The sequence below is a fragment of the Passer domesticus genome, chromosome 1, assembly GCF_036417665.1.
Source record: "Passer domesticus isolate bPasDom1 chromosome 1, bPasDom1.hap1, whole genome shotgun sequence".
Classification (NCBI taxonomy): Eukaryota; Metazoa; Chordata; class Aves; order Passeriformes; family Passeridae; genus Passer; species Passer domesticus.
Window position 1 is genome coordinate 122,915,616 of NC_087474.1, and position 139,698 is coordinate 123,055,313.

General features: G+C 39.9%; 4 protein-coding genes and 2 long non-coding RNA genes across 39 annotated transcripts; 2 read left to right on the top strand and 4 right to left on the bottom strand.

Moving 5' to 3' along the window:
- Window positions 1–437: 437 nt before the first annotated feature.
- PLAG1 (PLAG1 zinc finger) lies at window positions 438–54,030 on the bottom strand. 9 transcript variants are annotated; one of them, XM_064386776.1, is made up of 5 exons: window positions 53,903–54,030; window positions 11,303–11,402; window positions 7,392–7,575; window positions 7,217–7,286; window positions 438–6,622 (listed from the first exon to the last, which is right to left on the bottom strand). In XM_064386776.1, exons 3-5 carry the CDS (start codon window positions 7,456–7,458, stop codon window positions 5,359–5,361), a joined length of 1,401 nt encoding a protein of 466 aa, XP_064242846.1. In that variant the 5' UTR covers window positions 7,459–7,575; window positions 11,303–11,402; window positions 53,903–54,030; the 3' UTR covers window positions 438–5,358. The 9 variants fall into 9 exon arrangements, with proteins under 9 accessions (XP_064242846.1, XP_064242828.1, XP_064242853.1 ...); XM_064386758.1 differs by adding an exon at window positions 29,301–29,355 and having other exon boundaries at window positions 7,217–7,575; window positions 53,903–53,939; XM_064386783.1 differs by lacking the exon at window positions 7,217–7,286 and having other exon boundaries at window positions 7,426–7,575.
- Window positions 52,678–58,192, top strand: CHCHD7 (coiled-coil-helix-coiled-coil-helix domain containing 7). 17 transcript variants are annotated; one of them, XM_064386843.1, is made up of 6 exons: window positions 53,965–54,227; window positions 54,714–54,753; window positions 55,378–55,425; window positions 55,651–55,728; window positions 56,296–56,394; window positions 57,152–58,192. In XM_064386843.1, exons 1-6 carry the CDS (start codon window positions 54,151–54,153, stop codon window positions 57,251–57,253), a joined length of 444 nt encoding a protein of 147 aa, XP_064242913.1. In that variant the 5' UTR covers window positions 53,965–54,150; the 3' UTR covers window positions 57,254–58,192. The 17 variants fall into 17 exon arrangements, with proteins under 17 accessions (XP_064242960.1, XP_064242913.1, XP_064242984.1 ...); XM_064386914.1 differs by having other exon boundaries at window positions 53,965–54,214; window positions 54,661–54,753; XM_064386908.1 differs by having other exon boundaries at window positions 53,965–54,214.
- A 7,977-nt stretch (window positions 58,193–66,169) lies between these two features.
- LOC135279528 (uncharacterized) lies at window positions 66,170–78,089 on the top strand. The gene is made up of 3 exons (XR_010346757.1): window positions 66,170–67,821; window positions 73,096–73,335; window positions 73,794–78,089. It is a non-coding gene; the product is annotated as an uncharacterized LOC135279528 (long non-coding RNA).
- On the bottom strand, window positions 77,755–87,881 carry SDR16C5 (short chain dehydrogenase/reductase family 16C member 5). Of its 2 annotated transcripts, none has more exons than XM_064386816.1 (7): window positions 87,745–87,881; window positions 84,083–84,426; window positions 81,377–81,508; window positions 80,290–80,389; window positions 79,351–79,495; window positions 78,660–78,785; window positions 77,755–78,090 (listed from the first exon to the last, which is right to left on the bottom strand). In XM_064386816.1, the coding sequence occupies exons 2-7, from the start codon at window positions 84,401–84,403 to the stop codon at window positions 77,997–77,999; spliced, it is 918 nt and encodes a 305-aa protein (XP_064242886.1). In that variant the 5' UTR covers window positions 84,404–84,426; window positions 87,745–87,881; the 3' UTR covers window positions 77,755–77,996. The 2 variants fall into 2 exon arrangements, with proteins under 2 accessions (XP_064242886.1, XP_064242893.1); XM_064386823.1 differs by having other exon boundaries at window positions 87,759–87,848.
- Window positions 87,882–89,889: 2,008 nt separating this feature from the next.
- LOC135279509 (uncharacterized) lies at window positions 89,890–97,075 on the bottom strand. 7 transcript variants are annotated; one of them, XR_010346746.1, is made up of 6 exons: window positions 96,817–97,074; window positions 96,057–96,204; window positions 92,810–92,877; window positions 92,288–92,347; window positions 91,733–91,866; window positions 89,890–90,581 (listed from the first exon to the last, which is right to left on the bottom strand). It is a non-coding gene; the product is annotated as an uncharacterized LOC135279509 (long non-coding RNA). The 7 variants fall into 7 exon arrangements; XR_010346740.1 differs by lacking the exon at window positions 89,890–90,581 and adding an exon at window positions 90,904–91,035; XR_010346734.1 differs by lacking the exon at window positions 89,890–90,581 and having other exon boundaries at window positions 91,558–91,866; window positions 92,810–92,928; window positions 96,817–97,075.
- Window positions 97,076–124,294: 27,219 nt separating this feature from the next.
- On the bottom strand, window positions 124,295–134,961 carry LOC135289443 (epidermal retinol dehydrogenase 2-like). Of its 3 annotated transcripts, none has more exons than XM_064403029.1 (7): window positions 134,824–134,961; window positions 133,727–134,080; window positions 130,333–130,464; window positions 128,710–128,809; window positions 126,928–127,072; window positions 125,867–125,989; window positions 124,295–125,347 (listed from the first exon to the last, which is right to left on the bottom strand). In XM_064403029.1, exons 2-7 carry the CDS (start codon window positions 134,051–134,053, stop codon window positions 125,254–125,256), a joined length of 921 nt encoding a protein of 306 aa, XP_064259099.1. In that variant the 5' UTR covers window positions 134,054–134,080; window positions 134,824–134,961; the 3' UTR covers window positions 124,295–125,253. The 3 variants fall into 3 exon arrangements, with proteins under 3 accessions (XP_064259099.1, XP_064259114.1, XP_064259107.1); XM_064403044.1 differs by lacking the exon at window positions 134,824–134,961 and adding an exon at window positions 134,470–134,609; XM_064403037.1 differs by lacking the exon at window positions 134,824–134,961 and adding an exon at window positions 134,299–134,606.
- Window positions 134,962–139,698: the final 4,737 nt, after the last annotated feature.

Here is a 139,698-nt window from a genome sequence, read left to right on the forward strand (position 1 = left end):
AGCACATGGCACACCCTTAAAGTCTCTCCTGCAAACTACAGCAAACGATGTATGATACTTGCATTGATCTGCAATGATGGGGAACCACCTATGTGTCCCAAAGGAATGGTCCCACTATGGATACCCTATACTTACCTTGCAGTGTCTCACAGTGTTTCAAAGTGCAATTTGATGGCAAACTCAATTGCTTCCTTCAGTTCAGATCTGTCTTGTCACAGACACAGTAGCATCATCCCATTTGTTCCTTGGTGAAATCATGAAATGCAGGTGTTTGTGCCTTAAGATTTTCTGAAAAACTGACATTTTACCAGCCATAAATTATAAAGACAGTTATGCCTTTGCAAACTACTCCCAGCAAAACTGGACGGACTCTGTAATTACTTCTTGCAATCCCAAACATGCAGATCAAGATTATCTATTGAGATGCCAGGCATAAGTTATTCATTAACTAAAACCATTCTGTAATTTTATTGATATATTTTGTGGAGTTCACATATTTTTGTACAGCAAACATAACACTGTAGGCCACAAGAAGCTGCAGCACTATTGTTTAATAGCAGCAAGGTATATTTTATAATCAGGGTATGTGGACAATAAATAGTCTGTTTCTTTGGATGTGAATGTTTAAAATGAAGTTCTGCTGCAGCTTCATAACGTGATTGCTATTTTACAGAGCTTATACACAAAAATATATATGCAATCTTTTTGTCTATATTTTATACAAATACAACAGTAGTTTGTGAATACATTTTAAAGTACATATACATGATAAGCAACTCGATTTCCCATATCACAGGATAGCAAATTTTAAATGCAAGAAACATATACAAATTCAGTCTGGAATGCAGGGTTTTGTGTTCTTTTTTTTTCCTCTATTTTTTTGACTCAAAACTTTTATCATTAAAAACATTTTAGCATACAAGTCCAAACAATTTTTCCACTAGCTAAAAATATAATTTCAGCAATCCGAGTCAGGTTTGGATGTGACATCATTCACCAATATACTCTTCCCAGTTTTTGTCTAAGGCTTTTAGTAACATATAGTATGTTCTTCACTCCACACCATATAAAAAGCCAACATTTAACATTAACTAGCAGTCACCTATTTTTGTGAACAGAAGAGCTGGGCTTGTCAGCGTTTAAATTTGCATGTCCAAAATTTTACTTTTGCAAGTGCATATGAATACATTGTGGTGTTGCACAAAAGTTCATTAATGACAAATTAAGTCACAGTATAAAAATATATCATACAACTATAGGTCTAGTATAGTCCTTTTTTTCTATGGGTAAAAATACATCTGAATGAGACAGGGAGGTTTGTAGCACCATGAGAGGAGTTGTATCCCAAGTTACATTAGCAGCATGATCCAATATAACAATATTGCAGGAGTGTTTCTGAGGAGATAAACATTCACTCTGGTTCAACTGTACCACTGAAGCTTATACTGAAAAGTGTTTACATATGATTAGCAATAGTTCTGTGTCACTTCCAGGGCTAGATAACTGTTATCAAAAGACACTGCCTTCCAACAAAAGTAAGACACCCTTATTGCATAAAAGCTTTGGGACTACCCAAACACATTTTGAACTACTGTGGCATTACGTGTAAGTTGAGCATGATGCTAAGTAAGCTGAGGTTTAAAATGTACACTGCGGGGAAGCAGGACGGGCAGCTAAGCCTATAATGGTTTACTACATACCAGATAAGTACATATATTTCAGAGGCTTATCTATAGACTGAGAAGAATACAGGAGAAGCTGCTAAACCAGTGTATGAGACAGACATAACAAAGGATGCAGGATCCCCATAGCATTTACGGATGCAGGATCAGGCCCAAAGTTAACTTCAGACAGCAGCATAGCGATGGTAGGATGTGATAAAAAAAAACTGCATCAAATACTGCATGTTAAATATTTTTGACAAAGTTTACCATCAAGAACTCCAGAAGACAGTTTGCAAATGGTGAGGACGAACTCCTAATTGTTTTTGACTGGTATTCAAAATGGCAGTAGAAGACAGTGTAGTTTGAAACATGTAAACCTAGTAAAAACCATTGTAAAACCCTTAAGAAAGACACACTGGTTCTGTGCAATATAGCAAATTGATAAGAAAACACTGTAAAAATGTACCTGTTTAAAATTACAATGTCTACCATTTTGTACACAAAGCATTATACCAAAGGCCTACATATATGTAATCTAATGGCACTTGAAACAAATTATAATAAAAGGTTTTATAATAAAAAGCATAACCTGTAAGAAATTTTCTTAAAAGGTTTAGGTTTTCTTTTTGAAAGTGCTATATCTTGTAATATGTGTAACATAGAGGTTGACCAAGCTTTATTTTAAAAAATATTGGCCTATAATACAAGTTTAGCTCACTAGGCAAATGATCCTGAAAATATGTACTCTTAACATTCATTATTAGCTTAATAAAGCAATCAGCTCTGGCTCATGTTTCAGTCAGTATATGGTTTTTAAAAACCGCTACTGCCAAATTAACAATAAATCACTCTATTCCACAATTTACTACTAAATAAAGCACAAGCAACAAGTACACAAAAATATATATATTAAAAAAAAAACAAAACCAACAACAAAACAACCTTACTAGAAGTTTAGAAGTTGCACAAAGAGTGGTGCACGATCAGCCAGCCCTCCCCCCTCCCACCAAGAATCCATGGGAAATCAAGAAAACAGGGTTTAAAAACTGATGGTTTAGTAGTGGCCAATATTGACTCTGCCTAAGTGATGCTCAAAAGCACTCTGGTGGTGTTGGTATTGCTTAAAGGGTCTGCTTCCATGTTACCCTACATCCTAGTTCAGCTGCAAACACTCTGGGTGCAGTCACCCACTGAAACCCTGACTGAATGAGGTTCAATATCTTGTCTGAGGTCTCTATTTCTCAAGTGAAATGTATATCTAACTCCAAGTGAAATGTCAATCCCTTTTCAGGAAGCTAAGGCACAAACAAGGTAGTAAGGGTTCTGGCTATGCACTAAGAAACAGGTGTTGGCAAAGTGTCTGTGGGTTTTGGTTTTTATTAAGTCTTTCAGCAGCTGGGGCTGATAACAAGTGGCTCCAGACTGGAAATTTGTCTGCCACAGGCTGCCCAGGAAGGGCAGCGCTGCCCGGCCACACTGCTGGGCCAGCTGCAGGATGCCAAGCACCTGCAGCTTTCCTCTGCGGCAGGGAGAGTTGCAGATGCTCGGCATAACCCACTGGAGGAATTAAGTCCATTTATCTTCATCTCAGATTAAAAGGCTTGAGAATAAATCCAAGTTTTTTAGATGCGTTATGGTCGTTCATGTAAACTAGAGCTATGTTCGGTTGCATTCAGCTTGTGCTCTGTTCATCTGTGTTTTTCTTTCCTTTAGAAAGGTGAATGGAAAAAAAAGCAATATTGAACAAGTCATTCAACTAAAGATGTAAGCAAGCGAGCAATCTGTTTCACAGAAACCAGAGGAAGCAGTCGTGAAGCAGAGCTAAACGCCCACTTTGAGATAACGTGCTCCTAAAACCAAAATCTAGGAGTAGTTTGCAGAATTTCAAAAGGTATTTTCCTTATTAATACATCCTTATTTTAATGCCTTTGGAACATAAACACATTTATAAAAATGTTATTTTTCAGTAATAAAATTTAAATACACATATGTATAAAATAGTAAAACTACACCTGCATATTGCTCCTAGCATTAAAAAAAACCAGTAGGAGCTACTGATAAAACATCCGGAGCATGAGCTCCTTAAATGGGAGCAACTTTTGTTTCTGTGAAGTATATTTAGTTTAACCACTTAAAACCTTGAATTCTCATTATTGTTTGAGAGATACTAATGTACTCGATTTCCATTTTTTAATTCCTTGTACGAAAATGACAAGGAAAATAATGTTACTGTTGAATTGCAGCAAATCTAGTTTGCTTTTATGCATCACAGGGTTGGTTGTTTTTTTAGGGTTTTTTTCCTCTTTTGGTTATTAGGGGTTGGGGGATAGAATATATATTGCATTAGGTAAAAGTGGTGTAAGCAATATGCTTTTACTTCACTCCTAAGAGTCCTGTCTTTAAATCTTGGCAATGGGCAAAAAGTCCCTAACCAAGTACCCAGGTGTAGAAAGTGTGATTAACATCTAACTTGTTGCTTAGGAGGACATAACACACCATGTAACACAACTGAAAAGATCACTCCAATAAAAACAAAACAAAACAAAACAAACTGGTAGCTGCAAATTTACATTCACTTTCTGACTGCACACTAGTTTTGAACTGAAAATAGGTACACACTTTCTGGCTGGACTTGATCCACCCTTTGGCGGTGGCAGCGGGGAGAAGACTGACGCCTACAGACGTGAACACACTACTGGAAGGTTCCTATGCAGTACTCTTTCTATGCTACTAAAGAGAAAAAAACCAGCAAGTTAAGAATTAAAACAAAAACTGCGACAAAATATTCTGCATTACTACATTACAACACTTTTATATTTCAAGATCAGCCATTACTTTTGCCTGTTTCCCTATACCAGAGTCACGAAAGCACAACAGTTTCAAATTCAACTTGAAACATCTGTCATTTAGGCAAGCAGAGATTCTCTGTCGAAATTCTGTTCAGCCCTAATTTTAGAGAATTACACTAATTTTTTTTCTTCTGTTATCCATAACAGGCCACCAAAATTTAAGCCAGAAAATGGCAAAATTCTTAAAAACTTTTATAATGACTTCAATACAAGTCAAAATGCTATATATATGTACATGTGTATATATCGACTTCTATATATACACACACAAGTTTTCAGAAAAATCTGAATTTTATATTCATTTAAAAAATTTAGATTTGTCATTATAGAACAGGTCAGATGTGTCACCATTTGGGAAGAGGATTTGTTTGGAAACAGACTGGATAATTTTTTCCCCAAATCTCAGGAATCCTTGTGATACATATTTTAAATGGATTATTTGCAAATAGTAAAATATATTAAAAGGTAAAAGTGGCAGTTCTACCACTGACATCAATAAAACAGAATAGCTGGTATGGTTGAAAAAGTTTTAAAAACGGGATGAGTGTTGTGAGTTTGCTTGGGATGACTTTCTACTGAACATTTTGAATGTGTAAATTGGCAGTGAAAATGAAAACAATACAATGAGACTGTTTAAAAAAAACAACAAACCAAAGTAAACACAGCTGAGAATAAACACTTTCAAAACATTTTAAAAAAGTTAATTTAAATTTCTTACTGGCTTCATGAGATTGGTACTGTACAAAAGCGGAGAATTTATAATGTCTTATAGTAGGCACTAAGTTAAAAATGGTCACCTAAGGCATTTCTACAAATAGACAGTTAACAAGCCAGCTTTGTACATCCTATTGGAAAGCTTGATGAAATCGTGGTAGGGTGGTGGTTGTGCTTAGACTGCTTGTGAAAGCTGCTGACAATGAGTGCAGAGACCCAAGACCTATACTATTGCTGGGATCTTGTGGATCCTGGGTTTGTGGTGGGAGCTGAGTCATAGAAGAATGTGCCTCCTCTTGCGTATAACTCATCCCGAGGTTTCCCACTGAAACAGAAGGATTATAGGGAGGGCCATTTACAGGTATGAAGTTGAACAGCTGAGAAAAGTCCAATGATGGGGCATTTAGAGGTTCACTAATAGGAACGGAGCCCTTGGAAAGGGAAACTTCCCCAGACCCATCATCTAGTGGCCCTACTTGTGGATCCAGCCCTAGTTTTGATGAAGACGCTTGAGAATCCTGGGATGAAGAAGGCATACCACTTTGCAACTCCATTAAGTAACTTTCAATTTCCCCTTTCAATGGCTGTTCTTTTTCAGGCATAGAAATTGAGTATGAGGTAGTACCGAGCGGGTATTTCAACGATAGCTGGTGAGAAGGGTGGACAGACTCCATATCTATTGGACAAGGCATTCCCAATGGTAACGATGTGGCAACCATTTGGTGTGCAGATGCAGAACTCTGCATGGACTGAATCTGAGTGTTGTAGAGATTTAATTGCAAAGTGTTTGTAAATGGCTTTGATGTCAGTTCACTGGAAGGTAAAGACATCACTGGAAGCAGCTCATCCTTAATAGGCACAGAAACATTGCAGGTAAAGGGATCTAGAAGGTCCATTGGCTCTGTTTTGACCTTCAGAAGTTCTTGGTTGTGACTTTTCTTCATGTGGCGCGTGAGGTGATCCTTCCGCCCAAATCTCTGTGCACAGTACTGACAGAGGAAGTCCTTTCTTCCAGTGTGCACTACCATGTGTCTGCGGACATCCTTTCGGGTGTAGAACCGACGATCACAGTGTTCACACTGGTGCTTTTTCTCCTTCACTCCACCCGATGACTTGCCTGCATGAGTTTTTAGGTGCTCCAGCAGCACTCCTGTGCTTTCAAAAGTCTGCAAACATACCTTACAGGTGAGGTCACCACTTGTTGCAGCATGCAAAGCCAGGTGACGTTTGAACCCAAGCTTGGTATTGTAGTTCTTTCCACATTCTTCACACTTAAAGGCCTCTTTGTTGGGATTGTGTGTATGTAGGTGATTCTTTAGGTGATCTTTTCGGTGAAACATTTTCTCACAATAATTACACTTGTGGGTTTTCTCAGGAGAATGAGTAGCCATATGCCTTTAAACACAGATATATTCTGTAAGTAATTATTTTGATCAAAAAACACACGTGCTCATTTTTTAATGGCAGCTAAATACTACACTAAGGGCTGCTTTGCAACAGAACCTTTTAACTGAAAGCATGACACTACAAAGACAGTTTGACAAATTTAAATATTGCAAAACGCGAGCCATTTCTCTTAAATTGACACTTTAGTTTTGGTGGGTCTTAGCTACGGTAACAGGGGTATATGGGCAAGTATGAAAGTACTCATGTAAAAGTCCATAGCCAAAGAACTTTCAGTCCATACTCTTTTTCTTGTGACAATTCCTTATACAAGTGAAAATTCTATGCTCATTAAAAACAAAACAAACAAAACAAAAACAAACAAACAGAAAACAAAAGCAGAAAACAAATTAAGAAACAAAATCAAAGACATTAGCTTGCAAACTTAGGTAATTTAGAATTCTAGAAACAATCCAATAGCTACTTTAATTAACACATCCTCTCTGCAATCAGCTGAAGGCGTACAGAAATATATACTTTTACACGGCTTAACACGGCCAACATAAAATAGATAATATAATCTGAAAGATAAATAGAGTTTAATACCTTAGTAATTTGTACTTAGAAACAAAGGCCTTGGTGCAGTCTTGTTGTGTGCACTTGTAGGGCCTCTCTCCTGTGTGAGAGTATGAGTGAACCTTTAATTTCTCAACACTGTTAAAGGCCTTGTCACACAGTTGGCAAGGAAAGTTTTTTCTTGGTTTGGTTTCACCACGCTTACGTTTCCCTGAAGGGACTTTCTGGGTATCTCTTACTTCTGACAAATCACCAGGAATGACAGTGGCCATCGCAGCCTAAACCAGGCCTTCTTGTTGGACACTTGGGAATTGCCCAACTCCACTAAATGATTTAGCTTTAGATGGCTTCTCAAGTTTCATGTGGTCGTAAAAGAAAGCAAAAGGGGACTGGAAAAAAAAAAATAAGAAACAACTAGTTTGTAACTAAACTTAGATTTTGAAGTTTACTTGCTATGTGATGCTTCTGAATAAAACTTAAAAATAAAGTTAGGTTCAGCTGGTCTAACGTAATACCTACAGGTTTCTTTATACTATTTGCTGCAACTCTTAAAATGCATTGCTCAGGATGAACAGATCCACATATGCCCTGAAATCACACCTCACAACTTTCCCCTCAAGCACTGATGGAAAACAGCAGAGTTTCTGTCAGATTAAGGGAGGCATCAGGCACAGGCCGACCTACCCAGGCACCTTTTGGTCGCTTCTGATTTCAAAGGAATCACAGCCGCGCCTGTGGTGTTTGCACAGACATACACACACACACACACACACACACACACACACACACAACCATCAAAGCCTGCAAGCCTCAAAATGTTTGAAAACACAGCAGTACCCATGCAGACACTATGGAGGGCAAAGCTCATGTTCCCTTTTGGATATACCTCCCTCCCCGAGATTACTGCACATCTACGCATCTACTCTGGGAAAATGCATGCACTGCCAATGATGCCTAACACCAGGTGAAATTCTCCTGTAAACTCACCCTCTGCTAGCAGAGACTTGATCTATGAATGGCATAAGTCCCACGGATTAGGGTTAGATTAGATAGATCAGGGTTTTATCAGCCCAGTGCTAGAAACCCCCAGGCTCCTCACACTACCCTGTGAGACACGAAGGCTGTAAGCACTCAGACTCAGGCTAGCTCAGGATGGAGGCTCCAAGTCCTGCCCCTGTGGCATAGCAAAATGTCAACCAAACCGGAGGCTTCCATTGTCAGGAAGTGCGTGACGTGATCCTTGTGTCTAACTTGCGGGTGAGAAGTTTTCGATTTGTCATCTGGTATCATATAGTGGCAACTGGGCACCTGCCACCACAGGGCACTCAACAGCCCTCTTTTGTCAGGGGTTGATGACAGCTTGGCGCACAACTGCTACTACAGATACCAAAATCCTGCGCTAGCCAGAGTGGGAAGGGTGGAGCGTGAGGTCCGCAGCAGCAGGGACAAGGAGGACAGCAAGACAGCACTCAATGCAAGTGTTTTTGAGGGCCTTTCTCCCTTGGAAGTGCCACCACCCACCCCCAGCCCCGGTGTCACGGCTGGCAGCTGCTGTCCCCTCTGGTCTCTGCCGGGGCAGCTGCGCGAGAGGCGGCCGGGCCGGGCGGCACTGGGGCCGGGCAGCGGCCGGGCCAGGCTCGGCGGCCGGGCAGCGCCACAGCCCTGGCAGCAGGGCCGGGGGAGCCGCAGCTGCTGGGACAGGTGGAGCTGGGCAGCTGGAGCCGGGCAGGCACCGCCCGGCTGCAGCTGCTCCAGCCCAACGCCGCCTCCCTGGAAAACAAACCGGGCTCTTCCCTGCTGGCACTGAGGGAAGCTGGGAGGCAGCCCTAGCCATAGCTGTCCTCTCACCCCTGCTGAGGCTCAGCAGAGATGGAGGCAGCCAACTGCTCCAGAGAGGAGTGGAGAGCAGCGCCCAGGTGTGCTGGGGGGAAAACTACACGGTCCTTGCAAGTGCCCCAGCATGGTCCTGGAAGAAAGCGAGAAGGAAGGAAAGCCTGTGTTTTCCTCAATGCATGGCAGGACAGGAGAAGCAGGGAGAGGAAGGGGAAGTGCCTCTTTAATGTCTGCATTATAAGAAATCCTCAGACTTGAGACCTCCATTTGAAATGTTTATACAGAATATGTCTTTGTCTAAGCCTTCTCCTCCCTCCTCCCCATTTTCCCTTGTCTTTAGAGGAGAACTACTGGTACACCAAGATGGAAATCTGCTTCCTTTCAACCCTGAAGTCCTGAATGACAGGTTAAACTACGCTACCTCCTTTAACCTAGCAGCTTTGCAAGACCACCTTATTCCCTTAACTGCTTTTATAAATACTTAGTGAAAGAAAAAGCATTTCTTTAAGGACTCTCTTGATTTCAGATTTGTCTTAAACTCGTTCCCACTCGTGGGATGAAGCCTGGAGACATCAGTTCCATGAGTGAGAAAATGCACAGGTCTTCAAAGTATCAGCTTAATCTTATTTTCTGTCTCATAATCAACAATCTAGTTCACTAATTCTAGTTCATAAGGAACAGTTGTTTGGAGATATAAGAGCGGTAATTTTCTTCAGTAAAAATACATGAAGACCAGTTCCAAAGACTTCAATGAAGCCACCAATGTAATCAAAAGGAGAGTCTGATTCACATCAAAGTTGCGATATATCTGTGGATTGAAAGGTATTTTTTTAATATAGGCTTTAATCAGAATTTAATTAATAAAATTAATTTTGTTCTGTTAATGAACACACTGGTCTTCAGTGTGGTCTTCAGTATTGGCCTGAATGTAGAACGCAATTTTGTTTCAGTCTAATCTCTCCTGACAAATGAAGTTCAGGGGGGAGAAGAAAAATCCAACCTGTCCTACACTTGCACAGGGTACTTTTATATCACACAAGCACCTGCAGGAGACCCACCATACAGAGCTGAGAGCACAGCAGTCACAGTCCTCACTGCATGGCCAGGGCACACTTACGGCCCCAGTGGGGTACAAGGGATCCAGCCCCCTGGTCCCCCTGCCAAATCCATACCTAGCCTGAGACAGGGAAGGCAGGATTAGCAGAAAAGGCAAGGGACCAGCCTCCACAGTCTGCTGCACAAGGGTGGTGCTACTTCAGCTCAGCAGCAAGTGGAGTCAGTGCCCAGACAGTGACAAGAGAAGCAGGGACAGCAGGAAAGATGCAGGGAAGGAGGGTGAGCCACCACAGGGAGGGAGAGTGGACAGAGCCAGGATGGGGATGTAGGGCTAGAGAGGCTCAGGTACTGCTGCATAGGTGTTGGGAATATCTAAGGACATGAGGATAGGGCTGAGCTGGTAACACTGGGGTGGGTGGGAAGGAACTGAACACGCATCAGGCTGGGGAGATGCAGGATAGGAGGCCATGCAGAAGGGTGAATCTGATGCGATAGCAGTCTTTGTTACGAAACAGCATATTAAGCTTAACAACATCTGACAACTTCTCACTCCTTTTCTCAATGCAAAGATCACACCTCAGGCTGAAGACCATCCTATATTCAGGCCAATATAAGATCACTGTTGTCTTCTCCAAAATTACAGGTAACCTAGCTGCTGTACCAGTCAGAACATTCACAGGGACAAAAAAATTTGGGTTTTGTTCCTCTACAATCAAAACCAATTAAGCTGACTTTGAACTGTGTTTAAGTGTCCTTAAAAATGCACCACTAGAACAAATATAGTGTGGATCCAATCTTTGACAATGACAGTTTTATTAAAAACCATGTATGCACTATTATCTCAGTATCACTTCTCAATAGGTGAGGCAATTAAGAATGTCAGTATTGATCTCTGAATAGCAAATAACCACTTTTTTTCCTTTTTTTGGGGTGTGGATATATAGACTGAGCAATGGAGATAAAACTTTAAAAAAACCACCGATCCTCAAATATTAAATTTTCCAAAGACCAGCTGAAAGAATTTTATGAGTAATATTGCCTGCTTGTGTCTCAACATATTACCACTTAAAATCCACATTCTTACTGGTGCTTTCACAACTGCAGGATGAATGATTATATGCAGTATCAAATATAACAAACACATTACAGAAAAGCTTATAATAAAATACTATTTTTAAAGAAGCATATACTTAAAGAGGATTAAAGCAGCCTCTGTTCAATGCACACCTGATGTTTGCCCACTAAAGTCCTCAGATTTTGGTCTTAACCAGTTCCGCTGACTCTTCTTGGAGGAAACCAGAATCCAGTACTTCCCATTTTTACTGGTCTGAAAAACAAAAGGAACAATGGACTAGACTCCAGCGAAACCAGCGCATTCATAAAGGCTGTGATGCGGCAAGACCAGGGATTGGAAAGAATCAGAAAGGAAAAGTTAAAAGGGACAGATCCACCCCATGCACAGAACATTATATACTGTTAATCATAAACTGTAGGAATCATTCTTGCATTATCAGTAGCAATTATGCACTTCAATTTGCAGTATACTTACATAATTTCAACTAATGCTATGCTGGACAGTGACACATAAAGAGATAAAATTAGACAAAAGTAGCAAAGGAGTTTTCATATAGTTAAAAAAAATAAAAATCCACAGACCACAAATAATTTAGATGTAACAGCAAAACATGTGAAATGCTGGGCCCAGACTTGAGTTTCTTACTCAGAAAGGACTGAATAAGAGAAGATTCTGGATTAGGCCCAACTTTACTAGAACCTAATGCCTTCATTCTGCTTAATTATACAGGAAATAGCAGCTTAAAAGGTGACCTGCAAAGGAAAATAAAATTAATTTTAAAAAAATAATAAAACCTCTTAATGATGAACATGCTACAGGTAAATCTCAAAGGAGGGCAAGTCTAGGTATGCCTGAGCAAACTGAGAGGGCCTTTTTGGAATTTCCCTTGTATCTCCCTTTCCTCTGCCATCATCCTTTTGCAAATTTGCAGCAGGTCTTCCTTGTCTTGCTAGAAGGCCTCCTGGATGACACAGGTATACACAGAAAACATGTTCAGTGCCTCATTGTATGGGGAGGTTTATCCTGTCCAACTCTTCCAGATGTGTAAGGGCAAAGCCCTGTACATACCCCACAGCAGGCTGAAGCTGCTTGGCAGGAGCCCTGTAGTAATGTAATGTTTCCCCCACACACATACACAACATTTTCCCTTCTGGCTTCCCATTCATTCCGAAATCATTCTTCCTTTTGATACCGAGTTCAGCTCTGCACAGCCCCAGCAACCTCTGTTGGTGAGTGTGAATGTGAGCAGACAGGTGTCCCTAAACACCTATTAGTGTCAGAAGCGCTTCAGAACAACCGACTGAAGCTCTCTGATGGCTGAGGAACATTTATGTGGGGCTCTGTACTTACAGGCAGGAGACAGAAACAGCTTCAGTACTCAAATAAAAAGTTTTGTTTTCAACTAATGAGCACAACCCTCACCTCCACTTTTTAGGGCTCCCAAATAATCTTAAGGGAGAAAATGATGATGACTCCTTACCTCCTCTCCCAGCAAGACCCTTATAAATCCATTCCCCTGCAATGCCCATCTCAACATCTTCCACTATCACAAAGGAAGAGTTTCATTCCCCAGATGTTTCTACTGAGGTAGTACTATGGTTAAGTGTTTCTACTAATGTACTACACTATTGTTAGGTAGACAGTATTTAAGACAGACACATAGATGTAATGGACTAAGTCCTCATGGACTTAGCTCCTTCACTGTTCACACTTTCAGACTATTTCCTGTTTGGAAAAAAGACCCAAACAAATCCTGTTAAAATATTATCAAGTCCTCTCAGTGGCATTTAACATTTTCTCTCAAATGTTTATAGTCCTCAATGCTCACCACACATCTAAAGTCACTCTAGCAAAAAGAAGATGACCTCAGGGATAGGCCACTAGAGACATGGAAGGACTGTGGAATCAGGGGGAAATGAAGCAGCTTGAATAAGTAAATAAACAAGATAAACACGTGATGTAGCTAAAATGCTGAGGAGAATGAAGGAGGACAGTCAGGTGCTCTCATTCATTCATTACCTCACGAACACAGCAAAACCACAATGCAGTGGATCCAGGTGAGGGCAATGCTACGCATACAATTAGTGGGATCTCAATTTCTACAGGGCCTTTATTATGTATAGAGCTCAACAATGTACACACAAAAGGGGCTATGTTTATATGAATAATGAAAACATTTACTCCATTTGACAGGATTAAGTGAAAAAAATTCCTATCCTTTGCAACAATAAGCACGCTGTTGGATAAAAGATTTTTCCTTATGCACAGAAGACAAAAGTTGTCCATGATAATGCTGATTTCTTGACCACCTTTCTTGAAAGCTTTTGGTGTTAGAAAATGTCTGAGGCATAATACTGGACAAAGATGTACCATTCTCCTTGTAACTGCTTATAGGCATAGTGTTACTAAGCTTTTCACCTAGATGAGATAGGAAGAATTTTTAATGAATAACAAAGTTCAAAGTATTCTCCACATGAAGCAGAGAAGCATCACACTGCAAAATGCATTGTCACATGCATGTGCCCAAAACCCAGTTGGGTATAGCAAAATACAACTTCTCTAATTTGTCAGAATTCTTAGAATTTAACAGATCTTCCATAATTTGTGAAGCACTAATTTTGCCAAGTCTCCAAACACCCTGATAATTCCAGATTAGATAATATTTCAATTTCAACTAAAAAAAAGTGCCCCAAAACTGTTATGTGGAATATAAATAATATATAAATATAACACAATTGATTCATTTTTATTATAAAAAGAGTAACACTTTTTTCCCAAATTCACAGTTTCTATTCAAAAATCTGATAAAAGTTATATTTGAAAATATTTTATAACATTTGATATCTCAACTAAAAGGATAATGAAGACAATACAGAAGTGTAACCAATAATCCTCCTCCTAACGTGCATTTCATACTTAAGAGAGTTCAAGCACAGTAAAGGAAAACAACAGTTTCATGGTTATTTTCTTTTAGAATAAAAGTGCAGTAATGAGAACACAGTACTGAGAACACAGTATTTGTCATTTTGCATTTTATATAAAACAACAAATCTAGCTTCAATTCCTGAAATCCATCAGTTTTAAACCAAAGGAAGGGTCCTAGAAATATTAGAATCATAATAATGGTAGAACTCAGTAAGGAGTTAGAGTCATCGTGGGTTTCAAATATTTCTTTAAGGAAACAAAATGGAAAGCGGTTACTTACCCTACGGAAACTGTGATTCTTTAAGAAGTGCTGTCCGCACAGATCCCAGGTGAGCACGTACTCACACGGACAGGACCATGTCCTTGAAGCCAGTTATGTCCATCCAGGCTGTGCCTGTGAACCACCTCAGCTCTGCACAAGGCAAAGGGCTCCTCAGCAGTGCCACGCTCTGCCACCACTGCCCCACCTAGCACGGCCAGCAGCAGCGGCAGCTCCCACCTCTGCTCTTCACTCACGCTGTGGCACAAACCCCACCACTGCCACCAACATGCTGCTTTGGCAACCTCCCTCTCCCCTGCTGCTCCCAAACCTGTGCTCCCACCTCAGGGGTTTAGGCACTGATGTGACTTGAGCTGGCAAGGTTTGCTGTGGTTGATGAAAGGGAGTGGGGGCATAGGAGAGCAATATATGGGCAAGAGTTGATATCCTAGCTGGAATTGTGTGAGGTTTGGAAAGCTGAAACACCGACCAGCATCCTAGTTGAGGAAGAAAAGAGGATGAACAAATGCAACCCAAGGAGGCAAGGAGTTGCCGCTGCTCAGGGTGGTAATGGAGCAAACTAATCTCAGGATGCCCCAGTCCAGCCTCTCTCAGGTTTGCCAACAGTAGAGACCCATTCAGAGTAAAGGACAACAGATGCCTTTTTGCCTCTACTGCCCATGTACCAGAAGAGCCACCATTACCATAGCATAAGTAAAGATTTTTCCTCTTTTCTGTACCAGGTGACTAATAGTCCAAAAAGCACTGGCAAGCAGTCACCTGACTAAAAAGTACCGACAAATGAAATCTGCTCTGTTGGAGCAATCAGGGACAGCTGGGGCAGCTGAGCTGGTGAAATCATCAGCAAGAGACAGCTGATCTCATCATCGTGGCTCAGAAGAGCCAAAATGATTATCAGACAGTACCTCCATTTGTAGAGAGGCAGTCATTGGAAGAGGTTTCCCAGAGAAGCTGTGGATGCCCCATTCCTGGAAGTGTTCAAGGGGACAGGTTGAATGGAGCTTTGAGCAGCTTGGTCTAGTGGAAGATGTCCCTGCCCATGGCATGAGGGTTGGTACTCGATGATCTTTGAAGTCCCTTCCAACCCAAACTGTTCTATGACTCTAACTACAAACCCCACCCCTTCAGCTGGAGCTCTTAAAACAGGGCAAATGTTGCCAGAGCTCCTGAAGATGAAGGACACTAACCCCACATTAAGGGGACAAAAGAAGGAGCACCATGTAGCCTTCTTTAGCATTCCCTGTCCTGTGGGCTTACATACGAGCCTCTCACTGGGCAGTTCCATTTTGTGGGGGAGCAGATTTAAGCCTCCTGCTGATTTAGCTGCTGGAAGGGGCTGAGGGCAGAAGTGGCAAAGTGCCTGTACTGCTCCAGGACAGCATGCTGGGACCTGCTGCCCTGCAAGGCTCAGACACCCTTCCTGGATCAACAAGGATCAACGTGCCTACTGCACACTTGTACAGGCCTCAGAGAGAGAGCGGGAGGTCAGCCCAGCTCCGTAGAAAAACACTAGATTTTTTGCAGCAGATGCTTCAACTCAGAGTAGCTGCAGGCAGCAGAAGATCCAGCTTCTCACCTGTGGCTTTCAGAGGCCCTCTAGAGAGAATTAACTTTCCGTAAGGAAGGATCTCAGATGGAGAAGCTGATCCCACCAATGGAAACAGTCAAGCAAGTAAGAAAAATCCATGCAAAGATGTTGAAGTATTGATGCTTCAACCTATTTAGGGGTGCCTTTCTCCATGTTGAATTAAAATCAAGTCTTCTGACTGATTCAGGGGTCCACATCCCTGCTTGTGCTTGGCAGGCCATTTGATCTGAATTTATTTGAACAGCATGACACTTTTAAAAAGAGACAGCTGAGGGAGCCTGCTCACCTTTGCTCATACTTAGAAAGAGAATCCTGGCTTTGGTGGGAAGATGCAGATCCCCCCCATTTGTTCTTGGCTGAATAGGGGTGGAGAGGGAAAGGGGCAATGAAGGTCTCCCTGTGGTTCTACATCTGGATACTCAAGCTGAGGCATTGATGCTGGAGAGCAGAAAGGAAGAATTGGGCATTGCTAGGGTGAGACAACAGAAAGTGAGTTTGGCCATAAAGTCTGACTAGGCCAGGAGAGGCTCACACCTGCACTTTCACAAAGTGAAATTTAATTTTCTGTCTGCTTTTTTGTGTAATTTGGAAGAGATGTGAACAGCAAGCAACATGTGCAGACACCTGGCACAACTGTCCAAAAATAAGGCACTGCCAAATGGCAGGAGGGACAGATCTTGGCCCCCAGAGCCCTGTCTCTGGCACTGTGGCCTTTTGTATGGCAGGCAGTGAGAGGGGAGAGCTGGCAGGTACCCCACCTGAGAGCAGCTGGAAATCAGCCACACTTTTACAGCTCCTCTTCTTTTATAAGCTGACATACAGATGTGAAAAGACGAAGAGGTCCAACACTGAGGCCCCAGTGGGACAAGATGGCATTGAGAGGTGGGTGATGCCACCTGGCCATCTGCATTTTCAGACAACAGTCACTGCAAAGAACCATTCAAAGATGCAGGCACTGGCCCTGCGGTACAGCGGTGCTTCGTGTAAAGGGAGCACACACATAGGCAAACTAATCACAAAAGAACAGATAGTTTTGCTGTGTGGGCTTTTAAAAAATATATACAAGGCTGTATTTATTTTGTCTTGAACTTCAGGACCTGCTTATAGCACACAACTCATTTCAGGGAAATCCTGTTCCAAAGATTCAAGCTCTAGCCTACAGTGCAGAGGGGTGGCTGAGGGAGCATGGTAGGACAGCAGCGAGAGCATGCACAGGCTGCAGGAAGACACAACCAAATCCCCAAATCCAGACATGCAGCAGGAGAACTGCCTGCAAAAGCTGCTGCAGGAAAATGGGATGATGTGGGCAAAACATTGAAAATATCTCTCCAGCGATCTTAGATATAAACATAAGAATGACTTAGAGATAATAACACATAAGAGTTCACCCCTCAGGGAAACAGCCTAACATCTAGAACACAATGAAATAACATAACCACTGAAACTAAAACCAGGCAACCATTGTAGTCTACTGTTAGTGACAGCACATTACTAATATCTACTGTGTGCAGAGTGATGATTATGCTGCAAAGAATATAATATAGAAGACAGAAAAATACAAGATTCATCAATACTAAATTTTATTTAAGGCTTTGCTGTTTTGTGTTTTTTTTTAAACATCCACAAAACCTACAGAGAAACCTACAGAAACTGCAGGCAGTTGAGCAGAAAAAAAATCCCAATCCCTTCAAACCAATCTGAAATTTGGGTAGCAATGGAAACAAATGCACTAAAATTACTAAACATATTTATTTTCTTGTGGGTAGTAAATACACAGATTTCAGTAGTAAACATCTGTTAAATATACATATCTTTTATTAATTAATAAATAAAGCACTTGGAGGAAAAAACCCACTAGATTCCTGTGGGACAGTAACCATCATACAAAAAGAGGTATTTATATAGATATGACTATTAAGTTTAATGGTTTTTTTCATTGTTGTAATTCTATGCCATTCTGAGAGCTGTACTACAGTCATGAAATTTGGAAAACTAGCTTTTTAATTTTAGAAAGTAACTCATTCTTATAATATGCTACACTAGAAAGAGGATTACATAACTTTTTTTCAGAATATAGAAGAAAAATTCTATCATGCTTGCCCTTTTTTTTCCCCTTCAGTTTCTGGAAAAGTAGAACATGAACTTACTAATGTTTATTTTAGCATGACCTAATAGTCTGTAATTTAAAGAAAAAAAAAATCACAATACCATCCAGCATCTCTTTGTGAGCTTTCCATGTTCCAGATTACTTAGGTCCACTTTAAATCTTGAGAGCTCAGTTTTGGTTACTAAATGTTCCAAAGGATTCCTGGTTATATACTAAATTAAAGGAAACAAGAGCTGCCTAGAGCTAACCCATCTGATGATTGTGGTTTTATGGACTTTTTAAGAATCTCTATGGCACTGCATAGATGTTTTTCTAAAAACTTCAGAGAGACTGTGATACAAATAACACTGTTAGTGTAATTACTGTTAGAATTTTTAAAACCTGCGGAAGTGTTTTTGTGTGTTTTGGAATCACACTACCACCACCACCACCCCTCCTCCTCATGAATAATCTGCACCCATTTTTAAAGTGATGATGCTTTTGTGAAAACAAACTTTGGTTACTGTTTAATCTGCATGCAGGCCCATACTATTTTATAATAAAATGCAAAGGAAATCCTGTAGATGCACATGCAAGCATGAACATACCACCTAAATGTACATGAGATTATACATTAATATGGTCAGGAACTAATTTGATATTTCTAAGGAAAAGTATTTTCCTTCGCCACAAAGCACCTTAAAATGAGTGTGGGTGTGAGGGCAAGGACAGTGCTACATCTAGGCCAGTATTCTATCTTCAGTAATAGCCAAAAGTACAGAACAGGTCACAGACGTGTGATATGTCTCTGATTCTCTTCAGACCCCTACTCCTTTGATGTTGGGCACTTTCTGAACCATATGTGGTTTCTGTTTAGCAATTTTGAGCACATCACCCTTCCAAGCAATAGTCCACAATTCTCCTGGAAACCATAAATTTTTTTATAGTATCTACAATATACATTTAACAAATCATCCCACAGGTCTCTCCACTACTGATTTCATGGAGAACCTCTTATTTTTGAAGGCTCTGAATGTGCCTTCCCTCTTAACTGAGCATGCTTTTGTTTTGAAAGGCAGTGGTTAGTATTCATCTTCCTTCCTCTGCACATGTTCCCCTGCAACATTGCCCTCAATTAATTACTTCCCCAGACCAAAGTTCCAGTTTACAGAAATGTTCTTTAATAGAAGCCATGTATGTAGCTCATCATCCTTACTGACCTTCTCTAAGCTTCTTCCAGTTCTAATGTACTTTTGAAGGCTCCAGAAATACACACAACACTTGGAAGCAACTTAAACATACACTCTTGTAATGACATTATCAAAATTTATTCTGTACATTTCTACTCTAATATTTCAATTGTGTTTTAGTGACCAATGAGTTCATGATCTCACAGGATTGCCAATCACAGTTCCCAAGTGTTACTCCTCAGTGGTAATACTCAGCTCAAACTCAGTCCAATATATAAAAGGGATTGTTCTGCCCAGTTATCTTTCTTAGTTATCATCATAATTTATCTATACTGAATCTTATCACCAATTTTATTGCATAGTCCTCAGCACTTTAATGTCCTTCCATTGTTCTCCACAGATAGCTTTCTTCTTCACAGCAAACTTGCTCACCCAACTGCTGATCCCCTTACTGATACCATTCATGAACAAGCTCCACAGGTCTCTGTGGAAATTAACTGGGACCCTCGTTTAACTGAGAACAGACCTTCTACCTCTATCCTTTGACTGTACCTCTTAAACTGTCATTTACTTGTGCCAAGACCTCCCCTGTTACATCATCTTTCCTTAAAAAGTCCTTTTGATGAAGTTCACTTTGATTTTTGAACCAGAAAATCTTTACTTCTTGCTGATCCTCCCAAGAACACAATTCCCCAAGACAGGACTTCCTCACAAATGCTTCTTTGACTCTTCTCAAATTATCATTCCTGTGCAGTTGGCTACCAATGCTACTCTTTATTACAACATCTACCAACCAAATACAGATTTCAGATTTGCCTGATACAGGCCTGCCTGGCCCAGACTACCCCTGAAACCACGATTTTCCAAACTTGTGTTTCAGAAGATTTTTCTGAACCTGAATACTCAAGCATGTACCATTTAGACAATGTAATTAGGTTGCAGAGCACAAATAGATTGGATAGGCATTAAAAAGTTTTGCTTTTTGAGACATTCACCTAACAAATCATAACTAAACATGTTTTTAACAGTTTCAACTATCATTCAAATAAAAGGGTTTATGTTGCTCTAATCCTGCTAGTTAACACAAGCTCAAATACGAGGGGCAAGTTGGTGGTTGAAAAAAAATCTCACTACATCATAGAAGCTGCAAGGACTGTGCTAGGACAAGGCCTTCCACAGGAACTGATTTCTCTCATGGTGCTACACTAGATGGTTGAGAAGGCCAATTTTGGAACAAAACCACAACTCCTGCAGGACAGATACAAAGTGACTGAGAGACAAGGTAGTCTCCCCATTACATAACACCTCATCCTGAGTATAGGTGGCAACCACGCAGTAGTGCAAAGCCTGTGGCAAAAGCCCAGTCCTGCCCAAAGTCACACTGTCGAAACAACATTGCCTGGGGGCAAAAGCTGTCACAGGGTTTAGCAGTGCTTTTCTGTAACCTTGGATTTCTTTTAACCATTTTATTTATTGGAGCTATTCCAACTGAAATTATGATGATCTTGGTTGTCCTGTTTCCTCTACTTCTTATCCCAGCTCTCAAAGAAAGGAAGTAAGGAAGAGTGACCTATTTCCAAGCAGTCACTTCCAACACAACCTACAGTCAAGGAACTGCTGTTCTATCTGAAAACAAAATACTTCATAGCTTACTGTAGCTTTACACTAAAGAAAGTGTTACATCTAGCCATGATTGCTACTACTGCTACAACTGTGATGCTGGATGATGGTATCAATGACCTTATGAGCTAAAACACAAAAGGCTTAAGGAAGGTTAAGTGAAAATGCAGAATACTTAAGGTAATACCAAAGCAAATCCCTCTTCAAAGCTGTATCCAGTGACCCTTTCTGAAGCTGCACAGCACAGACACTGGATGTATTTCTGACACTGTTCATGTACCAGCTTTGTGCAATGCTGTTAGTACACACCTAATTAGCTGACTCTGGCTCGAGTGATGACTAGAGTGACTACTCAAAGCCCCCACAAACCCTGCTGCTATGAGAGCATCCTTGTGAATAAGGTAAATACACAGCTCTGCATTTGTTCCCATTTCCCATTTGGCATGTTGAGCATTCTGCTCCAGAGCACTTTGATGCCATGCAATGCAATTTGAGATGCACATCTCAATGCATAAGAATTCTGAGATTTGATGCCAGATTAGTGAACAACTAAAAGCAGTCATGCATAATTTAGAGCTACACAACTGAACACTGCAGTGGGAGATAAGGCAGGCAGTTAGTATCAGAATAGCCACCTGGATTACAGTATTTGGATTCAGGTGACCAGAAGCAACAACTGGATCAGTTTCAGGCAGCAAAGCCAGAATCTGCTAGAAGTCCACACAGACTTTGTCCTGGAGCTACAGCAACAGAAAACCATTTTGGAAGCTCCTGTCAGCTTGATGAAATGTCGTAACAATGCGGTCACCAAACAACTTTATCATTAATTGACAAGATAATCATCATGTTATTGGCAGGACAAGCAAGCCAGGAAGGCTGACAGTAGCACAAGATTTCTCCATGCCATGTCAAGGGACAGGGATAGGGTTCCCTGCTGTCACAGAAGCAGGTTGTGAAATGCATATGTGTTCCCCTACTCTGTCCCAAATCCACCTCCAAACACACTGGCTTAAGACTTTCTCAGTCTTGCTGGACACAGTTTACCACAGTAAGCATTCACCAACACTGGCTGATCTACGATGAAAGACCCGGGTTTCCTGAAATTTAAATTTTATTCTCCACAGTCTAAGACACCAGGCTACTTAGAAGCTCTCTTTTTTTTTAAAGCAACTTAATAGACTATGCTTCCCTGATTTCAAGCCTACGTTAAGTGATGTGAGAAAAACACATGCAAGATTTTGCCTTGAACAGCTGCAAACTGCCAGTAGGGCAGGCTTCCAGAAAGGTGGAAGGAAGATGGTGACAAAAAAGAGGGAATAAAAATAGTCTTATGACTGTATGGTATGCATCAATGTTTCATGCACGTTATGGGAAAAAATCCTGGAGGGCAGATGGAAACATGAAATAGAGATGCTTTTGTGAATCCCAGAGAATGTCTTCCTCTAAAGTGCTCTCCAACAAGACGCTTGAGCTCCATTCACGCTGTGGGAAAGTAGCTCTAGGGTAGCAAAAAAATTGCAATCGAAAAGGTATGTTTAGTATAATTTTATTTTTAAAAAGTTGTGAAGAGATGAATTTTACAATAGTTGAATGTTCAATTAATTTTTCAAACAGGTGATTAGACAAATGGATTTATTTACTGATTCAGCTGATGGTGAATTTTTTTTCAGTGAAAAATAATGACGTTTAAAACAAAGCAAGTCTTGCACAGAGTGCTCCTCTAGATGGTATACACAAGAATCAGAGTAGTCAGGAAACATTTCAGCTCAACTGACGTAGTGGTCTCAATCTGAAATACCTATGTTTTGCAGGGTGTTGGCAACAAAATGCTCGACCAGTGTTTTGTTAGAACTGTTTAGGTTTGGCACCTTTGCACTGCCTGTTTCTTGTCCCCTTCCAGAAATGCATAATCCACCACAATCTTCTGGGGGTTCTCCAGAAAACCCTCCTTTCACCATTCTGCCTTTGCTGAGCTGACAATTTCAAGGTTCAGATCAACCTTTTGTTTATCTTCTGAAATCTGATAGCTATCTTTTAGCTACTAATTCCCTCTTCATATGGGCAGCAGCTTTTTATGTGCTAAGAGAAATCAGAAAAAATAAAGATGTTACTAGTCACCCCACTCACTACAAAGTCTATTTCAATACTGCTAACTAGTTTCTTCCCTCATGACCACATTTAGATTATTTTCTTCCAGTTTCTCTTTTCACCGTGTGCCCTTCAAAACTGCAAGATGCTTTTCAAATTACTTCCACATACTACATATGCTGTTGCAGGTTTTTCTGAGACATATGTAATGGCGTAGGTTGGTTGCTATTGTTTCAAATCTTGTAATGGTCAGACACTGTTGGATAGGGAATTTGAGTATAAAGGGTTCTGCTTTTGGTTGTTTGTTGTTTTTTTGTTTGGTTTTTAAAGAAAAAACTAATATGCATTACATATTTAACTGCATACATGGGAAATTAGCTATCCTTATGCGGAAGGACAGCGCTCCCTAACAAATTCCTGGGAGACTTAAGGACCTCATTTATAAAGACAACAGGCAAACTGTGATAATGCACTGCAAGGTTACCTATCAACAAGCTTCCTTCAGGAGTGTTAGAGGAGCATTTCCTTTGATGGGAAAAAAAAACAGACCCCAAAATGAACAACCAGACACCTCCTTTACCTGCACTTTTTGTGTCAAACCCCCTTCTTACAGACTATTTTCACTCCTTTTTTGGCTACGGAAAATTACTGTAAAATACACTGCGAAGGTAAGAAATTTCTGTTGCAGCTTTTAGATCTACACAAACTCATTCTACTACACAGAACATACAGAACAGCAACAGAGTTGAAAATTCTTTGTGTACTTCACCCTGAGTGAAGATAGAGCACAGAAATGAAACTCCGCAACAGCGCGGCTTTGTATTTGAGACTGCTCTAGGATGAATAAACACTCTGAGCATGACTAAGGTCTGGAGCAGGGGGGCAGCATAACCAAAGCTGGGGAAGGCTGTGATTAGCGAGGAGGAAATGACAGACCAAATCAGTAGAGAAAGGAGGCAGAAAAGTGTGAATCATGTCTGGGACTTGGCACAGCAAAGAAATACATCATTGAAGCTTTGAAGTGAGACTGATGAGAAGATGACATGTCACCAAGGGGAACAAGAGTGAAGAAAAAAGCATGCAAAAGTATCAAAAAGTGTGATCAAGAGCTCTTGCAATGGAGTCAGGTACTGGACAGACTACAAAACATGAGTCAGCAGCACAGATGTGACAGTCACTGACTGGGAGGAAGGCAAACCAACACTTGCTAAGTCGAAGGATGTCACACAGGCAGGGGTGCAGGCAGCAGCAGGAGGAAGCAGTCCCATACAACACTATCCATTCTCTATGTCTGTGCACACCCCCTGAACACATGACTCCCTCCAGCCTTCAAACTATCTCACCTTGCACCCAACCTGAGGAGCAGAGCTCCAGGCAGCATGGAGGTGAGCCATGCCATGGCTCCAGCTCAGCTGGGACAGGCAGCTCCTTGCTGTGCCTAACTGGGCTGGGCTGCTTTCTGCCTTCCCCACAGACTCAGGGCCCCCAAGGCAGGGAGCAGGAAGTGAGCTCCATGGTGACATCAACACCAAGAGTAGGGTCAGCACTCTCCTTCTGGAGATCTCCAGGTTTTCCAAATAGGGCAAGGTAGGTACAGGACAGAGTTGCAAAGATTTGGACAGTGAGGATAACCAATCTGGGCAGCTAAGATAATTTGATGCTATTCCTCATGAAATGGATCTTTTACACAAAAGGTACAGAGCACAGAGAGCAAGGGGAAGGAGAAGACATGGGAGGTATCAGGGAGCTGATACAGGAAGTTTCTGAGAAGTCCTTCCATACAGCTGGACTGGTAAGAAGGCAAGGCTAGCTGAGCAAAGACCAGGGAAAGGGGTGGGGGATACCGGCAGTAAAGGCTGACACTCTAGATGACAGAGTAAGAGAAATGAAAGGATGGAGGGACACTAGCTGGAGTACAGAAGTTTAGAGGTGGTCAGTAAGGGACAGCACATCTGCGTGGATGAGGAGCTCACAGAAAATAAACAAAACAGGAGTCAGACATAAGTTTGAGAATAGCTAATTTAAATTGCAAGGGAAAGGCTGCTACCCCAGTGATGGAGCGATGCTCCAGAAAAAGTAGTTTAAACCCTCCTGTGAAGTTATTTTGCAATTGGGCATGCAATACTTACCGGGTAAGTTTCCTCCTCCAGCCTTCCCAGGATCCTGTAGCTGTTTCTTGGGTATTGTTCACTGTTCACAGCTGAGGAGACACAGTGCTTTGCAGCAGACCCAGGTGAGGAGGACACTATGGTACAGGTGAGGCTACTGACTTTTGGGGTTTTTTTTAAACTCATTTACCTCAGGCCCCTGTTGTGGCACTATGCACCATCCGAGAGAAAAAAAATAATTCACTCCTGGATTTGGTGGCAATGTCACTTGCAAAACCACAGCCCTGAGCACATACGAGGGCACTGATCAAGAATCCTGCTGAGTTTCTTGGTCTTCTGCTATATCCTTTGTGTTCTCTTGTGCTGGTTCATTCCTGAGGGCAGGTCCAGGTGTGTTTTCTCTCCTTCATTTATGTGTGTACCTGTACCTGTCCATCCCGTAACGATTCATATCTGAGTAGGCTCAGTCATATATGAACTGGAGGCCACCAGAGCCTCAGCAGACCCTTCAAAACTAATAGATTATTATAACCAACTTTCTTACAACCTCCACCACAAAAAGCAGCACTCTTGCCTGCCTTCCAACATGTATGGAGCATCTACCTCTACTCAGAATTATGCTAGAATAAAGCAGGACATTGGTAGTGAGCCAAGTGGGAAGAAATAAGAACTCCAGTGCATTATAAACAATCAATCCAAAGAAACCCTGAGTGGAACCTAGCTCACCACAACAAGTATTTACTACAGTAAATACTCTTTTGTGATGCAACATTGAGAATTCAGTTCAGCAGACACATGATGCTGTAATACGAACTGCACTGTATTCAAGGTGACATCCTACTGTGGTCTAAGCCATAGTGAATTGGATTTGTTAATTATTTCTCAGTAATCATCAGCCTAGAAATTCTTTCTCACTTCATCCATTTTAAAGTTCACAAAGGGACAATCCTACCTATTGTCTGCTTGAGTGAATCCTATGTTTCCATACTTACAAAAGGAAAATAGAAGTAAAGAATGGAAAACGCAGTGAATTTTACATGTAGTTTCTGTTTGTTAGAGAAAAATATTTTCCAGCATAGAGGAAGAACATCATAATGTTAAAAAAAACCCCAAAAAACAAAACAAAAAAACAGCCACAAAAAACCAAAACCAACAAAAACCCCACAATGGGTTATTCCTCATCCCCTACCTTTAAGAGGTTACTCTAACAGATTACACAAACGGATTTGTAATTACTGTATTCAAGCATCTTCTATAAGCCACTAAGACACCAAAGGAATGGGTCAGATGGATATGTACATTTCAGATCTGCTAAGCTCTGGTCCTGTCTCTCTCACATCCCTCTCTGCAACTTTGAGAAAAGCAGCTCATATCTAAGGCATATCAGCTTACACACTTTTATCAACTTCCAGTCCTTGCTTAAAGAAAGAAACAAAACTACTCAACCAAATCCAGCCTTCCTCTCTGCTAAGTCTTCCCTCATCTCCCAACAAGACCCATCCACCCCTCATTTCTGAAGTGCAGCCCCAACCACCACGCTATTTCAGAGGCTCCACTGCCCATGAGCAGCTGCAGGGCCACACTCCTCCTTCCAAGGCTTCCCTGCTCTGGTGGCAAAGCCCAAGGAATCACTTCAGCTCCTTGCTGCCAAAGCCTGTAGGTCACTGTGCATCGCAAACTGAGTCTTGGAAATTTCTATCAGATGCACAGGCTGTTCTTTATTTACAAAGGCTTGGATACTAGAAGACACCACTAAAAAAAGGAGGAGTATTTATTTACAGATACAATTAGCAATTCACAAGAAAATGCAATAAATAGGTCACATAGGAACAGCTGAAGCAGTGAGCAGCTAACTGGATGTTTCAGTTATCTTAAATTCAGTATTGCATCAAATGTTGTAAGAGAACGACAGATCACAAGTGCCAAGTTAGTCATTTTCAGTAACAGTTCTCATGGAATTTTTTTGTTCTAAATAATCAAAACAATTGGTCATTGGTCCTTATAAGGAAAAGTGCCATACAAAACAGAATTTCATAAAATACAGCTGTTTTAACTTCACAGTTCCCTCCAGCATATCCGCAGCACCTGAATTTTGAGGCTGCATTTTTATGCTTGTGTCTTTGTTGTTTTTGTTTTTTCTTTTTTGTTTTTTCCTTTTTTTTTTACCAAGATAACAAGATAAAACTATTAAAATTATTGGCAGTGGAGCAACTTATTCAGATTCAGAGTAACAGGTTTCATCTGTTCTTATGACAGAGAGACTCAATAAAGCCACAGCATAGCAAATTTTAAACAAATAAACAATCACAACTTGTTTTTTAACAGCAAAGTATTAGCCTGTGAGATTAATTGCCAGAAGGTAGCTTACAGTCAGACAAGATTTACATAGATAACTAGATCATCCAAAATTGTAATATGATTTCAAGAGGGCTTCAGGAAAAAATAATAGCAACCCTCTTTTTCCAGCATAAAATACAAATCAACAGAGAGTTAAATAAGAGAGGATCTTCTCTTCTGTATCTTACAGTTATACCACCCCTTGAGGCATCTGATAGCACCTAATATCAAGACAAAATACAGGACTAAACAGAACAGTAGTCAGAATTCCTGTGTTGTACCAGATCTCGAGAGGAAAACACCTTTGTGGACTCCAAACAGCAGCCTTCCATCTCCCCAGAGCATCTTTTAAAACATGCAGTTGAGCTTGCCTCGAGTATAGCAAAGTGTATGTTTTAAGACCTCAGGCACTGGGATACCCGCCAAGTCACAACAAATATGTATACATAATCTAATCTACTTAAATTCTGAGTGGAAACTCAGTGCCCTTCAGGTATATCCCTCAAGGCTACGAACAGTATGCTTGTCAGACAGGATGAAGTTTCCCTGTGTAAGTAATAACTGAGTGCTTCTGGCATCTAACCACGCCTCCCAGCTTCATCCAAACCCAAAGATCAGGGAGGGAGGAGTCATCAGCATGAAGGTGAGGAGGTTTGGAAATAGGGGCAAAATGAGATTAAGGAAGAGGAAACCAAGACAAATTACAGTGGTTTAGGAACAACAAGGCTCTCTTAATAAAACAGTTATAAGAAAGCCCTCTTTTCCCTTCACCTGTCCCTTCATGTGGCAGATGACAAGTTGGTATAAGTCCCCAAAATAGGGATTCCTGTGAAGAGAAGGGAGCCTAAAAAGTGAAACGAAGCCAAGCAGAGGCAAAGCAGCAGAGTTAATGAATTGCAAGGCAATGCTGCAGACAGGATTTTTCACATCATTGGTATGGTCACCTTTTCTTAGGGAAAAGAGGCTAGAAAGAAAGCCAGTGAAATCCTTTGGAGCCTGTAAAGGCTTACACTGCTAAAAATAAAAACAACAAAACAAAAATCAAAACAGTTTAGGATACAGACAAATGTAAACACACAGGGGCAAATGTTGACAGCAAAGAGCAGTAACTGTTGTCTTCTGAAATGATGGAATACAACTATTTTTCTTTAAAAGCAGGTGACTATTGAGTATGAAATTTCATACTGCACTTGTTTCTGTGATCTATGAACCCTCTGTTACGAAAAGCTAAACAACTGGATAAATTTTAATAAGAGATCTTTGCATTTGGACTCTAGAATAAAGATTTCACTGGCAGCCTTACATCCTACCACTAACCAATCTCTTAAAATATAGTAACTACTAATCCTTTAAAACGCTTGGTTTAATAGTACATGATAATAACAGCTTGATCTGAAGCAGATCTAGTGTGTTCTACACTACTTATTTTAGCAGGTTTTTTTTTTCCTTTACTTCTGATAGATAATGTTAGAATTACAAATTTAAAACTGCAAATGCCCTACTTACTGAAATATGAGTCCCAGAGGGAGGAAAGGGAGATGTGGAGACTCATGCTCATTCCATCAGTGTTTGTAACTGCCCACATGAGCAGTTTTTAAGAATAAAAAGCAATACCTGTGAACGCGAGGCATGGATTCATGACCAGCTAACACTGGGTAACACAGTCTGACAGCAGGGCAGCCACCCAAGCCTTCTATCAGCAAAAACACATGAAAAAGTAACACGCAGAAACTCGGCTGTAAAAATGACGTTTCTTTCCTGCCTCATACCACCTCACAGAAATGTGCCAGAGCAAAGGAAGGTGTGCATCCCCTTCTGCAGGAAGAGCTGGAAGCTCATCTTACTAAACCACACTTGCTACATACCATCAACCACACACTGTACACTTATTTATGACCTGTAGCTTCCATCCCGCTGCCCAGACTCACCCAGTCCCGCCACCTTGCACAAGCTGCCACCATGACTAGTGCTGGGGGGAAACATCTGCTAAAGAAAAGGGTACAAAACGGTCAAAAAGAGCCTGGGTTATGCAAATGAATGGCTAAGAAAAAAGACTCACTACCAAAACAGGTACAATGAATGGCCTGATGATTTCAACATGTTTCTTTCTGAAATCACTTGCTTCCTTACCAAAGCATGGGGGTGCTTTTGAAAGAGCCTTCCCCAAATGAAAATACAAGGCATTTACATTTGAATTTCTCACTGCTACCCTACTTGTCACCACAACTTTGAGGTTTGTACCCAAAAGGCTGTATTTGCCAAGATGAGGGCTGATATTTCCTTTGAATTACACACAAACCAGCACTCTGAGGCATCCACTTTTCAAAACAAAACTCAACACAAAACAAAACAAACCTCTGAAAAATCACTCAGAATAGACATAGCTACATTAAAGATAATTGCTGTTAGTTAACCTCAAGGCCTGATCCATCATCAGATTTGATAGCTGCCTTGGCAAGCAACTTCAGCAGTTACCTTCTCATCTCTGGATCTAATCCCAAAAGCAAAGCAGCTATCTCCAGAATTAGGTAGCTCCACCTAAGCAAGCACCTTGTTTACTGGGTCAGGCACAGGCAGAGGCAACCATGCCCAGCCAACACGCCAAGCTGGCCAGACACAAGCCACCTCCTTGCTGGAAGCCAGACCGTGCAGCAAAAGCAGCTGAGCTTTTCAGCTTTTCATCCATGAGCAGCTCAGAGGCAGGGGTAACAGCTCTGGCACAGCATCTTGGCTAATGCTTTGGGATCAGAGATGGACACATCTGTCCAGCTGTCACGCTGAAGACAGCACACGTCAGCACTCTGTTAGTCTGCCCAGAACTTAGTTATTTTCAGCATGCCTCCACACTGCAACAGTTCAGTGCTTCTTCCTCCTTCCCTTTCCCCTTCCTTTCCTTTTTCCTTTCCTTTCCACACTCTGCGCCAGGTCAGAGATCTAAAACATTCAAGTTAATTTGACTGTTTTAGCTCTCTATGGTTAACTCTAGAGAAAGCATTCCAACCATTTCCATGCAGTCTAAGTCTTTGGAGTGGCTTTGTGCCAGCACAAGAGTAGGCAGAGAAGAGCTACCTCATGAACAGGGATGAGCAGTTTGGGATTCCCACATCTCTAGCCCCAAGAGCACGCACAGATTTCCTGTGGTCTCTTGGTACTAACTGTATTCAGTAGCCATTCAGAGTCAGGAACAGCAGCAACTTCAGCACCCTGCTGAATATGGGGATTTGGCACCAGCTCTGTCCTGAAGACCCAGCATCTGAGAGGAACCAACCTTATGGAACAGACTGAGCACAGCAGACTAATAGTGGAGTATCACAACACTGGGATATGCTCTCACTTTAGCAGGGTGACAAAAGGTGCTAAATGACCAAGTTCATATTATTATTGGCAGTGCACAGATCTCCTTGAATAAACTTGGTGAGATCTAAGTCTGCCAAACATCTATAATCACACCAGGGAGAGCACTGGGCAACTGTTTGAACTCACTACTCCTACTAGAGTGAAAAAAATGTAGAAGTGTACAGTCCTCTGCACCACAGATGGCTGTCAACCACAGAGACCAACACAGGGCCCTCTGAAAGGTGAATTTAAAAAAAAAAAAGCACCTACCACACTTACATAATCTTACCTTTTATATTGAAAATATTAATACTATCTTCTGATTTAACAGGAAGCAAGGCTGTGATGAGATGGAACAGTCTCACAACAGCATCAAATCCAAGTGCACACTTTTTGCCTCATTTCAATATTGAGAAAGGTGGAGAAAAGTTATCTGGACATGCAACTAATGATGATAGCATAGCCTCTTGCTTGGAGCACATTTTCAATGAAATAATGAAAACATGAAGATAAACAAAAAAAATCAAACAAAATGCCACATGATTTTTAAAGCCTGGAACCATGTCAAACACCCAGCTTTTCTTCAACATTACAGTCTTTACACAAAAGAAGCACAACATTTCTAGTCTCACTCAATAAGGATTATTCTATACTAACACCTGAGCAGTAATTTGTTGAGCTGAGAAGAGAGGAATTAGTTCAAGAATAGTATGAGAGGAAAAGCAGCAGATCAAGAGGAGATGAAAACAGATTTCTTTCAGAAAAAGGTAGAAGGATGTTAGCTAGGGACTTCTGCCAAGATTGGTCTTTAGTCTTTTTTGATTCAATACTTCCATTTAGAATTTTTTTATGCCTTTAAGTGAGCACTACAAAAACATGCAGAAAATATGGAACTAGGAGGTAGCAGAAGTATGGTGCAGACTGAAACAACACACAAGAAAAATGGTAACTAATCTTAAGGACAGAAGTAGGATGAAAAGGAACAACAAACAACAGAGTAATGATCTTAGAGACAATGATTTCTGCTGAGAAGTGATGAACTGTTAGTTGGAAGCAGCAGAAAAGGAAAAAAATTGAGTATAACCCTTCTAAAACCAGCTAGCAAAAGTCACTAAAGAAAACTGTTTCAGAGGGAATAAAACAATGATTCAAAAAAAAGCAGCTGTATTTTCAGTGCAGGAAGACACCACCATAGTGGACTACCAAAATCTTGCTGGGAACACCATGTATAGATCTGGTATTATACATATTCACAAAAAATTTATCTGGGGTAGCACAACGAAACATGTGACCAAAGGGAAAAAAAAAGAGACGTTCTTAAGTAGTAAACCAAAGAGACTGTCACTAGGGATGCAATAAAGAAGTGGAAGTGTAAGCTTATCAAAATAAGTTTAGGCTGGAAATTAAAAGGCTTTCTAGACAACACAACACTGGCTTTAAGTTTACGTGGAAAAAACTTCAGTAGTTTGCAAGTGGCTCTATACAGGTTCACAGAGACAGACGTGGTTTCTGTGACAGCGAGGCATCTGGCTCAGCCAGGGTGATTTGTTCCAGTTCTGGGTGATTTGTTCCGGTTCGGGGTCCCTGAATACTCATTGCAACACAACGATGGTCCTTGCAGGCCAGAGCGAAAGTCCATCAGCCCAGCAGCCTTGCTCCAGGAAAAGCCAACAGCAGGTCATGAGGAAGACAAATGTGCAGTATTTTGGGGAAGTATCACCACTTGTGATTTAGTGACTTAAGAGATCTAGACAGATTTAATACCCCCCTCTTCCACTAGTTTTGCAGCCCTCTCTCATGCCCATGTAATCTTTTGTACCGACAACATCCCATGGCAAGGAGTGCCACAGCTTAATTTCACATTTTCTTAACAACAGCTTTCTATTAGCTTGTTCTGAGCCTATTTGCCACTATTTCATTTTCCTCTTAGCTAAAGATTTTGCTGACCCTTTATTCCATCAATATCACTCATGGCTCCTTTATCATTTTGTCTGTGATACGAAATCACTGTTTGCAGTACTCTCCCTTTTGTAGTCTCTTACAGAACTGAAAAGTCTAAACCAACTAAGGCCTTCCATGCACGGAAACTGTTTCACTATTTTTTTCATTCATCACCTTTTCCTGTATCTTTGCCATTGCTATGTACTGTATTGTAGCTCTTGTACTGTATTGATGAGACACACCACAGATTACTGCCTGTCTGATTTCTTTCCTAACAATTCCCAATATGCAGTGAAGTACTATACTGACATCTACACCAGGCAAGAAAGCATAAACTTCAATGAACAACTGGGGTGTGGGTAGAAGGACACAAGAATAAACCTATCAGTGAAGAAGCAACGTAGTTTAGAAAAGGATGTCAAGCTCCAAGAAGCAAGTGGGGTTTCTGGATAAATCAATACACATGAAGAAAAGGGAGATGCAAATGAATAGCATGCAAGTATATCACAACTGAAGCAGCTGGAGAGAGAAAACTGAACAGACTGGCAGCTCTTCCAATGAGAGAGCTGGAGATGTGAAATTAAACAAAAGGACACAGGTTTGAGAAGACAGTGCATCTGTCTTTTAAACATATCTGCAGTTTAACTCCTTGCAACAGCACATTTAGATACTTTGCAAAAGCTCAAGGGGTAACACAAAAAAGTTATTGAAAAAGTCCAGTAAAGGTTAGTAAATATAAACTCATTTTGTTTAGCTCAGGAAGCCTTTGACAATTGGATTATTGAAGATCAGGAGAATACTCTGGGACTATCATTGCTATTCCTCTTAACTTTTCATGACAAAGTAACTTTGGTTTTGCCAGTCCCAGAAACAGAGCACCAGGTTTTAATATACACACAAGTATAATTATTCTTACTACATAAAATGCATGGATAGAATTTGATCAGCATTTATCAGGTTAAATAAAAATACTGTCATCTCAGGTCTTGATCAGGCTGCAAAGCCCTCCTGTAACAGTTAGCCACCCTTGATTTCAAAGCAAGACACTTCCTCTGTTAATTTGCACTAAAACCAACACTGCTGTCAGTAAGTACAAATGTGAACTCAAATCCAGTATATTTGCAGAATGAGTGGGATCACATTTCACCATGCTGCCAAACACTTGCCATTATATGATAAACTCCTCTATTTAAGCCAACCTATAACTTTGCCAAACTGCCATTGTTTGGGCTGAAATTTTACAAATTAGTGTCTGCTTCCCTGTTTTGTTTCTTCAGTTTTTGTTCATTCAAAACAGTGCATTTCTAAAACATAAAGGTTAACAGAAAAAAAGGTTTTGTCTGTGTAAAAAAATTCTGGCACACTTTTCCTACTTTTCCTTTGAACACCTTTCTTTGAGATGGAGACTTCAAATTAGACAGGGATAGTGATCTAGCTGTCATTCCTGTGAACTCTACCCAAATTCTGCCAGTTTTCTAATTACTTATTCCACAATCCCATTAGTAACTCAGAAATCAATGTTTTGAGTCATATAATTGAACACTGTCCTAGAGGTCTCAGAATCTGCTAGAGATCTCTGTGTCATTTGAACTAAATGCTACAGAGAAGGTCATTAATTTTCCCAGTCCTTGGCATGTGTCTACAAGGAGTGATTTGCAGAAATACTTAGTGCCTGAAGCTGAAGTGAAAGGCAGTGAAAGCTGCATTCTAAACAGATTATGAAGACAATGGTTTTGAAAAACGCTGCCTAGTAATCTCAGAACAGGTTCTTCCAAAAATTCCACCGAAATTTGATTCTTAAATAAACAACTAAAGAAAAAAACCCACAGGAGTAATTTACTTTATTCTCACTGCATTTTATCCTGTGCATGCACTGCAGGCTCTCCTCCTTTGGAATCAAGGTGCTTTACAGTGTAAATATCATGGTGCAGGTTGGGCAAGAGGTGTCTCTGCATCACAAGAGTCACAAACAGCGTGCAAGCAGCTCGGCATTTCACCAGAGCAGGGACTGTGGCTGTAGCGCAGGTTTTCTCAAAGTACCCAGAGCCTGAAGCAAAACATCCAACGTGCTAGAGAGCATACCAGAACTCTGTATAAATATGTTCCATTGTCAAGATCCATGTATAAGTTTCCAGCCAGAAAACTGGCTTGTGAACTCCCATCTGTGGGATACATACTGCTCTGAGAACCAGCATCCCACTGGATATTTGCCTTCAATGATCCACAGCCTGAAAAACAGGATAGCATAGGAACGCCCATGGTGATGACTGAGAGGAGCACAATTTGGCTTTGTGAGCCTCTGTTGTTAATTTATTGTTAAATTAACACACAAAATTAAACAGCATGCACACATGTAAGTGCAAGTACTCTAACTGTTTTTTTCCCTTTCCTTTCCACATGTCTCAGTTCTCCTCTTTCAAGCAATACTGTTAGCTTGTCAGGGGAAGGACAGATGCCTGCTGTGTTTTCCTTTTCAGCCTCTAGTACACTGAATCCTAAAAATGGATGCTATTTTTTAAAAAAAAGACATTAACAAAGCAACACAACTCCTAGAGCCTCCTTTAGTTCTATTTATTCTTCGCCGGTCACCGGTGCCTGGAAACAAACATTCTTCCTGTCCACTGCTCTCCTGTGAAAGACCACAGTATCTATAGTTACTGGAGAAGAGTGTTTCAGTTATCTAGGCTCCAAACCTTCCCGTGCTTTACTTTTCAGCTTGCCCCAGAGGGCTTGCTCTCTCCAACTTCAGAACTAAGATTTCTCGCTTTCCAAAGGTAGCTATTAAAATTCTCTCTCCTCACCAGGAAGCTCGTCAACTCTTCAGAGAATCAAATACCACGATCCCATCTGAAACTGAAGAGCTAAGAGTCTCTTCTGATCAACTTACAGCTTCCAGACAACTTGCCAGCGCCCCCCACCCCCCCCACCCTCCCCAGTGCAAGAAAAAGAGGTGAGACAACAACTCTAGCCCTAAGAAATGCTGTCAAAGAGCACAGGTTGAGGCTTTAAAAAAAAAAAAAAAAAAAGAATTGCCAACTTCCCCAAAACCATTTTTTCTTCTCATTTGTGGGCCTTCCTTGCCAAAGAAAGGCATACTGGGCAGGTGGCACACACTACCACAAGTTGACACTGTGAAACCCTCACCGGAAGGATACAAATAGCATCAGAAACAGCATCTCAACTTCCTTCAAAATATCCATGATTTTCTAACAGCCCCAAGAAGCAAACACCAGGATAATTCCCGATCCTAAGAATGGAATGGCAAGACTGAGCAGGGGGAGGAGGACTATATCAAGAAAGGAATAGGAGAGATTCTTTCTTAAAGCACGACTGCTTACAAGAGGCAATCTCATACAAATACAAGATATTTTTGTCCGATCTTGTTCAGCTGCTTCTCCTTGGACATTTGAATACCACATTTATCAAAAGTGATACTGTATTTTTGGTTAGAGGTGGATTAAGAATTTTCCTCCTTAGAATCTATGAGAAGATACTTCCCTCTTTAGTTCAGTGGAGCAGCACAAACTTGTGGCTAAGAAATTTTGGGTGCAATTCTGAAAGGTACAAACAAACAAGCCGAAGTCCAAATTAATGCAAAAATCCTCTCAGGGCAGCTGTTTATTTTATATAATTCTTCCAGCTGTGCAAAGGTGCTCTAACAAAACAAAGCACACTGCAGAAGAAAGGATAAGAGCTCAGCAAAAGTGCAGTATGGCACAGTTCTTCCCTGGGGAGAGGCGGTGGGGGTAGGAAGTCCAAGCCTGTGAAGCTGCTGTGGCACACAACACAGGGCAGCAACACCCAGGAGCTGAAACCCTGCTGGCAGATGGATATTTCAGATAGTTCACCTCAAGGAATGTGTTAAGAACGGCATGCAAGAATTCAGTGAAGCATTCAAGTAGTCAGAGGATCGATATATTTTGCAGGTATGTATATCCTTGGTCACAATCTGCTAGCACTTTATCTATAAAGCACTTGTCAATACACAAACATTCCTGCTTCCTAGTGATCCTATTTCACAGACCATCATCGGACTAAGAAGTGCAGAAACATTTTTCTTTTGCAACTGATGAGTAATTTGGAAGTGGAAACTGAAAGCAGAATACAAAAGAAATCTGGTACAGAAAAAGGGTACATTAAAAAAAAGTAGTAATGAAACATTCAGAAAGAATGAATCAAAACAAAACCTAAAGTAAACTTTTCCTATAAATCAAAGATTTCAAAACACTAAACAATAAGAGCTTTGATTATGAAGAAATCTAAATGTGCAAAAATAAGGTCAGATGAAGGTGTTTGGAAGCATTATTAAAATTATCATCCACCTGGAGAAGGTAGTTTTCAGATGAACTGACTGCTCTGGGCAATCTTATTTTATGCCCTCTCCATCTTTTCTTAGAGATATAACTGAAAACCATTGTTGAGTAAAGCTGCAGAAACTTGGAATAAACAGGAAAGAACAACAAGATGAGAAACAAGTCATTGCTAGACAGAAAAACAGAGAAAGCAGAAATCCAGAAAACCTGAAGCAAAATAACAAACAAACAGTTTAACCTTGTTCAGGACACTGGGACACAGTGATGACAACTAGGAACACACATTCTTCTGGTCCTCTTTTACTATAAGGAATTTATCATGAGCTCGACTTGTCTGATTTGGCTTTTTAAATAGAAAAGCTCCTCTTCGGTAAATACATTCTCATCTTTAAAACATAATTATGGTCTGAAAGTTGACACTAAAAATAGCATTAAGGAGCTTCATATTTACATCTTCTTGATTTCTGTATCAATTTACTCGATTGCAACAGTCAAGTGTATGTTCTCTGGTCCTCAAGACTCAAAAGAGTTCTCCCGAGGGTTAATCTTGAAGATAAGTTTGACAGAGTTGCAGTTTTCAGTTTAAATCCATAAATTATAGTTGAAATTCAATGTGTAACTGTAAACACATTATGTTTAAAGAACAAAGCATTCACAAATGTTTAGCAACTCTCTTAAGAAAAGCAAGAATCTGAGCAAAAAAAAAAAAAAGACAACAACCAACCAAAATTAGATTAGGGAAACATAAGAAAAAATAAAAAGAATACATATTCCACTAATCCATACTGGCATGCCAGGAAAACTTAAAGACAATTTGGAACAAACTTCACAAATTCTTACAATTAGGAAATACATGAGGAATAACATCATGAATAAGTCTTCAAATTAGCAAGTGACCAAGAAATACACACTTTGCCAATTTCAGTTCAAATCAAAATACTTCATGATACAAGCATATTTTTAGTACTTTTACAAATAAATGAGTTCTTTGGAATAAGATCCTTCACTCACTAACATTCTCATTTTTTTTCCTTGCAGTGTCAGAAACAGCCATTTCAAGCTGACTTTTCCAAATCTCAAAATTGAAAGGGACATTTCACATGTAATCTCATATGAAGTTAGAGTCTGAAAAAAGGACAAACATCTTTTAAATATGAAACTTGGAAAAGCTGCATTTGGGTTTTTTTTCCCCTTTAATGTCTATCTGAAATAACTACTGCACTAACCTGATGACACACTTATTTATTATATTTTCTTATGCCTGTTATTCACTTTCTGGCAGTAATACAACTTCATTTAGCAATAGTTTGGACCCCTCAGTAAGGGAATGTGTACATAGTAGCTCTCTAATCTTGCTGCCCAGCTGCTAAGACAGTCACATGAGTCACTTGCTGCCTTTAGAGCAACACACACCACTTGCTGAATTTAGAGACATTCTCTGTTTCTGCACTGGCCATACATATAAATTGAGTAATACCCTATCATAACTACATACAAAACTCTCTAGGTATTTGTTTTTAGGTTTTTTATATTTAAATCGGTGAGTCAAAGAACATATTTTTTTACTAACGCAGTTAACAACCCAGCTCCACGAAGTGATTTATGTACCAGTTTTCAGTGTTATCCCTCTCATGCCCTTTGGGATAATTTCAGGAATCAGTACAAATATAGGTAACTGCATCTAATTGCTCAGTGAAAATCCAGCCCTGGAAGAATGAAGAACTCTATCTGCCAGGACGATTCAGTATACAGCTTCAGAACAAAATACTTGACAACAATTTCTTCCTTATCACTATTTTAAACTGTGACTGTTTGGAACACCACCATATTCAACAGTCTATTTAAAAACAATTTACATAAAGACTGGCATAGTTGCTTCCATGCAGCACCTGCTAATACATATAACTCTTTGTGGAAAATACTTTATTTACTAACATAATCCCTAAGTGTTATGTCAGAAGTACTATCTCCGGCTACTTGGTGCAGTGAGGAAAGCACAGTGAGGGGACAGTTCTTTGGACTATTGCTACATCACCAGTGTAGGCCTGACAATGTTTCATTTTTCTCTGCATCACATAATACCTTCCTTCCCATATTCTCCCTGTGTCTCTTTACAGCACTGCTCTTTGCAGATGGTTATACAGGGACGAGATCAAAGCCACGATGTATTGTGCTCTGGCCATATGTGGTTACTGACTACCAGAGTAAAAAAAACTCCACAGAATGACATCAATGGACAGGGTTCATGCCACCAAACCTGAGGAGACTTACATTGTATGAAACACACTTGTACATTCTACAGTCATTCTACACACACTGCACATTCTACAGTCCAAAACCACACTGGCACAAATTCCAGAAGATGTTTTCTAAAGAAGAAAGCAGCGTATCAAACCTTAGCTAACTCTGTTAGTTTCAAGTATGGCCAAGCTTGCCTTAAAACAGACTTCTTGCCAGTAAGAAATCACAGCAGGCAATGTCCCAACTTGCCAGTCAGGCAATAGCACATTTTCAAGTTAAATATTCTAATCTGTCAGATAACATTAAATAGACCTCCATAACTAGCCAGAATAGAGTATCACATAGTAACAACTAACTAGGCTTTTTACTGATGTTGTACCATTCTGAATTAGCATTTAAAAAATAAATGAAAATGGTTACTTCTATGCTGTTTCAGCAAATTTTGCACAGTAATCCAACTAAATACAAAAAAATTCCTTGTATTGGTATTTATTACCTAAAAAATTCTAGTCACTGGTGTACACAGACAGTCAACATACAGGTAAATTTTAGATTACCACACATATATGTACTGTTCTTAAAAGCAACACTTAAGATTTCTGAAGTCAAAAGATAGGACAGAACTCTGTTTTTCTGTTGCATTTTTTCCACTTTACCGAGTTTTCTGCCAAGTCAGTACTGTTGTTTCCCACGTCTGTGTGACTCTTTACTCAGCAACAGTATACAGTTACAAACATTGAAAAGACAACTTCAGAAAACAAAGTGGCAGAGGAACATGGGGCAAGATTAGCAATTGAAACAACTAATCCAGATGAATCTCAGAGTCTCCAATCCAGCTGGCACAAATTCTCATACACCTCTGTCTTTTCCCTAATCAGTACAGCACTCTATTCAGGTATTTGGTCATCACAATATAATATTCTCCATCAAAATTAGGAATTATTACCCCCTCCCACTGCAAAAACAATTTTTTGCATCTGCCAGTTTTAATCATCAATTTGTCCCCAATAGCCAGAATTTGTCCCCAATAGCCAAGAACTGACATGCTGTCAGTTCTTGGAAAAAAATATTTTCAATCTGATAATGAAGGTATTATGCATTCTATTGAGGACATCTCTCTCCTTAAGAACTCAAGTTCATGGGTATATTTCTGGGCTATCCTGAAATCTCTCAGATGGGCTCTTGTAAGAGGTAGCTGCTTAGAATAAAAACATTGCCTAGAGAGTGATGTATGATGATTTAGTGGATTAGCATGTTAAAAACATAATCTCTTTTGACACAGCTGTTTTTAAGTGTTCTTTAAAAAAGTTACAAAATGTTAATTCTGTTTTCCAGTAAACATAACTTTTGATCTGCTGAGTCAGAGATGTTATGCATAATAATCACAGCAGGAATACAATACTATTTGTATTTTTTCTTTTTTTTGAGGAAAGAGCATGAGCACAATTTTGTGCAAATAATAAGAAAAAGAAAAATCACAGAGCACAATTCAATTAAAGGCAAATCCACCAGAGGGAAACTGCAGTTCTAATAAAACAAAATACTTGTTTTCCTAGGTAATTTCCATATTTCTAGAAAGTTAATTCCAGAGCCATGTAACACCCACATACAGGTTTTATAATATGTACTTTCAACACTGGACTAAAATATTTTGTGCTACTAAGTCAGCACAGTACCACTTTGCTATGTATCACTTTAATTCTGAATGCAAACCCCCCCAAACCAACACTCACTAACTTTAGAACGCACTTTATCATGCACTATCTGAATGTAGCAGAAGAGCTTTGTGTTTGTACCGCTTCCAGAAATCATCATGGAAGCTTCTGAATACCCAGGCATATCTAGGTTATGGATGTATGTAGACACAATGTAATTTTTTTCTGTGATTGAGTTAGGATGGTTTTGTTATCAAAAACCGTAATCTTCTAAATTATGTACATTATGTGTTATATTAACAAATATACTAATATACCAACATTCCCTTATTGAGGGATCCAAGCTATTGCTAAATAAATCTCTCATGACACATAAGTATTATTTACTTCATTGAAAAATATTATCAGATTAGTACAGCAGTTATTTTTCTTTGCTTTCAGGACAGTTTAATATTTTTTGAACATTTTAACTTCACTTTTGGTTACATTAATTGCCCTTTCAATTTGACAGGCTTGTAAAATCATCCTTAAGTGTCCATTTCTGATACTGCAGGAAAAAATTAGAATGCCAGTAAGTAAAGGAAGCATCTTATTCCAAGTAATTAATTTATTTGTAAAAGCCAGAATTAAGCAGTTCCCTGTTCACACTTTAGAAAGTAACCAATCCTTCACTGCTGATCTGCTCCTTCCACATTCAGGACACTGTAGTTCCATCATTAACAGCATCCCCTGCCGAGAAGCACGTGACTCTACTGTTCCATGATGTACCCTCAATGATCACCAGCTTCTGAATGAAGCTACAAAAATACTGGGTTTTATTTACTAGAAAAAACCTTGAACAGCTTGCTTCTTGCCCACCTGAAAGACCGCCCCTTTCAATGAGTGCCATCTGAAACAATCTCAAATGCATGTTACAGTATTAAAAAAAAAAAGATCATGGGGAAATACCACCACTCCCTGAGAAGCACTTCAGTTTTAACACAGATCTCTCACTCTGAGAGGGGTTCATTATGCTGGCATTACAGACCATGCAGTTACTACCATACATTTATTAATGACCTACCTAGAATTTGACAGATGGAAATGGTGATGTTTGGAAAGCATGAAATACAGGCTTCGTATCTCAAAGGTCCACAGTGAAAGGAATTGTTAGCATCCAACTAGATTCTAATAAGTTTTGCAACAGGAACCTGGGCCATCCATTTTTTACTAGCTGTTTAGTTTAATTTGTTTTCATTTATAGCAAAGCACCGTTGAAAAGAAAAGGAAACTTTCAAATAATCTGGTCAAGATCAGATGGGAAAACATCTCCCTCTTCCACTTAGAAATTCTATAGTTCAGATCATTCAATAACTTTGCCAGCCACTGCAACATACTAAAAAAAAAATATCAAGAAACACACTTCCTAAACAAGTGACAAATGCAGAAAGTAGAGGTTAAAAAATGATTCGTTTTTTTACCCCCTTATAACCAGTCTAAAAATACTCAAAGCAAGAAGACATAACATGCACTCTGTGGGTCAGAACTCTTCCCATGCACAGGGAGTGAAGTAATTTTGACTACATTCTCTGAGATGTACCCCCAAAGACAAAATCACATCACAAAATTAGAAAGTTGCTAAGTAACAGTTAATTCATAAGTTAATTCACAAAGGCAATATAATCTTTGTCCAGGAGACCTCATAACCTTCCTACAAAGGCCTAAGTTACAAAAAGTTTGGATATATTATAGAATTGTAAAATGGTTTGAATTGGAAGATGCCTTAAAGATCGTCCAGTTCCATGGGCAGGGACACCTTTCACTAGACCAGGTTACTCAAAGCCCACCAAACCTGGCCTGGAACACTTTCAGGGATGGAACACCCAGAGCTTCTTGGGCAACCTGTTCTGCTGCCTTACCAGCCTCACAGTAAAGAATTTCTTCCTAATGTCTAACCCAAACCTACCTGCTGCCAGTTTCACTCCTTGTCTTATCACTACACACCCTTATGAGACGTCCCTCTCCAGAGGCTGTTGTCAGCCAAAATGGTGGCAAATTTTCTATCTATTTGGGAAGGAAGAACTAACAGTTAAGCTCTTTTTGAACTGTACTTAACTGCTCTAAGTTAAGCTCCTTCTTCTTCAAACTATGAGTCTTATAATCCCAAAGTAAGAAATGGGATTTAAGTATACTTCACAGGACAGTAACAAAGCACTTGCAACCTGACAGCTAATTTCTGTCTGCCTTTTAGCTTTTTTAAGTTGCCTACATGAAACTTTCACACTAAAACTACCTTCAAATACCAAACTACCTCCTTTATGATGCAATTCGGATGCATAGCAGAAGGGATTATTTGACCTTCAACCACAGTTTAACACCTAAAACTATGACAAGAGCAGTCATTTGGAGCATCCATTAAATCCTGAAGGCTGTGCTTGGAGTTGAGAGACTTTTTATTGCTTGGTTCCTGATGAAAAATGGAACAAGCAGCACAGTACTCAAGTTCTTATTCAGACAAAACTTTTAGGAAATTTAATCTGCTAATGAAGAATTATGGAGTTCATTTCAAGACAACTGAATATATTATCAGTTTCAAGGTTGCAACACGACTATGTGACTGATATCACAAATTCATATGATTTAAATATTTTGAGAGGACTGAGGGGCAGTGATTTAAGTCACCAGAGCACCTTTTTGACCACATCTGTCTTCTCACTTGAGGATTGAAGAAAGATTGAGTTTCTTTTTATGTTCAGTTGTTTTATTAGTCAAACTACAGAAAAACTGAAAATAATAACACATATATGCAACCTCCCAAAACTAAAGCATCTTGCTACTCCAATCAAAGTGACAAGCAATCAGTGTAGTTAAAAACTGCTTAAATGCACTTCCTTTTCAGTAAAAATATTTAAGTATAATAAAGACCAAGAAGTTTGTTTTACATGATGCATAGATAAAAACTGTACTAGAAATTGAAATGTATTTTCAGTATGGGCTTAACTTACTTGTTCTCAAATACTCTGAAGTGGCCAAGTTTTCAAAGGTGAAATAATACAGGGGAGACCTCTAAAACCATTTTTCCCCCCAAGAAACTTGTTTCACCATTTAACATTTCTGAAAGTATAATCTAGATTTCTGTTTGCCTTCTACAGCAATTGACACTAGAAGTATGTTTGAGTATTTCTTATGAGAAACAATGATAGCACATATTTGACAAGACCTGACATCTTTTCCTCATAGATAAGTTTAATATTCATCCAGTTAGGGACTATTCCCATCACCCAGACACAATCATGATTAAGTTTCCTGTATTACTCTGCACTCAATTTTTCTATTTGTAGCATCACCAGCTCAAGTTAATTTCACAGTACTCCTCGGCACAATTTTTGTAGTACAAAAATTATCAATAACTAAACTTAAAGATACACAAATGGATTCTGAGACAATAAAAGAGTTTTAAACAAGTTAAAGAAGTGCTGAGTTCAGAAAAGAGCAAATCCAAAAGAAAAGGATACACTCAGGCAGCTAAGACAAAAAACCCTTTAAAATTATAACAGGGAAAACATTACATTTTACAAGTAATGAGAAATTAAACAAGTTTGATATAAATATTTCTCGTACACTTTTTAAAGCAATTTCAACACATACTAAAACCAGCCTGAATAATTAGGATAATTAACATATTAGGATTCTTGGTTAACTTTTTAAGTAAAAAATAATGTAACTTTGTTGTTTAGGAATAGAACTGATTTCATTGTACTGGTATGCTTATAACTGTACTTAAACACCATTTAAAATAGCATGTAGCAACACCATCCTTTGACAGATGCAATAATATTTTTATTACTTTTTCTGAAACTGATTAAAATATAGCCATAAGCAATATGTTTGTGCTGGGGCATAATTAGGAGTGGTTTAGTCTGAGCACAATCCTAGTATTTAAAAGAATAAAAGAAAACTTCAAATCACAGATGAAGAAAAAAGCCTAAGGATTTAAATAACTGGAATTTATGTCTAGGCTCTTCTCTAAGCTAGGTGGTTCAATATTTCCTAGTATCTATTAGTACTATGTAAGTATTGATCACAGTAACTTCCAGTGAACAAAATAAGCCTGAACAATACTGTGTTTAGCTTTTAAACTGAACACAAAACCCTGACAATATTTTATATTTGTTTTATTTTACTTTAATACTCTTCTTAGAGTACTTGTGAGAAGAGCACCAGTAACTGATAGCAGGTAGCTAATACCATAAATTTACACCTTTGTAATGTATCATCTTATGAAAACATAAGAACAGCTGCAGGCAATTTCTACTTTTATATATTTATATTTTATCTATACTTGCATGTGATAAATGCAGTATTACTAAGCCTTGCATGTAGGCAGCTGCAGTAAATGCAAAATAGTATAAATGAAAATTCCACACGTGACAGTAGGAGTTTGAAGAAACTTAACATTTACAAACTTGTAAATGTTTTATTACTAACTATACTGGCTTGATTGAAATTTAATAGCAAGCTGCCAGAATCTCTCATTCTGCCTTTCCTTCAAAAAGATCTCCTAAAAAAAATATTCCTATACCACAACTGATTCAAAAGACATGATACTGTCCCTAAATGTCTCCTAAAAATGTGTGCATGTCTGTATCTATCCCACATATAAATGTAACATTCATGATAAATGCATACACCACACAGTAAACAGTTTTATTACAAGTGACAAGCACTTGAGACAGTAAAACCTGATTTGCGTACACAGGGTCTTTCTGCTGCTCAAGCACGTAGTATAGGGAGATCTCATTAACTCAGAATCAGATGATTTGCAGGGTTTTTTAGAAAACTCATGCTCTAGCAAAAACAAGTACATACTCAATACATGAAGAGGAAAGCTAAGTTTTCTGACAGCCTCGTTCCTTTTTGGTTATTTGGCAATTCACAGTAAATGTGCATAAGGCAAAATCAGCAATCTACATCTTATTTCCTAAGAAATAGTTTACACTTGCAGACTGCCAAATCTGATGTGACTCACAACCATAAAGAAAAGCTTTTAGGGTTAGAGATACACCGTGTCAGGCTACTGGTAAATTACCTGCAGAATACGTAAGTAAATCTACATGCAATCTGTATGGCTAAATTGTATCAAATAAAGTATTATTACAGCAATATGGAAGAGATTATTATTAGTTATCCTAACTTAAGTGAAAAAACAACTTTGACAAATAATTCCCTTTAAACACTTTCTAATCTGATTTCTAGGGATATTTTCCTTGAGAGAGGAATTTAGCACATTAAGTGCAAAAGAAGATTATAGCAATTCAGTTTACTGTAACAGACACTTTTTGCATTTTTCCAAGTTTCTTTACATAGTTATTTCTTAATTGCATCTGATGGCAATTCTGAGGTTTTACTTTCCTGACCCCCACTTGACTTTCTCAAATCTGATTTGAGGTATTTTACTTCAGAGTTGTGAGTTACTGTTGTATGCATTATAGCCACACTTGCCTGAATTCGTTTTTTTAATCTCACTTTTTGGTTTTATAATAGCTCAGACCTGTGAGGTTTTTTTTCCCTCTCTTTCCTTTCCTCTAAACAAATACCCATTGGGCCACATTTTATTTTCTTTGTGCCCCCCTGTAAGTCTATACAAGCCACCAGATTTGGTCATGAATAGAATAGCTCATCACTCTGGCTGTGTATTTTAATGCATTTGACAAGGTATCTCTACACTCTGGACAGGCAATGAAGCAGGAAGGAGAGAGAAGAAGGCTACAGAGAAGGCTATAATAGAAACTGGTTTATTCCTTCAACATGAGAATAACTATATATCCTTTCCCACGCTTCACTGTCAGGTATGTACTTATACAGTCATCTCAAACCCCTAACACATATAGTGGTTAATTTTAATGCCATGATCCTACAGTAACCGTTTGCTAGACATGCAGGGTCCATTTAAATATCAAAAATTTTAATACATCCTATGAGAAGGCCCCATCCTTCAAAACTGTGAGCACACAGCTACTCTAAAAAGCATGCTGTATCTTTTCAAAAGTCAAAAAACTCCCTCTAGTTCTACAGATTTCTGCTATTTGTCCTAAGATGAGACAATAACAGGTGAACAGTGGTACAGATGTAGATAGAAAACACTTTAACAACACAACTAAATAAAAATAAAACTGAATCTGCAGTAATGGTGACCAGTTCTGTTTAATATTAGGTTTTGTGAGCTTGCATACAATTAGGATCTTTTGCATTTGATATCTGGTGGACAACTGTTTATTAAAAATGCATTAGTAGCTGCAATCTATGCAATTTCAGATAAATGTTCACTATATGCCTTGACAACTAAAAAAAACAAAAGCATCTGTTTAAGTGATTATATTGAGAGTTAATCAGTGTTTTACATTCAAGTTACAAGATCACACAATTTAAAAATCAATATAAATTGAATTAAATTCTAGATGTGGGGTTTTTTTAGATTAGAGGAAAATACACAAATGTCTATTATCAAAATGCCCAGATAACTGCAAAAAAACCCACTCCAATGCTTCAGAAACTTAAATATTTTATATTTGATCAATACAAATGTTACTTTGTTTTAATATTTGAATTATTTTAAATAGTTTTTTAAGGCTACCTAAACATTTGGTAATCAGTTAAAGATGCTTAGCAGTTCAGTGGATAAATACTGCACATTTCTTTCAAAAGTTCTGCAAGCTAAATCCTTACTAGTAGCAGATATTTGGAGAATAACTCTTTGAAAGCAAGTTCTCTATCACTTCAGTGGTGGTCACTGCTAGCTCCTTTTAAGTCTATACTGATTTGAGAATGGTCTAAGTACTTGAACAGATTTCATGTTTTCCAGAATATTTCTGCTTGGTAAACATATAAATTTGTTCAAGAACCCTACCAAAAAGTATTTGTTCACAAAAACTGGTTTTAACAACATAAAGGGTTATGGACAGAAAATTTTAAAAACTTTTGGTTTAGTAAAAACATCTATTTTACAAAATAACCTTGAACAGTTACAAAAACAGTGGTTTATTTAGAACATGAGTAGTGCCCTCCTTAACCCATTAATTTTAAAACATATGCAATACCCTGAAAGAAGGAGACTTTAGGGCACCATTTTGACTAACCAGCTGCAGAAATGGACAACCATTAGAAGTGGCTACGCTTTGTACACAGTGTCTTTTGGAACTACACAAACTTTTTAAAGGTTTCTTAATTTAAATTTCAAAAGTTCTAAATTGAAAACTAATTTTTCAGGATAATTATTAAATTAAAACTACACACCAAGAGACACATTTGAGCTAAGCATTCAAGGAAATCTGAATGCATGTCACTTTAGATTCCTGTATTTGCTTGTACTGTTGTAGAATACTGTAGTTATTAATTTTTAAACATTACTGAATAGGATTGGTAAGTCTCTAAAAAGGATTTTAATACATTTACACCTCTTCTGTTTACCTAGAAAAAGTAGGTTAACTTTACCAACAACAGACCATAGTATTTGTTTCCTCAGGTGTTTTAATTTTAGAAAAATCTTGAAAAAATCAAACTGTATCATGTATGGAATCAGACCAATACATAATAAAGAAGATTATCTTAACTCTTAGAACAAGGAAGCTTTGAAAGTTACTTTGTATTTTTATTTTAAAAAAACACTTCATCACTGTAAGAATTCTGTTTTCTACAAAAGAGTAAGTTTGTAAAAAAATAATCCTAAACAACATTTTTTCTGCAGTTATTATCTCCATCTGGATTATACCTTAAAATTAAATCCAGTTTAGAAGAGTATCAAATTCTGAGAGAACACCCTTTCCTCTTTCTCCACCCTAAATCCTGCATTTTGTACTATGGTTGGATACACTGAATTTACTTTGTAATACACAGCTGTAAGTCAAGAAAGATACTCCACAACACTGCTTCTTTCACATTGTTATTACCAGTGTCTATACCTATTTTCAGCATTAAAATATTAATGATTAAAAAGCTGCAACTTAGGTAAAAATGTAGAGGCATGTTAAGCACTTCATACTGATGGTCACAGAAACAGCATTTGAAGAGTTCTCAGTACCATTAACTAGTTTATTTAAGTTAGTTCTGCACATCTAGTACCATCTGTCTATCTACACTGCTACATTAAAACTACCAACATATGGTGAACTGCTATTAATTTATCAAATTTCTATGCATTCCAGGGTAATGTTACTTCAGTCAATAAAAATAATAGATCAGTTTAAGAAATATTCAGAAAGGAACTTTAAAGTCTGAATTCTTACTAACTATAAAAGAAATCTATAAACCATAAAAGGCAATTTTGGAAAAACATTCAATATCATTCCTTCATAGAAAATGATTAATCTTTCTTCCTTAATGACCCTTTTTTCTAACCTAAGAGTAGTTAATGTGATTTAATTTTCACAACTGTGAGTCACTGGAAAACTTTGAGATTTCTGCCCAAATCTTTAACCACAAGGCTATCCTAGGCAACAAGTTTCTTTGGTCACACTTGCAGAAAGGGTACAGATCATTTGCAAGCACATGCTATTCAACACAGAGGGCTATCACAAGTCCTACTCAACTTTCACAAATTCACAGAAAACATGTGCTGCAACAGCCTCCATCCAAGTTCAGTACCCCATCTCCCCTCTCAAGAACCACATACCTGTACTCAGTTTTCAATCTAGAACTAAGTACAAAGACTCCAAAAACAAAGCAAGTGTAAAGGCAACATTGCAACTCCTCATAAAGGTATCAAATTGCCATGTTAAGAGGCAATGCTAATTTTTTAAAATAGGACATTCAAAAATAAAATTAAAATACATAAGAGATAACAGGGACAAGCACAGCATTTCACATCATCACAGTTAAACATTTACAAGTTAAATATTAAGAAAAAAACCAGTATCAGCCAAAACCCATGCTAAAAGCATGCATGCATACACACATGCACATATATACATGACACCAGACCACAGTTAGGATTACTTTTCTTTCTTTAAATAAAGCCAGAGGCAATTCTTCCAAGTGATGTTTTAACTACACACCTAAGGTGTACTTGTAATGAGTCCCTACTTTGGCAAATTAAAACCTACAGTTATTTTTCAGTATTTTCAAAACCTTTGGGGATGGTTTAGGAGATTTAGGCATAGAATAAACTTTTGAACAAACTCACATGTTCCCAACAAAACTGAATGTATTCAAAGTAAAAATAATGTACTTCACAACTTGCACAAAATGTCTGTGAAATTGCCCTACACACAGGGAATTCATCTCCTCCCACAGAACTCACAGCTAGCGGAACAGCACTAGATCTTAATATTAAAGAACCTGAGACTATTTCATTTCTGCAACATACAATCCAAAAACCACTCTCCAAAACACAGCATTTTAAGTAACACACCAAAAAAACTCCCCTGAAGACCTGCTACACACAAAAGAATTGCTTTGATCCCAACGATTCTGCACGTTTCCCCCTGTTATCCTTCCCTAATTTATCAGGCTAGGGCCGATTTGATACCTTTCCATGAAAAAAAAAAACAACGAACCACCCCTCTGCTAGAGGCAGAGGTGCTGCAGAGGTGATGATAACCCCAGGAAAAGAGAAGCTGTCTCTTTAAAATGCCCTGCTATGTCCCTGATCCCACGTGGAACCAACATCAGCAGCACTTTCGCATTAACTTCAATGTGAGGCGAGATGAGGCATCATTATTTCATATAAATAAAACGAGGAGACTGCAGAATACATTCTTTGTAGGAGACAAGCAGGTGAACCGAACGTGCCAGGGAAATCAGCAACCACCCGCAGAAGAGGTGCCCTGCCCCCGAGCCCTCTCTGCTCTCCCTATGGAGCATTAGCTCAACCCCACACCACTCTCAAGAATCCAGCTCAAATACAGGAATGAGCCACCAAGGAAACTGGAAATTCAAAGGCAACGAAAATGCACTTTATAAACCGGAAAGGTTTACTCTTTGCCTCACACATCCTAATTAGATCAGGAAAGTGACACTACAAAAGCATTACATTCCGGTCCGAAAAAAAAAAAAAAAAAGAAAGAAAAAAAAAAAAGGAAAGAAAAAGACAGAGGAAAAGAAAAGAGCCCCCACCTCCTCAAATCCCCCAAAAACACACACACAAAAAAAGCATTAAAAAAGGAAGTTATAAAGCACCACATCCAGCATTTATCTTATCTAGGATCACTCCACATTACCCCCAAGTTATACACTTTCTGCACCATCATCTCCCCCTACCTCTCTGTCCTGAAAGGGATTTTCACGTTTTCTCATTGTCGGTGGCGAGTTATAAGAGGCTTTTGCCTTTCCAAAGAATTCATCAACAAAAAAAAATAATAAATATTAACTCCTTGCTCCCTGAAACCTTAAAACGGTCTCGGGAAGACACGGGTTTTATACTGTTACCTTGAGGAAGAAAAGGGGGAGCAGCCCCGATTTTTAGGTATTTTTTGGCATTTTTTTCTGATTTTTATTTTGTTATATGCCTCAGTTCTCCCTCCATTTTGGTTGTTTATGATACTGACAACAAGCTGTCCCTGCTCTCTCTCTCTCTCTCTCCGGATCTCTCCTGCTTTCAGTTAGCAAACCCCCCTCCCCAATGCAACACGACTCAGCACTTACTTGGGTTCACACTTTTCTCTAAACACACACCGATGGGGAAGGGAAAAGCTCCTGGGCTACTCGGAGGGAGAGAGCAGGCAAATTCGTTTCTTTATTACGAAAAAAAAAACTTTTGTCCAAAAAACGACGGGAAAGGGGGGTCGAGTGCCCCAAAGTCACTCCGGATCCCCCCAAAGACGCAGCCGCCAGGTCCGGGGGACACCCCACGGGTAGCCGGGTCCACGGGGGAAATTTCTGTGCAAAATTTGTCCGGTTTGAGGCGGTGGGCGAATTTATATTAATTTTTTCCCTCATTTTTCGGCACCGCGGTCTCTAATGTCTTCCGCTCCCTCTCTCGCCGCTCTCGCCGCTGTCACTGCATTCACAGCACAGGCTCCGGAGAGGCGAGGAGGGGAGGGGGCGGCCGCGCCGCTCCTGCCCCTGCCCCGCGGCCCCGGGCCCGGCCGCCGCGGGGGTCGGCGGCGGGCACCCCGCGCCCTCCTGCCGTCCCACGGGCAGCCCCGCCGCCTCGCCCGCTCCTCGCGAACCAGCAGAGCGCCGCGGGGAGGGAGGGGAGGAGTGGAGGAAACTCCTGAGAGAGGTTTTTCTGAAAATCATCTCTTTCTCCCTCCGAGGGAGGGGAAGGGGGGTGGGGGGGGGGGGGGCACCGCTCGCTCGGCTCCCCTCCCCTGCTTTTCCCCCCGGGGGGGTCCGACGCGGGGCGGCGGGGGGCTGCGGGAGATGGGGGGAGAGGGATGGAAGGGAGGGATGGTTAACACAAACTTTTCCTCACTGCTCGCTGCTCCTCTCTCCTCTCCCCCCTCCTTCTCCTCCTCCCCCTTCATAATTTAAATAACCCTGATATTTCCCTGCTAAACCCCGGCGCCTGCCCCCCAAACCCGCAGCAGACTCACCGCGGGAGCCTCAGCATCCCCTCTGCGCCCCGTTTCCACCCTTTACAGTGTTCTCCGATTTTTCTGTAATTTTTTCCCCATATTTCGGGCTGGACGCGGCGGGCCTGGAAATTGTTTGCTTTCCCGTCTTTCCAGCAGCCATTGTAGTGTATGCGCTGCGGTGCAGCCCAGCCTGCCGCACACGCCGCGCCCACACCGCCCGCCGCCCACACGCACCGCGGGTTGGACGCCTCCCCCAGTCAGTCAGGGCCGCGGCCGCGCCCCGCCGCCGGCGCCTGCGGCCCGCGCCGCCCGCCCCGTTGGTGGAAGGAGGCGCCGCTCACGGCCGGGGCGGGCGCGGCGCCGCCGCCATTGGCGGCCCGGCCGTGCCACTCAGAGCCGCCGGGGCGTGGGCGGCGGCGGCGCGGGGCCGGGGGGAGCCGCGGGGCCGGGAGCGGGGTAGGCTGCGCCCGTACTTAAGCGCGTTGCCCGAGCCGCTGACGTCTTTCGAATTGGAGACGGGCTGCCCCGCTCCCGCCCCGGGCTCCAGCGGACACGGCCGGGGACGGAGGTGAGTGCCGCCGGCGGCGACCCGCGCTGTGCCCGCCCGCCGCTTCCCCTTCCCGGCCGGCGCTGGGAAGTCTCGCTCGACCTTCGCCGCCCGCGGGCCGGGGCAGCCCCGCTCGGGCCCGGCGGCGGCGCGGCCCGGGCACCGCTCCCTGGCGGCAGGTGGTGCCGAGGGGAGGCGGCGGGAGCGGCCGCGGGGAACGAGCCGGGGCGGGGGAAGGGGTCGCCGGGCGCCTCCGGCCGCTCCGCCGCCGGCGGAAGGCAGGGACCGGGCGGGGGGCGCCGGCCTCGCCTCCGCACCTGGACGGCCCCGGCCTTGCCCGGGAAGCCGAGCTGGGCGAGGGCGGCAGCTCCGCGGTGCTGAGCGTCAGGGAGCGCCGGCTGCCTCCTCCTGCCTCCGCCGCCGTAACAGCCCAAAATGCCGCAGGAATTTTAGTCCGGCCTTGGCTCCAGGGCTCAAAGTTTTAATGAGCTGGTCTGCATTGCAGCATAATTAGCGAATTTGTGTCTGTATGTGTGCATTTAAAGCAGACCAAACGCGGGAGCCTGTAGCGAAGTGCCCTGATGGTTTATGAACTGAAAAAGCCCTAGGGTTAAAGAGTGCCAGCAACAGCCCTGGTTCTCTGTGGTACAGTTTACAACTGTTAATGTGTTAAAGCATAATTAAGAACTGTGGCATAGACAAGCCTTCGGTTGTGGTTGGGCTCTGACCTGTAATCTGAAAGCAGGAAGGGAAGCCCGTACATGTGCAAAACCTGGGAGGAGGGGGAAGCTCGCTTCCTGCCCAACCGCTCATTCAGTCACACAGCAGCATTTCGGCGTGACCCGCCTGCCCTTCCAGCTGATAGTGTTTCAAGTCTGAAGTACTTCGGAGAGGGGGAGAGAGCAACACGCGCAGGAGCTATCAGACCTTTTGGGTAGTACTAAGAATGTTTAAGCATTTGCCCGCTCCGAGCTGTGCATCTTCATTAGAACCTGAACTGCTTACTCGTTAAGTAGGTGTTTAATGGTTTGCGTGCGTTGTTCCTTAGACTGGGCACGGTTGCAGACTCTGGTAGTGTAATCACACAGAAAGTGTCAAGTGCAGTTTGTATAAGGAACACTGATTATGACGGCCTATCATATGACTCACAAGTATTCTTTCAGAGAGTAAGTAGTCTTTCAGAGAGTAAGTCTGAAGTCAGAGTGACACTGTACACCTTGAGGCATGTCTGCTTAGGCAGTAATAGCAATGAAATGTGGAGTTATAACACAGATGTGCAAACATGTAAAAAATCTTGTTTCTTTTGTGGTGAGTTAGGTGAGGCATCGTGGTATGCTTCTTTTGCTTCCTACTTCTCCCTTCTCTCCTCCTTTCTCGAAGTCTGTGATGATGCTAGTATACCTGCTTGTGTTTCTATTTGAGTTGGAAGTGCCTCATCAGAAATGCACTTCCACCCATCAAAAAAGAGAACATTTGCCTGGCTTGTGAAATTAACTTAAGCACTGGATAGTTCTCAAAGGAAAGTGAAAGCATTTACCCCCCCCATGCTGTTAATTAAAAGGCCCATTTGCAGAAGATAATTATATGGAATGCAAAGAGTACTCTAAGCATCAGGAAAGTATACATGCACAGCTTGTAAAACCTAGGGCTTATTTGCTGGAAGTAGTTTACTCTTACCCAAGGAAGAAACCCCATCTAAAGCATGGTTTTCTATGAGCTATAAAGAGCAGTGTTTGAATTTTTTTTTTTAATCTGGTGTCAAGAAAAACAGGCTTTTTACCGCAGACTTGCACTTATCATTCCCTAATGTGCACAGCAACAGGTCAAGGTTAAAGATTAGCACCGATTTTTTTCAAGTAAGTAAAAACCAACAAGATTAATTTGTGCCCCTCATTAGCAGTACTTTAATTCTCTCTCTGTCGTGTGTTTCTGATTGCATTGATTCAAGCAGTCATCTGGTCAACATTAATTTATTTTTTGCTAGATTTAGTATTTGTTTGGAACACGTACCTGTATCACCATATGTGTGCCGGAGCCAATGTATAGGAAGCCGTAAAGGGAAAGAGGGTCTGCTGTTCATCTTGATGTCATCATCTTGGATCAGTGTAGAGTCTTGGCACCGAACTCTGTGTCTCTCAAGCTTACAGAGTCAGTGTCAAACTGCTAAATGGTAAAAAATATGATTCAAGCTGTCATACACAGTGTAAGAGGGTCTGGTCCCACCTTGCGGTGAAACCAGTTCTTTTTCTATTAAATATTTGCTACAGCAACATAGGAGATGGTTGGGCACTTGTCGTACCTGAGAGAGCTCAGTGATGATGCAGATGTGATCCAGCTAAGGAGTAGGAACAAATCTGGAAAAGTTTACTTGCACATTCCTCCCACACACTACTTAATTGAAGTGTCTACAGTGTGTTGGCTGTGAAAGCTTCTATGGAGCTGTTTCTCCTACATGTGGTCACTTCCTCCATCATACACAGGCTGGTGTGAGAGCTGCAGTGGCTCCCTTCTCTGCAGGAATTTATCAGGTAATGAGCAGTCTTGGCAATGGGCTAAACTTGCCAGTGTTTTCTTGCTGTTACAGCTCTTGAAATAACACTTTGCAAAAGAAGGTTTGTTGTTTTGTTTAGTATTCTTTTTAAGATAACAAAACTGTGTGTTGCTAGAAGGTCTTTATTACATCCTGAAATTCAGACTTAATCCTGAGTTACTGTTAAAAGTGGATACTTAACCTGTTTATTTTCCCTTTCTAGCCAAGGTACGAGTATCTGTCTAGAATGTCCAGGCATGCAAAAAAGCTTAGAGATCACGATATAAATCCATGTCTAGCGGTAAGATGATCAAATTCAGATTTCTGTCTGTACATTTCAATGCCAAATAATGCACTTTCTAGGGGAATATTTTGTGGATAGCACACTGGTGTTATAGCACTTTGCATTAAAAGTTTCTTTAGAGTTTGAAGATGGGAAGGGCTGAAAATCATCCATTATAATAAGCATGAAATAATAAGTTAATTCCCCTAATAAATAGGAGTAATACAACCGCTGGCAGTCTCTTAAATTTTCTGTCCCTAAAATGAGACCCTGAAATCCTGGTTAGACAAGCTTGGTTATTTAAAGTCTTTTGTGAGTTATACCAAGCATCATTATAAACAAATATTCTATGGACTCTGCACTTACTGTCTGAAGAGTACTATTCACTGCTATCTCCACATTAAATCACTGCTTGGAAGTACTGATGATCCTTTGTAATAGGTGTTACTTTGCTCTCTTTGATAGTGTTCTTTCATCTGAAGAGCTCACTCCTATCTTCATAGATATTCTGGGACTTGTTAAAATATTTAAACACTGAGTACAGTAACTTCCCTCAGCTCTGAAGTATATTTTCCCCTATTAAAGGAAACAGATGCCACTACAAAATGTATGGATGACAACAACTATAACAAGGATATGTGTACTGATTATTTTTTGAAGTACAAAAACTGCAGAAAATTCTGGGTAAGCACAGTAAACTTTCTAAATTTTACTCCCTGCTTTGCTTTATGCACATTATTTCTGACATGCTGCTTTCTAAACCCTTCAAACTCAGCTAATGATGTTTTTATGGTAACTTACCAGCCCAGGTAGTATCAGTATGCGTTGCTGTAAGACTTAAGCACATGCACATCAAAGAACTTCACTTGATTGTTCTGGGTTTACTCTCTTAGACTGTGAGTCAGTGTTCTTGCAGTACCTGATTTTTTTTTCCTCTGAACTTGAGTCACATATTTCTAGTAATAAGTTCTCTCTTAAACTGATGCAGTGAAAAAATTCTGAGGCAAGGTAAGGTTATCTGGTTTCCCACTGGCTTGGATCATGTTTACTTTAACCTGGTATAAAGCTTATTTGGTGGTGGAGAAATACCATGAAGATTTATGTGCAGTTAAACTGTTTTCTGCTGTTTCCTTATACTATTGAAGTAAAGAGGTTTTAGCTTAGCCTTTAAATACTTAGGCAAATTACAAAAAAACCTATTTACAGACAAATGTGCATTGGTCTGGCATAGAGTAATGGGAATACTGATTGGGCTGTATTCTGAAGCAGCAAGGTAAACTCTCAGGTATCTTGAACTAACTACTAGTACATTTAGTTACCAGCTAATCAGGCTTTTAGAGTTACCTGGGTCTTGATATATGAAGCATTTTCCTATTAAAGAATCTTGTTCATTCAGAGCTCATGGAAATATGTTCTCATGGTCACTTTGTTCTATTTTCAGCATGGAATTATGATGCAAAGGAAGAGAAGTGGTGTGAAACCAGAGATGCCCTCAGCAGAAGAAAGAAAGAAAATCTTGGAATCAATGGGGAAGCCCTACTGACTAAAAACCTGAATTGATGGACTGTTGTCACTGTACACATGAAGACTTAGCAGCAGCAAGTTACCATTTTAAGAACTGGATTTTGCAGTTGCCATATGTTGGATTAAAATAAGGTCTTAAATTTTGAAATGCGTGAGCTTTCTCGGATAGAGCTTCCCTGGGTTTGTTCCTCTTTCCTGTATAGGAACCTGGCCTCTCTTTATTGGAAGATATGGGTCTCACTGCAACTTGTGTAGAAACTTTTGGAAGTAGAAACTACCTTGCTGTGAAATGCTAAATATGAAATTAATGTAACTTGAAGAAAGCCTGTTTGAAACGATGGGCTGGTGAGCATTGCAATGTGGTTCTAAGTTCTAAGACTGCAGCAGGTTGAGAAGCTGGTACATGCAACATGTTTCTTGCACTCAGCTGTTCTGCTCAATAGTATGGATTTACTATGTGTGATTTCATCACTATTTTCACATGTTGAATTCTGTGTCCCCAGTTTAAATAAGACTGTTCATGAAGTAAAATCCTAAATCCACCAAGCTTGTCCTTGGGTCTGCCACTGCACTTGTCAGTGACAGCAGAAGCTTGCAGTAAGTCAGATCTGCAAGCTCTGCTAGTTAGAAGGTTAGAGAGACTGAAGATAAAACTGAACTCCTCAGGTCTGAGCTGCATAGTAATTTCTGCAGATAGTAAATAGATACTTTGGTGGCGGGCAGGCAGAGGGGACTTGCAGGCATGTAAACAGATCCTCTGAGTGACATTGCAGGTTTAACTATAGTACATCTATCTAAGACTCTGGACAGCTGAAACCTGGGGTTTGGAAATGCTTACTCATACAAGATTACGAAGCTCAGTTTAAACAGGTACTCTAATCTTAAATAAGGTTGTTGGGGTTTTTTTTTAGCTAAATTAAACTACTAATAAATGTAAACAGGTTGCTGTCTAGTGAAAGCAGTGTTTTTTACCTTTTAACTTCTGGTGTTCTGGCTTAAAAGTTTGTATCCTGTGATAAAACAGAAAAACTACTGTCATGAGCTCAGGTTCCATGTGAAATCCTTTAGTTCTTACTGGGATCAACTTGGCAGAACTCTGGCTGACCTCATGAAAGATGGTGTAAAAGTGTTGTCTCTCTATTTAGACTGTTTTGGAAAGACTTCATGGCTTTCTGTTTCTCCTGTCTGGGTTGTCTTGTTTCTTTCCACTGTAGGCCTATTTCTATGCTTGCAGTGATTTTAGGCTGTTTCCTTGTTGTTTGATCTGACTAGTAACTCCACAAAATCTGCTTTTGCTCTTCCTTTCTGCTCTCTGTTTACATCTGAGTTTTGAAATTGATTGATCCTACCTTCTCCGTTGGAATGAGTGTGTAACTTTATGCCTTTTGAGTATGAAATTCTCCAAGCAAAGCTGTACAGCCTTCAAACATGTCACAAGTTCTCTTGTCAGTTCCTGGCAAGGAAAATGTACTTTCTTCCATCTAGGCCATAAGATTCTTTATTTCAAATTACTTTCTCTTCACCTAAAGTACAAACTTTGACATTTTCCTGTTTTTGTAGGTTTTTTTGGTTTTGTTTTTATTTTGTTGTTGTTGTCTTTGGTTGGTTGTTTTTTGGTGGGTTTTTTTTTTGGTTGGTTTGTTTTGTTTTTAGGGTTTTTATTGTTTTGTTTTTGTTCCCCTGTGTGTGGAGCTGAAAATACTTTCATTCTACATTCAAGGGCTTTCTCTTTCTGCCACATCCTTGCTATCTTTTAATACCCTCCTACATACCAATCTTTCCTCATTTTTTTGCCCATTTGACACCAGTTTTTTTGACTGATTTTAATATTTTGGTCTCTCCTCATTGCAGTTTTTTTCTAGTACCTTTGTTCTGTCTCTGATCTAATGACGTAGTTCTTGCAGTGACTTTCTCATACAGCTCCTTTTGAAGGTCGTGTGTTCTCTGTTCTCTTTCATAGTGAGAGAACTTCTTGCTTTCATTAAACTTAGTCATAATACTTCCTCATTAACCATGCCTCTCTTTGATCTTGTTCATCTACGGATTTTGGGAAGCTGTTGCCCTCTTCCCTAGGGCTGTGTCTCTTCAGACTCTTCTGCCTTTGCTGCCTTTCTGGCTTTTTGCCTCCCTTGGTGTCTAAGGGCACCTTCTCTCCTACTTGGCACAGGTTTGTCATTTGCCACCTCTGTTGTATCTTTGGACATGTTCTTTGCTCCTGTGGCTTTAACTACTATTCTAGTGCTTGCTGTTTTTTTGTTGTTGTGCTCTTAAATTCTGGGCTTATGTTAAAATCTACAGTATATTTCATGTGCAAGAAAAACATCTTCTTGTTCTTGAGGTGGGTATGCTGATTCTTCTTTGTATAAGCTCAAGTTCCTTAACGTTATCTCATTTATCCTAGGATTTCCTTTCAGGTTTTCTTTGCATGTAGGAATGCTCTTTCTCTTAGGTTAACTGTTGCACTTATAAGTTGGCTTTTTTTTTGTTTTTTTTTCCGGACAAGATTTGCTCGGGAAGCTTCCACTGATGTTATTTTCTTTTAAAGGATGACTGGCCTATCTTTTGGCATTGATAGGTACCCTGTGCTGCTCTGTAAAGTGTTTGTAAAGAACGAGTACTTGTCTTCAAAAAATCAGAGAAGGAGATGCATTACTACTTTCAGGTGTCAATGCCAGAATGTGGGCTCACAGGATGGGCTAAGGCACATGTAATGCATGAACAGTAGTCTAACATTAGGCTTCTGATGTACATGGAGGCTCCCCGTGGATGTTACAACAGAAATGAGCTTAGTGTAGAACTGAGGGAAATTTAAGCAGTGACCTTGTTGCTTTAATTCAGGTAATCAGTCATCTGTTGTAGGGAATGTCATTTATTTCCATTGCATATTCCTTACTGTTAAATAACACAAGTTTATGAAAAAATCTTGGGGGAGCAAGGAGTTTTCTTCCTCATGTCGTAATGTCTCTCAGGAGTGATCTGTTACTTGAGTATGAGTTTTTATTATTTTTATCCCTCACTTGAGGTTGCTGTTCTTGCTTTCACTGCTGAAGCTCAAGTGGTAAAGTGTGATAGCTTAAACATAGGCTCTTACGGGTTGAGATTTTTCCATTAATTTTTGTAGTGTGATTAACTACCTTTGGTTGTGAGCCAAAGATAATGGTCTTTTCCTCATACCTGAGAGCTTACATTCCACACTTCATGAAACAGAGGTAAGCTGCAGCTTGCCACTCTTACTGGACAAAAAAACCCAAAACTGGGCTGCATTGTTAATTTCCCTAAAGCACACTCTTGTATGTTAACCCAGAAAGTGTAACACAGTGGATCAATATAATTAATTAAGAAACAGGGAAAGGACCTGTGGGTTGGGTTTTGGTTTGATTTTTTTCTAAAATATGTGTAATTACTCATTTTGCTTGTGATACAAGGACCAAATCTGGATAGTGGCATTAATGTTTGATAATTTTTTTGTTTGACAGCTGGATGGTGCTGTTGTACAACAGACTGAAAACAGAAGCACTCCACCCACTCACTACTAGCTCTTTCAAGCTTTTTTGGTCTCTTCCCACAGAGGTAGCAGAATTCATCCAAAAGAAAGCAGAGATTGATCCTGTCTCTACACTATAAACAGAAAAGGGGGACAGGAGTCTAAATAATTGCTGGGAAATAGGAGATTTCTGTGCAGGCTGAGAAGCCTTGGAATATGGTCCTTGATAGATTTTTTCAGTGTGGTTATTTGATCACAACTAGGCACTAAACAGGAGCTGTAGGCTTTCTCCCAGGTCTAGGTGAATATCCTGATTCCCATCTGTACATTTTTGCCTTCATTTTTTCTGTTACCCTACAGTGCAAGGTCCTGTCTGGCTCAGAGTTTTCTGCTACCACAATTGGGGTGAGTCTGTGCTCTTGAAGATGTTCAAAGGAAGTTCACAGAATTGCAGAGTATGCTGATTTGGAAACGACCCACAAGGATCATTGAGCCCAAGTGGCCTAGCTCTAGAGTGCTGAAAATTTCTTTGGATTTAGCTGAAGCTTGAAAGGCAGGGCGTTGAATCTGCTGCTGCTCCAAGTCCTTTTCATGGTCTTGTAATGAAACTTTTGCACTCAAGTGATGAAGAACATATGCATTGGAGTACAAAATGTTATGCTGCTCTAATGCATTTGGAGTCAGCCCTTAACTCATGTTAAAAGTATCTACATCTTTAAAGTTTGTCTTCCAAAATAGCCATGAAAGAAGTAATTATTGTGTGGAAAACCAGTACACCATTGCAGGCTTTTGTTTTCTTGGAAGAATCTTGGGCAACTGGAAGAAATAGTTCTGTAAGTATTAAATTAATAAAAAATTAATCACAAGCTGGCTACTTCAGAATATTTTAACTTTTATTGCAACCTGTTAGATATGAAGAAAACAGAAGTACTGCATTTATATTAACTAAATGCAGTAGATCACTTAAACTTAATTGCTTTCTGACATATATGATACCATATGTAGTAACTCAAACCATCAGATTGTGAATAAGTAATTTTTATCTATCCTTTAGGTTTCTACCTTGATGATTCCTATCTTAAAATCTTTTTTTAGAAGAATGGTTCTGAAGATCCTCAATCATTGCTTGGTCTTAGAAGTCCCATTACCCTTGAGCTGTGTCTTTACCTATTTTACTTCAATAAACTGCTATGCACTGCAAACATTTCCTGATATCAAGTGTCTGGCAGAACACAACAGAATTCTGCATAGAACAAAACTGAGCTATTGAGTCTGTCAAAATGGAAATCAATTGTAACAAGGTGATGTGGAATGACAAAGAAAATTATGCTCAAGATAGTATATTCAGTCAATACCTCATTTCTAAAAGCAATTCACAGCTCTAAGGCAAATTTACACTAATAGAAATAATGTAGGGACAATAGCAGCCATCTGCTTACACCTGACTTTGAAGAATCTAAAAATTTTTAATTGATGATAAAAGATTGCAATTGTTTTAGCAAAAAAAAGATTTTGCAGTGTTTTTATGGAAATATGGTAATATTTTGTTATTGTGTCACACATGGATCTCAAATTTTTGTTTCCCTGAAGTGTGGTTCCCTGAGCAGTCTTTGCAGAGTTGCCTGCAGCTGTTGAAGTTGTCAGCGAATGTGGTTGCATATTACAAGTAGGGGGTGGCATTTTCTGCTATTTTTATTAAATAGTGGAATTGAATGAAGTTGCTGTATTGGAATATGTCAGTCATACAGTGCTTGCCTCAATCTAGAAGTTACAAAAGGATGGAATGAAGCTAGCAAGATAAATCCTTAGGTAGAGGATACGCTGTGGATTTACCATATCCTGCATATCAGTTTTGAGTACTTTCTGGCTGTATTTTTCCTAATGCTGAATGAATTAGAATGGATGTTACTGATAATCTAAGAAATGCTGTGTCTCAGTATTCATCTATGACAGGTAAACTAAAGTGGTTCTTAAGTTAAAGGTGACAGTTCAAGATGTGGGGAAAAACCCTTTTGACTTTCAGATTGAAAATGGACAGGTTTTGAGGGTTCTACACCGCTTGGCTGTTGTGCTTAGACATCAAAAGCCTATGGATGACAAACTTTGATCCCAGAAGTCTCTAGTGCTTCATGTTCTGCTTTGCACTTTGGTGCTGACAGTGCTGACGGACTTGCTTGTTCCTACCTCAACACTGCTGGGATTTATGGGAAAAATATTTCATCAGCCTTGAGGATTGACTGTGAAGTCTGCTAGAGTGTAGGTGAACAGAAGGAAATTTTTTTTTCTGAAAGGTGTTGTTTGAATGGCCATCTTAATAGTCATTCCCTTCAGCAAGTGCTGTTCCATGTCCCTTCTTCCCTCCAGCAGGTGCCTCTGTGTGATCCCCAGCATCAGTGCTAACACAGACTTCTATCCTGGGGCATGTATCCAGCTGCCCAATAGCAGAGGGAAAAGGGGATAACCATTGCTCTTCAGCCCAGCTGGACCTCTGAGCACCTCTCTGTAGAGCTGCAGCCATCCTTATATCCCTGGGCTGGAAGGGACAATGTAGGGTGTCTGAGTAAGCAGCAAAATTCAGGAAGCAAACACTGAAGTCACAGCTGCTCTCACAAGTCAGAAGGCTTTCTGTGCTTGAAAAGGGGCTTAGCTATTCACAGCTGTGAGCACTCAGGGGCTGTGATTCTTAAACTTGAGCTGTAAGATTGGGTCCAATGTTACCCTGCCATTACCCAGTCCACCATCAAACCCTGTCTCCGAACATCACATCTACACATCCTTGCAATAGCTCCAGGAATGGTGACTCCACCACTCCCCTGGGCAGCCTCCTCCAATGGTTGACAATCCTTTTGGTGAGAAAGAAAATTTTCCAGTCTCCAGTCCAAAGCTCCCCTGGCAAAACATGAGGCCTTTTCCTCTTGTTTGTTACTTGGGAGAAGAGACTCTCACCTCATTACAAGGTGCTTTCAGGTTGTTGCAGAGAGCAATGAGGTCCCCCCACTTGAGCCTCCTTTTCTCCTGGCTAAACAACCCCAATTCCATTAGCTGCTTCTCATCAAACTTGTACTCTAGACCCTTCTGGAAGAATGTCTAGCCTTCCTGGACTTGTTTGCCCTTCAGGGCTACTTCTGAATCAGTTGTATCAACCAGGCTCCTAAACAGCCCAAAATCTGTTCAATGGGTGTCCAATGTGGCAGTTTTGCTGGACACATCTCCCTTCTACTCCTCTGCCTGCTCTGTTCTCTGAGAATCAAAAACTCATTGATGACTGCATGCCCCAGATGGTTTCCAACAGTCCTTTTCTGTTCACAAACAACTAGGGTGTCTTCTCTAGTTGGCTCCCTCATCAGCTGTCGTAGGAAGTTTTCTTCCGCACTCCAGGAATGTTCTGGGCTGTTTTCTCTCTGCTGTACTTTATGAGATGGAAAGCAGCTAGCAGATAAAACCTAGAAGGAACCATGATGTCCTAGCACCTTCAGCTAGGCACTCTAAATAGTCTTTACAGTGTGCTCATCTATTTCGTCGTAGATGTGTTCACACTGCAGTTGGGTGCTGCAAGCATGTGTGTATGAGGAGCAGAAAACCACTGAAAAGGCTCACTGGTAGATCTTTACTTACATTTGCATCAAAAGCAGCTTTCAGGTTTCTGTCCTTTAAATTTTAATGTTCAAAACCCTGAGAATCAATTACAATAATAAATAATACTTCAGTTCTTTTAGTGTCACTGGGAGACAAGAAGAGTTCACAAAATGCTTTGGTTTTCTGTGGTGTAGGAAAATTTCCAGCCAGGACTTGGTAGAAAGCATCAGTATCTCTTTCTCCTCCAGTTTGGCAGCTGCAGGAAATCAGCCTGCCAGAAAAGCTGCTATAAAGCTGGATGTTAGCAAACAGGCAGCTGCTCCTTGAGTCAGGATAATCTCATTCTGTGACCCTACTGGGTACAGATCAGCCCATTTTGTACGGTTCTGGAAATGCAGGCTGGTCATTTTTGATTGTGCTGGTGAGGTCATTTGTTGCTGATTATTGCTACCAATTGGCCTCTGTAAAGCCCCAAGAAGCTGACACTGTTTCTAAATTCAAAGCAATTTGCTAACTTAAAATATTGATTAATTTGGTTTTGTTCACATCCTTTCTTGGGTCTAGAATTGCTGTTTACTTGTAGAAAATTATTCTTTGGGTAAGTTTTTCCTTGTGATTTATTTCCAGTTCAGCTTTCACATTGCTAGATTCTGCACCAACCCAAGAGAAGACACATTTGCTGTTCAGTAAGGGATTAACACCATTGATGAGATGTGCCTGACACAGGACGCTCACAGATGTTCTTGCACAAGCCTTTAGGAGGACATTTGACATGTGGCATTGCAGGAACATACTCAGCAGATCTCTAGGTAAGGAAATTGACTTAATAAACCTGTTTTCATCAAACTAGATGGAACTAAATCAGGTACTTTGCTGAGAAATTGTTGTTTATTAGTGCAGTATAATTTTCTGCTTACCAAGCTCTCTGGTTCAGGCAGTGTTTGTGAGAAGAAGGCACAGTGGTGTTGGGAGGTTTCCTGCTGGAAGAGGGCAGCTCTGCTGGGAGCACAGTGGTGCCTGCTGCAGAGATGCTCCTCCTCTGCGTCCTTAAACGAGGGACACAACACATTGCTACACAACCCATCCCAAAAATATCACTTGACATGAAAACCAAAGAAAGCTGAGCTGTTTGGTAGCCTGCTTCCTGCTTTTCATTTCATCAGTGATAAACACCAGAGAGAAGCTAAAGTAAGAAATTGTCAGAATACCAGAGGGCATCCTAAGACTCTGCTTCCATTCTCATAATTATTTCTGGGGTTTCTAACAAGGGGTACCATTCACTGTGCTACATTCACATGCACAAAACCTTTCGTGGGTAGTGAATGTATTGGCATATGCAGAGTCTTTGAAAAATCCATATGCAATACAGATTTCAACATCTGGGCAACAAGTTATCTGTCTGTATCCCCAAGTACCACAGAAGTTGGCCATTTTTTATAATTAAGTGTGATTTCTCCAAAGAGAGACGATTGCAGGAAAAAAAAAATTTCTTCTATCAGAAATTGCCTCCCTGTATCTTTTTCTCTACTGGAAGATACGTGTGATATTTGGGATATGCTTTTCTTCACAGTGGATCTTGAATTAAGGATCATGTGCTTTGGATTTTGCCTAACAGGTGGCCTGTCAGGTAGCTCACAGATAGTGTTGACTCCCACAGTATTTATCCAAATGACCTTAAAATGACTTATTCAAAGAAACAAAATGAAGGTCATAACCTTTCCCACCTCAACCCGCTATTCCAATAGCTGAAGTAGTGACAGCTATTATTGGTTTGCCAGATTGTTTCATGTCATGCCACAAGAGACCCTACCTAAAACAGTAGTCAGCATATGCTGGATAATGTAATAAGTGTACAAGTAATGAAGTGGTATCATGGGTGGTGAAACACGGGGCTTTTGGATGCCTTACTCTGAGAAAAGCCATGATAAGGACCTGTCTTCATAATAAGGTATAAAACTGTCATTCTGGCAGTCTAGTAAGCTCTGTTTGACTGGGAGAATGATACCTACCCAGGAACAGCAGGACATAATACAGAGTTCCTGTACTACAAATAAGGGTAATATAAACAAAGTTTTCCGCCTATACATTTCTTGAAGTATTTATAGTATGTATGCAGATCATATTACTGGTACCTTTTTTTTTTTTTCTCAGGTACTAAAAATCCCTAATTCTTGAGAGAAAAAATTGAGAGAAAAAGGTATTTGTCAGTAGCTTGGTGCTTCTTATGCATCTGCCTTGAATTTTTCCCTGCTATGGAGGACAGCTAAGATTTAATTAACTACAAGCAGAAAAAGAACTTCTAAGTTCCTCATAAAGACCATATTCTGCCAGCTGGGCTGAAAAAAACTAAAACAAAAAATATGCAAGTAATGGCAGCTAATGGCATTTCCAAATAGACCATCTCTAACCCTATTATCAAGATGGGTAGTTTGTACCTATACCAATAGTTTAGTCACACTCCTCATGTTCTTACACCTTCATCCAAGTTCCTCAAGAGGTCACCATGTTTACCACATGGTAAATTCAAGTTCCTCCTCCCATCTGGAGAAGTTGGTGCAAAAAAAGAAGATATGGCAATATTTTGCGTCTACTCATGTTCCCTTAGAGAAACAGCTTTTCTTGGGAAGCTGGAGCCTGGTTCTAGTCCAGTTTTCTTGTCCTGAGGTAAACCCAAAGTATGCCTTTGAGAAGACAAGTGTATTCACTTTATTCACCTCTACCCTTGATGGCAGAAATTGTTTTCAACCCAGGCTGCATGGTCAGAATGGAAGTGCAGTAAATGCTCTTGTTCTGTGGAAACTACAGAACCAAGTGATTATTGGGACTTATTTTGACTGTAGCCAAGTGTTCTAAAGCATTACACAGTCTGTGAATTTGGTTTTTCTGCACCGTGTGTTAATGAATAATCTGCTGCATACCTTTATGTTGCGAAGTCTGGTGTTTCAATTGTTCATTGCAGAACGTGGAAAGCAACTAATTATTACTAGTTTGTTTGGATTTTTTAAGTGGTACCCATGATTACTAGACAAAACATTGTAAGGTGAGATAAACTGAAGGGCTGAGCTAACAGCTCATCATTGTCAAATGAGGAGACCCTGCTCCCTTTACCCTGTCCCATTTCCTAGGAACAGGGTAAAGGGAGCAGGGTCTCCTCATTTGACAATCTTCAACATTTCACCAGTTTTTACACTTGCTGGGTCCTTCACTGAACTGCTCACATTTGATAACAAAGCAACTTAAAGGGAAGAGCTTCTTTGTGGGCAGTGACTGGTCTTACATAATTTCACACTTAAACAAAATGATCATGCAAGCCCTGGGACACGTGAGCCTCAGGCACAAAGCAGCATCTGCTTACAGATAACCATTTGTGATTTCTGCCCTTCTGTTCAGTTGTGGACATTTAAGCCAAGTGACCTCCCTGTAAGCCTGGATTCCCACCAACCAAAGTGATGAGTCAAGACTGCAACAGCTCACATCCTCTGTGGCTCACCAGAGAGACCTCTAACACCAGAAGACTCTAGTTGCATGTGAGTGATTTCAATTCCAATTTTCCCATCTAATTGTTTAACAACAAAAGCCTGAAAAAAAGAAGGCTGACTAACTAATCATGAGTATTGCTTCCTGTTTTCTGAAGCTAAACCCAGAACAACAGTTTGTGTAATGATGATGAACTGTTAAATAAAATTAAGTCTCCTTCCCTATGGACTTCATAATAAAAATTGTAAACAATGTTTGGCAATCAAAGCTGCAGGCCTATGGGCTGTCATTCCCACATGGCATGCATTAGTGGAGATAGGTTCCTTGTGCTTCTCTTCCCTAGCTGCCCACCCCTCCCTGGTTTTGCATGTGCTAGCTTTGGACAGGGATGACTCAGCTGTTGGTGAATCACCTGCTGAAGTGCTCAAACTGTTAGCTTGGCTGCAGTTCCTCAAGCAACAGTGAACTGTCAAGGCAGACTGGCAAGAGAATAATCCTCTGCAGCTGGGAGAATTTTTGTGCTTGCACATCTTGATTTGCTGCTATTACAGGTTGCACAGATTTCAAAAATGCCTATTGAAATGTTGCTTGCTAAAAAACTTCCTTGTGCAACTGCTTATTCTTGATAGGGCTTTTCATAGGCATTGCTCAAAAGTGTTTTCATGAGACAGCCGGTTGGTGAATGGCTCATGTACAACGTAACTAGAGAAATACTCCTAAGTGATGTTTCACTGTTTTCCTATTGGTGACTTGAAAAGTAAGAGAATATTCCAACCAGGGAGACTGTTCCAGAAAAATATATGAGGTCTAGTAAATTCTTCTGAAATCTTGCTATTTCAAATTACTGTTTTCTGGATTGGTGGTGGTGGAGAAAGACAGAAGGAAAACTAAAAATCACATGGAAAGCTGCCAGGCTCTACATCCCTACATGTCCAACCAGCTGCTCGAGAGAAAAACTTATTGTCCCTGTGTGGCAAGTCTAAATGTCTTTTACAAACATAGCCTGTTTGAGAGATACAAACCAATGTTAATTTATTACAATAATTTTAAACTTATGTGATCAATGTGCCTTTTGGACTATTTTATTCAGTGTTGGTATCTTCTTCACCTTAGTAGTCAAAGAGTCACAGAATCTTTTAGCTTGGAAAAGATCTCTGAGGTCACTGAGTCCAGCCTATGACCAAACACCACCATGTCAACTAGACCATGGTACTGTCACATCCAGTCTTTCTTTAAACACTGCCAGGGATGGTGACTCTATCCCCTCCCTGGGCATTCAATGCTTAACAACCCTTTCTATGAAAAAGTTCCTCCTGATGTTCAGCCTGAACCTCCCCTGGCACAGCTTAAGGCTGTGTACTCTCATCCTGACATGTGTTACCTGGGAAAAGAGGCCAACTCCCTGCCTTGCTCCTTTCAGTTAATTGCAGAGAGTGGTAAGGCCCCACCAGAGCCTCCTTTGCTCCAGGCTGAACAGCCCCAGCTCCCTCAGCCACTCCTCATCAGACTTGTGCTCCAGACCCTTCACCGGCTTTGTTGCCTTTCTCTGGAAATGCTCCAGAACCAAAATGTCCCTCCTGATCTGAGGGGCTGAGAACTGAACACAGGACTCAAGGCATGGGTACAGGGGGACAATCCCTGCCCTGGTCCTGCTGGCCACACTATTGCTGATACAGGCCAGGATGCCACTGGCCTTCTTGGCCACCTGGGCACACGCTCATGTTCAGGTGCTGTTGCCCAGTACCTCCAGGTTGTTTTCCACCAGGCTGCTTTCTGGCCACTCTGCCCCAGCCTGTACGGGCAGTAGTAGTGTACAGTGTATAGTAGTTGTGTACATGCCAGCAGCATGTTCTCAGCAACAGCAGCACCAACTGCCCCTGCTGATGAGCAGACATTGTGAGGAGATCATCCTCAAGCCTCTCTTGTGGCCCCAGGGGAGAGCCAGCATGTGGAGAACAGCAGTGTCATGGCTTAATGTTTACCTGGTTATCCAGGTCACTTTTTCCTAACATATCATCATCTTTGTCAGCATCTTCTGAGCCAAAACCCTCTTTCAAACCAGTGGCTGCACAATGATGGTTAAATTCCCTGTCATGTAGGGTGGAGAAAACAGAGCCAAAAAGGATTATTCAAAGTTACATATCTGTGTAATTTCTCCTTGTGGCAAAGCCAGAGGGTTCATCACCTGGCAGGACCAAGGTAAACAAACAAATCTATTTCTATCAATTCTTATTTTTGGAACAAGTCTGATATTATTAACATTTTTGTGGGGGAAGATCCAAGGATGTGGCAGAATCCCAATATAAGCTAGGTTTGCTCATATAATCTCTCAATAAGCCTTCAAACTAGTCTTATGACAAGCATATTGTTTGAAAAACAGATAGGGGATTTACTCAAAGGCATTCCTTCACTTATTTTCCCATGAGTATTCCACATTAGTAATATTAAAAAATAGTCTTTTTTCTGGAATAGCAGACATTGGACTTGGTGCTATTTGAAGTTCTTACACACAGAACTAGTGATCCAAAACATCACCTCATGCAGAATGCAAATATCCATATATATGCAGAAAAGCAAATGCAAGGGTGCACACACCTCTCCAAGTGTTGCCTACTCCAATCCCATTCCAGCCTCAGTGGAAAGCCATTGCTAAATTGTGTGTGCTTAGTTGCATCACAGCATACACAAATCTTAAATACAAACAATTACTATCAGCATTGTACTGACTGTGATTTGCATTTGTTTTGTCTTTCTACCTCATTTTCTTTTTAAACCATCAGCCACTTTAATGTTGGAAGTCTCCATACCACTGAAGCTAACTATTTATCATTATGTTAATTGTAATCTAAAGTTAAACATAACATATGTGTGTGCAAGTTTATAGGTATTTATCTTTTTCTTCTAAGACAATTATTTCTGTTAAGACACAATTACTTTAAGAGACTATAGTCCAGTTACAATCAATCAATTTTGCTAATCTCTGAAAATATCCAAGGTAACAGTAGTCAATTTATAGCAGTCCTTTCTCTATGGAGGCAAAATACAAAGGTTCTTAAAATTTTCCATCCAAGTCTCACTAGAGTCCAGCTAGGGAGTGGCAACAGGATGAAAGCCAAGGAATTTCCAGAAATCCTGAAGTGCTACTAAGTCACTACTGACGCAGTGCCCTGATATTTTCTTGATGAAAGATGCAGGCCATTCTGCCCCTGATTAGCAGAAATTATCAATGCATCCCAAAAAAAGTAAAAAATTCTTGCCTGCTTACAGTGGGGAAAGAAAAAGGATACTTACTTTCCCATTTAGGAAAAAACACAAGGTTTTAGCACTTTTTCACCCTCCCCGTCTTTTGAAAAGACTATTTTAGTTAACACATTTTCTAATAAGTCACTCCCTCAATTCAAGTCATTTTTTATTCACATTATATTTGGTTTACAGTTTAAAAGATTAATACATCTATTGATGTGAAAATATCCTAAAAAATATTAGTATGTGTATAAAATCTGGACACCAGTCCTGTGGCAGAAAGTCTCCCAAAACAGGTTTAATGGAATACACGGGGGAGAAGTCCTAATGAATCCTGAACTTCATTAGCCACCACAGAAGCTCTAATGGTTTACATGCAGGAATGTAAGAATGGACATTGTAGATTTCCTTGGGGTGATTTCCTGGATTTCAAAGTGGCAAGATCACGTGCTTCAACACAGTTATGAGAATTTGTATTTGGTTGCAAAGGCATAATCTATTGCACTATTCTGTCTCCTTCAAAACCCTCAGAAAAAGAATTGGTGTGAACCCTGAACTTATCCCTTAGCTTGTTCTCTTGGTCTCCTTAGACTTCTATTGCTATTTTCTGGATTTTAAGACAACACTATTAAAAAGAAAAAAAAAAAAAAAACAGCAAAAAACCAAAATCTATACCAATCTAAAACTCAGGTGGAGAACATGGGTAGATATTCCTGGTATGTAGCTTTTTCTGCATATATATATATAGAAGAGAATAATACAGGACAGGCCTTCACACTGGAAATAATGCAACAGCTCTTCCTGTGGATGTGAAAAATCCGTTGTTTCCATGCCATGTTCTAAAAAATAATGTTAAAATGGCTAGGCTTGTGGCTGGCTGAATAAAAATAAATGCTATGAACTTGCCACTGTCTCCTTAGTCTAGGTTCCTAGCAGTCAGGGGTGCTACCCCATAAAATGTCTGTGATAAGACATTATTTAATCTGACAGACAAGTCACTACCTGGCTTCAGATGTAAATCTCAAACTGGCTACAGTACACTAAATTGCAAAAACTAGATGAAAAGACTTTTAAAAGGGGATAGGCTTGGAAACCTTCCTGTCTGCCTCTTTATACTGCTGTGCATGCAGAATCAAAACAAAATCTAAACATTATACTTCATATATGTATAACTGAAGTGTGAAAAAAAATAAATATATATGTATGTATGAATGTTTATATATCCTGTATTCCACTCTTCCAAAGTGCTTATCCTTTTTTACAAAATGCCTTGTTTGTGAGACACAATGCAAACCTACCCCTATTTTAGGTCTGGAAATTCTCTAGAACAGTAGAAACTGATCCAGCCTTCAAGAATCCTGTGGACCAAAAGGAAGACTTCTGATACATCCCACAAGGAGACCATATACCACCTAATTACTCATCAGCAATATCACCAATATCACCCTTCCCTCTTTTCTTGCACTCTCCACATATTTAGTGGATTTCCATTTGAACTGGTGAACTAAAGTTCCTCAATTTTTTTTTATCCCTCCTCCAGTCTTCTTTTCTAAGGGGGTTTTCCACTTTGGATACTGTAGTTCTTTTCCAACAACTGTAGCTGCCTCATTCCAAATCTAGGAAAAAGCAGATGTCAGGACATTATTTCTTGAATGTGAAGCAATTGTTTAAGTGCTCTCTCCCCTTTGAATGGGAGCTGAAAACTTGACCCATTTAGACAGGCAGAGTTACAATCACACACAAATTAAAAACAAAGATACTTTGTTTTTTCAATTATCTGAATGCTAAGAACAATCCATAATCCCTAAGATGTTGTAATAAATGTCATTGCAGATAAAATTATCTGCATCTAAAAGCATGAAAGAGGGCAGTCAGACATTTCATTGTCAACGTGGAAAAAATAAAGGTTGAATAAACTAGTTTCATAGCTGTCTTCCAAGCCCTTGGCTCAGAAGCGAGGTTGGAAACAGATTTCTGCCTCTGCTGCCGGTGGAGATAATTGCTACAGCAGGCTCTAACTGCTTAAAGTATTTTTATTTTCTTTTTGTTGGAATTAACTTTTTTTTTTTTTTTTTTTTTAGGAAATTTTAACACAGAAATTTCAACTAGGCACATTGTCAATTACTCCCATCCTCTGTTAGAGACCGACTAAATCCCAGAGGGTAGAAATGACATACTTCCTGAAGGAAAACCTGCAAACAAGCATCTCACCTGGCTATTCTAATGATATTTGCTCTTTCTGGATACAAAACCCTTGACAGATGTGATTGCTTGGAATTGACAGCTTTCTCTTAATTTGATAGAAACTCCACAAAACACAGGTAGGACATCCTGCAATAACTGTAGCATGATTCAAACCAGTTTTGTGACTTTATTAGCTGTGCATGGTGCATTGCATAAGTGTGCTTCAGGGTTAATCATCATTATCATGACAGAAATATGCAGACAAATAATGCAAAGTGTGTTTTCTAGAATTAATATAGAGAAGCCCTTCCATGTTAACCTTCCAACAAGAATTCCCATTTCTGGGGAACAATCATTAAAGACCATGTGCTCAACAGATTCCTCAGCTATCATGTATCACCTTGCATTGATCTCTGAGCAAGCTGCCTTTACAGCAATAGTTAATAGAGGTGATGCAGATACCTGCCCAGGGGGACTGCACCATCACCCAGGTAGCCTAGAAAATGGCACCTTCTAGGCACAAAGTTTATGGTACCAACAGGCCAAACTTGTTCAGCTAGAACCTCTAATTGTTGCTGGCTGCATGTGTTGACAGGGTTGCTGCTGCTGCTCGTGCTCTTGGCTCTGTTGATTCTTCTTTCCATGCCAAAACTGGAGCGGCTGCCTCTGGATCCCAAGACATGGAGAGGCAAAAGTGTAATAATATGTCTTAGGGTTCTTCCTTCCTGGGCAGGGATTATGGAAGACTACTCCACTACAAATCCTGCAGAAGAATGGTTCCTTACATGTGGTTATGCCTGACCTTGGAAAAGGGGTGAAATTTCTCAACACAGAACCAAGCAATTTCCGTACCAAGAATCAAGGTTTGTTTAAATCAAGCAGTAACTACCCAGCAGATGCAACAACACAGAGCACCTGGGCATAGAACGGCTGTCCTTGTCACACCTTTGTCTTCAATAGCTCTGTAGCAATCCTGAGGGCGCTCCTCCTAGTGTGCTATTGCCAACGCCAAAGGAAGAAGGTGTGATTTTTTTTTCCACTTCTCTAGGCAGAGCTATGTTTTCCTCAGCCATAGGCCACAGGCTATCACAGAAGTTCAGGCTGTTAGCTTGGAAGCTTTAAAAGGCAGAGAAAATATAATCAAGCTGGAGACACCTGAGACTAGAGAGAAAGTGTGTCATGCAGTGAGTGGACAAAGTCCCTGCTTGTAGTGCTACCCCACCTACTGAGGCATTGATAACACATTTTTAAGTGTCACCTGACAGACAGTAATCCTGCATTTTCCTAGAGTATCTCATAACTGTGGATCCAAAATAATTTCTCTTGATTGTCACAGCAAAGAAAAAAACAGTGAGAGAAGCTAAGTTATTTTGTTGAAATGTTTATTTTACAAAGCCTATGGCTTTGAACACCTGCTTAGCAAACTATGCAGTCCACACTGGTGTCTTTGGAAGATCAACTGCCCTGAAGAAAGTTACCAGAGAAGAGGTACCTGCTTGGCTCCTTCCTGAAATGAAGGAACCATGAACAGCAGATTCCAAGCAGATGCACATAGGTCCTGGATATGAATTCCGAATTAATAAAATAATAATGAAGCTTGTATCTCAGCTGCTGTTTTTTTGTTTGTCTCCCTTCTCAATCTTGTTCAGAGGATTTAATCAAGTTAATTTTTCTTGGCACTGTGTTCTCCATGTTTTGAAGTATTAGGGGACAGAAAGATTTCTGCTACCACAGGAATATGATATCACATGGAAAAGAAATACAGCATGCAATAAAATACCATGGATTGCTTTTGAATCACCATAACCATTATTATTAGGCTAATGCAGCCATCCCAGTCAAATTTGGGACACTCATTTTTGGGGAGAGACTATTTAAAATTTCAGGCAATGGCCATGAAACCAATAAGTCTTTTGTGGGAGCTGACTGATCTATCATCCAGCAGTCAGACATTATGCTGTCACAAATTAAATGCTCTTCCTTTTCAAGTTTTATCTTCTTGTTTAGCTGTCACAGTGATCCTTCCATGAGTTTTCTTGCAGAGAGCAGAAGGAAAATAATCAGTCAAGATCATTGTTATGCTGGAAGTAAGCCACCTTTTATCTTAAGATATTTATTATCTCAGTTGAAGATCCAAACACCCACTCCAAGCAACCTCCTGAACACAGGGGAAGGATGTGTGCTGTTTGACCTCCTGGATACAACTCCGCATCTGTCATGCCATCATAGGAGATGGGTGAGATAAACACCACCACAGGATAGGCTGTTATCCTCCAGGTACATGATGTAATTTCCCAGTGATCACAATGTTTAATGTGGTAGCAGCACATTTATATAAAAGCCATTATTTGTGTACTCCTACTAGGACAGCTAGCAAGCAGAGATTGTCTCCTGAAGCTCTGTATGACATATTATGCATGCTCAGTCTAGTACAGAAATTGGTCTCTAAGACATATGAATATACTCATAACTAGTTTTTGCATATACTCAGTGAGTGCAGTGAAGTGGTGCAAAGATAATTAAGATACTGGAGCACCTGCCATACAAGGAGAGGTTGAAATTTCTGGGACTGCTTAGTCTTGAGAAAAGGTTGAGCCTCAATGTGCATAAGTACCTAAAAGGAAGGTGTGAAACTCAGACTCTTACTGGTATCCTCTGAAAGGATATGAAATAAAGTACATTCAATTTAGACATAATTTTCATTTATCTATTTTTAAAGAGGTCATGAATAAACACTAGAAGAGGTTACCCAGAGAGGTTGTAGAGTTTCTAACCTTAGAGATATACAAAACTTAATTGAGCACAGATCCTTTCCACTGACTGTGTGAAGTAGGAAAATTCCGTGGAGATGTATTTATCTGGCACAGATTATCAGATAAAATCCTCCTAGGGCTGTGACAAACATGAACCTGCTGAAAATCCCCAAATCCTACTGCCATACCCACTGCTTTTATTTTCCTCAGCAGAAGGTGTTCACAAAGACACTAAAAATGAAAAGCTACTTGCTCTCAAGCTGGAGTTTGATACTCATAGTGTTCATATGCAGAGCTCACTTTTCCCCTTTGCTCCAGAACTCTGCATATTTAGTACTTCATAGCCAGGAGGGAAAAGCATGTTCTGTTAGTATAAAAATGTGAGGAGGCTGAAGACACAGATACAGCACATAGTTATAAGTGGTAGAATTTGTGAACACTGCAATGTGTGTAAGGTCTGCACACTGAGACAATCTCTTTTTTACTTGGTTAACTTCTGTTTCCTGAGGTGTACTGTAAAATGAGTAAATATTTTGAGGAAGAAAAGCAGAAGATCTGAAAGGAGATTGAAACAAATCTCTTCTTCATCAGTCCAAATTCTAGTTCTCAGCAATCCATTGTAAAGGTAAGGTGATTTTTAACACACCTGTTTTACTCAGTGTTGCTTGCTCATCAGTAGTAAAGTAGTTCTATGTGAACCTTTCTCTGCTAATAAACCTTACTATTTGTAAGACAAGGGAAATTAAGGTAGTTTCGAGGCCATCACTGAAAGAAAAAAGACTCCCCATTAAAAAAGTCCCCCTGTTCTCCATACTGTTTCAAGAGCTATAGCAATTGCTAGCAGAGAACTGTGAGATGAAGTGGACTTAGCATGTACAAAAGTGATGTACACATAAGATTCCTTTTTCTTGTTTTGGATTACAAAAGGTCAAGGTAGCTTTCTAAGCACCCATTGTCAAAAGGGCAACACCTCCTCAGCATATGCTGAAAATAAATGGACAGTCCTAAGAGTAAAGGAAAAGTAAAACAAGCCTCTGTAGACACAAGGCAACCTGTCACCCAACTCAGAGAAGCAAAACATTATGCTGTTACCCAAAGGATGGCTCTAATGATACCATTCCGTGCTGTCAACATCATTCCTTTCTGAAATAATCCCAAGAGAAACCCCAATTATAGAACACAACAACCTAGGTTTTAGTAGTTCGCTGTCTCTTTTGATGAGACATTGAATAGCCCACCTAGACTGGCAGTCTCATGTTTTATAAATACAAATTTATACTTAGGAGATGACAATTTAAAATTGTTCTTAAAATACTGTACTTAAAAGATACAAAGACTTCTGTTACAAAGTTGCAGTCATAGTATTACCTTTTAAAATACATTAGGCACAAAATAGATTAGCTGCACAAATGCTTAGTTTACATATCCTTCCCTGTCCCTGCCGCAACATCCACTGCCATCTGTGAGTTCAGAGATCACACCTCCAAAAAATAATAAATGTAATTTTTTTTTCACCAACACAGTGTATATTTTTTATCTTACAAAAATTTCATTTGTATTAGTTAGAATCTGTTCTTTGAGGAAATTCTTGAATTCTTCAGCTGATCAGGGAATGATAATGGCACCAGCAGTACAGCCCATCCTCATGGCTCACTGAATGGCAGCCAGAAGTCAGATCGACTACAGGCTTTTCTGGATACTTGCTAAATACATGTGGTTTCTTGGTCTTTTCTTCCCCCCAAAGTTGCCAGTTATTGGTTTGTGATGCAGGATCCCATTTAAGGCATTATAAACCAAAGAAACTAAATTCAATTAATGTATTTTTATAATGAGGGGAAAAGAAGACAACTTGCTGGACCAAAAACAATAGTTCAGATGAAAGCTGTTGATTAAGAGCCAGTTAAAAAGCAACTCTTAAAAGTCTTGTTACTATTGAGAAATGAGGCAACCCAAACCTGCCAGTGAAGTGAACTTTTCCCACCACCACCTTTAACTAACTTCAACACCCACTTTAGAGCTGATGGTCTCTTGAATTTTGTGCTTTTTCACTCCTTCTTTGGTCGACCTTTGAAGGTATTCATGATCTCAATGAGTCCAAAGTAGTCTAAAAGAAGAACCAGTACTTTCACTGGTAGGAAGCTGTAAGGTAGGGACATGGAAGAAGAAGACAAAAAGAAACAAAGAGAGATCAGAAGAGTTGTGCAGTTTTATCACAGAATTGGTTTAACCTGGCTAATACTGGCAAAGGCAGTATACTCTTTAGAATATAGACCCACTGGTCCTCTCAAAAGATCCTTTATACTCATTTGGCAGCCTGAGTTATAGTTAGATCAGTATTCCAACCTGACCTGCAACAGTCAAAAGTGGCCAAATGCTAGAGCAAGACACCAGATGGGTTTACAGTTGAACTCCGTGATCTCAGAGGTCTTTTCCAACCAATAATTCTCTGACATGCAGTTATGGAGAAGCAGGTGGTCTCTACAGCCCCCAGTAAAACTGCACCCCAGTGGAGTCAGCAAGGCACAGTTAGACATTTCTGCCATTGTTCTATGGCCCAAGGGTAGACTGAACCCATAGAAACAAACAAACAAACCCCTTCCAAGAATGTGCATAACTTAATGAAAATTCAAACCAGCAAGTGGAAGTCTCTTTTGTACTTTAAGCATCCCCAGACAGAAAAGAGAGAGGGGGAAAGAAACATAACTTACCTTTTCAAAAAACATAAAAGATGAGCAAGGCGTGGTATAAGCAAGACTTCTTGGTTCTGCCGAACAGCAGTGATTATCCTCTCGGCCACATACTCTGGATCCAGAACAGGAACCATACGTGGCCACCTGAAAAAGAGAATATTTATTGCTACAATACAAATTGCTTTGGATTCATATTTTCTTCAAAAAAGTATTAATTTTACAGTTACTCAAAAAATAAATAAATACCACAAGTCCTATGAACAAGAGAATCTTCATTATGTTAGGGTGGACATTGTTATTTTCCCCCATATGACCTCTCATAAGAGAAAACCAGAGACCTCATATTAAGACACACCAGACTTTTATTTGGCTCCTAAACTTTGTCATTATACATGCATACTGAGCAAAGCTATGGCATCAATTTCAGGAGGAGAATGGAAGTTTAGAAACCAGAGAGAACTAATGGAGCATTTGGCTTCTGCAAAGGAAAGGACACCAATTATGTTTCACATTTCAGCTTAAATGAATACTAAAGCACCTAGGCCTTTTGAGTTGCCCAGTCCCTGGACAGCACTGTTAACATCCATCTGAAGCCTTAAACGTAATACAAGCAGAAAAAAGTCTGACTCATGATTTTCATAAAGGAAATAGGGATTTATAACATGCTAAAAATGCAACTTTCATAAAAAACTCACAAGAATTTACTCACTTGGATTTAACACCATCAAACATTCCCGTGTTTATGACGTAAGGACACACAATTGTTGTTTTAACACCAGTCTTTCTCAGAGCTCTCATTTCCATATCAATTGATTCTGCAAAACCAATTGCTGCAAATTTACTTGCACAGTAATCTGTAAAATAAAACATTAATTAAGTTAAATATTTAAATTTACAAATTAAACTTTACTGTCCAATATTAAACCACTTCCCATCAAAATAGGAGTGGTTTTCAGGATTAGGTTAAAATTTGCTTTTCATCTGATTCATTCCTTTTCTTTCCTCTCCTAAGTCAACTATTGTTCTAGACTGGCAGACAGAGAGTTTCTCATGACATCCCTGCTACCACTTTTCCACTCTAACAAACTATGGTAAATGAAATTATTTTTTTCATACCATTTTTTCTTTAAATCTATGCACTCACTTACTATGCATCCAACTCCTGTTTTCAAGACTCTCTAATGTGCTTTCAACTTGAAATTCAGTTTGTACTTATGATCACCCTCTTGGAGCTAGATTTCTCTTACTGCTATGTCACCTTATTTCATATTCTGCCTTCTTTGTATACATATTCCAGAAATGCCTTCTGAGCTTCCTCTAATCTGAAGTGACCTCTTCCCTATCAGAAACATGCAAGTAAATTTTAACAATATTGAGGTTCTCAGCTTCCAAAGTTCTATATGGCTTCTAGATCCTTCTGCTTGGCAGAAAAAACCTGTTTCATAGCACTGCTGAGCTTCTGGAAAATGCTTTGTAAAGAAATGGTCTGTTTAAGGTCAGCTGTCTTGAAAGACTGTCTACTTGCTTTAACTATACAGAAAGATCCAAAAATTGAAAATAAGTTAGGTTTCTTTTCCCTCATGGATATTGATTGCAGAGTTTAAAATCACACTAATTACTTCAATTAATATCAGCTTGAATACACTACCTGAAGCCTGACTGGTTCCACACAGTCCTGCACCGCTTGCTATGCTAACCAAGTGTCCATGGTTAGCAGCAATCATTGCTGGGAGGAAGGCTTTGTAAGTCTGCAAAGGAAATCAGAATTGCCATGTAACATTTTACCAAGTAAGTACACGCCATAATATTTTGAAGGTGGTTTTAAAGAAATTCTCCCAACAATTTAAATAAGTTTTTCCCCTTCTATTATGGAAAGGATGTGTGTATGTATGTGGAGTTTGAACCACATGTTATTTGAACTCTAACCTTCAACTATTTAAATGGGGAGTTCCCACCCCAGGAGCACTACCAAAGCCATATGGTAACTTGATGAAAGTTAAATATATGCTTAATCTAGTAATGAAGTTTCTTTCAAATGAGAATTAAGTGTTCACTGCAAATTTTGGGAAACAGCAAAGATTTTAATTTCATGTTTTCCTTCTATTAAATTAATTAAATCATTCTGATGAAATTTATTTCTAAATAAACTGATTTCTAAATAAACTGAAACATGACTGAATATTCTCTTTATAATTCTTTATGATAGAAGCACCATATAGGTGACCTGCCTTCACTAAAAGGAAGAAAAAGCACAGAGGTTAGTCATTCTGGACAAAAGCTTCACTTATTGTCAAGAGGATTATCAGAACATGTGGTGTTCCTTACTGAAATTATCACAGAACAACCAAAACACTAACAGAACAGAAGAACTGAAGTAGAATTGAACACTTCTCTGTTACTAGGGGCAGCAACTATTAACGTGGGCCTGCTTCATGTCAGTTAATAATGAGACTGTAACTTATGACTAGCCTCAGAATTTAGCAGACAGTAGACTTCAATTCTTAAGAGAATTTCTAAATGTGAAGTGCTTCCACCTGCCTACACTAGAGATTCCCAAAGAATCCATTCTTCCATGCTTTTAAAAAAAAAATTTACAGACTCCAGAGCAAATAAATAATTTCTTGTATAATTTCTAACTGAACTTCCAAAAAGCTTTATATCCTTGCATGTTTTCCTCAATTCAAAAGGCAAAATTAACATTGAAAACATGTTAAAAGGCTAAATACAGGTTTTACCCAGAAGTGTGCCATTGTGTTCACTTCCATGGTTTTTTCTATGAGTGAATCTGGAGAATCAAGAAATCTCTTCCCAATTACAATACCAGCATTGTTGATCAAGATGCTGACATCACCAACTTCTTTTTTAACCTAAAACAAAAAGCATCAAGAGAGTGTGCAATAAATACAAAACATTCTTTCCAAGCATTATTTATGAAAACTTAACAAACAGAAATATTACACATTTAAATAAGTTGAACTTATGCTTGTTATGGATCCAAACACATCAGGTTCTTGCAGTCTCACCTGACGCCTTTTTAAAGGTGAGCTCTCAAATAGATTTTCTTCAGATTTGTGGAACCCAACAGCTCCACACAAGCTTCTGCTTTCAGCACCTCTGTTTCCAAGGACAAATGATCCAGATAAGTCTTTAATGCAGGCTTAACTAATACAACAAGTATTTTTCTATTATGTCTAAGTAAACACATCTTAAAACTAAAGAGCAATTCTGGACTAGAATCTGGTACACTCTACCCCAGAAATTAAGTTGACTAAAAAATAATACATACACATTAAACTCAGTAAGAGGAGGTATAGTTTTCATTTAGCTCCAGACTGAGAACATTCATGAAGAGACCCATTTGAGAGAACAAGTGTAGGCCAGCTGATTGCAAGGTATTATCTCAGCTTGCCAAAGGAGAATGAAAATATTTAATATAGAATTTGAGATACAGGTCATTGATCTGAACTATCTGGGAAAAATGAAATGAGTAACACAGTGAAGAATTAAAGAATAATTTTTCACCTATCCTTTATTCTAGCTTAACTTCCTCGTATTCCTTAAACTTGCTCTAATCATGTCTATTTTTTTAAACTAAGCTTTAGGAGTTGGGTACTTCTGGAACAAAGACATTAGAAATAAATTTTAAGCTATAGGTTTTAATAGCCAAAAGGCTGTCCTTCATCGTGTTGGTACAGGAAAGAAACAATGACCTGATACAAGCAGAGCCTTTGGGTTTTCCTACATAAGTAATTTTTTCTTGCTGTCTCTGTGTGGCTGATAAAGCACATATTAAAGATCCACATACATTTCATTTTGGCTTTAAAACTGTTTTATCAGAAGCAAAGTTTTCAAACATATCCTGCCCTACCAGCAAAAATTTAGTTTGCCATAGTCTTGCAAAACTCCAAGCCTGCATAAAGCTGAATCACCAGAAGAGGAAAAAGGACCTGGAACCATGCTGTCACATCTTCCAAAGATATGAACACTAAGAGCCAAAGTCTACTATGCTGCATGAATTCAGCAGTGGCACCAAGCACCATCTAATACTAAAGTCTTTTTGTAGCTGGTGAGATTGGATGATTCTACATCATCAGCAGGACATGACATTTCTGAAATAATGGTAAGTAAGGTGTTTTCTTCTATGCAGATCACCATGAGGATTATTAGTGAATTTGACAGTTGCTGAACTGCTGACAGAAGGTTTTAAATGAGGGACCCCGCACTGGACCCTACTTCAAATTCTTTGTTCCTGAAAGCTCTGTTTGCATCATCCTGAACCCATGTCACACAGATCGACATCCTGTTCTCTTTTTCAGCAGCATGAAATTTCACCAGCGTGGCTCAGCCACTGCTTTCCTCCATAGGCCCAGAGTGCTAGCCCTTGATTGAAATCCTCAAACCTAAAGGTTACTTTTCATCTGCTTCATTGCACTATCCTTCACACTGCAACATTCTTCCTCCAGCTCTCCCAGTTCAGCAGGAAGCACTGCTACAAGCCTATGGAGAGACATGCAACTTCTCTGCAAGGACAGCAGATGTCCAGCTCAGTCGGTGTAACAGCTGCAAGGGGGACCAAGGCTGATCACCATTACTGGAATACAAAACCAATAGCACCAGCCTCCAACACACACAAGTTTCACATATCAGAAAGCCTATCATAGTCATTTTTGCACAGATAGAAAAAGACAGAAGGCTAGAGCTTATTAAAAAGCACCAAAACATTATTTCAACCAAAAGATGTTCCTGAAGACAGCTGAACTTATTGTTAAAAAAATCATCCCCACGCAAGACTTGCTGTGAAAATCTCTTAGTTCAACAGTTAAGTTTAGCAAATTTTAAGTGAATGAGAACAAGTTCTTAGACTTGAAACTGTTTAACAATTCTAGCTTTTGGCAATACTGGTAGTCTGCCCAAATTATCTAACCACATGCTATGTTTACAAAACTTTTCAGAAATGAAAGAAAGAAATATTTAAGACAACAAGATACATTTATTAATTCAGATAAAATAAGTCTGCCAAAATCTCTTCACAGCAATGGAATTATTTGGAAATTGCCTAAGCAGTTAATCCTTTTTACAATGTATGGTCTTTTGGTAAAAGGCTGCCAGAACTTGAAATACTGCTTTAGCTTCAATAAATTGATTTTCCGCACTTCACGATTAAGTGCCTGCTCGGTCATTGAATGAATGAAAAAGAAGCTACCCAGTTAAAATGAGCTACTGAAAAAAAGAGCCAGCTCTGTTTATTTTTTAAGGAATAGAGATACACAAGTCAACTCTAAAAACCAGAATTCTTGAAATAGATAGGAAGTACAATACATTCAGAATGAATTGACTTTAATCTCTTGCTTTGAATCCACTAGAAAACTTACTCATGCATCTTACACCCACACTTGCACTCGTCTTGGAATAATGTCAAAGACACAAATAATACACTTTACCTGGTCAGCTAGTCTGTAGACATCCTGTCTTTTGCTACAGTCACAGACATAGGAGTGTACTCTTCCTGCTCCTTTTTCTCTGGCCAGTCTAACTGTGCAGTTGAGCCCCTCTTGATTAATATCCCAGAGGACCACCGTGGCTCCAAGGCTGGCAAACTTCAACGCTAAGAGTCTTCCAATGCCACTTCCCGCTCCTGTTATTAATACGATTTCACCACTAACATTCTTCTTCCGTCCAGGAACAACGAAGAACACCAATGACTCCAGCAAGTAGTAAACAACAAGTACAATAACTTTTAATGTTTCCAGGAAGAAGTTCATCTTCAGGCTATTTCTTCAGATACCTGATAAAAAAACCCAAAACATTTACCAGATAGGGTAAACCATGGAGAAAATGCAAACATCAACATTGCAAAAACATTTTCAGATCCATTCTAAATATCTTCTCGACCCTGCTTCTGAGTATTGTTTCAAAGAAATATATAGGCTTACACTTGCATATCTAATCCATTTGGCCTATTTCTAGCTTGTCTTCAGGTTGCTTCCACTTTCCTCCAGGATGCAGTATACAATTCATTTACCATTCAGCAGTAACAGGAAACACCTGCTCTCATCTGCTTTAGAAATTCCCCATCCCTCATGCCACGGGTTTCATTCTCTGCTCTGACAGAATGTGGACAAAAATCTAAAATAAATACATATTACTACTAATAATAAAAATCTGCCCATTGAGCATCTCAAACAGAAATGCATGACAATTACAAATCAAAACTTATGGTTTGATCAAAGAACTTCAGTGCTCACAAACTAGTCCTATATGACAGAAAAAATCTGCTTTTAGGACCACAACCTTTTTTGCTTTGTAGGCACTCCCTGTCACTATGAAATCACATGCAGAACAAATCACAGCCCCAATTATGTTGAAAAAACATTAAGCATAAGGAGCTTCAGAAGGCAATATGCTTATAAATCTCCAAAGCACACTAGGTAAATACCTGTTTGTCACTATTGACTTTTCAGCAACCTGTACTACCATTATTGAGGGGAGCCTGCTTTTGCATTTGAACACAGTTCTTTGAGAATGCACTGCAAAGCTGTTGAGTTTCTTCTCTTCACCTCCCTGCATTAAGCAAATGTCATAGGCTTGAATCATACCACCTCAGGTACCTGTTTAACCTTGCAATCCCTACACATGCCAGTAAGGCCGACACCAAACAAGCCTTTAAGTCCTTGGAGGAATGTTATTTCATTTTCCAGTATACAAAAGCTGTGCAAGAAATTAATCCTGGTTAAAACGGTTTTAATCTTTGACTAACGACATTATGAAGCAATAACATCTTCTTTCTCAGGTAAAAGGTAGAGCACGCTGGCACCTACACTTCAACCTTTAGCACTTTTGGACATTTAGCACCTTTAGCAACCTTTAGACATATCAGCCTGATTACAACTCTTAGTTAACTTTGCTATCTATGTGTATAGATAATCATGTTTGACAAGTGCCAGCAGATAAGTAACCCAGGTCTCTGCTACTCTGAGCAAAGTTCATGAAATTCAGCATGTGAACATACACGTGTTACCACGAATCTCAGGTTTTCTACATGGGAAACTAGGCCAGCCTTGAAAAGAAACAGGCCTCTGCTAGAGCAGAGCTAGTTATTTTAGACAGTTTTCTGGCAGAAACATTGGGACATCTTAAAACTGTTCTGATAACAGAAAAAACATTTGCCACAGACATAGTGGGAACGAAAACAAGTTCTTTCTGGCAGTCATGGGGTGAATGCTTTCTATTGAGTACTTTCTATTCCTCATTCTCATTAAAATGTGACAAAATGCGTGCAGAGGCAGTAACTCCAGTAAGAAGTGAAACTAATATCGAAACAGCACTGAAACATTTTTCTAGAGCAAATATTAGCATTTCCTGTAATAGGCTCTCTTAGCTATACAAGTATTACAGTTCTAAGCGAAAACAGAGTTATAAAGGAAAAAATGTTATTAAATTTCATGCACATAAAAAGTGCAAATTTTTGGAAGCCTGAGTTCTTTGCTGAGTCTAAAACAGAAGAAACAAGTCTTTAAAATAAATGCAGCTTCTGAATTTAACTTGATTGCACTAATTTAATGCACTTAACATAAAATCCTCCACTTGCATGAAAGGAGACTGGTACCTCTGGCATAGATAAAGATGTTAAAGTTAATCCCTACGGAAAACCAAGTGAGGCAATTGCCTTCAGAGGCAATACACAATTTGAACTCAGTTTAAAACTTATGACAGTAATTCTTTAAGTAAGAAATAGGCTTGTACAGGTCAGAGGCATCTTTCAGAAAAGTATACCTATCACTTAATGAAGTAGAATTGTTTATGCATACAGACCACAGGAGGCCCCCTATTAGAAGACCAACTCTGCATCCTTCAACAAGATGCTTAATTCCCACAGACACATCTCTCCCCTAACCCAGATTTAACTGGGCCTCCAATGTCACTCAATGCATCAATATTGCTAATTAAACCAGCTACTGTAACCAAGCATATCCATACAGACAATTAAATTTGCCACTCACCTGGCCGATTTTGCCTTGTCAACTAAAGTGAGCAGGGGTGCATTTACAAGTGAATTAACTAAGGGGGTCTTTGGCACATATAAAATCTCAGATCACTTCTGATGCCTTGTATTGTTTTTTAGTATGCCTATGTCCACACAGACATAAGTGTGGAGCGCTTCTCTAAGTATCAGATGTTCTACGACGATTTATTGTCCTGCCAGGCCCCCAGCCGGGTAACAATTACCACTGACTCCATGAGTCTCAGAAGGCTGATCAATCACTTTATTATAATACATAATCATTAAGAAACCCATTGGTTTTATAGACACTTATGATACACCTGGATCTAATTGGTCCACTGATCCAAAATCCATCACCATTGGCTAATTAAGAAACCACCCTTTGATAAACAAATCTCCACAACGCATTCCTTATATTCACAACAACACAAGTGCAGCAAGGGAAGATAAAAATTGTTTCTCATTCTTTTCTCTGATCTTCTCACAGATTTTTCCCCAGGCCAATGCCTGGGAAAGCTGTTTCTCTCTGTGGCCAGAGAGCTGCTGCCACATTTTATCAGACAGATTTCAAGTGCCGATAACTTGGCCAGCAAAGTCTTATTGGTACATGCCAGCCCTCATCACTGACAGGCCCTTGCAGACCTGACAGGTTTTGAAGGCCATCGCTGCTCACAAATCACAGGAGCAGGACTGAGGCTGGCAGCTGCACGGCACACCACCCTTGCTAGTCGAAGGACTAAAGGCTGATCACGCAATCACCGAGCAGCATTTGACAAGGATGATTTTTTTCACTGTACTGGGAGAGCTGCGATCCCACAAAAGTTCAGCAGTCCTGTAGCTAAGGTTGCCCAAGTGCAGCACTAAATTCCTCAGTCCCCGGGGGATGCTGGATAACCTCACTCTCACTTAGCACAGCGCGTCTACCAACCCAACCAGCACCGTAAGAAACTCCACAAGCAGCGTTCAGCTGCAGTGACCAGCTCACCACCCTCCCCAGGCCGCACCGCTGACCCCGGCCCTCGGTCCCCCCGCCGAGTGCCCGCACACGCTATCCTGTCCTGTCCCGTCCCCCAGCCCACAACGCCCCAGCACCGGGAGTACCTTCGCCTGCCGACCTGAGGGACAGCCAGAGCACTTCCGCCGCAGCGCAGCGGCTCTGGGGCGGACGGGCGGCAGCGGTGCGAAGGGAGCAGGCAGCACAGCGGGGCGGAGCCAGGCAGCCCTGCCTTTATCGGGCAGCCCTGCCTTTATGAGGCAGCCCGCCCCGGCGCAGGGCTGAGCGGATGCTCGGGGTCGGGCGGGTGTGCGCTCCGTAGGAGCAGAGCGCCGGGTTGTCCGCGGCTCCGCCCGGGCTGCCGGCATGGGATCTAGCCGGGCGGGGGGAGCGGGCTCCGGGGGAGCTGTGGGTCCTCCCCGGGCGGCCATGAGGACGCTTATCCTCTGTGGGCTCTTTTGCTGAGACCGGAGCAGGGTCGAAAGCTCAAAGGACGGAGTAGTTTGTTGGGTGGAGGCCGTCGGGACAACGCCCGAACTCCCACGCACTTTCTCTGGGGTTGGTGGTTGTTTTTTTGTTGGGGTTGTGGTTTTGGTTTTTGTTTGTTTTTAAAAAAAAGTATACACATGAGGTGATTCTCACTCCGTGCTGACACCTGCACCTAAAGGCGAGGTTGATGTAAAGAGATCACCTGGCCTGTGTGAAGCCATGCTGCATGGAAGTGGCTTCAGCGGGGTGAGCGTGAACCTTTCAGGGTGGTGTCCTTTAGAGGAAGTGAATGATACTTCCGTTTAAAAAACAAGTTTTGGCTCTACCCAGATTAGAGTATTTGGTTTGCTAATTCAGTGAAATGCTCTTCGTTTACTGCTATATATTCACTTAAGTCCCTTAGGGAGGCATTGTTTTGGAGGGCTTTTTCAATCATATGCTCATACTTAGGTAGTAGAACTCTCAACTGTAAGTTGCTGAACATTCACAACTTCAAGGAAATTTTGTATGATGAGAGAATGCTTAGTATCACCAGAAAACGTATGACTGAAGGCATTTGCTTGGCAAATCATTATCATGATTGTTAATATGCCTACTTTACAATATTACTGTATTAAAGCAGTACATTTGGGAGGCTGATGATAGTCAAACAGTGACACTGGCTGCTGCTTTTTTTTAGAAAATTTTCTTTTTAAAGTGGCTCACTGAAAACAAGGTGTAAAAAAAACCACCCTAGTTATTTAATTTTAAAAAGGTTTAAAGATGAGCTTTGCATAAATACTTGGAAGTTAATAGTATTTAACATTGAGAGTGACCTTATGATTGGAGTTGGAGGCTAGAAGGTGGGAGACACGTCCCCTTTCCCCACCATGTATGAAGATTTTGGGCATGTAAAAAACTTGTTGAATAAAACTTGCTGAAACAAAATTCACCAGATAGACTAATAAAGTGAAGCTATCTTATGAAAGACTAAAACTAGTTTGTAGAGAAACTATTTTTAAGACTGTCAGATTAGCATATTTTAGAGTCTTGTGTCTGAGAATACACAAATGGAATCATTACTCTTGATTCTAGTCTAGAAATGGTACCATGCTAATTTGTATCAGATGAGGATGTCTCCCTCTTGCCACATGTTACTTTTGGACTGATTTTTGAGTGCTGAAATTCCAGGAGTGCAGAATTGGGACTGGTGTTTTTGTGTAACATCCCACTGGATGTCTTCAAAGGAACCCAAGGTCATTCAAGTCCTAAGAACATGTCTGAGGCACTTTGTAAGTGCTGTCACTTCTGCTTGTCTATAGTACTTATGCTGTGTAAGTGTACTGCTAGTCTAGTAGCATTTTTTACTGAGGGCTGTATTGTATTTCGGCCAACCTTAACTTCAGGAAAGCACTTGGCATCTGTTGTTGGGTAGCTATTGGCATCTCTGCAGGAACAGTGTACCCACAGCAGCACACTAGAGTGCTGTTTGCACTTCATGTGAATTTATGGCACATCTTTTATTACATTCACCTGACTTCACCACCACTTAATGTTGCTTATAGATGTGTCACAAGAAGCATGGATAAAGCAAATAGAGAGTTAAGGTTGGTCTAAGCTGGATAAATGCAATTGCATGGCGATTAGAATATTCATCCTCACTTTAGAGTAAAAAGACAAGAATATCCTGTCATGCTGTTGGAGCCATATTCTCTTAAAAGCTCTCATATTATTTTTTTTTCTATCAGAACACACAAAATGCAATAAATATTTTGATATTAAAGCATCAGTTATCCCCCATGTACCTCAGCTGTTGAAGTGGAATAGTGTAATATGCTTGTAAACAGTCTGATCTTTCTGCTTTCTTTGAATGCTTACTGTAGAATTCTAAAATTATCTCATTGTGCTTTTCAACATCTTCACGAGGAGAAGTAGAGGGGCAGGTACTGGTCTCTTCACTCTCATCAGGATTCAAGGGAACAGCATGAATCTGAGTCAGAAGAGTTTTAGGTTGGATCTCAGGAAAAGATTTTTCACCCAGATGGCAGCTGAACACTGGAACAGGCTCCCCAGGGAAGTGGTCACAGCACCAAGCTCAAGAAGCTTGGTGCAGTCATGTGCAGACAATGCTCTCAGGCACATGGTGTGACTCTTGAGGTGTTCTGTGCAGGCCCAAGAGTTGGACTTAATGATCCTGGGTGGGTCCCTTCCAACTCAGTGTATTCTGTAATTGTATGGTTAAGTTTTCATTAGCAGTATCAGCTGCTTTAGCAATTGTAGGTATGTCACTGCAATTGCAGCCTACACAAACCTATCCTTAGTTACACCTTGCAACTTCTAGGAGAGGAGTGGGCCTTCATAAAAACCCTAGTGCCTTGCTCATAGAAGTCATATGTGTCCCATGTTGTCTCTGAAGGAAACAGGGCAAACACCACTTAGCCAGAGTTCATCAAAATTGACTTTTCCTTTTTTATTCCTGCAAAAGACAAACAGCTGGGGCAAAGGAGATTCCAGTCAAGAGGAAGGATCTTGAACACAGAAGACTAAGTGACATACTGAATTTTCATTTACTATATGCATTTCCTTTGAGTGTTTTTTACTATCTAATGGAGGGTTATGGAATTCTAGTTCCATGTATTAGCAGATTTAAAAATAGAGGAATTGTAAAAGTGACAAACTATTACCCACTGGTGCCCTATTCATTTCATCTGGGAGAAATGCCAAGTCTTGTTTCATGAGGGTGAGGGGCTGAGACGTGCTGCATTAACATCTGTCCAAAGTATTTACAAACTACACAGCAAATACAACCAGCAGCTTTGGCGTTTCTCAAACATTAGGAGAGGGACAAGTTCTTATTGGAAGAGGAATATGCCAGCACTAAGTATCACCATGACTTAGCCACTGGATGCTCAGGTCCCGTAGTTCAGTGCCTGTTAAGATGTGATTCCAATGTCAGGACCTGATAGATTTGTTTTAATTCCCTAAGCATTTTTGGCAATGAACCTCATCAGAACAAGAAAATGTGTTGATATGGGCCAGCTCTGTGATGAAATTTGTTGTATGCTCACATAGTGCAGAGGATTGTGTGGCAAGAGGAGTGAAGCTTGCAAAACATGACTACTTAATTTGGGTTCCCATGACATAAGAAAGTGTGGTGTGGTGCTCTTGCCTCTAACTAGGCAACAGGTAGTATTATACACAAGGGTGTGTGTGAAATTATGTTCTTTACCCATACACAAATGCCTGCTAAATCAGTCAGCATTGGCTGTTCTCCCATCTCCAGAATTAACCCACTTCATTCAGAACAGTGAGATGAATGAAAAGAAAAATGTTCATTCTAGTGTGATGCAGAAATGTTAAAGCATATGCTCAAATATTAAATATTATGTGTCCAAGAGCTCTTATAAATCAGTTTTGTTTAGCAGTGTGTGTTTTCTGATTCTGCACTAGGATTTTGTTTGCCAATGTATAAGCTGAAACTTTATTCACAATGAACACAGGTCATCTGTTGGCTGCCAAATCAGCTGCAAAGAGATTCCTGCTATGTAGCTGTTTGCTCAGACCTTTTGCATGGTCCTCTATGTGCCCATGGTATATTCTTATTAGCATCCTTACTTACTACAGTACCTGCCTGTACTGCAGAAAGAAGTGTTCCACAAAAGATTTTTCTCCTTTCTTCATGAAAAAAATAATTTGTGAATAGTTACTGGAGGAGTCTGGGCTAAAACATCATTTATGATGTACAGGCTGTCAGGATGGATCTAAAGGGAGAAGTTGAAAAAAAAAAGGTAATTAGTAATTCTTGCTGAATAGTAAAGAGAGTGAGGCAGTTTCCTACATTTGGGACTTGGAAAAAATGCTTCCTAATAAACAGTAATGCAAGGTTTCTGATGTGAAAAAATTAGAAACACAGCAGGGAAACAAAACCACCAAAAGAGGTTTGATGTCTGGGAAATGAAGCAGCAAGGCTGATATCCAGTTAACAGAAATAAAAGTTAGCAAAGTTTTAATTTATTAATTGAATATATAAGAAAGCAGTAGGTTGGAGAGTGTGTTCTAGTACAGGGATAAGTAGGGATTGGAGAACACAGAATGGAAACAGCAAGGTATAACCAAAGAACTAATTTAAACCTCCATGTGCTGGAGGAAGGACTCCAAGTGTGGCAGTCATGAATATCTCACCTGAGCTTGCAGATCTGTGCCCTGATGGAAAGTCAGGGCAGCTTTACATGCAGGTAGGGGCTAGAAGTGAAGATAAATGATAGGGGGAGAAGGAAATGAATAAGGGTTCTGCGCCAGACCTAATCTTCATTTCTCTGCTTTCCCTTCTTTTCAAATTCTGTTGCTTTTTGTCTTGTTTTTGATGTTAAACAGTCTGGGGAGAGTGAGGTGCAGAGTTTGTAGTGTATTCTAATGCAATCTGTAAAATGTGCCCACTAATTCTGAGTGTTCAGCTTCATTCCATACCTGTATCACTCTAAGCTACCATGAAAAAAAAAAAATTGCTCCTTTGCTCCTATGTTACTTTGTTTTTTGTAGGTCTAAAGGACAGGGGGGTTTCCAGCTCTGCACTTTCTAGGGTATCAGCTGATGTGATTATTAAGTATCAGGATTTTTACCTATTCTCATGTAAGTGCCTCTCAATAAGACAGAAAGTACCCTCTGTCCCTCAGAAAAACTGTGAGTGCCAGAATATACTTGTGCCATGTCTTGTGATGGTTGATTTTGGCTTGCAGTGTATTTCTCAAAAGCTGAGATAATGCTGCTAATGTCTGTGAAGAAAATAAAGGGTGATATATTCTTCTGCATTGTTGGCCTGTAAACTGGAAAAGAATGCTATGAAAGGAAAAATTGATTATATTTTTATGCTAACTTTTATGTCCATGATATCATACTTAGCTGCTAGCTGCAATGACATTAACCCTCGTGTCTCTGCTACATGCAAAATCACAGCACTGTTTTGCTTTTGGATTTTAACTTGCCCTTTTCTCTACAATTTCAGAGTTATTAGGGTCTTCAGCTACAGAGGAAATCTGCACATAAACATGTTGGTGAAATTATTTTCTCAGAGAACATACAAATTCATGAACATTGAGCATGAAGTATTTACATTTGCAGGAGGGCACTGGCTTGCACTGTGTTCCCCTGGTTACTTCAAAAAAGTTACTTCGAACCTGCTACCTTTGGAAATGATCCAGCTGATTTCTGAGGGACCAAAGACTAAATCACCTCTGCTTTGCCGGGTTTGATTCAAACTTAAATGTCACTCTCCCTCATCTCCAAATCTGGATTTCTATCATCCACTTAATAGTCCACTTAACATTTAAGTTGAACAACTCCCCGAAAGAAGCTAAGACTACAGGCCTGATTTCCACACAGTGGTTCTAGATGTGCCTCAGTGCTACACACTTGTGCTGCCTGGTACACATGATACAACATGCTGTGCAAACTGCTGTTTTCATCATGTAAAATTCTGATCTAAACGAGGGACATGATTTGTAATCAGTACTTTGAGGTCCCGAGTACTAATGAGTCTATTAACCTATGCAGTAATCTGTTGGTTAGACAGTTAGAGAGTATAAGGAAAAAGATGTTTGAAATCCTAAAGCAGATGGAAAAATCCTGTCCAGCTCTTTTAGTCACATTTTGCAACCTTTTTTTAAGTTATACTACATTTTGTTGCATTATATTACTATATTTACACTTTGAGGATTTTGTTATATTCATTTGCCTACACTTGTTTGAAATGTATCCAATGCATTTTTTATGCATTTTCCCTACAATAAACTGTTGCATCTTTGTATTATATGTACGATTCTTATTTTAAAATTCATTGTCGTCCCATTTCAGCTCTGATTGTAATGCCTGTAGTAGCTGGCTATTGATGGATTAAACTGAGCATCATGTTGGTTGGTGGCAAAAGGCCAATGCATGTGATGCCACAGCAGCACAAAGTGGTAGGATGAAAAAGTCTCAAGGAAGTTTGTAAAGAAAGGAAACCCGTCCAGGAGATCTTTAGCCTCAGCTAACCTAATGAAAAAAACTTATCACTGCATTTGTAGTCCTTCATTTGTCACTGTATTTTATACTAGAAATGGAGAAATTAAAACTTTTTTCCACGGCTGACTTTGAATAGCTATGGGATATTTTGATTTTGTGATTTTTTTTTCCCCCAAGACATCATTTGCTAAGTGTGGAACCTCACCCACAGAAATCCTATGAAATCATCTCAATATTACGGAGACAGAATTTTCCCCCCCATTTTTGTTCCATTTGAATGCAGGTTATTATCTGATCACTCACAGTGTCACTTCTCATATATCTGAATATAAAGTAAGCCACTTATATTTTCTGAAAGGTCTGTATTTCTCCCTATTGCTCACTTAATTTCTGAAATAGTTTTCTGTACTGGACTTGAAATCTGTAACATGCTAATTCCATAGCTGAAAGCTAAAGAAAGCCATTTTAAAATGCTTTACTGTTGCCCATTTAATTTCCTGTGGTTGAAGGAGAGTTCCACCAACGTTATCTTCCTCAGCCTCCTTCCTGTTCCCTGAAAATTACACTTGGAGAAAACAAGACCACAAGACCACCTCGTTTTTGACTGGATTTTGTTTCAAAATATGTCAGGCTGAAAACTGCTTGCTTTTTAAACCCAAATCAATGGTCTCTAAAGAAGGGAGTTTGGAAAGCATTGGGAAGTATATCAGAATAACATGCAAAGTGACATAATAGTTTTTCAGGGAAGAAAGGATAAGGAAATATAAAGCAATAATCACACCACGATGAATCCATCATGCAGCCACATCTTCCATGCTAAGTGAGAACTAATTCCCCTGCTTTCTCTTCCCATCTCAGAAAAGATCTAGAACAACTTGGAAGGTATGCCAAAGAGTGAACAGGCTCTCGCAGTGTGCAATAGCTTTTGCCTAAGAGACATTTCAACAGCTTGGAAGAATTGAGAGGGGAGAAGTGTGATAAAGGAATATAACATCTCAAATGGTGTGGATGAACTGAATGCTTGTTCAGTTTCTCACAATAAACAAGCAGGTGATAACAAGTGACTGGCATCCTCAAGGTGTAAAAGAAAGAAAAGAAACTGCCCTTTCCCTCTACACCCTTAGTCCTGGAAAGCAGACATATTTTCATGGCAAAAATTGTAATTATTTTATGCAGGTTGATTATAAAATGAATATATACACAGGAAAAAGTGTACAAAAACCCAGTGTTTTTAATGATTGCCTACTAGAAGTCCCATTTCAGAGATTCAACAGTCTTTTACGTATGTATGTAATAAGTACTGGACACTTTGCAAAGTGATTGTAGAGAACAGTCTTATTGCTCAGAGCAGCAGTTTGAAGAAAGAAATGTTTCATTTCAGAAAGCTAAATTACACAGCTGATCTGACTCGATACAGCACTGGCAGCGACATTGTTCACTGCAGAAGAGCCGTACTGTGTTAGTCAAAACATCTATTTAACCTTGCATCTTACTCCTCATGCAGCCAGCAGCACATACTTAGGCAAACAGTGTAAGAACAGGGAAAGCAAACAAGTGCTCCTTCAGTGCATATGGACACATTCAGTCAGGGACTTCCTAAACCACAGAAAACAATTTTTGCATTTAATGCTCCCGATGGATAAATGGAGAAAATATAATTGACATGCTTGTGCATTACAGCAGCTTCTGAATAATTACAGAAATGTTGTTTTTATGCCTTTTGATCTCCAGTTAATGTCTGTGAATTTTCCCTTAGGAAAAAGACCTTTTGTATGTAAGGTGCATGTTTTTGGTTTGTCCATGTTAGTATGTCACACACTATAATTGAAGTCTTGGGACCTGCCCTGGTAGGTATTAGAGAATAGGCACATAATATTTATATTGTGCAATTAGAAGAACTATAAATTATTGAAGGTACCACTGAATTGGTAAACAATATACACCTGCCTACCTGTTGCATTTTAAGCTGTCATCCATGGATTGTTTTATCTGGATCATGCCCAACATATGACAACAGTAACTAAAACTCTTCTCACTTGGCTTAAATTTGCCATATGTGGACATGTGGCTCCATTGGAAAATTTCTAGACATCTGAAAACTGAGATTGAAAATTATATTAGGAAGGGAATGTCAGTGAGGAAGGTGGGAAAAAGCTTTCCATCATGTTCAAAAAATACTTTTTTTTTTTTTTTTAATTGACAGGTCACCCATAGTTCTTGAAGAAGAACAGTGATCTCGCAACTTTCTGAGCAAAGAAAATGCACAGGCCAGCTTGGGCACCAGTTTTCACTTAGAAGCAACCAAAACCAAATCTGAGCTTTAATGATTCTCTTCTTATTTTCACGTTGTCTGCATTTCTTTGTGTGCACTCCTAAATACTGGTGGATAGAGGTTTATTTTGCATGTTTATGCAACTTCATAGACTGCCTTTTTTTACATGTGGCATAACACTAGGAAACAAAACATTGGTCAGGAAGGTACGGCCAAAGAGATGGCCCAGATGGCAAACTCACATTCCCAGTCTTTCCTAGCAGGGTGTACAGTGGTGTACAGCCACAACCTCACAGGGCCTGACTTTGCATTTGGAACGAACACCCACAAGCAGTCCCAGCCCGGAGCCACCACGATGCCCCAACAGCTGTTAGTCGGCAGGATGCCTGCGAAGTGATTACAGAAACCATAAATTAAACAAACTGTTTCCAAACCCGACCTCTGAAGTGCCACAGCCCTCCAGAGGGAGGAACCGCTTCCCCCGCAGAACCACCTGGGAAGGGGCTGGAGCCCCTCCCCGCCGCCCCCAGGGACTGCCGCTGCCGTTACCGGTCCCACTGGGAACTGAGGAAGCCGTGATGCTTTTTTTAGGCTGCGCAGCTTTCCCCTTTCGCCTTGCACCTACAATAAAAAAACCCCAAACAACCCTTCCCTTCCGGACGCTCCGGAAAGCCAGCAGGCAAGGCACCGGCCCTCCCAGCAGCCCCAGCCGGGCCCGGCCGGTCCCCGCCCCGCGCTGCCGGGAAATGTAGTGCGGGCGGGGTTGGCCCGGCCTGCGGGGCCCGGGAGCCGCCGTGGCGGGGCCGGAGTGCGGGTCCCCGCCGTGTCCCCGCTCGCAGAGCCCTGGGCTGGGGGGCGGCGGCGGGGGAAACCCGCGGGGGCCGAGGGAGCCCACCGGGCCTGTGGTGCCACAAAATGGCACCTGCCGGATGGAACGGGCGGGCGCCGCGCACGGCTCGGCCCCGTCCCGCAGGGCCATGGGCCCCGTTACCGCAATGGTGGCACTTTAGCAACGAGGGCTGATAGAGCAATAGGCACCTGGTACAACAACGTGGGTGCCCAAATGTTATCTCTGAGCCTCGAGCTTAGGTGTGCCCTGTGAGGACATTTCCATGGGTGGGAAACACACCTGGGCGCTTACATGCAGGCGAGTTTGTACCCTGTGCTCATGTTTTATTGTGTCAGGATTCAATGTTACAGGCTGTGTTTCAGCCAGACCTGCTGCTCCATGTCACCAGGTCTGGAATTTCTTTGTTGCATCTCCGCGATGCTAAAAGCTCAAGTCATCCACAATTACTGGCTTGCCTTGTCTTCCCCACAGCCTTTCTTTTGGTGGTTGTGTGCTCTCCTCAACTCTTTTGGGATCAGAAACAGATCTGCTGTCCTTTACGAGAATCCTATATAGTTCCCCTGAGGAGGACCTTAGCCAACCCATACATGTGGTAATCCTATCAGTCTCCCAAGTATCACCTCTTTGACATTTGGATGTGTGGCATACACACACTTTTTATGGCCAGATTCTTAGCTCTTCTCACCACTCCCTTCAACACTCCTAAAACTATACAGTACTTCCTACTCAGCCAGCTCACCACTGTTTTATTCTTTCTACCCTTAACTATTTTCTTCAATTTTCTTTTTATTTAATATCTTTAAATCTTAAAAAATCAATCCTTTACTTACAAGTTGCAACATTAAAATAGTACCCGTGTTTCAGTCATTCCCCATTGACTTCAGAAATCTAAGAAAATACTTACACAGAGGAGGTTGCCCAGACACTTGACTATCAAGACACAGAAATGTGCAGAAGATCATGAAAGGCTGCTAGCAGATCAGCTCCCTATACAGCAAAGCCAGAGATCTTAAGCATAAGGGATGTAAGAATGGAGAATGCATTGTTAATGACCCACGGGGTCTGTTTCTTTCTTTGTTCTGTGTCAGCTCTTGAAAGCGGGGTCAGGAGAAGCTCCGATGCACACACCAGCTGCTCCCTCAGAGCAGCCTCATCTCTGAGGTGAAACAACAGCAGTCAAAGCCAGGATAGTGAAGCACATGGGAATGTGCTTTGCCAGCCAGGCTTACACAGGTTAGAACTGCAGTGTAAGAGAGCTTCTGCTGCATGGGCTGGAACTGGAGCTAGTGGGGAGCAGCAGTGTTGTACCAGCACCTGTGCTCCTGGACTTCTATTCCTTGGCACTGGGAAGGTGCTGATCTGCATAATGCCAACCATGAACTAAGCTACCCATTGTAACTTACTAAAAGATTACTGTAAAGTGCAAAGTTTCTCTCACAAGAAATTGTAGGAGTACCTTGGCCACAGGCAAACTCTTTCCAAACCCATAAAAATAATGTCTGACTTAAATACTTTCTAGATCTTGCTAAATGTTCAAATATTTAGGTGTATCTCCACAATTTGCTGATGTTTGTTGTCCACTTCTTCCTCAATTCAGTTTTTGCTGTATCTAACTACCATAGAACAGTTTTCCGCATGTAATGAATTGTGAATGAAGTTTGGTTGGGAGGCAAAATGCTCAAGAACAATTCACTCAGTGGCTTGCTCGTTTTCTTTGGTTATTTGGTTGTTTGGTTTTGTTTCTTTTACAGAAAGAGATATGTGTTTCTTTGTCTGCCAGATATTTATTCTGCCATCACAGTGATAAGGTATGATAGAAAATGAAATCTGCTGGGGTTTATTTCATATACTTTCCTGTAAACCTCCTTCATGTTTGGCAAACTTGCTTCGCATGTGGAAAATTGAACTGTAACCACTTTGAAACTAGATCATCTTTCTAATTTTTCCTCTGAATTATTTACATGATCCATACAAAATTTTATAATACTCAACATTATTTCCTGATGGCCCGATAATTAAAAAAAAAAATAAAATTACTTCCTGAATGTCATAATTCAGACAAAGTAGATGTTTGAAGAGGTGATGGCCATGAGATGTTTCTGGAAATTACTGGACTATTGTATGTACAAAGTTTGGTGCAGTACAGAGGTTTCAGGTTTAGCAGGTTAATATGATTCTCAAAACAATCTAATTTTAAAGTAGATATATTTATGCTTGTGTAGAGAAGTTTCCTCTGTGTGTAATTTTAATATTACTGCTAAAGCGAAAAATAGCTGCAGTGGAGGGCATGCGACTCCTTGAACAGTTGACTGTCCTAAACAGCTGAGTTCAAACCAGTGGTGCCTGGCTTTCAGATCTAATGCCCACACTAGTCAGTCCTTCCAGTGGAGCCATTATTTTTCTCAATCTTCTAATCTTTTCGCTGGTGGCCCTTTGTAGAATGTCCTTGAAGCAAATTTTCACCTTCATTTTGTGTCTCCTGTTCCTTCTTTAACACTGTATCCTGTGAACTTTTTAAATTCTTCTTGTGTGTCCTGCCAGCTCCTGTGAAGATGTAATGATGCATTCCTTCATTTGTTTAGGACCTGTAGCAGCCACAGTAAAAGGTACACACCAAGATATTTGATATGTAATAAAATGACACCTTAATTTGATTTATTACCAAGAAAAATAGGACAACTGTAATAAGGAAGTCCTGAGCTTGCATATTTGAGCAATTACACACATGTGGAATGGAGCAGGAATGATTGTCATCCTGCTGTGTGAGGTTAGGTAAGACCTCACTCCATTCCAGTTGTTCATGACCATCTCTCAAGGCCTGAAAGATCTGGAGTTGAATGGACACAGAGATGAGAAGGCTCAAAATTAGAATATGAACTGGAGCTCACTATAGGAAGAAGTCAAAAGGCCACCTTAGATTTTAAACAGTCAGTGTGTTGCCTCATACAGATAAGATAATTTTGTGTCATCAGTAGATAGATTTATTTACCTCATGAACTTTTCAAGTTTGTCTACATCTGTTCAGGTTTTGCTCTGTCTGTTTTGCAACATTTAAAAACAGTTGCAGGTCAAAACCAAAACAAACACAGTCTTTACAGGATGTTATTTTCCACTATTCCACATCAGTTTCCTATATTTTTAAAATAATAAATAATCATAATAATATTTCTTTTTGTGGAAAGAAAATATAAATTGTTTGTACTCTACAGAATAGTTTGCATAGGTAAAATGCAAGCTTGTTAGGCTTATGACTAAGTTTACTCACTGTAACACCATTCATAAGCTCTTAAACCAGAAAAACAGGGCCAATGCTGCATGAAAGACTCATGAGATATAAGCTGTCTTAATTTTTCTGAACCTGATTGCCACATGACAGAAGAGAGGATTGCATACAGAGGGGTGAGGAAGAAGTGGTTGACCTTGTGATTTAAAAAGCTTGGCCATTAGCTCAATAGTCCTTCAGATTTCACTGCAGAAAAATGTGTTACCACATTGCCAAAATTGTTTTGTAATGTCTCATGCTCTTTTAGGATGTGCAGTTCTATAACATTTTGATCCCTGAAAACCAGAATGTGGAATCAAGATACATGCTAATGTAACCTTAGCTCTTCCACATTGAACAGATGCTAATCACTTGGAGTTGCCTGATGCTGTCTGTCCCCATCTTTAGAAGGTGCTGAATTGAGGGATTAGGGGAATCTGCTGGAACAGTTTGAGAAAGCTGTTAATTGGACATGAGATGATTCATCCTTCAGTACAGGATGGAGGATGGCCTCTCTTCAGGACCCTGTCCAATAGATGATCACAAAGTTGATTAGAAGAAGGGAACACCTCTCCTATGAGAAAAGGCTGAGACGTTTGGGGTTGTTCAACCTGGAGAAGAGAAGGTTCCAGGGATACCTTACTACAGACTTTGAACACTTAAGTAGCACTTGTAAAATAGATGGGGGCAAACATCTTAGCAGTGCCTGTTACAATAGAAAGAGGTGGAAAAATTTTTAAGTGAAGGAGGGTACATTAAGAGTAGATATAAGGAGGACATTTTTTACAATGAGGATGGTGAAAGACCCAGAGAAGTGGTGGATCCCCTGTCCCCAGAAACATTCAGGTAGGATGGGTCTCTGACAACCTGATCTTGTTGAACATGTCCCTGCTCATTGCAAGGGAGTTGGACTATGTGACTTTTAAAAGGCCCTTCCAACCCAAACTATTTTATCACTGTATGATCCACCCCATTTATATGATCAAAAGAAGACAAGAGAGATTCCCAAGATTTACTAAGCGATCCAGAATGGCCAGAGCCAAGTTTTATAGCATGTATCAGTGGTGAATTCATGTGTTCTTGTCAGGGCTTCTGATATACAGGGATCCATATGTGTTGTAGGGGTCCATGGCAGGCCTGTGGAAGGATAACATTGTGTAAGGGTTGGTGTGGCTGAGAACAAATAACAGTTTAGAAAATTTAGCAGGGTTAACTCTGGACCCACGACTAAAAGTCTGAGTGCATATCTGTGTGGGATGCTTGGTTTAATATGTCTCATGTAGACATGTGCTTAGATTTAGCAATGGGATGGAATCAGTATCAGAGCCTCAATTCTAGAGTGGTATCTTCACAGGCAAAATATATTAATGTTAATTAATATATTCATGTTAATTAAACTACAGATGTTCAAAGAGAGCAGAATTTAGGTGATTTTGGCATACATCTTAACTCATTATTGCTTATTTTCAAAAGTCTGAGTGACAATGAACATGGTGCATGGTTGGTGTATGACCTTATTCTTAGCCTTCCTCTTCCTGTACACCACTCTATAGGAGAAGAGAGCTAATGCTCATACTTCAAAATAGCTAAAATATCTTAGGGCCATTGAGAGAAACAAAAAAATTGGTTTAACTTCCAAATCCCTTCAGCATATTGGGGACATCCTTCTTCTTTCCACTTACCTGCTCAGACAGTGTTCCCAGCTCACCCTCCTTATCCTGTTGAAGTCTTGTAGATGGCAATGGAAGTATGTAAAAAGCTGGTGCTTTCCATCTCGCATTTTATGTTGCTGGGCACACCATAAATGTCTGTTTACTTTGGGGTTCAGGAGTTCTGGGTTACCTGAGGTGTGTGATGTGCCTGCAGGTGCCTCTTTGTAATGGTGTGATTAGCTTCATAGTTTTCCTTTGAAAAGAAAAGGCTGAGATTCTTCTTATGTTCAGCCTAGTGAATTTATACCAATATCTGATTGAAACAGTGAATGCATTGCAGCAGTTAAATCACTATGTTGGCAGGATAGATCAGTGCCTTGGGTGGAAGATGAGCCCAGGTCATTGACTCCTCAGTAGTTTATGCACAGTGCTGGTATGTTAACAAAGAGCTTGTGATTGCTATAGTCACCCAAATCATGTATAACCACATGGTTAAAAGAAATAAGAGGTCAAGATTTTCTGGCAGCAGCCTCTGGAAGGAGCAGAGCTGAGATCTGCCATTTGCTTGCAAGAGCTTTATTTGTCTGTAGTGAAGAGATTTATTTAAATCTCATGAAAGTGGAATGTGCTGCAGTTTTGCCCTTCCCACTCTGAGGGTTAAATTTGCATTTCCTTCGATGTCTTTCCAGCTAACATGAAAATAACTTCCATGTGTCACTTCTCTCCTTAAAAATAGTTGGAGTTCCTTCAAAATTATGTTTGGTATTCAGAAAATACTCCCAAACTGCAATTATCCCCATGTACTTGAATGTAGTTTTAATTTCTTTATTTTAGTGTTTTCTTGAGAACTGCAAGACCTATTCTGTTCTTTCTTCAGTGCTAAAAACATCAGTATGCCAATGTACAAGCATTGTCTTAAACTCCCAACACCTTTCTGAATTTTAATTTTAATAGGCTCTTTCATGTTTCTGTTAATAGACTAAGAAACAAGGAGTGAGGTTCCTTTGTAGGGAGCACAGTGAAACTTGGTTTTTAGTATGTGTTGAGACCCCAGGACCCTCATCTCATGAGCGTGGTTTCTGACCACAATGACACATTAATAACCAAGATGTCTCTGCCAGTGATATCATCAGGAACATTTGGCAGAATGGCATAGAAGTTGCATTTCCATACTTTTTGTGAAGAGTTGTAGGAGAAGAGAGATTTGAACGGAGACAAATGCAGGAAGAATTGAGTCATTGCCTGCTCAGAGGCAGCCAACACTTGGCCAGTCCTCCAGTGCTGTCTGAGCAGGGTGCTCTCAGTCCCCAGCCAAGCCTTCAGGAGCTATGGAGAGGAGACTGAGCTATGGAGAGGAGACATCAAGGGTGTGAACCAAATAGCCTCAGCTAGGCATGCAAGGGTTGACTGAAGGTGTGGCAGGGTCCTGCCTTGATGGGGAAGAATTGGAAGGGTTAGGAAGGGATATGGGAGGTTGGACAGGGGTGCTGTGTTGGTGTTGCTGGGGTCATGTAGGGTGTTGTGCAGGGATAATTAATAGTGCTGCCCATGGAAAAATTTGGGGGTTCTGATTACAACTGAGAGAAAGAGATGAGAAGAAAACAAGGGGGGAAGAGAATAGTTCTGTTTTCTTTTGTGATGAAGTAGGATTTCAGTGAAGGGTGCAAGATCACATTTAGGACCTTTAATATAGCTTTGCAGGCTCTTTCACCAAGAATGTTTTTGTTTCTTTGAAGATGAGATTACTAGATGTGACAGAGCTGTCTGTCTCCATGGTAGCAGAGCAGGCTATGGAGGGAACAAATGCAAACCCAAGTTTTCATTTTGGCTAATGTTGTTTTCTCAGCGCTTGCCTACATTTTGGAACACTTTGGAACATTAAAATGAAATAAATTACTTCACATATGCTAAGTTGCACTAAACTTCTCTGTGGATGTTCTTAGTCATTGTAACACAACTCCCCATAGTTCGCCTACTAAAAAAATTAAACTGCCCTTCTTCTAAGCCTTGCTTACATACATTGTCTGGTTATTTGTCTTGAGCAGACATTTTCCTTAGTGCCCCATATGAATGAAACCTTAAATGAAGACCGTACTGGAGTCACATTGTTGGACAACAAAGGTCACAAGCTTAGCTGAAAGTGGTGTTAGGGTATGATAGGAAGAATTATCATACTATAATGATATATAGATATTATTGATGGATTCAACTTCTCCATAGGAAGCTCTTGTTAACGCAAATCTAAAAATATCTCCTTCTTGATGCAGACAGGCACATCTATTATAGGACATTTCAATCTGCCTTTTTGAAAAAGTTTATAGTGAGGCAATTCCGGAAATATTTGGAGGCTTCATATTTCCTTGATCCCCGCCAAATTGGTTTCAGGCCTCATTATGGTAAGGAAACTATAAGACTGTCTTTCTTATTAGCTTACTGGCAATTGCCAAAGACTGAGTTTGCGCATCAATTAGCTACAAAAATCAGGTAAAAAAATTTGGGGACTCCATCAGAGACAAATATACTTAATTGATAAATATTTTTCACAAAGGCATGGGCACTTTTTTCAGTGTAGGAAGTCACAGTGGAAATGTCAACTGGTCTTGTCTGTAGAATGTATTGCATGATGTTTAGCAAGGCAGACTGAATACAGAAACTTGTCAAGGTAAAATATTATAGAAGTGACCCCGCTGACTGTCAGAGCTCAATATTTTGTGATAATGGGTAGATACATGAATTTCAATATGTCTTAAATGCAGTAAATAAGATAATTAAGATGTTCAATCTGGTTAAGAATTCATTTCACACTTTTTGTATCAGAAGAACTTCCCTTTCTTTACCTGAACGGGCTTTCCCATAGGATGACATATGTAGGTGATACCCTTGTTCATAGTCGGGGGCTGACTGATTCCCAGAAGTCAGTTATGTTCTGAAGGTGGAGATATGGGAGAACCACCAGACTCAGCAATTGTTCTTTGAAAGATCCAGAGCTGAAGACTCCAAGGATTGCTGTATTTTTCAGGCCATATATCTGTCTGGACCTGGATAATATTAATATTCTCTAAAGAAAGTGTTTCTCTGAGCCCCGAGGAAAACAAGGGATAAACACAGGAGATTCTAAGATAAAATTGTTGCAATGAAAAAAACAGGCAGAATCACTGAAAGGAGAGAAATGAAATAGATTATACACTGAGGCCATCTACTGGCTATTTTTGAATTAGCAGAACAAATGGTAGAAAAGCTGCAGATTGTGTTGGCAGGAATCCAAAGCAAAACAGGAAAACTATCTCGCTCTTAAAACCAAAAATAAACAAACAAACCAACACCAAAAAAAAAAAAAAGGCGGGGGGAGGGAGGAGTGGAAGACCAATCAAAAAAACCTCACAAAACGAAAAACAAAACGAAAAACAAAACCAAAAACTCCCCCGCCCCTGCAAAAAAAGAGGAAAAAATTCATAACATCAGTATTTTTGAAGCTCTGATTTTTTTTTTCTCTCTAAGAAGTTTAAGAAAAGGAAACAGCTTGTAATGAGATGACTTCCTGGTCCTTCCCTTCCCTTCCCTTCCCTTCCCTTCCCTTCCCTTCCCTTCCCTTCCCTTCCCTTCCCTTCCCTTCCCTTCCCTTCCCTTCCCTTCCCTTCCCTTCCCTTCCCTTCCCTTCCCTTCCCTTCCCTTCCCTTCCCTTCCCTTCCCTTCCCTTCCCTTCCCTTCCCTTCCCTTCCCTTCCCTTCCCTTCCCTTCCCTTCCCTTCCCTTCCCTTCCCTTCCCTTCCCTTCCCTTCCCTTCCCCTCCACTTTCATCTTTCTCTTTTGTAAAAATCAAAGTAGGTTTTCATAAAGGAATCTAGAAGACCATTTGTAAAATGATTAATTCTGATGCTTTAAATTAGTCCTGTTCAAGCAAATAGTCGATGATATCTATGATATGTTAGAAAAAGTGCATTTTTATCTCTTGAAGTGTGGTGTTAGAAAGGATGAGTATTAAATACTCATGTTATTCCTTTTAACTTCTTCATTACGATGAACTTAGTATCTGGATTTCTTAATGGCATTGCAAAGTGAAGTTGCTTTGGGAAGAAGGTGGCAGTAAAATTGGCATGCTAGTGCTTCTTAGGCTTTGTAAAAAGGCATTGCTCTTATCTAATTCTGTTAAAATGAAATTTGTTTCATCTGGTGAGACTGAAAGATTTATACAAACTGAAGGTTCTTGATGTTTGCTCTTTTCTGCTGCTTCACTTGCAAAAATCTGTCTAAGAAGTGAACTGGTTTTGGAAGATGGAATGCCATCACCAGAAGATCCCTATCTTTTAGGCACATCTTCATTTATTTTACTTTCCACAGCCCTTTCTTCTGTTGGTATGGAAAAGTGTGAATGACTAAAGAATGTATATTTTTATATACATTTTGCCACTGATTTCAGTGCAAAATTCACAGTGCAACATAATCTAAGCAGGAAACTTTTTCTACCACCTGTATCAATACAATCTATAGCAATTAATTATTATAAATGTCTTATGGTAACACCAGGTTTTAAAGGAATCAGGAGTGTGAGAGATGAGATCTGGTATGTCAGAGGGTGAAGCAGAAGCAGGCAGTGCTTTGTAGGTTTTGAGAAAAATGGTTTTGAGTGGGATGAAAAGGAAGTTAGCTTCCAGGCTGGCCCACTGCTGAATACATCAAGACAAACAAGGTGATGGAATTTAGAAAAGAAATAGAGCTGAACTTTGTGGAAAATGAGAAATTCCAGCCTTCCTGACAGGGTTGGCCAAGGCCTACCTGGTGAATTGCTGCAGGTAATGACACTGGAGGGAGCACAGTGCATCCCCTCCTTTCAGCCTCTATGCACAGGTCAGTCAGACATGAAAAACTCGATTAGGCAAGAGGACTTGCCATCCAGTAGAACAGGGCAAAAGACCACCTGGTTTCCCAGTAAGAACCTGGACACTTTTGACTCCAGTTATTATGATTTCTGCTTCTGCTTGTTTTGTAGCTAAATAGAAGTGAAGAATACAGAGCTCAAGAGCTTATTTCACAACTTAAATGCAACAACACAGGCATGTTACAGACATGACTATATAGATGGGGAGAGAAGTCTGAGAAAGCATATACTGTTGGGACAAATGGTAAGGGAGACACTCCATTTGCACCCAGAATATGAGAGCAGTGTTCTGTGCTTGCTGATGCTGAAACATCAGAATCAGAGACAAGTACTGTCAAGGCTGAAAGTCTGCTGTCTGGTTTTCCAGGCATTTCACTGCAGATTTATGGTCGGTAAGCTTGGCTTCTGAATTGCAGGGATGTATTCAATTTTTTTCCTGGCTTCAGTATGTTGCTGATCTTTTGTGCACTGTTTTTTCTTCAGAAAAGTTTCCAGTTCTTAGTGAATGGATTATGTATTCAAGTTCTTCTGTTTTCTTCCCTGCTGAAAACAATATGCTGGTCTTTGACTGGTCTGCAAAGAGCAAGTGTAGCTTTCATCGTGTGTGTTACTTGGTATTTTCTGGAACCAATTATCAGTGTGATAATGTAGTCACAGCCTCATACAGTATAATCAAATATACTCACAATACCAATTGAGTGTCTTTTGTCTGAATTAGGTGAAGCACACATTGTCATGTCAGGGAACAACTGTCTGGTGTCTTATAAGGAGACCAGCAATTTGTACAGTTTGAGAATATCCCACTTCACACAGCTTATGTGGTAAATTAATTCTTTGTTTAAAAAGACGGTAGTAGAGCTGGATTCATATATTCTGTAGAAAATCTTCAAAAACTTGGGAACTACACCTTGAAACTGCAAGAAGTATTGAATAAAAGTAATGCAGACACTTATGCAGGAAGGTTTACCATCTAAAATATCTTAAATTGCTATTGTAGTTTAGAACTCCAGTCATGGCAGTTTTCTTCTACTTTTAGTGTTTGCCTTTGATCCATTGTATCTCAAAATTATTAATGTTTTAGTTGTGAGCTAATTTTGAGCACTGAAATACAGCATTTGCATGTCAAATATGAGGCCTTTTCATGAAATAAGATTTTGTTTTGTTGAATAGTGTTTGATCTCACCTGTAATGTGTTGGCTCTGATATACAGTCAGTTAAAAAAAAATTGTTGATGGAATCAAAAGCTTTTCTGTGCTATGAACTTCCCAAAATGTACTTAGAAAAAATAAACTTTTATTAAATTAGAATTACCCTTTTTGTTCATGCCATTGGCATAATTATTTTTTCATAAAACTAGTATTTTTATTAGGCCAACTTTCAAGTGTAAACCACAGAAACTCATTCCAAAATAGGTTATGCATCTAAAAGATGAATGTTGAGGTTAAAGTATTGTTTTCTTAATTTAAGGAAGAATGCCATGCGTAAGTAAATTCTAATTTATTTATAACACACATTTTAATAATGTGTATTTTTGGATTACCCATCTTAAAATTCTTACAGGAATACTAGAATAAAAATAAAACTGTTAAATATGTCTGATGTTATTCTGTCTTGCCATGCAGTCTGGTGTGCATGGCACACACATATATATATGTGGCCTAAAATAGCATATGACTGATCTTATCTTCCCAAAAAAAATTAAATTTAGAGGTTCTGGTTTTAGTGATGCTGTTGAAGACCACTGCTGGATCCCATTCATTGTTTGAATATGTGGTGGAAAAAGCAACCTGTCCTTTTTTATGGATAGAAAGACATGCTCTTCTCTCAGCAAAGGGATGCTTGAAGGTTGAGTAGCAGTCCTGTTGCAAATTATGTGGGTGTTACAGTGGACAAATAGGAGTCAAATCTGGACCAAGACTGTGTTCTGGTGCACAATAAAGCCAGTTGCATAGTGGGCTACACTGGGAGGAGCATTGCCAGCAAATTGTGGGAGTTATTTTGCCCATCTAATAATAAGGTGAGATAACCACAAGGCTTTGGTCTGGGATGTTCAGGATGGGCACTAGAGAAAACTTTGCTACATTGGTAGTGTAGCACTAGAGAGTAAGTCTAGGGAGATGGAGAAATCTCTTTCCAGTTTTCAAATAGAAACTACCCTGTAGTGCTGAGTGGAAAGTTGGGTTAGCAGCCCCCAGGGAAGCCTTCCAGTTGATGTGCTTATGATTCTGTGATAAGTCTTATGAAAAAGAAAATTCTGCCTGCCTGAAATGAAATCTGGCAAAGTTCAACTGTGCTTAGTACAGGCCATGAGTATTTTTCATGTGATTTAGGAATTATTCCAAATACAGTGACATCATTCACACAGCTCTGGATTGTACAATGGTTACACAGAATTTCTGCTATCATTCTTTGTCTGTTAATATATGTCTATATGGCACAAATTTATAACATAAATATCTATGATGCCCCTACAGTCCTCATCCCAGGATATTTGCAGATGTGTGCTCCAGAAGAATAGAGAGCACCTCTGTACTATGAGTTTTTAAAAAGGCTCTGCAGTAAGTGGCCCATGAGTCACATGAAAGAAGTGACCAGTCACCACAAACTTCCCTGGCTCCCTTGGGATTGTGAGAAGAGTCATCATATCCTTGGTTTTCATCTTCATCCATTATTAGTGGTTTTGTCCTTATCAGTCAGCCCTCCCCTAAATTGTGCATGGTCATGGTTTTGAGGACAGTACAGGCCAGGGATCATTCACTGAGGCCAACCCACATTTGAGAAAATAATTTAGGTTTGTAGACTTCAGTGAGTAGACATCCTACTTATTATTTGTTGCAACATGAAAATGTCAAAGATTTTATGTATCTGTGAGGAGTCAAAAAAGAGATTGAGGTTTCTCAGGTGTCTCACTAGACATAAAGAAGATTCAGTCAGGTGTTCAGTCATCGAAATGTTGCTAGTAAATTCAAGTACCATAAAAACTGTTCATCTAGTGTCTAAGATTATTTAAGAGCTTGCAGCTGTTCTTCTGATGAAAAGAACGGTAACGATTTACACATTTGTATCTATAGTGGATTTTGTTGCTAGTACCATTTGATGTTTCCCAGATGTTTCAATACAGATTCTCTAGTCACTATTTTCATGCCACCCTTGATTTCTTGACATCTTATATTCTCAGCTGTCTACTCACCAGGTTTATTAACCCTGATCTATTTTACCTCTTCCTTATAGGAAGGCCACTTTGTGGTTCCAAATTACCCTTGCTAGGTTTTTCTCTACCTTTTCATTTCTGCTATGCCCTTTCAGTCATGGTCTTGGTATTCATAATGCATATAACTGATTTTATCCAATGGCATAACCACATTCTTTGTCTTCTTCAGTATTCATTTCCTAGTATTTCGTAGCATTCCCCTGAGTTTGTATTAAAAAAATCTTTATTTTTTAATAAAGATTAAAACGATCTTTATTGTTTTAATCTTTATTAAAAAACAATGGTATCTGATGTTTGTATTTGCGATATTTTTATGTAACCAGGTATTATATCTATAAAACCTCTCTGGTAGTAAAAGCCAAGTTGTGGCCATAATTAGATTTGTTTGCAAAGTTAGGATTGCGTTTTCATGTGTCATTTTACATTTGTTTACATAAAAGTGATTTCCTCTGGTATTTTTGTACTTAGTCACTCAATCTCCTGAGGCTTTTCTGTGGTTCATTTTCAGGCCTCATGATGCTGAATAACCCCATCAGCAGCACACCATGTCTCCTTCTGAGTCACACCTTTTTGTGGTCATTTCGGATATGATGAACACTTTGGATCAGAACACCATGCAGTTTGTGGCAGTTGGCATTTACTCCTATTTTTTTTAACAACTGTAATAGCACAAGGGGTTTTCCTGCTAGCCCTTATCAGTGTAATTTTAAAAAATCTTGTCAAATGTCTTTTAGAATCTGTATACACTGTTAAATTTTTCACCCTTGTCTGTAGGCTTCTTGATTACTTCAGAGATACATCTGTGAAGCAATTGCAGTAGCTTTCCTAAAGTATATTAAATTCTGCATTTATTCTCTATTTCTGGTGTCAGAAAACAGATATACTAAGTATATCTAGAGGTACATTGAATGATATGAGTGGAAATGGACACCTGAAACCATTCAGAAAAAAGATATTTCTGGAATTGACGTGGTTTGCACTGCTTTAATGATCTTCTATAGAGCTGCAGCAATATATACATTGCACATCTACCATTCACAATTTCCTCAGTCAAGAAATATTGCTGATGGAACTTATATTTTATCATCAAGAATTTCCCGAGTCCTTATGCAGAGGCAACTACCCTTTAGTAAAGAGATATTATTACTTTTTTCCTACTCCATTGCAGTGAAGATGTGGAAAATGTAAAGCAATACTACAGAAAGTCTTTTTTGACTAAGCACTAGTTTGTTCTGTGGTGTGAATAAGAAAGTGAAGGACTGTCATGACTGGAAAGGAATTAGGAAAAGGAAATACTGACAGACTCATTGTATTTAAATACTAAACCTTCAGTCTTCATTGTGATCAATTAACTAAAGAAAATGAAATGCCAGGCATTACAGAGCTAAGGGGTGGATGACATGTCAGCCCCCAGGGAGTTCCCACAAGCAAGTACTTATTCTACAGAAGAAATAAGGTTACTTGATCTCAGGTCTGGACACTGACCTGAAGAGCCATTGAGCTTGAGTGGCTAAATGTCACAAACATGAAGAGAAAGGACTACTTAGAGAGAGCTAGCATGTTCACACCCTCTCATATCCTTTCCATATCCACAGCACTCAAGATGGTCAGCCATGAAAATTAGTTGTTTCCTCTGAAAGGGAAGGATGTGGGAGAATGTATTAAGTTGCTTTGAGTCCTTTCTGCAGGCTTGCACTAATGAATAATTGCTAGATACTATCAGGCTACTCACATGTGGTGTTCAAGAAGGATGTCTCTTGGGTCTTTTTTATTATCAAGTCAAGCTCATCAGGTGACATAAACTCAAGTACTAGAAAATGGTAGATGAGATACTGCTCTGTTACTTGCTCCATACAACTGTGCTGCTGTTTCTGCCTTGTCGGCTCTGTAGTTGGACAAAGTTAGCCCAAGGATGAAAAACATCTGTGTGAAACTGAACCCATGCAAGAATCATGATGTGAGGAAAGCCGTTCTGAAGAGTGCAGTCTACTTTGGAGTTAGTTGTTGCACATCTGTAATTGATCAGCTGAATCTATAATTTAGAAGTCCTTTTGCATTCCTTGATTGTGCTAAGTTTGGACATAGCATTAGCCATGAGTAATGCTTTCTATAAGCTTTGATTGGCTAGAAGATCCCATCCCATGCTGGCAGACGATGACATGTTACTCAGTTATTCATGCTTCACTTGCTTCCTGGCTGGACTACAGGAGTCTGATGTGTTTGGTCACCAGGCTTTCAGCACTTAGAACAATTCACCTACAATAAAAAGCCCTCAGCCATTCTGTTTACTTTGAGTGTATCATCAGACCTGTCCTCAGCTGTCTACAATCTCTCCCCACAAGAAGATGGTTCTTCTCATCGCCGTGGGGTTTTTCCACAATGGCCAAAAAAGTGTCTAGAGCTTGGTGTTGACAACTGCATTCATCTGTCCATGCAGACTGTTCCCTTTGCTCCCTATCTCCTCCTCAGTAGGGGTAAATGCTGTCATAAAAGTTGTCTGTCTAGGAGACAGAATGTTCTTGGAGACCACTCTGAGACAGTGGAATTAATATCCTGGGATATAAGGACAGTCACAAACCTGACCTTCCAATCAAAGTTCAAGGCATATTTATTTGACTTCTAGCAAAAACACTGAGGCAACATAATTGTTTATAATCAAACCAACTGTACCAAATAGACGAGACTTCACTGTCCAAGCATCTTCCCTTGGGAAGAAGAGGAGAGAACAAACAGCATGCAGCAAGCAGGAAGTCATGCTGCTTAATGTATTTTGGAATGACTTTCCAATGCCATGCTAGTGAGGTATAAGGAACTCTTGCAAAACTGAGTAGAAAGTTGCTCACAGCCTAGTTCCCATGCTGTAAGTTTTTGGTTTTTTTGGTGCAGCCTTGATACCTGCTTTTTTGGGCAACATGTAAATGGCATTGAGGAAGTAAGCACACCCTTTTCTTCAAATGCATTTGGTTCTGCTACTTGAACATTTGCAGTACTGTCATGGGGCGTGACATGCAAAATTGGTATATTTCTCTTATTTGAGTGTTTTAGTGATTGAGGCTCAGACCCTGCAAAAACACCTTGAGTTCTCTGTGCTCAGCCCCAGACTTGTAACCCCTGAGCTCCACCTTTTACTCCCTCTGCCAGCTGCCAAATTTTTTGTTAAGCTTACAGATTTCCTATCCATGACAAGAGCTCCTAGGCTGACTTAACAAACATGTAAACACACAAGCTAAGAACACGATTATCATGTTGATAGGAAAGTGCAAAACCAAATACTGATAGAGCAATAAACTAAATGAAGGTAGTGTATTTGTGTTCTGCCTTTATGAGAATTCATCTTCCTTCATCATCTACATCTTGAGAATTCAGCAGAAACCTAAAAATACTTAACACTTCAACTGTAAGACATTTTAGTGACATTCACTAAAATGCACTCAAAAGAAATACTTGCAGTAGAACCAGCATCTTGGAAACCTGTGGAAGAGATTCATGTCAAAATTTCATGGAAGACATGAGAGTAAATTAATTCCCATGTCTCATTTTCCATAATATATAAATAAGTATGAACTTTACCTCTACAGGGACACTCGTTTTAGAGCTCATAGATAATTTTGACCACTGTAGACAGTGCTGAGCAAACACCAGTAATAAATGACACCACATTTTCTCTAAAATATTATATATTTAAGTCTACCCAATATTAATTGAAGCTTATTTTCATTTAGACTCCTCGTAACTTCCAGAGCCACCACTGAATCATTTTTATACTTTGTATGTTCTTGTCCTTCCTCAGCAGGTCTCATTATGAAGCCTGCAGCTGCCTAATGCTTTTGGGGCTACCATCCTGTGCTGACCCAATCCACTGTGCTTGCATGCTGTTTTGGCTTCCCAGCCTCTCGAGGTGTGGGACTAAGTTTGGGATGCAGCAGCTGAGAGACATGCTAGCAAAAGGCAGGTACAAGTGAAAGCATGTTAACTGCCCTTCACAGAGGTAAAATTTTGCTTTTACAAGGACCGTTTTCTCCAGACATCCACTGCTACTGTTTTCAGAGATCAATAAATTACCAAGAAGCTGCAAATATATTTCAGAAGTTATCTGGGACACTGGTTCTTTATTCTGGGGTTAACTGTGCATTGCATTGGAATTGTGGTCAGTTACTTTTATGCATCCAGAATACTCTGTGAGAGGAATTATCATTCTCTGGATTTAAATGTGATTTCAGTGTGTATGTTATTTGACTGTGTACATAAACTTGTGCCTATCTGCACACAATGATACAGAATTTGCAGATGAATGCCATAATGCAAGGAATTATTTTTGTGATTTTTTGTACCACACTGTCATTCAAGAAATTACAAATAATTAGGGGAATAAAGGACTTTTTTAGAATACTTGTTTAAAAAAATGTCTAAATTCAGGAAACTTCAAGGCAATAATTTATTTTTTATTACTTTTTAAAAAATTAATTTTACACTTGAATCTATTGATAAAACTAGATTTTAGAAAGAAATTAGACCTGCTCAATAATAGCATATCCCTTTAAAAAAATTAAAGCTAATTTCTCATTTAATTATAATCTTGTTTGTATTCAAATATTTTCATGGGTTATTGTTTGAAGGCAGTTATCTAACACTCTTCGCAGCCCCATATGCCATCAAATTGAAGATTAGAAATTACAAACAACAAATTCCCAAATATTTACTGATGAATAAAGCACAGTTTTCAGAGTTTACAACAGATATTCATGAAAAATAATCTTGTGTGAGAGGACTTCCTTTCCTGCTTTACCTGCAATGTATAAATATGTACTAAAATATCTTCTCTTTTACTGCTTTATAAGAAAGAGATTGTTCAGCTAGTTTTATAGTGAAACTCAATGTGTTATGTGCTTTTAAAAAATAATGAACAGAACTGTATGTGTGAAAGAATACAGAGAAATTTTCACAACATCTTTTTATTTAAACAGATATGAAGAATAACAACCTGAAAAGTCTTTGGTGTCATACAGAAAATATGACCTAAAGAAAGATTAAACATAAGTAATTTATTAATTCTGCAAGTGACTAAAGAAGTTTTATTCACTAGTAGCAATATTTTAAATATGTCTAGTTTCAGTCTTTTATTTTCTGAACAATGATGCTATTTAGGCAGTTGAAAATCCAAAAGTAATTAAAAAGAAATACAGTTTTCATTGGTGCAAAAGTGAGGTGACAGACTTCCTCTTAGCTGAAGATACTGTAAAAGTCACTTTCTTCTTCCTCATTCTCAATAAACCAATATAAAATGAATGGGGTTAAGTCGTGGTCCATTGTATTTTTTTAAGTCTCCAGGTTTTTTTTTATTAATGTTTTATTTGCAAAGTTGCTCAAGAGACAACAAAAGTAGAAGAACCAATATGGCCAAGAACATAGTGTAAATACAGTAATAGAAATTGCTAAATTGCTGGCATTTAAGATTTTTCAGAGCCATTTGTTTCATAATTTATTTTTCATCACATGAGTCTTCAACAAACTGAGTAATTTCATTCAGTGAAAGATTGTAAGTAAGGTAAACGAGCAATGTGAGCACCAGTTTTGGATGTGCCAAACCAAGGAGACATTTCTAATTAGGCCTGAAAATAGTGTATTTTCCCCCCACTAATGATATCTGAAAGCCCTTCATTATATCTACAACCCTGCCCCCCATTAAATTAATAACATTTATGTTTATATATAGTTATTGCAAAAAAGTACCATCTTGCATTTATATTTCCAACACTTATTTTCATGACCTAGCTGATTTTCTCAGGCTGCAGATGAAGAAGGATCCTTACTTAAATTATCCTCTGTAGCTGAGAGAACTGTCAGTAACAGGGGCTTCAGAAACTGGGAATTGTTGATTCCTCCGCAGAGGGCATTTTGCCAGAGCATTCTACTTTAGACTAATGGAAATTGTTGGACTAAATATATGCATGCATAGGACTGGAAAAATATATCTGAAGCATGTGTCTCTATATCTAATTAATCTAGAGCATAAAATTTGAAAACACATTTTCTTTGTGACTCAGATTGAAAATGACCATGAGCACGACAGTTCATTTTATTGCACGGTTTTACCATATTTGTAGCAATAGATATTTGCTAATTGATATTGGCAAAGAGAAGAAAGAGATCATAAGGAGGAAAACACATCCTTAAATGCTTAAGTAGGAATGTGCTTGAGTTTTTCCACTTGAACTTCAAGCCTGGTCTTTCTGACAGCGTACCCTATATCTAAGTAGAAAATGAAAATGTGCACCTGATAAAATAAGAAATAGGGATTTAAAAAAGTGTAAAGTTTCACTTCCGGCTTTTCTTGTTTTAAAGCAAATTATTTCAGTATCCATTCTCCAGTCTCACAGAATTACCTCAATAAAATCTGTAAGAACAGCTGCAGACATTGTGAGATTTTAACAATGAATAAATAACACTTCTTCCAGAGCCTGGTGAAATTTATAGGATTTTTTCCCACAGTAACGGACTTGTTCAAACGTTTACTAACTCATGCTATGTGTAAATATTCAGGGTTCTGTGCCTGTAAATGCATGCCTAACCAGGGCCAGCTGAAGGTGACTGCAGTTTCCTGCAGCAATATGGACCCTTTTCTGGGAAGGCAGATCTAATTTGCACACTCACATGAACAAAGTGGGCTCAAAATCTCTGTGGTACTTCAGACTACTTACCTGCCTTCAGTCTTCTTTTCTTGGCCTTTTCATTGGCTGCAAGGGGATTTCATGCCAGCAATTCTGATTATAGTTCTCAGCAAATTCATTAAATAGAATGTATTAAAAGCTGAGGCTCATGGCTGATGAACTGTACTTCTGGGACAAACCTTATCAACATTTCTTGGGATATCATCTGTCTAGGCAACTAAAAAGGATGCCAGCATTTCTGGGAAAGTAATTTTTTCTTTCTTGTGCCCTGTTATGCTTCAGAAAAATACTTGTGCTTTCCAATGGAAACTGAAGGAAAAGCATGAAGAATTGCAATGTTATTTGATGGGGGGGTGTTCAAACCGAATCTAAACTTGATGGGGAGAAAGCATTTGTTTTTTAGAACTGAAGTATATTGGGAACATGCAAAGATTTTATCACAAATGTGTATAGCCATGCAATGGGTGTCTGTGCCTCAGAGAGCTACAGATTATCTTCATGGTCACTCTGGTTTGGATGTGCCAGTAAAACATATCCACATCGTGTGCAGGCTTTGCAGAGCCAGCAAGTGAGAGAGCTTGTAGGTTTTACAGTTTTACACAGTTTGTCTGCACTAGGACAAAATTCTTTTTGGTTTGTTTCTGAGGATACTTGCTGAGTACCTGATTTCCGTGGAGAACTTCATCTGCTTCATGAGAAGGAGGACTAGGTCTTCCTGAGTGCCAGACCTGTACGACAGGGACATCACTCTTTTGACACTGCTCTTCATCCTGGATATCCTGGATATCCTCATGTTTACAGCAAGTGAAAAACCTCTGTTAAAGACATCTCAGCCGTGTAATGCCAGAGGAAATCTTCATTGGAATGTGAATGAGGGCAACTGTCTCCTGCAGTAACCTGCAAGTACATGACTTTTTATTGTAAAATAGACTAGTGATTTATTTGCCTCTTTATCAGGGCATGGAGGACACTATTGCTATTCCATACTCATAACTGTATCTTCACTACTCTTAGACTGCCCCATGTGCAGGTACTCCATCCCCAACTCTTTGGCAGTTTTCAGTGTTCATCCTTCTCTTTCCTCATAAACATTGGGCAACATCATTGGCTTCTGCTATTTCATGTTACCGAGGGCTTCCAAATTTGGCTCTGTCTCATGTCTAGTTTTTTGGATCCAGATCCTTTTGAATATCTTGCTGTACTTCCATAAAAATTTGCTGCACTGATTTCACTCTTGTCGTCTTTCTTTTCTAGTTGCCAGGCTTTCAATTATTAAGGTGTTATAAATGCTCTTGTCAAAAATCTTAAAGAAGTGCCCTGCCATATGAATGACTACAAGGTGGTTTAGAAGGTCTATGTGGATTTTCTCATACATGGGACAGTTTTCTAAAGAAAAGGCAAAAAATTAGTTGCAGTTCAAAACCGTGACAATTTCTCTTAACTCCGAAATGTTCACGGCAAAATATTGCTTTCAATATACAGATATTGTTATTCACTAGAGGGCACTCCGGAGTGCACAAAGCTTGTACGGCACAGTACAGTCAGGCGAGATCGGCTGGATTTAGGATCCTGCGCTTTTATAACAGCGTTATGTGAGGATGTTTCCGTCCCGTTTCTTTCTTGATGTACAATTCTGTTGTGTCACTGAAAGGCGATCTTCTCATTCTGGGGGCTTGTGAAGGCCGGGGGTGGAAGAAGGGAGTGAAAAGAGAGACTGACCCCTCAGTGGTGAATGCTCTCGCCGTAAATCACACACCACAGCGTGAGCGGGAAATAGAAATCGCCACCATCTGGGAAAAGGTAAAGAATTAAGCACAAGTACACTTCTGCCTTTCAAGTTTTGGCGACAGGACTCGAGGAACAAACGAAGAGTCTGTGAAATTGCCTCTTAGAGATGCAGGACGGAGCGGCCGATGCTCCTCCCTCGATGCTCCTCCTGCTGCGACCCCCGGCAGCGGAGCCTGTGTCCCGCCTGCCGCCTCTGCTCTCCCGGGACGAGCGCTCTTCTTCCTCCAGGGAATCAGCGCCGCCGCCGAGGGCTGTGCACTTGTGGTTTGGCGACTCTCGAAGGTTTTTCTCCTTCTTTCCAGACAGCTGATGCGTATTAAAAATTATGTGTAAAAAAAAAATAAAAACGAGGTGCTTATATGGTGTTTCATCAATAGGTGATGTTCCTGGTGTGGACGATGCCAGTTTAACAGGATTCATAAGTAGCCATGAATACGCCATGAGTATAGCCGTGAGTGCGTGGGTCGGTAACACGAAGCAGCCCGGGCCCGGAGGTGCACAGGGCAGGTCGCCCCCAGCAGCAGGAGGGGAAGGGGGGGTGCCGGGGCTGCCGGGGGTGCCGGGAGCCCCGCAGTGCCCGGTGCCGCCCGCGGGTCGCTGCCGGCCCGGCGGGGAGCGGGAGCGCCGCAAGCCCGGCGGGCGCGGGGCACCGGCGGGCACCCGGTCTGGGGCGTCCCGTCCCCGCTAGGAACCGGGGGAGGGAGCAGGTTTAGGGCAGGTTTGTTTTCGTGCAGGACTGTGGTCTCTCCTGCCCTCCGTAATTTCGGGAGCAGCTGATGAGCTGCAGAAAAATTCAGTGAGAACTGTACTGCATGGGAGAGAAACCAGGGAGAAGAGGAAATTGGAAGAGGGCCACAAATTGTACCAGCAGAGGTCTAGGCTAGAGATTAAGAAAAAAGTCTCCTCTGAATAAGTAGTCAAGCATTGGATCAGGCACCCCAGAGAAGTGGTGGAATCCCCATCCCTGGAGGTATTTAAAGACATGTACATGTGGCCCTCAGGGATGTGGTTCTTGGCAGTGCTGGGTTAACAGTTGGACTTGATGGCCTTTTAGATCTTTTCCAAACATAAACAAAACATTGACCTATGTGTCTGTGATGGAATGTCATTGTGCCAGGGTGTTCTCTGAAGTTTAGTGTACATGTTGGTATGTAAAGCTGAGTTACTTCTAAGTGCCAGGCTCACAGGGGCCATGACACCTTTTCCCCTTGCTCACATACCTGACCATAGAGCAGTTCACCATCCCCACAGAGTCATGGCTTCCATCAACTAACCTGAAAATGTTGACCAGTTTTCATTTGGGGAAAAAATGAAACTGAGGTTTGCCTTAATTTAGCTATTACATCTACTCTAGGGATGCCTGGGACATAAAAGTGCCAAATGAAAAAGGAAGTGAAATAAATAATTCAGGTGTCCTTAATATGGTCAGATGATTTTGCTACTTCATCCTCTATTCCAGATAAGTAAAAAGCCATGAAATGAGCACAGCCCTCAGCACAGGTTTCTCTGGGGTTTCCCAAACAGCCCACCTCCACTCTGGAAATCAACTCTTCACTCTTTCTAGTTGTTCTTCCATATTAACCCCACCCTGTTTACCTATACAAGGGCCCTAATTTTCTGGTTTATGACAATGTAGCTTTCATAAGTGAAAGCCAGCATTTCTAATTAACATAAAATCTTAAAGCGCACCCTGGAAATTTGCATGATAATAAAGAGATTAAAAATAAATCAGAACTTGAACTCAAACTTCATGTATACATCTGTGCATTTCAGGACATTCTTTCCTTTCTGAAGCTGTGAATAAGAAAGGACAGGCAAACCTTTCAGCCAAGACCACATTTACCAAAGCTGCTTTAGAAATGGGAAGTAACTTCATTCCTAACTTTCAGCAGCATTTTTGAGGATAATATCCTCTGAAGTGTAAAAACCTTTCACTCCACATTGATCTCCACGAGGAATGAGTTAGTCAGATTTTTCCAGAAGAAGGTTTTTTTACCTAAAATACCAGTTTGAACACCTATTGCTAATTCAACAGCCATAGGGAAGACATCTGGTGTTTCAATTGCCTGCTGCACTCAACTGAGAATCCATTGTTTCCAGCTTGCCCAACAAATTTATTAGTTATAAGTAATTGCTAATCTTTGAAGTAAAGAAAGAAGGAAGAATCCAACATATCGACAGCATGGTGATGTTTTGGCATTACATGTAGCTATAATATACATGTTATTTTTAATATGTTTAAACTTGGATATAAATTAACTATATCCTTCCTGTCTGTTTTGTGATGCATATTAAATGTCCAAATATTTGAGCTGATATCAATAAGAGTATAGGTTGAAACTCCTCTATCCCATTTTTAAACAATAAAGTGGACACCTCAGGATAGGAAATCCATCCAAACTTCCTCATCTGCTGGTGGAAATAAATTGCTACTCTCAGAAAGCAATTAGGCAGTGAAATGAGTAGTTTGGGTCTTCCACCTCACCTCCAGATAACTAAAATTAAATGAGGCAGACCACTTGCTTACTGTTGCAGGATCATTCAGGTGAGCAAATACATTTTGGCTTAAATAAGCAAGTGCTGCACAGTTCAATCTTCAGTTTAAATTGTGTTGCAATTCTATGTATTGCACTTTGAATTCAAACTAGCACCATCAGGAATATTCATTCTGCTGTTTAGGCTCTGCAGGGATCTTACATGATAGTTGGTGATTAAAAGGAAAATGTTAATGTGTAAGTAAAGTAAATGCTATCATGTTATTATAAAGTAAAAATTAGGAAAGATTCAAACAGATTTAATTAGCATTGTTTATTCTGTGGTTTTTATGTGAGGAAAAATATGACATCTAGAAAAATGCTGTAAATATATTTGAAATTTATTAATCAAAACTGTTTCACAATGATTGGTTAAAAAAACCCCAAAACCAACTCCCTCAGTATTTTTAGTTCAGTCAGAGAATTTTACTGGCAGGGAAGACAGTTTTTCTGCCTTTCTTAGTATTGTGAAGCAGTATTTTTCAGAGAAAGTGTCCTTGCTTACAAGCACAAGCCTCTCCCGTTTTTGATGAGAATGGTGGCAGCCAACTTTAAACACACTTTTCCTTTTTCTGACTCACCTACTCTTTCCTTGGTTCCTTTTTTCAGGATAAGAAAAGTTAAGCTGTGGACTAGTGGTCAGGTAGGCATTTATCAGGCTTGCAGGAACAGTTTCTGCTTAAATGAAAATGTACATTACTAGTGAAATAGCCATTTTTTTACCGAATATTTCAGCAGATCATTACATTGTTTGGAGACATATTGTTATCCAGTACCTTTCTGATACGTGTTTCTCAAAACAACTGCAAACTTCTGTGTCTTTTCCCCTCACATTTGTGTGGAAGCAGGAGGTCACTGGTATCACAGATGTAATTTGTTCTGCCAACATCTATTCAGGATAAATCTGCTTTCTGCCAAATTGTTGGCTCTTTCTACCAAAACTGTGACTCATGTCAGTAATTCCTTGCTGTCTTTGCTTAAAAGCATATTCTAGGGAAGCAAACAAGAATACTCTTCCATACCTGAGAGTTTGCACACTGATTTGGCAAAGGTGCTAAATATATTTTTCCATTTAGCTTTGTATTTTGTTGTTTTTCATTTGCCTTGTTGTGACTTACAGTTGTAGGCAAGGTGGTTAGTTCTTTCTGACTTTGACAGGTTGAAATAAATGTGGAGATAAGTATTCCCTGTAAGAAAGATTCTTTGAAGTTTTTGTCTCTTGTAAATAAGCATCATTTACAAGCCATGAGATGTAGAAAATCGATTTTTTTTCATATTTGCAATCAGTGAAATATTGTTTGGCTGTTAGATTTTAGCAACATTTAGGTGCCAGACAGCAAAGCTGATGAGAGGTGTGGTAGAAGAGCCACGTGAAGGCAGAGCATGGTGGGTCTTTGTGCAGTAGCTCTGGTGAACATCACAAGCAGAGCTTTCCTCTTGTTGTGCCACCCAGGCAGGAGGCAGCAGCAAGGCTGAGGCTCTGTGAGACCCTGCCATTGTCCTGGATCCTAGACACACCCTGAAACCACAGTATACCAGGCACTGCTGCTCGTACACATTTGACTAAACATAAAGGGAAAAACCAGAAGTTTCCTTCTCCTTTTTCTTTCTTGGTATCCTTTGGAAACTATGCGTCTCATCCAGACAAAGGGAAAAACTTCAGTTTTTACAGCTAATTCTGATCTTTGACCAAAGCAGCTAAAATGCTTTATGGGAAAGTTTAAAGTGAAGTATGTTCTGAGGCTATTTATTACAGATACAGTTTAAATGGGTTTTTACAACTTCCTTGTTGAATTAGAGAAAGACCATAGACCTGTTTGTTTACTCCCCTTTCCCAAATGTCACAATTTAATACGTGATTTTGGAAGATTTACTCCTTTAATGAATAACAACACATGAGCAAGAAATCCTGTCCTTCCTCTGTGGCCTTCCTCCTAACTCCTGCAGCCGTGTTAGTAGGCAAGCATTCCTTACTCATCATTTGGCCCAGATAACCTAATGTTCTTTTTTGCATTCTCTGTCAGTGACCTAGAGCACTAGGGTAGGTCCAAATGTGTCTCAGTTTAAGGCAAACTGCCTTTCATACAACCTGAAGTTCTGATTTTATTGTTTTGGGGGAAATAAAATGATTCAAAAGCTTCAAAGAAGATTGCCAGTGACTGAACTGTCTCTGAGAAAATTTTAAAATTGCACATAAAAAATACTAAGGATAATTTTCTAATAAGAAAGCAAAGAATCCAGAATCAAAAAGCTGGAAACATAAAAATACTAGACAAAAAGAAGGCTTGTGCACTTAAGAATTAAACATGTACAACTTCTCTCTTGCATGAAGTACCACCGAATATTAAATGCTTCTTTTTCATATTTCCCCAGAAAGATGACATTTCCTATTAATATTACAAAAGCAACACAATGCTGCAAGTGTAGTATTATCAAATTCTTCTAATAACAGCCTTCTACACTTCCCTTTTAGATATTTTATCAGGTTAAGAAATATTTGAATGCATCTGTGTTGCAATAGTATTGCAGAAGCTATTTTAAAGGTATTTTGCTTGTGGTGGAATGCAAACCACTAAAACTACTTGTTATCATCAGCGTCACTAGATATGATGCCATCTCCAAGATGGAAACACCTTTCATTTACAAAGTATGTGTGATGAGAATTTATTCCAATGCATCAAGTTGCCATTATAACTGGCTGAAGTAATTTAAGTTTTCCATTGTGACATCTCTACCAGGATTCTCAAATTATGGGGGTTGTTCTTGTGTGTTGCCTCTGCTGATATATGAAAAACTTTTTCCATACATAAAAGAAGTGGTATTTATTTCTCAGATTCTTACTTTAGTTATTGCAGTGGCTTCTGACTTTCTGACGTGTAGAAGTATATTCCTTGCTTGGAAAGTAACAGAATTTCTCCTGTAAAAATGTTTTTGTCATGAAGGAATTACAAATAAGATGAAAGCCTCAGAGAAAGGACACAATTCTCAGGAGTTGTTGATAAGTCTGAGATACTTCTTAAGTGGGGCACAATATTTCAAAATATGAAGATAATTTTCTATTAAAAACATGAACACCATTCAAATGCATCTTCTGAGCTTTAATAAGAAAGTTTTGGTTTACAGTTTTAGAATTGTATTACTGGATCTATCACACTTCTGTATGAAAAAGAAACTACTCCCCCCAAACACCACCTCCACCACCAAGCAACCCCAAACCCCAAAACTATTTTCCTGGTATTTTCACAGAAAAGAGTGAGCTACTGATTTCTAGGACTGATAAGAAAATCTGACAGATCACTGTGAGACTTAGAAAGTATAAGCTTTACAAATTCCTTCTTGAGACAAGCAGATTAGCCTGAAAGGAATATGGAGCCAAAAGTGCCCTTGGCTGAGGTTGCAGCAGTACAGAACAAAGATTTGCAGGGTGTATAGCTGAAATATAGCTTAGAAAATAGGGTATTATTTCCTATGCGTTATTCTTAACCTACTCACGTCCTGCCTATATGGTTGGTGAACTTACAACTGCAGATGTAGGTGGTAAGGTAGATAGACTTTAGTTAAAACAACTGAAAACAAGAAAGGCATCCTTAAAAGTGAGCCCTTATAATGAGCTCCTTGCTTGCAAATATTTCATCCTGAGACCTTTCACATTTAACCATATATTAATGTCACTAGCATGTGACACTACTTCAAGTTAGAGTTTTGTTTCACAAATAATTTCAAATACATTTTTCTCACCTCATGAGCCCTGCTCTTAAGCTCTGCAGCACCAGCAATGAAATTATGCATTAAGATGTTTGGGCTCTCAATATATGCCCAAACATAATGTCATGTCAATTTGCATTGACTGCTGTAATCGTACTTAAAGGCTTAAAAGACAGTTGTGAAGAATTAAATGGCATGCTGGCCAATGTAAAATAGCATAAAATAAGTGATTTTTTTTTTTTGTCAAGGAATAAATAGGATTTAAAATTTTTTTTTTTTACTGAAAATGTTCAATTAGATAGCACTTGAGGTCTTCAGAATACTTTTTGTTTCAATCCTTTTTCTTCTGACCAAAGGCTTCTTCTATGCTCTCAGGAAACTTAACGTAAGACTCGAGGAATAGCGCTGCTTTTCTAGGAAGAAAACTGAGGAGACAAACATTGAATTAGCCTATTTTTTTTTAGGTAAAGGTACTCTGCAAATAAAGAAATGACAAATACGTCATATGTGCTCAATACTTCTAATGTCTGGTAGTAACACTTTTGGCAAATAACATTTGGCACTTCAATATTATAAATGGGGAAAATGAATGACAGACCAAGACATTTTGTGAAAGCCCAGCCTGCAGTGGCAGCAGGGACTGGAAGCAGACAGTGCTAGACCAGACATTGCTCCCAGTGTACCATCTCAGGAAAATTTTTGAAAGTTGCAATACCCAACTGCAGCTTAAAACATTTCTTAGAGACAGAAGAGGCCAGAGGAATGTTATTCACCTAGATTATTAAAAAAATCAAACTCACTGTTTCTTTAAAATTGGGTACATATAATTGGATTGACTGCAGAAATAATTATTAAAGGACTGTTTTGACTAAATGTTCCTGCTGCTTTTACAGGCAAGTGGCAAAGGAAAGAAGGTAATGCTGGAAGGTAAGTCATGTGCTTACATTTTGAGACCAAGTAAGTATACAGCTGGAGGCATGATCAGATAAAATTTCTCCTTTTTAATTGCCTCTACGATCCTGCTGGCTGCATACTCTGGATCATAAACAGAAAACAAACAGGGTCTTCTGTAAAACAAGAAAAAAGGGTTATGACATTATAAAACTTAACTTTTGTGATAAATACACAGACATACATAACTGAATAATTTATGCATTTCCCCACTTCCCCTCACATAGTCTTGAAAAGGAATCTCCAAACCTTTTTGTTCCCGCTATCATCAAAATAAATTGAAAACACTTTGACGATGTTATGAATTTAAAGACTTTTTTGTAAGCTGACCACAATGAAGTTGATACCCACATTGATTGCAGCTTTGGAAACTTCCAAGCTTAACCATACAATGTGCTGTTCTATGCATCATTGCTCTCCAGCAGTCCTTTTCTGCTGTAAATGATGAGGTGACAGCTGGATAGACCACGACCAGGCTTGTCACTGGCCAGGAGAAGGGCTCTGCTCTGCACACATGTGCTGCTGCACGATGATGAGTGGTGCAAGCAAGAGCAGAGCACTGAAAAACCAAGATCACTGATACTGCACTCCTGCAATGGCTCATTCAGTGCTTGCAGCCTCTCCCATCAGTGCAGCCACAGAGCCACCCAGCAGGTACCATCACCACAGCTGTTCTCACTCAGAAGTACAGTCCCTGCCAGTGCAGACACTTAATAAAGACAGGACATGGGTATCTTGGCAGCCATAACTGTAATTATGCTGCCAAAATTACTTGGGGCAGAGAACACCAGCACTCTCCTGACAAATAAGGTTCCCTTAACCCTCAAGTGCTGCTGTGTAGCCCCAGCTGTTCCTTGCCTAAGACTGGTTAAGGCTATTGCACAGTTCTTGTTATTCACTGTATGCAAGACTTACATCTCTTTATGTCTGTGCCAACAGGGCAAAAATACTGAATTGAAAATCAAATCAACCAGCCAGAAACTGAATGTGATATACCCAGTGAGTGGCAATGATTTTTTATATACGAAATAGTACAAATCTAAGCTTTACTTACGTGCTTTTGAAGTCTTTGCCTAACCTAGTGCTAATAAAATAAGGGCAAATGATTGTGGTTTTAATGCCACGTTTTCCTCCATGATACAGTTCTGAATGTATGGCTTCCATCAATGCAATGACTGCAGACTTACTTGCTGAATAATCTAGAAGGGGAAGAAAAGAGAAATATCCAAAATTTTAAAAGCACCACAGTAAAAGCTAAATACAGAACTGAATTCTTTGTAATAACATTTAATCCATGATATTATTTAGTTCTATCATTGGCAGTCTTGTAATTAGTATTTAAAGCATATTGGTGATCCAGCTCTGGAAATTAATGGCTTTTCCCATGAATGATGCACAGTACCCTAAGGATAAATGAATCTTTTTCAGAGGAGTTTTTTTTCTTTTTAGTGCTCTATAGAGAGATATAGACAAATGAGCTTATTCAGCATTTTCTGTAAATTCCTAGATAGTCATATACCAACAAGGCTTTCTTTCAGCTCAGAATGTCTTCAACTTTTAATATTACAGGCTACATTTCAGAAAGAACTATTTCTAGTGGTAAAATAAAAATACCTTTCTTAAATGCTGCTTCAGCCTATTACTTCTGATTTGCCCTGCAACTACAATACTATTTTGTTTGCCCAGGAAGACTGAACCTCATCTGATTTTTATTGTTTGATGCATTCATCCTTGGAGATAACCGAAACTTGCCCTCACACAGCCCTGTGCAACCTAACCTAAGCTGGGTCTGTTTTTATCTGGGGATATGGAGCAAGTGACCTTCATAGATTTCTTCCCACACAAATTATTCTAGAATTTTCCAATTGTTAGAAATGAATTTAATACAGTGCCTTACATGTAATTTCCTAAAACCTTTTCAAATGTGTGTGAAAATAGTTGCTAGATACAATGAAATCCAATTTTGCTAAAAGACTGACTCCAAAGACTGGCATCAGAAGTAGTCTGCTATTCTTCAGGAGTTCACCTGCAGTGAATGATGGGACCACACAGCCTAAAAATATATATCTAAGGTGTAAGAGGTTATAATCCATGGATGCGAAGGCGCACTCCCATAAGCCTTACAGTTATATGATGAAAGTTGAATGTGACTTGTATTATCAATACCAAATACTGATAATGTATCAAGGTAACCCCTAGGTAACAGTAACACCATCAATCAGCAGAAGAAACAAGAAATTCTTATTACACTGAAGTTCAGGTTTTCATAGGGTGACCTCAGAGATACAATCAACATGTAAGAGAGGCTTGAGGAGAGACTGGGAAGCAGACCCAGACTGATGAAATAAGCTAGATTAGGAGAGTGCTGTCCTGAGGGAAACAGCTGAGAATAGTGAGCTTTCAATAGCTTAAACCATACTTAATTCAAATTAATTTTATTGAAAATTCTGCCAGAATGACTTCTGTACTTGATAAATCAACTGAATGCCTATGTCCAGGCACAACCCTTGTGTGCCTCAGGTCTCCGAACCTGCAGAAAAGCTGTCATGAGAAAACATTAGGCAACCTGTATGCAGGGCTCCCTCCCACTGCACGTGTACGAGCTGAATTGTCTTTCTTGTGTGGAGAAAAGATAGTCTGCAACCAGACAGCAAAACCTGCAGAGAGCTCCCTGTGTCGCTCAGGCATGCGATGCCATCACACTCCAGCACACCATCACCTCTGGCATCCACAGGTTCTTATCAGTCCACGCTGCTTAAACCAAGCATTTATGAGGCATCCAAGAAAAGTGATTAGTATGTAGATCTGTTTTGTAGTGGCAGTTGACAATAATTACCTGACTGCCTGTAGAGTCCCAGTAATCCGCCTCCACTGGCTGTGCTAACCACGTGCCCACGGTTACAGGCCACCATGGCTGGAAGAAATGCCTTGCAAGTCTAAAAGAATATAAATACATTTATTTTAAAATCTCCTTTATAAATAGGCATAACAAAAATGTTTCTCCAAAATTAGGCAGTACAACCTGATCTGCTCCATGGGTCTTCAATATACAAGAAGTCCAAACGACATTTTATTTCTGTAACACTTTTTAAATGGAGACAACATTTCCTTGAATGACTGCCCTCTGTCTGAAGGTCTAACAGCATTAAAAGCATCTTATTAAAAGCAGCAAAGTTTGTATTTTCTCTGCTTTCCCGATTCCTTACAGTTTGTCTGTTGCTAAAGGTTTGGTACACAAGAGGGAGCTAGAAGTCAACGCATTAAGGAGAGTTCAGCTGTCTCTGGGTCCTTTTTGTTATCAGCCGAACTGCCTGACAATTCCAGCATTCCAGGACGCCACGGTGGGTGATGATAACTGGAAAAAATGCTAGTGTTTTACAAAGGGAGAGATATAAAAATGAGACAAGAGCAGTAACAATTTTTTTTTCAATAGCTGAGGAGTTCTATTAGACTCCAGATGTGAGTGCTTAGTACATTGCTATCCTCCTGCCCTGGGTTTCTTCAGACCTGTCAGGGGGAACACCTCCCCCAGCCCATTTTCCTCAAGTGTTTGGAAGAATGATGCAGTGTGACTGGGGAATAATTAGAGAATTTCTATCTGCAATGATTTTCCATTGAGGAATGCCTTTTAACAAAGGAGTTGCAATGCTATATTGTTCCCTGATGCAGGCTGTTCACTCAGGCATATAAACAAAAACTACAAGAGGGGGCAATAGTAACAACCTCTAACAAAAAAATTCTCCTAAATCTATTGGGACCCCAAATAACTGCAAATTCCTCCAGAGGGAAAAAAAACCAAACAAAAACAACAACAAAACAAAAAACAAACAAAAAACCAAAAACAAAAACAGAACAAAACAAAAAAAAAACCAAAACAAAACAAATTCTTAGTAGCCAGATTAGTTTTCTATGTACTTCAATCAGATGGTGACTAGGAATGAAAGCACAGCCTGAAGGGCAACATGTGCAGCATAAAATCATGGAATCATTTAGGCTGGAAGAGACCTTTAAAATCACTGAGTCCAACTCTAAGTGTACCACTGCTAAGTCTGCCAGTAAATCATGGTTGTGTCTCCCTAAATGCTGCAAGTCTCTTAGGCAAAGCCTTCACATGCTTTGGAAACATCAGGAGCAGGGAAGTCACATGCCACCATGCCAGCACTCTCCTTTCAACCACAGCTGTGTCAGGTAGGGTGTGTTTCACGATACAGCTGCACAAACTTTGATTTACCGGAGTGCCCAGGCAGGTTTGTGTTAACATTACTGAGACATACTGGGGAGACTCTTTCCAATTACAGGATGATCATGAAAACATATATTCCCCCAATATTCCCCCAATCAAGACCCTTCACATCCCAACTGAGTATTTAAGGTAGATGCCACCATAGTGGCTTTCACACCAAAGTACTTGTCTGTACATTTTGGTCACTCAGGAGTAAAAAACACACAAAAACTTTACCCAGACTTGAGAAAAGAAGTTGATTCTGAAGGTCTTTTCAAAGTCTTCATCTGTAAGCTCAAAGAACTTTTTCCCAATCAGTGTGCCAGCATTATTGATTAGAATAGTAACATCCCCAACTTCTTTTCTAACCTGAATTAAAAAAAAACAAAACAAAAAGGATAAACAGAAAGCTTTAGAAGGTATCCTTGCCTCTTGTGCTGCATTTATGAAAATGTTTAGTAATATTTTCAATAATTGATATGAATGAAAAGATAAGTATGCAAGAACTGTTGTATTGCATCAGATCAAAGGTCCGAATGAGCCCCCCCGCCCTTGTTTTATGGTGGAAAACAATGAAAAAAGGACCTGGGCTCTAAGGGCTCCCATGTGCTCAACTTTTCACATGCTGCAGTTTAGGATCTTTTGAGAGGTATAAGATATCTATATCATTGTCTTTAATATATCCCAGTGGTTCTCCACCCTGCCCTCCTCCCCAAATTTGTCTAATTGCTCCATGAACTCCAGAATACATTGGTTTCCACAGAAATGAAAGGTAAAATGTTATGCAGCTTTAGTATGTCCACGAGCATGCTTTAACTGCAATCAGGACACTTCCAGTCCCCTATTTTTGGTATTGTGAGAACTCTGCTAAGCCTGCCCCCCCTTTTCCATATAATTTCCACTGAACTGGAAAGAATTCAGCTCAGATAACTGGGGGATACCATCCTCTGAACACAATAGCATCTACCATGAAATAGACAGAAAAAATTATAATTTAGCTTCATTTGGGTTTGTTTTCAAAAGATTTTGTGCCATGATTTGGATTTGTATCAAAGCTGATGGCCAAGATTTACTTACAGTATGAAGAATACTGTAAGTATTCTTCACAGATTTCTTTACTAAAGGTGAATGATTATCTGTGGTCTCAAAAATTAGGACTTAAAAAATGTTAAAATCCTATATGTGCTGCTGTCTGGCAATTTGGAAACAGGTGATTGGATCTGGTGCTCCAACATTTGATCTTCTTTTGGCTCTCTCAGGGAACCTTAGCATTCAGTGAAGATTTGTTTGACATTTCTCCAGCTCTGTCAGGTTTAGGCCTTCTCATTGACAAGTCGGGCTCAGATACTTGCACCTTTCCACCTGCATAAATGAATGCAAATCTAGACACTGTTCAGTATGGCAGGATAACTCAATTCTTCCTTTGAGGAACACATCTGTACTTTCTCCCCACACTTTTAACTACTGTGTCAGTCCATATGATGATCCTCTTTTTGTTAATATGACAACATATCTTCACCAATGGCAGCATTTTATTTACCATGGCATCGGTCGTCCTGTTTACTCACTACTACTAAATATGTGTGAAGCTTGGCTTCCATTTAAAAAAAGTCAAGATGATTATTCTACATAATGTATATTTTTAGGTGTCTGTTTATTCTTCTGTTAACGTAATTTCTACTAGTTTTCTGTAACACAGGTTCATAGTGTGTTTGTGTCCTCTCGAGTGCCTTTTAAGAATGGCACATTTACTATGCTTTATTCCTTGATCATCTGTTACAGCAAAACACTCATTCTGCATTTCTAGCCCACCAGATCCATGTCTGATTTCCTTCAGAATTCGCAGGTGGAAACCTCTTGTTCCTGAAAATTAGTTGTTGTTCACTTGACCAGCTTGTTATGAAACCTCTTCTTTAGAGACTGCAAGGGTCTCATTTGTTTCTAAGAAACAAAACTTACATTATGGGGAAATACTTATGCTTTGCAACAGCGAGTAAATAAAATAAAACCAATTAATTTAACTTTCTTGCTATTGCTTTCTCTTCTGTGTCCAAGCTCGAGTCTTTTCATGTTACTAATCAAAAAATTTGCAGGTATTTCCAAGAGTAGAGGAGGTCCATATTTGAAAAACTCTTCATGTAAGAAGATTTCTATCTCCACCAGGACTGAACAATACATGCAAATATCTGTGAATATGTTGGTGTTGTTAACAATAATTCGACACCTTAACAGCAAATTTTAAATTTTGAACTGCTCTTTAAGTTTCTGTTGGCAGGTCAATCTGTGCACTCCAGAATAGTGTTTGCTGATTTGGGCACAGCAAATTACACAGGCTGGAGTCCTGTGGCTGATTTGGTTAATGTGTTTGGAGATTGAAAATTACTGAGGGGCACAAAACAAACCTTTTGAGACTCTGCTAAAGTAAGAGCAAAGAAATAATTTCAAAATGTTCATTTTTTTTTGTCTACAGTGTGAGTGAACTGTGGTCCATGTGCTACTTATGATTATGGGTAACAGAAACCCTTGCTGATTTGAAAGCATGAGAATTGCAGCTCCACATACTTGCAGATCCTGAATCCAACTTACCTTTTAGAAGCACTTTTCCTCAAGAACATTTCTTGAGGAAAAAAGGTGTTTCAAACTTTCATTACCTTTCTCAGAAAGACTTAATCTGATTTGGTTAAAATTAAAAATAACAACGACAAAACAAAGAGGTGGGTCCCGCCATGTCCTCACCTTGCCACCCACAACTCATGGAAAATTAATGTTACATTTCAGGTCTATTCTGAAACAATCTATCAATATTCACATAATAAAATAATGTAGCTCATTTCTCTGAGGTATGCCTTCAGACACAGAATGTCACAGATGTGACCTTAAAGTCATGTATATAAGCACATACACTGAGAATTTAACAAAAGTTTATACTTGAATGAAGTTTGAAGAGTGGCTAACTGGATTATAAGTGAAGTTACACTGAGAAGCATTTTCAGGAAGTTTAAGGAAAAGTAAAAATCATGTTAATTCAATGTACAATTCCTGAACTCTGACAATGCAATTAATAAGGTAATAGTTTGCAAGGCATAGGTCAGCACAGAAGAGTTTCATTGAAAATGGAACTCTTTACCTTATTTTCCACCTGTATTGGTCAAAAAAAGAACTGAAGCTGAATCATCAACTTAACTGGAGATTAGTGCAATGGCACATCTGAAAACATTACATCCCACACCACCCTTAAAGAACTACAGTTTCCTTCCTAAACAAATAGGCAAAGGAAATAACCCCCCTTTTGCAACGTCCACTGATTGTTCTTTTCTTTTAAAATTATTTATTGATATCTTAAAGAAACTATAAAGCCTATATAGGTTAATATATGGAGATGACCTCTGCTGCAGGTTTTACCACACTCTTAATTTAAACATTACCATACCAGAATGAAGAACAGAAATGGATAAATCTCAACAGAACTTATTAAACCCAGTTACTTTGTTGCAACCATAGTTTAAGTTCTATCTAGTATTCAAAAGGAGAAAGATATTGCCCTACACGATTACTTCCCTCTAGGGTTTCTAAAAAACCAATAAATTCAACAGGATATTCTATTAAAAAGAAGTAAAAAAGCAGATCTTACCTTGTCTGCCTGTTCATAGACATCCTCCCTCCTGCTGCAGTCACAGTGGTAGACAAACACCCGGCTGGCTCCATTTTGTTGGGCCAGTCTGCTTGTTTCTTTGTTACCTTCGTCATCAATGTCCCAAAGAACCAAGGTTACTCCCAAAGGAGCCAATTTTAAGGCAACCTGCCTTCCAATCCCATTTGCAGAGCCAGTAATAAGTACTATTTCACCAGCAAAATGTTTTTTGCGGAGATAGAATATACAGAAGGCGTTCTCGATAATTAAAAAAATATAAAATTTCAGGTACTGTAGTAACTTCTTGATGCATCTGAAGTTGCACATGATTTCTCAGGTACAAGCACCACTCTTCTGTTGTGCAAACACAGAAACACAATACATTACAATTGCGGGATATTGACTGAAAAAAGAAGAGGTTGACCTTCAAACAGCAAGTTTTTTTGCAGTGTTCTGTGCAGATACAAAATATTTTATTAAAGACTTGTTTTGTGAAAGCTACCTTACTACTAGGATTAAAGCAGCTGTCTTCCTCTAGATCCTACAGACCTGTTTCACCCCAGGTTCCTCACCTTTCAATTCTGTTTTTAAAAACGTTTAGTAACATAAATTTTAGGCAGGTGTGTTACAGCAATAGCACTTTGTTTTCACAGCAAGCTGAAGCTAGCTGAACAAAAAAGTACTGAACACACTGGTGCGATATCACCCCTAGGAAGGAAGGCGTCCTTAGCAGGAGACGTGACCTCTTTCGGAAGCCCGGCAATTGGAACATTCCCCACACCCTGTGCCTTTTCCAGTGCCGCGCGGCCGAAATCACACCACGCATTCCCATTTGCCAGCAACTGGCCAGCCGCAGGGAAAAGCCTGGCCCCGGCACTACGAGCCTTGGTTTTCATCGTGATTTAGGCAGCATCACTTCCTTTACAGTGTTTGGGACCGGACATGAGAGGCTCAGGAGAAGCAGCGCCGGCGCCATCCCGGCGGATCGGATCGGATCGGATCGGATCCCACCGGACCCGTCCCGTCCCCTGGCGCCCTCCCGGCCCTCCCCAGCAGCCACACCTTCGCCCCCTCCCCGCCCGGTCCCCCGCACTCACGGCCGCCTCCCGACCGTCCCTGTGCTGCCCGCCCGCCGGGACCAGGGCTGGCCCGGCCTGGCCCGGCCCTGCCCAGCCCGCCCCGAGGGCTTGGCTCCGTGCGGGGGCGGCCGGCCGGGTGCGGGTGCGGGCCCGGGCGGCGCTTCCCGGCTGGGCGGGTGCGGGATGCCGCCGGGGCCGCCCGGCTCTGCGGCTCGGGGTGCCTGGGCGCCTTCCGAGGGCACCTGCTGGGCGGCAGCGCCCTCGCCCACCTCGGGACATCCCGCTGCTGCTGCTGCTGCCACGTCGGTGGCCCTCCCGCGCCCGGCCAGCGGGGAGGCACCGCTGGCTCCATCCCGCCTGGCCGCTCCATCCCACCCCGCAAGTGCTCTCTCTTCCCTCTGCGGCTGCTTCGCTGGAGGTACAAAGTTAAACACTTCTTAATTTATGTCATAAATTAGTGTTCTCCAGCTTGCCGGGCCGGGAGTGAAAAGGCAGATGATGAACGTAAGTGTGGCCCCTAAAACAGTGAATTCCCTGATTATAATTTCACACCTTTAAAATTACTTTTGTGGGTCCTCAGATACATGAGTTATCCAACTTGAAAAATACAGCCCTACACCACTGTATCATCAATATTTTTGAACAGAAAGCCACACACATACTTAGGTCTGTAACAATGCGTTTCTCCTGCGGCATCAGCTTGTATCAATCACCATGATGTCTTCTACATATTGTTTATGTAAAAAGGCAATGAAGAGAAGACTACTGAGTTGGTGCTCTTTGCATTTCAAATGAGTTACATTAGAGGCCTTGTTTATTGGCAAGTCATAAAGGAAAAAATGGAACAAATTCACAGTGTGCTGTGATGTACACATCTGTGTTGTATACACCATTCAGATTATAGTATATGGGAATTCATAAGATATTTTTCTGCTAAGCTGAGATAAAATGATAGCTCACAAAATTTGATGTCATTTACACCAAGAAATATGGTGTAAAACTGTACGCTGTCAGTGCAGGCAGTTGTATGGAAGGGGTGTGTTTCCATGCACAGTTAACTGTTGAATATTCTATGTAGGTGCCAGCAAAAGGGGAAGCTGGAATACCGCCACTGAGGATGAAGGCAGATCTTAAAGACTCAGTGCACTGTGGCTCCAAACAAGGTGACAAGAAATACAAAATAGGTGGGTAACCTAACTCCAAGTGTCCCATGCTGTAATCAGTAATTACATGGCAAAAGCAGCAGATTACGGTGAGGGGAAGCTGAGATGATTCAGCAATGAATTTGTGATTATGAAACAAACCAGGGAAGATGCTTGTTTATTATGACGACATTTCAATGTGAACAACACCGGTGAGGAATGGTGTTGCAACCAGAACTTCATAAGCTGTAAGTTGACAGGAGGAGCCAGTTTCCAAAGCATGTGCTTATGCAATTATGAAAACACGTGACTTCCTTGCTCGTATGCTGAACTGACCTAAGGAGCAGCCAGTTATCATTCTACAAGTGATGAAAATGACAGTGATGATTAATAATTTATATACCTAAATTAGGTGTTTTGGTGTGGTAATGGAATGTTACAGCTCATCGCTATCTTGAGTTAAAGAGTGGATGTGGTAAGTGACAAGGGTCTTGGGGAACACAAAGTGATTTAGGATAGCTCTCATTCCATTAACTGCCAGCTAGATTTGATCATTCCTTTAGAGAATTGTTTAGCATTTTGAAATTAAGTATTTCTGTGGGTTTTTTTCTCAGTTTTGTCCCAGTGTTTCAAAACATTGAATTTTGTTGTCAAACAGAAACTTAATTTCCTGACTGTTGCATGCACTGTAACTGGTCTCTAGTCCCAAACTTACTTTTCTCTGCAATTAACTTAGAATTTGCACCAGGAGCTCCATTTACTAAGTAAGAGCACAGGAATGAAATTGTCCACATTTGACTGAAAAAAAAATAAAATTAAAAACTGCTGCAGCTAGAGAAGCCACAGAAACAGTTCTGTGAGTGATGTTTTTATTATTGAACTTCCAGTAACAAACCTTCACATGTCTGTCATTTGTTTTAATCATAACAAATCTATTAAACATAGGAAATGGGGCAAATGCACAAATAGATCAATCTAAAACTTAAAAGTACATCACTAATGGTATCGAGAGCAGGGATGACCACACAACTAAGAATGCCTTAAAATGACAGCTCACCAGCGTGTTTATTCACCTCTTACACCTTGTATATACTCCATGTTGTGAGAAGTTGAGAAACATCATAAGAGGCAGCTGTGGTTTAACCCCAGACATCAACCAAGCCCCATGCAGCTGTTTGCTGTCTTCCCACCAGTGGGATCAGGGAGAGAACTTGGAGTGAAAAAAATAGAAAACGAGTGAGATAAAGACAGTTTAATGTGGAAAGCAAAAGCTGTGCACAAAAGCAAAGCAAAAGAAGAAATTAATTCACTGTGTCCCATGGGCAAGCAGTGTCTGGCCATCTCCAGGAGAGCAGGGCCCCATCACATGTAATGGTTACTTGGGAAAACAAATGCCATCACTCCAAACATCCCCCTTCCTCCTTCTTCCCCCCACATTGTATACTGGACATGATGCCATAAGGTCTGGAGTATCTCCTTGGTCAGTTGGGGTCACCTGTCCTGGCTGTGTCTTCTCCCAGCTTCCCACGCACCCCCATACACTCATGGCAGCAGGAGAGGCAGAAAAGGCCTTGGCTCTGTCTAAGTCCTCCTCAGCAACAACAAAAGCATCTTTACAATATCAACCCCGTGTTCAGCACAAAAACCCAAAACCAAGCCCCAAATCAGCCACTGCGAAGAAAACTACTCCAGCCAAAACCAGCACAGAGGCATGTCAAATTAAGCCTATCAAGTCTGTCAAGCAAGTCTATTAAAATAACTCAGTCTCCTTTTTTTTTGTATGTAAGAATCAGTCAAACACATATGCTAAAATCTACCCATGTAGGGAGGGATTTGGGTGAGGTTTTCTCATTGTGTAAATCCTCTGGCATACTTGAAATTGTCAAGGTGATAAAGTTGACAGTATTTCAGTGAGTATATGCTTGTTTGATGTGTGAAATCGTCATGGCTGCTAATGACCATGCAGAGTAATTGTAAGTATAATTCATTTTATTGGCTGGCCTTTTGATTGGTAGTAAAGATTAGGGTTAGATAATTACTCTTGTCCTCAAGCCAGCTGGATCTCTTGAATATTTCTGGTGGATTATACATTGATCAGTACTTTTTCTTACTAAAAATATGAAGATGTTTACTTGCAGGTGCTGAGATGAATGGTGTTGAAAAGTATTTTCACTGCTGAGTTGCAATAGATGCTTTAAATATATGTTATTAATTACTGATAATTATTATATCCCACAGCTCTTAATAAATGGTTATTAAGTATTTTTTAATATATTAATAAGTAATTCATATATTATCAGCATGCAAAACTTAAAACTCTACTGCCAAAAAGAAAAATATGGATTTAGTAGAATAGGATTACTTTACTAAAGTGCTTGATAAATAATTACCTTACTAGGAAGCTGAATGACTTGGGTTTGTCTTTTTAAAACTTAATATAAGCCATTCGCATACTGCAAACAGATGTGAAAAATTCCTTGATAAATACAGACAAGGGATATTTTAACATTTTCTGACAAAACTAATCTCTGTAGGGTCTAACGGTTCTTTTGGTCTCTGTTGAATTTATGGAAGAATTTTATTTGACATTCAAAATGGTTTGATATCATATCAGTGCTAACAATTAATGTAGTTGTTTGAATCGTGACAATTTGTGTTTGGAGGAACAAAAACCTCCCAAATATACATAATTCCTCAAAAGGTGAACTGTTTAGTACTGGTAGAGACTGGTGAGGAAAAGAACCTCTCCGTAGTTCACTAGTATTTGTTGAATTTAGTGAACTGATATAATAAAACAAAATGTCCATGTTTATAAGGACCCAGAAAGAAGCACATAGTGTCTCTCTGTGATAGTGAATTAAGCCATGTGATTGACTTTTTAGAGTAATCCAATATTGAATACAAAATGACAAGTGGGAATCCCTTACTACACAGTGTATGTGGCAACCTTTACTCTCCAGTTTTAATAATTTTAACGTTCAGAATGGCAGGAAAAGCTCCAATTTTTTTCCTGGGCCAAAACATGCTTCTGATCCATAGAGGTCAAAGGCATCAGCCTGAAATCTCACCAGATAGCTATGTCTTAAATCTAAGTAATAATTTTATTAATTCATCAGAAGGAAATCCTCAGTACAAGTTCAAAAAATCCCTTAGATCTCTGCATATTTCTTCTAACACTTTGGTCAAAACTCAGGACTACAGGGGAGCACCCACTAGGCAATGCACTCTGGAGCTAACCTGTCATCCTGCCTCAAGATGAAGTTGATCAGAGGTATGCAGGAAGTGGCTGTATACTCTACAAATGAAGAAGAAAAGGAGTTCCAGCTCACAAAACTTGGATCTTGTATCCTGAATCAAAGCATGAGTTGCTTGCTTTCCAAGGAATAGTAGTGAGCACAGAAAACCTCCTTTCCTATGTTTTTTTTTTTCTTTTAATTGGCTCAATATACTTCATCACACAGTCAGCCAAACTAATTTAATCTCCACTGAATTAAAAATTAGTAGCTGCTGTATGAGGTAGCTGTTGTAATACTGCTGAGGCATGATCCAGAGGATAGCTGTAGGCTACTGCAGCTATGGGAGGGCATGTAAGAAAAACTTTCAATACTTTTGCTTACTGGCACGTAAGAAAAACTATCAATACTGTAAAGAAAATCCTTAGCTAATGAATTTAAGCCATCCTACAGTGAGCCTACAGAGACACTGCAGCTCTAGAGTTGTGGAGATGTGCAGGGATCCCTCTGCAGGCCTG

Bases quoted from the DNA above. Each gene is read 5' to 3' on its own strand.
- PLAG1 (XM_064386732.1), bottom strand. From the start codon at position 7,458: ATGGCCACTGTCATTCCTGGTGATTTGTCAGAAGTAAGAGATACCCAG. The intron at 6,623-7,216 runs GTATTAAACTCT...CTGTGTTTAAAG, and splicing joins TCTAAGTACAAATTACTAAG to GCATATGGCTACTCATTCTC.
- CHCHD7 (XM_064386828.1), top strand. From the start codon at position 54,146: ATGAAATGTGGAGTTATAACACAGATGTGCAAACATGTAAAAAATCTT. The intron at 54,754-55,377 runs GTAAGTAAAAAC...CATCATACACAG, and splicing joins TTAGCACCGATTTTTTTCAA to GCTGGTGTGAGAGCTGCAGT. The intron at 55,729-56,295 runs GTAAGATGATCA...CCCCTATTAAAG, and splicing joins ATATAAATCCATGTCTAGCG to GAAACAGATGCCACTACAAA.
- SDR16C5 (XM_064386816.1), bottom strand. From the start codon at position 84,403: ATGAACTTCTTCCTGGAAACATTAAAAGTTATTGTACTTGTTGTTTAC. The intron at 81,509-84,082 runs GTAAAGTGTATT...TTTTTGTTTTAG, and splicing joins TCTACAGACTAGCTGACCAG to GTTAAAAAAGAAGTTGGTGA. The intron at 78,786-79,350 runs GTGAGTAAATTC...TCTCTTTTTCAG, and splicing joins TTTGATGGTGTTAAATCCAA to GTGGCCACGTATGGTTCCTG.
- LOC135289443 (XM_064403029.1), bottom strand. From the start codon at position 134,053: ATGTGCAACTTCAGATGCATCAAGAAGTTACTACAGTACCTGAAATTT. The intron at 128,810-130,332 runs GTAAAGTTTTTG...ATATTCTTTTAG, and splicing joins ACTTCTTTTCTCAAGTCTGG to ACTTGCAAGGCATTTCTTCC. The intron at 125,348-125,866 runs GTAAGCACATGA...TTGTCTCCTCAG, and splicing joins TACTTACTTGGTCTCAAAAT to TTTTCTTCCTAGAAAAGCAG.